This window comes from Larus michahellis, chromosome 17, assembly GCF_964199755.1.
Source record: "Larus michahellis chromosome 17, bLarMic1.1, whole genome shotgun sequence".
In the NCBI taxonomy this organism is placed as follows: Eukaryota; Metazoa; Chordata; class Aves; order Charadriiformes; family Laridae; genus Larus; species Larus michahellis.
The window spans coordinates 2,803,651-2,921,400 of record NC_133912.1 but is presented as its reverse complement, the minus strand read 5'-3'; the positions used below and the strand labels follow the sequence as shown (position 1 = coordinate 2,921,400).

Sequence of the window (117,750 nt, the reverse complement as noted above, 5' to 3'; positions counted from 1 at the left end):
TCCCAGCAGAGGGGCTCCAGCCCTCCCAGCATCTCCGGGGCCTCCTCTGGCCCCGCTCCAACAGCTCCGTGTCCTTCTGCTGTTGGTGTCCCAGCACTGGAGGCAGCACTGCGGGGGGGTCTCACAGAGTGGAGCAGAGGGGCAGAATCCCCCCCTCGCCCTGCTGCCCACGCGGCACCTATATAGGAGCAAACACAGGCACTGTGCTCCCTGTCCCCCCGGATTTGGGCTCGCTACCCAGAATAAGGAGAATTTAGGACCTTTTCCTCAACATCTGCGCTTGCACCTCTCCCCCCCAGCAGCTCCCTGCTGGCGTCCATCAGCGGAGCCCCGTCTGTCCGTCCCACCGTCTTGTTTGGTTTATCGACATTTTCAGCCCCTACGTTTTGTCCCGCAAGGGGAATGTTGTCGGGTTGTTTTTTATCTCCTTCCCACTCCGGTTTTATCAGTTATTTATTTATTTGGGTTTATTGCTTTCCTTGTTCATTTTGTTCGTTTCGTTTACTCAATCCCCCAGGCTGCTGAAATGAGGCACCGAGACAGAAAATATAGGACAAATAATTATTATTTGCATGTTCTCTGGAACAAGCCAAGAAAGAGTCTCCGGGGAGAGGGTGGGATTCGCCTCTGTTTGTTTCTTCGGAGGCAATATTAAAGAGGAAAAATGTGAAAAGGCGGGGGGAAGAGTTAACCCTTGCCGGAGCCGCCTCTCGGCACCGCGGAGGGGACCGAGAGCTCCCAGCAGCGGGGAGGAGGAAGAGGGTGGATCAGAAGCAGGTTCCCCGGTGCTTTTGGCTTCCCACCAGCAGAAACAACACCAAAAAAAAAAATCAAAGGCAAGAGGAATCCCTGGCAGCAGGGAGAGAAAAGCCGCGCAGGCCGGTACCCAGGGCAAAGCCAAGGGCAGGGTTATATTTTTCCCACGTAAACTCTCCCCTCCACCAAAAATAATAATATATATATTTTTCCCCCCCTCGATGGCATTTTTAGGAGTGAACCCCAGTTGTATTTAGTGAATAATTTCCAGGCTTGGCTGCCGAGGCGAGGGGCTCTCGGGCGGCACGTGGGATGCTCGGCATCCCCCCGAGGAGCCCCGGCAGCAAACATTCGGATGCCCATCGCTTTGTACCAACTCATCGGCTTTGCGAGGGAGCTAATTTGGTGCCTTTCTTTCTTCCTGCCTTTCCTAAAAGGGAGCAAAGACACTGACTTACACGCACGCGACGCGCTAATTGCGGCCGACTTTTATTTTTCAGGTCCAAATAGGAAACGTCGGCCACGGCTGGGAAACCACCTGGGCTGCATCAGAAAATAAAATCCCTAAAGTTTGTCTAATTGCGTCTGCACTGGGGATGGGAGGGAGGGAGGAAGGAAGGATGGACGCAAGGAATTATACATAATCATTTATACAGGAGATGGAGGGTTTTTTTTAAATAAAGAGCAGCTTAAGTGCTTTAAAATGACGCGCTTTGCATTTTCTTCAGGACGTCAGATCCTTGCTCTGGAGGAGATGGTGCTAAGGACTGGAAGGAGGATACACCTTGTGTCTTTTATCTTGCCTTTCTCCTCCTCAAAAGCCGAAAAAAAAAAAAAAAAAAGAAGTTTAAAAGGGATTGGGCCAAAGATTTCCTTTGCAAAGAGGCACACATTTCGAGCGGTTTTGTACAACCGAATAAAGCACGCTGTGAACAACATAGAAGTGATTTTCCTTTCCTCCCCATCACCTTTTGGTCCTGCACAGCAGGCACGGAATCCCGGAGGGTCTCGGGCTGCTCTGTGATGCTCCGGGGATGCAGAGAAGCCAAAAAAACCCGGGATTCAGGTGGGATAACAGCTGCTTCACATTAGCGTCTCCCTCTGGAGGTTTCCCTTGTTTTTCTTCTTTCTCCTTGTTTCCTTTCCTCTCCGCTCGCTCCTTTTTCTCCTGCCTTTGGGAGAACATAAAGCCGCCCGGGTTCTCCCTGTCTTTCGGTGCCCGTTTTTCCTCCGTGTTTGTTTTTCCACGTTGATACATCCTCACCTCCCAAGTAAGTGCTGAAGCCAGGGGGTTAATGGGCAGCTTGGGAAAACGCCGATCCAGGCCGTACCTTGCCACGACCGTCCCGCGCGACCCCGAGCAAGACCCTCAAACCAAACTCTCCCCTCCCTCCTTAATCCTGGCGGTATCTAAAGATGGATGAAGACGTGGCCTTTAGTCTCCCTCATTTCGTTTAACATCGAGCGTGGGGATATTGGGGTTTTTTTCCCCCCAAACTCCTTGAGATTTTTTTACGATGCTCAAATAGACCGAGCTTAAACAGACTCATCTCCTCTTTACTCATCATCTCGCCGCACCTTCCCCTCCATCCCTTGCCCAGATGTCCTTCCCCTACCTCTCACGCCTGCCTTTCTACAGCGTTCGGGGCTGCTTCTGGCCAACATATGTCATCGAGAACACAGAGCGCCTTAATTATTTCTGGCATGACGATGTGGTCCCTATAGTGACCATAATTTCGGGAACATGTGTTTCTGCTATCCAGAGCCCGAGCGCTGCACTTTGAAACTATTCCGAACGATATAGAGTTGCAGAAAAAGCCGAAGCGGTATATTAGCAAGGAATAAAAAAAAAAAAACCAACACGACCCTGTTCTGTGACGTGGGGAGGGATATATTTAGGCTGTTTTCTCAGCTCTTGTACACCCCGAAGGCTTTTGATGCCGCGTAAAACTTCCAGCGCGTGCGTGAAGTCGCTCCGCTCGCCGGCTGCACCGAGCCGGGAGGTGCCGAAGGGCCCGCTCAAAATTGAGAACGTGCTTAAAGAGCTGGGAAAAATGAGTGGTATTTAAGCACAAATAACGATTAAAGCACCAAAATGTGGCCGTGAGCACCTCGGTAGCTCCGGGACGGTGTATTTCTTCGCCAGCTCCGGCCGTCCTCGATGCTTCGGCCACCTGAAAGTGTCTCAGATGCTCTGTCAAACCCCCGCCATCTCTCTTTTTTTGATTTTTGAGCAAAAAAAAGCTGCCGTGACTGCAAATAATTACCCTCACGCCCGGATTACGTACAGTGTTGTTCCTGCCACGACTCCGAAACATTTCTCCTTGAGGGCTTGTATTTCCAGAGCTGTCAATCCAACACCTCCCACCGGCGCTAAATTCATTTACAAAGGGGTGAGAAAAAAGAAAAAAAAAAGAAAAGAAACGCTTTAAAAAATAAATAATCAAGCCACACTAAATAACCAGTTGGGAGACCATACACCTCCCAGGTTTGCTTGGCTGAACTTGAGATTAATTAGGCTAAATCCGAATGCAGCACCTTCCCCAGGAGCCGGCTGGAAAGCTCTCACCGCTCACCCCACGGCTGCAATTTTCCAAGGGTTTTTACCTAGTTAAGGATTATAATCTTTAACAGCTGCCTGATTTCCTCAGCAAATTCCTTCGGAGATGCTGACGAGGTCCTCGGCCGACCAACGCCGTCTCCGCTCCTTCTGCCATCGCTTCTTCAAGGATTATGCGTTTATAGGGTGAAAGTATGCGACGGGAGACCTCCAAAAAGATAAAACCCGGCTTTTTCCACCGGTCAATCAGGAGGTGGGAGTTTGTTTGCCATAAATCCACGAGCTCTGCTTGCCAGATTAGAGTCGGCCGGACAAATTTGGCACTGACCGTGTTGTATAATTAGAAAAAGAAAAAAAATGCTAAAAAAAAAATAATCATAAAAAAAAAATTAAAAAGACTCAGCAGAAATGCTTGTGGGAACGTGTCAGTTTGCTGGCTGGGGAGGATGATGGGGGGAAGTTTAGTCTGCTGCAAGTAGCCGGCGAGGGTCGGCATCGCCGGGGGGTTGGCATCCCTCCCCGGCCGGTCCCGCTCCGCTGCATCGCCCGGCCACGGAAAAGCCGGGGTTAGGATCAGTGACACATCCCCAGAGCCACCCGAGCGGGGAAAAAGGCCTTTTCTGCTCGGAGAGCAGGTTTTATTCCTGCCAGAATCAGGAAGGGCCGGCCGTAGCCGGCGCAACGTATCCTCCCGCAGCCGCCGGCGCCGGGAGAGGGGATGGAGAAATGCGGGGAGAGGTGCCGGGGTCTCCCATCCCTGCTCCACATCTCAATTTCATTTCATATCCCCGACCTCGGGCGAGCATCCCCGGTTTCCCCGTGCGGAAAGCAGAGCTCTGCGCTGCCCTTGGCGTTTAGTCCCCCACCCCCGCGAGAGGTTTTCCGCGGGACATGTGCTATCTATTAGGTCCGTTTGTTCAACCTACGCCTGGTTTTGCTTTTGTGTCCTGGCAAAACCCAGTAATAATAATAATAACAATCATAAGAGCAATAATAATAGCAAGGCAGCATCCCAACCGCAGGGAGAGGATCCGCGGCCACATCCAAGCGCCCTGGACCAGAAGGACAGAGGGGGTGCACCCCCCTCCATGGTTTCTCTCCCTGACGTTACACTTCAGGTAAACCCCTTCTTTTTCTTTTTTTTTTTTTTTTTTTAATTTTTTTTCAGTCTTCTCGGGTTTCAGCTCGGGCCGGAGGAGAAGCAGCAGATTCGCAGGCGGTCCCAGATGCGGGATGGGGTTTTAGTTTCACAAAGGCTCTGCCCGAGCCGTCCTCAACCCTCAGGGACGGGTCTGGAGCGAAGCAGGCGGGGGTTTTGGCTGGACCTTCGTTCTCAGCAAACCCCCGTTGCGTATTAAATCATCGAGAGAGTTTAGCACTCGTTATGTGTGTTGCGGCAAGAGCTTAAGAGGCCGGAGATCTCCGTGTCCCATCAGGAGCCCCAGCCATGCCCCGTGCTGCTATGCCATGGGGGTACATTCCGTTTTCGTGCCATTTTTACTGCGTAAAACATAAGAAAAGGTGCGTTGGGTCGGAGCAGAGGTTGGTCTAATGCAGCATCTTTCTCCAAAGGTGGCCAAAAGCAGGTGCCCGGGGAAGTGCGCAAGGAAAGGGTGAAGAAAGCGGATGGGGGGCTGAAATAAGCAGAACTAAATGCACTTGTTCTGGCAGAGGACTTGGGTAGGCCTTTTCTTTTTTGGTAGGTTTTTTTTTTTTAATAGAGGGTTTTTTCGTCATTTTTTTTTTTCTTTTACACTAAACCCCACAGTCCTCTCCGTGTGCCAAACCAGGGCAGAGGGAATTGAAATGCTCCCAGAGGGGCATTTCAGAAATACTCCCCGTGCCTCTCCCGGGGGGTAAAGAACTCCCTTCTCCGGATTGAGATGTTTGTTGGGAGCTTGATGGGGACTCCTGGGCAGAAGGGGATGAGTCTGGTGCCCATCGGTCTCTCGCTTCCAATTCCCTGGCTGGTTTTAACCCCGTTTTAACCCCAACGACGCTGAGGTTTCCGAGTTACGGGTTTCCTTCACGTTTTGAGGAGCTGGGGGATGCAGGAGAAGACGCATCAGTGTCCCCTGAAGGGAAAGGCAGCCGGCTCAGCCTTTACTTTGACACCGGAGAATCCAAAGAATCCCAAAAAGGGAAGCAAACCACAATTTTTTTCCATGTCAGAAAACCAGGAATCCCTAGAGCCGTCGGTGACGGCATCTTCACGACGCTGGGAAAAGCTACCCCTTCCTCTTGGGCACAGCACGTGATGCTCCACACCGTTTCTCTCTCCCTGGGAGCCTATTCCTGGGGCTCCGGGCTTGATGTGGATGCGGGACATCACCTGTGTCACCCTCCCGGTGCCAGGTGCCGGTGTTTGGCTCAGCCCCATTAAGCCACCACCGGCTTTGCTGGGACAAAGCTCCCTGAGCAAAGAGGCCATGGCTTGGCTGAACACCAGCCTTCCCTCTGAAGTCTTTTTTCCTTCCTTACCGGGTAAATACTTGGGGGTTTCGAGGTTTTTTTGTCTCTCTGGGTGATTTTTAAGGGCACCTGGTTAAAAACGTGGCTGTCACCCAGTGCCGGAGGAGCAAGGTGTTAGTTTTAACTTAGATTTCAGCTGCTGAATAGATACTCAAGGGGAAAGCCATGGCACGGGGTATTGCACCGGCTGGAAAAATCACTCTTTTTTCCTAATAAAGCTGTTTGCAGCCGGAGCCTTTGCAGCATGGGATATATTTGGGCTGGAGCTGAACTTTCACGTGGGGAGAGACTTGGGCGATCAATCCTTTATTCCCCCCGTAGGAGCCGGCGAGGGGAAGATGCTCGGTCGGGTCTGTCGTGTTTGTTTCTTTATGGTCACGAAAAGCAAAGTGACCTTGCCCCCCAGTAAAATAAGTTAAATTTGCCCAATCATTACAACATAGCGGGGAAAAAAATATTGGATTTGCTGCGGGGAAACAAAACGCTGGAGGGGGTGACACCGGGCAGACGTGTCCCATTAAAAGGCAGGGCTTTGTCTCACCGTTGGCCCCGAAGGAAGGGGGAAAGAGGGCCGTGACTCAGGGAGGGTGTGCTGGGAATCGGTGAGAAGAATCCCGGCTGTTTTCCGGGCACCCAGCAGCCCCGCAGCTGGGTGGGCTGGGCTCCCAAGATAATCTGGCTTTTCCCAGACCCTCCGGAGGCAATGGGACAAGGGGCTGAGACCCAGGGTTTGTCGGCATACGGAGAGGATGACTCCGGAATAGCACGTCGGGAAGGGAAGGGATGGTCCCGGACAATGGGATGTGCAGACTCGGTTGTTCCAGGATATGAGAGCACCCTTCCAGTTTACATCAATCCCTTTAACCCTATATTTGCTGATTCCAAGGCTAATCCTGATTCCTGGCTAAAGCAAACCAGCCTCCTGTATTTCACGTCCCAGTGCAGGCGACTGCGTGGAATAATCCACCGCCGGGCTCCGTCAGGCTGGTTTTGGGTGGTTTTGTTTGGGTTTTTTTTCCCCCCAATAACAAATCTTGTAGCAGAATCAAATCACAATAAACCGGTTAGGCTTTCCAAGTTGTTTTTTCCTTGAATTATTGAGGCTTGAAAGAGGCCGGGATCGCAATAAGACCAGAAATGCTCTGCAGCCACCAACTCAATGACATGGGCGCAAACGTTTCCCCACCACCACCACCACCCCGTGGGAGACCAGGCGTAACTTTAAATACGGTTTTATTTCAGGTTTGCTATTGACGCACAAACAGCAGAGATCGATGTTTAGTATACATGGTATACACAAAGCAGCCAGTACGATCGGCATCTCCGTCCTTTCCCTTGCACGCTCGGCAAAAGAACGGCAACACAAGAAATCCCTCCGGCCCCATCCTTTTCCCCCCCGGCCTTGCCGCCCGATGCGAAGGAGGGTGACGACTTCTCGGTGGCTTGGAAACCATCTCTTGGATGGCCAGACACGGAAGGGCAGCTCCTCGGAGCTCTGTCCCCAGAGGAAAGCGCGGCGGGCTCGGCTAACGCGGGAAAACCCTCCCGAAATGGATGAGAGGTTCGTGGGGATGGAGAGGCGGGAGGGATTTCCTAGAACGCGAAATCCCATCCCCTGCGGCGCGGAGCAACCGCAGCATCTGCTGCCGGCTCCCTCGAGCAGCGTGGAGACCCAAAACATTGCGGTGTTCACAAAGGCGTCACCCAAACCCGGGGAGGATGGATGGGTCCGCAAACGTTGTCACGAGGAGTTTGCGAAGCTGGTGGAAAGGTCGAGCGAGGAAACCCTTGTGCTACCACTGCCCGCTTTCTCGTCGTCTTTCTTGCTTTGCCCGCAGCTGGAGACCTTTTGGAGCAGGCTGAAGGGCACGAGGAGTTTCCACGCTGTACCCACGTGGGACCAAGCGAGCAAGGTAGGTTCCAAGCCTCTAGTTGCTGAGACAGTGTCTTCTTCTACCCATAATCTGTGTATCATCCCAAAAGTCCCTTCCAGCTCATCCCAGTGATGGCACAGCTCCACTCAGAGACCCCGGGTTGCTCACACGGTCACAGCTAATTGATTAAGAGGCACCTTCATCAGCAGAAAAGCGAAAAAAAGTGGAATGGTCCCTGATGGTTTGATCTGAGCAAGAGGCCTAAGGGATGGGTGGCTGGGAGGAGGGCGGTGTGTGAGGTAAGACAGCTCCGACCACCGTGGGCAGGATGCTACGTAACCCTCGGAGGTACCGAATAAAACCCTGGAGGGGGAAACCGCTTGTAGATGCTCTGCAGCAGCAAGAGGCTCAACCCCCAACTCTTTTTCCACGCGCCTGAACCCCGCCGAGCCCTTTTTACCCCCAAGGGAAAACCCAAAACCTGAATTTATCTTCCGCTCAAAAAGCGATGCTGGGGACGTCGCCCCGGCTCCGCTGGAGTTCAGCTCAGGATTTCTCAGGGGGGCTTAACGCAGAGGGGAAAATAACCCAACCTGGCCCAAAGTCTGGGGGGGCGGAGGGCAGTGGGATGTCTGGGCACGGCGTACTGGTCCCATTAAGCAGTGAGCACCATTTCCAGAGCGGAGTCAAGTACCAGCGACTGGCGGGGCTGCATCCGACCCCCCCTGCGGCACCGCTCCGTGGTACTACAGTACTTGTTGGTTTTTTTGGAATGCCAGCTCAGATCTCAGGTCCATAGTGATCCCCCTTAGCCCTGCAAAACTTCAGGCGGGTGGTTTCCAACCTGCCCTGGAGCGGGGCGTAAAGGAGCGTCCAGCTACTGGGATGCCGGCACAGCCCCGTCCTGAAGCACCATAGGATGGGAAATAACGCCCGCTGGGAATAACGGCATCGCCGCTACGCAAGGTTTATCCCTCGGGGAGAGAAGGAAGGAGGTTAAAAAAAAAAATAAAAAAAATACAGAGTTAAGCACCATAAAATCTACACTGGTCAGGTCATAAACATGAGGAGAAAACGAAGATAAAGCCACCACCTTCCAGCCTGGCCCGGGGATGCTGCTGGGGCTCTCCGGACACCCCAGGCTCCAAAGTCATCGCCAGCGAGCCCTGGAGGCATCAAGACCTCGTCGCACGGGTGGCCGGACACCGTGATTTGCCGTCATTGCATTGGTAAATCCTTCTGGTCCCTTTTAGCACGAGTGTCGGGGGAGCCCGGGGAGGGGGGAGGTAGGCTTGGCCCTGGGAAGACGGGGGAGGCTTCGACTGTGCAATTTTGGGGCATCTCCCTGCCTTTCCTCGGCTCCATCCCGGGCAGCGTTCCCCCTCCTTTCCATCCATCCACCCCCCCGACTCCCAGCCTCTGCCGGTGGGTTTCCGCGTCGTTCGGCGACTTCGAGGTAGATGTTCGTTCCCGCCCTGTCTCCGAGTGACCTGGTCGGTAAAATCCCTCTTTCCCGGGCACATGGGGTGTGCGTGCTCTGTCCCCACACCCAGGTCCCTTTTTTTCCCCCATTTTTTCTTTTTTTTTTTTTTTTTTTTCCCTTTTTTTCCCCTTCCCCCACTGTTTACTATGTGCTATGGACATCTCCCCCTCTTCCCAACCCCTGGCTGCTGCTCAGCCGCTTCCAACCAGAGGAACACCATGCCCTTCCTCGCGGACACTCCTTGACCTGCTCAGCATGGCCTCAAGGTGCAAAAATCCAGCTCCTGCGGCTTTCTCCGAAAATTGCAACTCTCCCGAGGCAGCAGGCGCCCGCTTGGGACCGAGCACTTCAGCGCCCGTCTCTTGAAACCCCGACCGCAGCTCTTGGAGCAGGGAGACCAAGGTCCAGCTTCCCATGCCGGGCAGGGCTCCCCGCAGAGCCGCACGTCGGCCGGTCGCTGTGCGGCGTCGCACTCGGCGGCCGGTTGGCCGTAGGAGTCGCGACAAGCCACCGAACGCTTCTGCAAGCCATCGCCGCAGGTGACGGAGCAAGCCTCCCAGCCGCCCGCCGCCCACTTGTAGGAGGGACGTTTGTAGCTCGGTCTCCCACCGTCCAAGCGGTTGGACAGGCTGAGGACGCTGTTGTTGAGGTCCGGGGGGGTCTTGCCCTCCTTCTTGTAGGAGGACTTGTCCTCCTTGCTCTCCTTGGGGAGGTAGAAGGAGTAGCGTACCCGAGGAGGGGTCATCTTCCCCACGGAGAGCACCTCCAAAGTCAGGGGTTCCTGGATGGGCTTGAAGGCTTGGAGGCTCTCGACGGCGGTGCCGGTGCCGCTGTACCGCAGGACGCTGCCCTTCACCATCAGGTCCCTCTCCACGGCCGAGACGATGAAGTGGCCGTTCAGCAGGTACTTGCCCTGCCCGTTCTTCAGCGCCAGGTAGTTGTCGTCGCTGATGAGCCCTTTGTAGCCCCGCTGCCTGATGTCGATGTTGGAGGCGCCCGCGGGGATGACCACCACGAAGTTGTAGCCATGCCTGGAAGAGAAGAGCAGGCAGGGCAGGCCATCAGGCAGGGGGACATCTTGCTGTGATGTGGCCTCAGCCCAAAGCTCTACAGCCCTGAGATCTTCCCACCCCTACGGTTGTCTCCTCCTTCCCTTGAAGATAATTTTGAATCTCCTCTCTACTCTGGGTTTCGTCTAGGTTGAGGTCACCCAGATATGAGAAGATGCTTCATCTCCTCTGGCTCAACAGTACGGATGTACCAGAGATAACTCCACCAGCAGAAGCCGATAGCACGTTAAATATGTCCTGCTTCTCCTTCAGAACTAGCCCAGGTCTCCATGCAGTGATGTACGCTAGCACTAGGAGAGTTTGCTTGGGATGGACTTAGCCATCTCCCACATCCACCATCTCCACCCCCTTCCTGCATCCACTCCAAAAAGCTGGGAGAAGGGGAAGTGCACGTGGTCACCTAGCACTTACATGGGTTTGGTGAACAAGCCCGAGACCTTCTTGCAGCTCTTGTTGTCCCCTCCACACACGCTGCATTTGTCGAACTTCTTCTTGGAGCCCAGCTTCCCGTCGCAGCCTGCTTTGATGCATTTACCCTGGACGCAGACCGAGGTGGAGTCTGGGGAGCAAGGGGTGCCGTCCACAACCTGCACGAGGGCGAGCAAAACAACCTGTTACATTTCCCTGTGCCACCCCACCAACCCCCCTGGAACGGTCACCCAACCCAGGGCTACCCAAATCCACCCAGCAGGCCCTGAGGAGACACCGTGCCACCCCGTGATCATGCTCTGCTTTGCACTTGGGATTTTTGGGGTCTCTGAGAAGAGACGGATGGGACTGCGTCCCTTTTCTGCTGCATCTACGTGATTTTCTGCCCTTCCTGTTGCATCGGTGCAAAGGGAATGGGCTGCATCAGGAAGACAAGCTAACATCACTCCTCTCAGTCCCCTGTCTGGCCGTCTGCACTGCATGCACATCGCTTCCCCGGCGCCGTAATTATCATCCTCTATTTCAGCACAATGAGCATATTCCAGAGGCACCATAACAAACCTGGAGGAAGAGCCTCCATGGACAAACTCCAGCCCTGAAATAAATAAGCGGACACGTACATGCTGATTCCTACCAGCCTGGCGGAGCCCTCTCCTCTACAGCTAACACCAGCTCCCCACCAGACAAGGAAAACGCATTCGTCTCCAGGCGCTCTGGAGTCATCCTACAGCCCAGACGCTGACCCTGGGGTCCCTCACCAACCTTGGGTGCCAGCACGTAGAAGTAGCCGGTGCCGTTAGCCCGGCAGATGAGCTTGCATTTATCCCGGGGCGAGACGCCGGAGTATTTGGGGACCCAGGAGACGGAGGCGGTGAGACGGTTGGTGCTGTGGCTGTAGCCATTGAAAGCCTCACACTGCTCCTCGCGGAAGCTCTTCCCCGGCACTGGAAGAAACGAGGATGTGCATGGGATTGGGGACCAGCCTGGACCTCCGGCGCTGGTTTTATGGGGTTGTTATAGGCCGTGCATGCAACCACGAGCGAGCTGGGCTCCAGCCCCTTACCTGCAGCGGGGCAGGGGTCCAGGTTGCAGGAGCGGTACTTGACGCGGACACCCTCGCAGTAGGAGCCCCCGTTGGCAGGCAGCGGGTGGGTGCACTCCCGCTTGGCCAGCTGCACCCCGCCGCCGCAGGTCCGCGAGCACTGCCCGTAGGGTGCCCACTTGGCCCAGCCGCCGTCCACCTGCGGGGATGCCGCGGCATGAGATGCTGCATCCCGAGCCGGGGCTCTCCAGACTTGGAGCCATCCTTTTCAAGCAAAACCTCTGCCGGCTGCCCCCAAAACCTGCCCAGGGCTGGACGGAGTGGAGCAGCAGCATCCCTCCTTGAGAAATAAGCAATGCCCAAGGGAACTCCATCTCTTGATGAGCCCCATGCTCAAAACCAAGCTCATGGGGCTTGGAGCAACCTCGTCTAGTGAGAGATGTCCCTGCCCAGGGTGCGGGGTTGGAACGAGATGATCTTTAAGGTCCCTTCCAACCCAAACCATCCTATCTACGTTTCTTTTCACATCGCTGTCCCCCCGCCGGGTCCCCAGCACCAGGAGGCGGGGGATTGCTCAGCAAAAACTGGGGGCGACCCCGCGGGATGTCTTCGGGGGCTGGCGGCGCAGGTACTCACCCTGTACTTACTGATGTTATGCCTCTCAACGCAGGCACCCTTCAAGCAGAAGCGACCCTCGCCGCAGCCGGTGCCGTCCGCCCAGGGGAAGTGCCGGGTCTGGCAGACGATCTGTCCCCGCGCTTTGCCCGTGCACCACAGCTTGGCGCAGTACTGCATGTACGGGCAGGGCTTGGAGCCCACCCCGAAGGCCAGCTCGCACTGCTGGTTCAGGCTGTAGCTCGTCCCCGGCAGGTCTTCGGGCAGCGGGATGGGTTTGGCGGGCTGGTCCAGCAAGCAGTCTCCTGCGGGAGCATGGATGGGGGGTCTACCAGGTCCTCAGGGGTTGTGTGGACCAGCGTGGGGAGGGAGAGCATCACTGTGGGGTGGTGAGGGATGGCTGCAGGGAATTTGGCCAAAGCTATCCCAGCCGGATGCTGCCATCGGGACTGGTGTTACCCCAAGGATGGCCTCAAGATCATCCCAGACCCAAGTGACTCCATCTCTTGGTGATGTTGGGTAGAGCAGTGCCGGCAGCCTCAGGGCAGACACCACTGCTGGGGACAGCCCAGCCCCAGGGAAGCTCATCTGGTGCAGAAACACCCCCAAACTCCCTATTTCCTTCTAATTTGGTTTGCAAAGAGGGGAGAAGAGCTGCTGCTCTCCAGCCCATCAGCCTCTCCTGGTAACCAGCCCCAGGGATGGATCCTGCTCATACAGGGCAGGAGCACAGGGAAGAGGGCGAGGGGGGCAGGAGGGCTCACCATGGCCGCTGTCGAGGAAGTCGGTGATGATGGCAGCACTACAGGCTGACCAGGGGTTGGCGCGGTCGATCTGGATGAGGGTGGGGGACATCATGTGGTTGGTCTTCAGCCGACCGAAGACCTCCTCGCAGGCCTTCACATTGTCGTGCGGCATGTTGAAGACGTGGCCTGGGGCAGGAGGGGGGGGAAAGGAAAGGAGGGGCAGCATGAATAACCCCACGTGGCAGGCAGATTGGGGTGCAGCTTCTTGCAATGGGGGAAACTGAGGCACAGAGCCGGGCAGACCCTTGCAAGGATTGCAATGGCTGTGGACAGCCCAGGAGGCACCCAGGGAGGGATGATGCTCACGTAGGTGCTGGGAGCTTGCAGGACCACACAAGCCACCCCACTGGCAGCATCCCCGGGGCATCGCGCTTCCCGGCGTGCTGTCCCATGCACGTGGAAAATATACGGGAAAGGAAGGAGAAGGGAAATTGCAAAGAGAAGGAGACTTCAGGGCTCGTCCTCCCCCTCCCTCCTGCTGAGGAACGCGAGTATCTCCGGAGGTAGGTGTGCCCTCTGCCTGTTATTTCAGGATTCCCGAATCCTGGAAACCCACTGGGGTAGCAACCACAATAGCAAAGCCCTTTGCTGTCTCAGCAGCTCCTTCCCACCCAGCTCGGGGCGGCGGGGGGGGTGTCATGGAGTTTCCCCATCACCAGATGCCGGGTATTGTCTGATCTTCCGGAGGATGAAACCAGGGTCATTTCGAACCTTGCCGGCTCCTGGCATCCCTCCCGAGAGAACGGGGAGAGCGGGGGAGCCTTACCCAGTTCGTGGGCGGTGGTGAAAGCCGACGGCAGCCCGTCGTCCTCGATGACGGAGCAGCTGCGCTTGGGGTCGCACATGGTGCCCACGTCCGCCATCCCCAGTGTGTCACAGGTGGTGGCACCGCACAGGTCCTGCGAGGCACGGAGGCAAGGGGTTAGTCCCGGGGCCGGCAACGGGCATCATCACGGTTCCCCATCCCCGGTACCCCATGGTGGGCTGATCCCAGGCTGCTGGGGGGAGCCAGCCCAAAGGGATGGGGACCACACCAGAAGGCAGGAAACCTCACCCTGACCCAGACCGGGCTGCAACAATGTGTTTGCATGGCACCGGGGACGCTTTTTGGTCATAGCATCCTCCCGGAGCCTTCAGCAACAGCTTTTCCCACCCCAAAAGGCTCCTCCAGCCAGGGTGGAGACAGTTTCGGCGTGTAGGAGTCAGCCTGGCTCCCGTTCTTCAAGGGCCGGCCCCAGGCGGGTGGATGGGAAGGCACCTGGCCTTGGTCTCACAGCTGACCCACTTCTCATCCTCATTTCTCAACACCTTCCTAGGAATAAGAAGCCCCTGGACCGGGTCCAGATATTCCCAAGGCTGAGGGAAATGGCCCTGTCCCTCCAAAGCACTTCACAGCCATCCCTCGAGGGGCAACCAAGCCCAGCCGATTGAAGGAGGAACCACCCCCAGCTCGAGGACGGCCGTACCCCACAGAGATGCCTTTCCCAGAGGATGGGAAAGGTCCCGCCGTAGGTGGATCTGCCCTTCTTTGGCATCCAGAGGCCCTCGTGCAAATAAAAAGTCCCCGTTTGAAGATGCAAAGCCACTGCAGCCTTATCCTTGGATGCCCCCTTCCCCTCCTGGGATCTCTCGGAGGCTTGTGAAAGGTTGGAGCATCATCCCCATCATCCCAGCTGGGCTGGGAGCTGCCGGAGAGGCCGTGCAGGGGGCAGGGAGCAGCTTTCCACATGAAAAGAAAACGTAAGGGACTCGCCGGGCGCTCCCATGCTATAAATAAGCGTGATTCATGCTCCGCGCTGGCCCGGCCAAAGCGCTTGGGTTGCTCGAAATCTTGCAGGAGCGGCTCTGCCAACATTTCCAGCGAGGTTTCCAAGCTGAAGGCATTCCCGCGCAGGCAGGTTCAGCCACGGGTAAATAACAGTCCCGACGACTCCAGCGAGCCCCGGCCAGAGCTGAGATGGCTTTAACAGGAGACCTGTGGCTACGAAGTCTGGAGGCACAGACGAGACCGTGCTCTCTGGAGAGGCGAGGGGGCGGAACGCCTGGGTCTGGGCCGGCTGGTGGAAAAGCCCATTGTACAAACCGGGTTTGGATCTCCGCTCTGCAACAGTTTTCCTTGTCGGCTGGGACCCTGTCGCATCCCTGATCCCGCCGCGCATGGATGGCATCAGGTGGCAACCCCGCATCCCCGGTGGCAGGGCCACTGAGGGCGAGCGTCGGGTGACTCCATGGGGCTGGCAAGCCCCAGCACAAGGTCTCCCCTGTCCCAAAATGCCACCAGGAGCGAGTGCCACCACCACGCTGAGCTAGCCCAGGGATGCAGCTTGCCCAGGCCCCCCTGCCCGTGCCCTCTCCGGTGGCAGCCCCAGCGCTGGGGGTCTGGGGGTGAAGATGGGGGGCCCACCCGGCGTCACGGGGGAGAGGCGGCCGCCTGCTGCTCTTTGAAGAGCCGCCGTTTCCTCGCTTGGCCCGGCGAGCTCTTGGCTCCCGGCCCAACACCTGCGCTGACACACTGACCCACTTCTCGCTCTGAACCTCGCCTGACGACCGCCGGGGGACACGAGCGAGCGGCTCCCAACGGGGGTTTTCCCTAACCCCCAGCACAGCCCCCCATGGACAGCCCCCTTTCCAAGGCTGGGCAGCATCTCTGGGCTCTAAAGGGGTCCTGATCCCCCCAAAACACCTTCTCCATCCTTGCCGGGGGTCCAGCCTGCTCAGGAGGGGAGGCAATGCAAACAGCGGTGCAAGGATGGAGCTACGGAGGAGAGGAGAGAGAAAGGCAAGAGGTTTAAGGTGGGAAAGCGGCATGCAAAGGGCCAGCTCTGCCTTTGCACGGCGTGCTCACCGTCACCGATATCCCCCACTGCCAGCCCAAATAGACATGCCGGTGGTCCTCACACCATGCCGAGGGGTTCAAGCATCCCGCTTGATGCACCATCAGGGCTCTCCTGCCAGCCTGCCCTTCACCTGCGGGCGCTTCTCCATCCCCTTGTGAACTTCTCCAGATGTTCTGCAGGTCACCTGGGGAGGATCCTCGCAGCTCGTGTGTTAATTCGCCTACTCAGAGGCCAGGTCATGCGTGCTCTAACAACCGTGGGGGCTTCTCATGTGTGCCCAAAGCAACCTCAAAAAGCCGAGTGCGGGTTTCCAAATTCCCCGGCAGCATCTGCTGCACGCTGGGCTGCAGCCAGACGTTCCTTGGTGTGACCTGCCTTCGGTTTTACAGCAGGCCAAAGATATTCAGCAGAACTTTGCTGGTGGGATGTCAAGGTTCAGGTCGGGGCGGGAAGCACGGCCGAGCCCTTTGCCATGGTGTGCGGTGCTATTTCCAAGAGGCAGGAATGTGGCTGAAGGCTGGACGCTCTGCAGGACCCTCCAACAAGCATCGTCTCAGGTGGGAATGTGAAGGTCCCACGGCTGTGGCTGATGGTGGATCCGCACCCACCGCCTGAGCAGGACCGAGCTCCCCAAAGGTAAATCCACAATCCAGCACGACCGACATCGGGAGGGAAAGAAGCTGAGCAGGAGAGGACGGCCCCATTCATCAGCGACTCGTTGACACGACTGGAAACTGCCTATCAACCGGGCTTGAGATGAAATTTAAGTCGGGGGCTTATGCAACAGCTTTTTGGCAGGGAGATAAGCTTCGGGGTGTCAGGGGACCACAGATGGATGCACTCAAGGAAGGCAGATGTCTCCTCGATCGTGTGCCTTTGCACCGAGCTCGCTTTGGGGATTTCAGGAATGGATGGTTTAGCAATGTGTAAAAAATGCAGCCCGGCCGTGATCCGCAGCCTTCGAATGGCTGCGACCGAATCTGTCCCGCGTGCGGCTCCGGTGAACTCACCGGGTTTCCACCAGAGACGGAGCAGGCTCAGTCCCCACAGGGGTGTCAGGACCTGCTCCAGCAGCCTGGGGTTCAACCCTGCCTCTGCTCCGGCAGGATTTACAGACGGACAGAGGACACGGGGGGACAGGGAGAAAGGGTGGGACAAGGTGTCACCCGTCCTGCACAGCTTCGTTCCCGCTCCGAGCCATCCTCAGCCCGCATTGACCCCAGGTGAAGGGCGGCTGAGCCGGGCTGGACGCCGTGTCCTTCCCACCCACCAGTGCTTGACCTGGAAAGACGCTTTGGGAATGGTGTCCCTGCTGTTGAGGGGAGTTCCCCAACCCGTCCCTAACCCAAAGACATCTGGCCAGGGATGGGGGAAGGAGGTAAAACATGACAATCCCCTTCAAGCTGGGCTCGTCCTTCTCCCCTCCCACTAGTGTAGTTCCAAAAATTTGGGGGTGAAAGCACACTAAGACAGGACCGCAGGGAAGAGGAGGAGCATTTGGAGCAGCATCACTGCTTCGGTGTGCCCCAGTTTATCGGGGTGGAGGAATGGAGAGCTCATCCTGGCGCAGCAATGACCCCACGCAGCCAAAGGCGAGCAGAAGGCAGCCCCTCTCCCACCCCAGGGAGGCAGCCAGCTCACGGCAGCGGTGGGGGAGGCTCTGGCCTCCCCCCGCCAAGATCTGCGAGTGCTGGCTGTATCTCTCCTGCTTTTCTTCCAGCCCTGAACCGGCTCCACGCAGAGCAGCGGTCCAGGTTCTCAGGAGGACCATGAGTCAGAGGAAGCGGGGAGAGGTGGTGTTTTTTTCTTGGCAGGTGGCACCGTGAGCTGTTCCCAGCCGGGGAGGGGGAAGCGGGGCCGCACTCCTCCTCTTCTGGGCTCGAATCCCCGCATTTTGGGGTGGCGGCCGCTGTGCACCGGAGCTGCCAGGCACTGGCTGCGGAGGCTCCTGCCAGCGGGCAGGGGATGGAGCGGCAGGTCTCTGCCCATGGGGACAACCCGCCTTTGCACACCTCCTGGCCTCGCTCACCCCCTGGCAAGGCTTTCTCCGGGCTACTGGCCAAAACCTGCCCAGAGGACAGCAAGGGCTGGCTCAAGCGGGCTTGCTCCACACCTCTGCTCCCCCTGCCCCGGCATCTGAGGGTGGAGAGTCCCTTGGGAAAAGGGGATTGGGCACAAGTGCCACCTCCTCCAGGTGGGGCGCAGGTGGCAGGAAGCCTTAGCACAGCGCAGGGCTCCTGGAAATTGGGGACAGCCCCTCCGGGTCATCCTCCCCCTGCACCCACCTGCTTGGTGAAGAGGATGGCGGTGTCCCAGTACTCGGGGTGCTTGTCGCTGACCTTGTTCCACTTCTTCTGCCAGGCGCAGAAGTTGCGGAGGGTGAGGGCGGCGTTGCCGGTGACTTTGGGCCCCTTGTCGTCCTGCCCGATGAGGAGGAACTTGACGACGGAGATCTGGATGGGGTTGCGGATGCTGGGGTGCTTGTAGAGGCGGGCGGCCGTGGCCATCAGGGTGAGCAGGTAGTGCTGGAGGTCATCCCCGTGGAACTTCACCATCGACTCGTCGGCCACCACCAGGGTCTCCACGTAACGGGGGACCGAGGCGAAGCGCTTGGCCCGACTCCCTTTCCCCCCTCCACGCCCCCGATACTTGTCCAGCGCCTGCAGCACCCCGGGGGTGAGCCCGGAGCCCACGGCGCAGCGGGATGCTCCGGCCCCGAGGGGGCGGCCGGGGCTGCGGCGCTGGAGGCGGTGGGCTCCGCCCGCCGCCCCCCCCGCCAGCGGGCTGATGATATACTCGGCTCCACGGTAGCCGAAAGCCCCCCGGAGCCCCCCGCAAAGGCTGAGGGCGGCGAAAGATTCCCGGTCGCCGTTGACATCCCCCGAATAAAAGCAGTGGCGGAGGCCGGGGAGGGGGCGGGCGGCCCCGGGCGCGCCCCCCAGGTGATGGGCGGCGAAGGCGGGCGCGATGAAGTGGGCGTCGGGGGTGAGATGGAGGTAGAAATCCTCCCCGAAAGCCGAGAGCTGGAAAACCACGGCTTGCCCTCCCCGGGGGGGTTCGGCGGGACCCCGCCTGAAGTAAGGCCGCCCGTTGATGTCGGGGTCCAGGCGGAGGGGGGTGACCAGCTCGGTGTCCGCCGGGGGCCCCCCCGAGGGCAGGCTCAGCCCCGGGGCGCCCAGCAGCAGCAGCGGCAGCAGCGGCAGCATCCTCCCGGCGGGCTCACGCCGGCGACATCGGGGGCTTGGGGAGGGGGGGGGCGAGGGGGGGGGGGGACACAAAGCAAGACCCGGCCCCCCCCTTCCTCCCTCCCTCCTTTCTTCCTCCTCCTCCTCCTCTTCCCAGAACTCGGCGGAGGCTGGAGGGGAGCGCAGCGGCCGTGCGAGCCGCCCTGCCCCGCCGCTACCTGCCTTGTGGGGGCCCATCGGGTTTATATACGGCGGGACCGGGTCGGGGAGGTGTCGGGGGGGGTCGGGAGGGGGGGGAACGGGGCGAGGCTTGGCCCCGCCGCAGCCACTCCGGTGCGGGGGGCCGGGAGCGGAGCGGGGCCGGCGGAGGAGCGGGGCCGGGAGAGCCGCGCTCCGCCCGGGGCTGCCGCCGCCGCCTCCCCGGGGCGGTGCTGGAGGGGGCGGGATGGGAGCGTGGGAGGAGGGGGGGGACACCCTCTTTACATGTGTTCTCGCAGCGGAGAGGGGGACCCTGCAGCCCCCCCCGAAGGGCCCTGCACCCCCTCCCCCAGGGATGCTGCGGTCTGCCGGGCTCCCTCCCGGTCCTGCTCTAAGCCATGAAGCTCCGGGGGGGTTAAATCCACAAAAATGGGGGTGCTGGGAGGTGGGGGGGGGGTGGGTGTCTGGTTGGGGCAGGGGTGCGCAGTGAAGATGAAAAGTCCTCTGTTCCACGCTGGTGTTTGGGACACTTCAGCAGAGTGGGGGACCTGCTATTTGGCAGCTATTCGGCTCTCAGGCTTCTTCAGGAAGGTGTTAACCTGTTTTTCACAGCCCAGGTGAGTCTAGCACCGAGATCCCTCCACACACCTTCAGATCTGCCATCCCTAGCAGAAAGCCACCCCCTGTGTCTCCGGACCAGGGGTACCCCGGTCCTCTTCTCCCCAAGGGACCAGCTTTCGGTGCATCCCTCGCTCCCCCACCCCAGCCCCATTCCGTGGCTCCAACCATGGCGCAAAGGGGACATTTCCACTTCTCAGAAAAAGCTCACCCTCCCTGCATCCTCAGGGCCACCAAAGGGAGCACTCGGTAAGTGTTAACACCCATAACGTCCCCTCCTCTGAGACCCCAGTATCTAGGGGTATAGGAATCTCCCCATGGCCACCAAACACCGTGATCGTCAGAACAGCGTTTGGGACCAGGGAGGATGCTGGGGCAGCTGGTGCTGTTGGGAGACAGAAAGATCTCACCGTGGGTGGGATTTTTTTTAGAGTGGGACAGCTAAAAGGAGAGCGGTGAAGAGTCCTCAGTGACCGTCTGTGGCTGAGGAATGGATTTATTGGCAGCAACAAGCACTCCGACACCAGGACAGGCACAAGGGCTGCCCAATGCGTCTTTTGCCCCGGCAGCAGCTCTTTTTCCACGCAAGCCCGTTTTGTGTCCGAGGGAAGGATGGATATTTCAGTCATGCTCCAAATTTACCCACTGGGCACCCAAGTCCTGCACATCCTCACGGCCCACGCTCCTTTCCAGCGCCCTGGGTGGGTTTAGCGGTAAAATTACGGCCTTCTCGTAGACAGTCTGGTTTTGATGCGATTTCAAACCCCAACAGAGTCTGCAAGCACGGCTTAAAAAGTTGTGCATATGTGAAATACAAGCCAAGAATGTTGCTTAAGACACAGAGCCCACAGCCTGGCTCGTTTCGGTGCCAGCGCTTCCCCGTGCCGTGGTTTGCTGGGTCGTGTGCCTTGCAGCTGAACTTGTGACCCAGAACAATCATCTGACTGCGCCGGGCTCAACGAATCAGGGATTTTGTCAGCTGGCCAAAGTGCAATGTGTCCGGGGGTGTCGATGGGACCACAACGAGCAAACGGGCAGCGAGGGGAAAAGGACACAACCTTGAGCATCTCGAGGTGCCAGGAGGGAACTTCTCCTTCCCACGGCACTGTCCCGTTCGACAGGATGAGTTTATCCCGGAGACCGTAGCAGCACCCAGGGTGGCACATGGTCCCAGAGGTGCCACCTCACCACAGCAGCGCCCAGCCCTGGGCTGGGCCCGTGGCTCCTGGGGACATTTTGGGGGTGAAGCTGACTTTTGAAGCCGCGCCGGACGGGGAGGCTGCTGTGCTTCCTCCCGTCCCCACCTCCGCTCTGTTTGTTCTTTGTGGCTTCATGTTTAAAGACAGTAAATTCTCGTTCCCTTCAGACGGGATGGGACAGGCACCATCTCAGGCGGTGTCTGGTGTTCAGCATTGGGGAAAGACGCCGCGGAAAACCCCGCAGGCTGGCACGTACGCTGAGCTGCAAGGAGCTCCGGGGGTCTCTGCCCTGCAGGGGTGAGGAGCAGGTGGGAAAGGGAGCAGAAAGGTCCCTACGTGCACCGTGAGGGCACCTTGGCTCCAGGTACCCCAGCCATCATCAAGAGGTTAGTCATCAAGGGTTAGTCACTGCTGCCCCGGGAGCTCCAGCCCCTCCATCTGGTAGATCTTCTCTGGCGGCAGGGGATGAGTCAAACCGAACTGGCAGGACTTTACCCCCAGCCTGGAGAACATCTGATTGCCTCCTGATGGGGAGAGGCAGGCAGAAAACGTGCGTGTTTTGGCTCTGCCTGAGCTGAGACACACTCCGTCCCGCCAGCCACCGAGTTTTCCCTGGACTCGCTCTGTCCCATGTTGTTCAGGGTGTGCTAGGACCTTTGGGGTGGAAGGGAAGGGATGGATCAGCTGCCTCCTCCATCCTCGCTCTCTCCCTGGACCAGGGGGAATCACCGACCCAAAGATGGAGCTTTGTTTGCCAGCCAAATCATCGGCTGCCTTCATTTTCCTGCCCATGGTGCGTAGAAAAGCTGCCTGAATGTATCTTTAGGGCTCAGCTCCAGGGGCTACCGGCGTGTCTCAGAGCACTCCAGACGAGAAGAGAGGCCTATTTTTAATTTGTTTTTCCTCTAGCTCAAGGCCACGACGTGATTTTCACAGCCCCTGTCACTAGAGAGGACCCAGACAAAGCCCTTGAGCAGTCCCAGGGTCGCGGCGTCTGCTCGGGGCACTTCTATCTCGGCGGCACGTCCCTCTCGAGGGTGGGCAGGGAGGAATATCTCTGTTATGTCTCCTGCCAAGACAGAGGAGCAGATTACGGTGATCGGCCATGACAAGGGAGGGTTAGAGCCAGGAGAGAGCCCTCAGGGCCCTTCTTTGGGGACCTCCCGGCAGCTGCTTGGACCCCACAGCCCTTTACATCCACACGAAGGGGCCAGCCCAAGACAGATAACATCTTGGTCTCGCTCTATGTGTCTTTCCAGGTGTTGGAGGCTGAATCTGGCTGCTCTTCGTGCCTGGGTTTAATGGAGATAGGCTGGATACAGGCGACACGAAGGAGAGCAAGAAGGCAACACTACTGGTAAGTAGGGGATGGAGATGGAAGACGCCTTTGGACCTGGAGGTCCATAATAATATGGAATATTATATATTCTGGAATATATATATTATATATCCAAAATAATAAGGAAAATCAGGGTATATACAGTAAGTTCAATTCCTACTTTGATTTTTGCCTAGAAACCACTTGAAGGTAAAACCTGTCTCACCCAGGCCTAATCCATCGCTCATCCCGATCTTGAACTGTCAGCGTGTGCTGACATGTGGAATATAAATGGACCCTCCTTCTCCCACCTTCCACCCGCTTCATCCCAAGCACCTCTGGGAAGTGACAAGTTATTTTCTTTCGTTTTTCCCCCACCATTATGGCGGTGCCAACGGTGTGAATTTAGAAATAAAAGGACAAAAAAAAAAAAAAAAAAAAGGCAAAACACCGAACCTCCCGTATGTTCCAGTTCACAAAAGAAATAGTTTTAAATAGTCCGTTCGAGAGGCCAAAGATAGAGTGGGAAGGTTGTAGGCAGGGAAAAGCCAGTCGTTCACTTGCCTTGGGCTGGAAGGTTGGCAGATCGGAGGGCTGGGCTCTCACCCAAAAGTTCAGGCTGTGCTCTCCCAGCTCCCCACCACATGGGCAGGAAGGAGGATCCTCTCCAGGGACCGAAGATGAGTCAAAGCGAGTTGTTAGGCGGCTTTCCAGGAAAGAAAAGCTTGGAGAAAAAAAAAAAGAATAATAATAATAATAAAAAAATCTGGCTGCATCTAGATAGGGTCATTGAGGGATGAGATACGCAAGAAACCTGAGCACGTGGAGGTCTTTGTAACCTAAAACCTGCCCCATCCTTGGTCCAGGAAGATGCTGGATTTAATTAGGTTTGTTCTGGCTCGCTTGATAGCGAGTGGCTATGGGCAGGATGCTCTGCCTTGGGTTTCCCGTGCAGCCCTTGCAGTTCTTCCATGCAGCAGGGATGGCAGCAGCGCTTTGCCTGCCCCGTGAGAGAAGAGGATCTGTGTTTTGGACACCTCCAAGCACTGGTACGACACCAGAAAAAAAATCATATCAGCCTGCTTCCACCGTGCGCAGGCGACACAGGAGAGGGATGCCTGTGCCCCACATCTCTGCTGCCTCCTCGCACGGTCCCACCATGTAATATCACCTCTGGCATCCGGCAGGGCTTCGATATGGGAATACCAAGGGATGCTGAAAAAATCGTAAAGTTCATTTTTACCTGATTTCCAGCCAGTTGTTGCAGCTCCTGGGGTTGCTGACAGTTCATATACCCAGAAAGTACCCAAAATTCCCCTCCCTGTTCCTCCCCCACTTGGTATTTAAAGCTCTCCCCTGTTTAAAGGAAGACAGGAGCAGGTTTTTCCATGTTGTTTTTAAAAAGTAAGCGGAAATTTAGAGGAGCTAGACCATGGTCCCACGTAGCCCCCAAAAATGGTATCCCACGTTTCTTACCGTTCATACGCACACCCTCAGCCTGAAGATTTATGACCCAGGACTACACGGCTCTATATTGTCCCCACCTGCCTGAGGCAGGGTCCATCCTTGATTAATTAATTTCAGGCAATGCTAATGTTAGAAATACATAAACCAAAGACACCCAAAGACACCAAGCTTGCAAAAGGGCGAAGCTGTAGGTCCGGGTAAGCCTGAAAGGCTGTCAAAAAGTGATGCACGTCTGGAATAAACCCGGGGTGATGGAGATTCCCAAGCCAGCTGCCGAAGATGCTCGTCACTCAGGAGAACCATTATGAAGTTCATTCATTTTCATCAGCCCATCAACCCAGGGAGAGTGGAATAGGGAGGAGGAGGGGATTCATATGTGGTGGTTTGGGTTTTTTTTTTCTAGAGAAGGGTATTTTCATTATAATTTGCTGTGTTTATTTAGCGCTGTTTATGGGCTGGTTCATAGGAAAAGCAGCTCTAGGGCAAGCTTGGTCTATTTGGTCATGTTTGGTCACATTTGGTCATATTTGGAGGTTTTTATCGCCAGGATGGACACAGCTTTGCAAGGAATTTGGGGAAGGACCAGGCAATCCTGGGAGGCTCTTCTCACTGATGTGCTGGTCTCAGGACACCTTGGAAGCTTCAAGACCCAGCCGGGAAGAGGAGAAGGAGCTCCCCAGGGAGTGCGAAGCCTGGGAGGAGGCTGCAGCGCTGGAAATAGGATTTAGCCCTTGATTTTGGAAAGCCGTATAAACCTGCCTTCCTCAGAGCCACACCTGCGCGCAACCCGAGCTCCAAAACCAGCCCGAAGCAAGGATGCTCTCTGGTGACAATTTCTTGCTCTGCAAATCAAGGTAGGAGATGCGATTGAAGGCAACAGATTGAGTTACAAATCAAAATGCAACTTAAAAAAAAAAAAAAAAAGAGAGAGAGAATAAATATGGACGTGCCTTAAGATGGTTTAGAAATGGGAGGTAGAAACCTTTCAAATCATATCAAATCAAATCAAATCAAGTCACAGCCGTGGCCTTTTTGCTCTCGAGGTACCAAACTCACGGTGCTTCTACGGCACCAAGAGCTTTCGGAGGCGGCTTCGTCAGTTGATAAACCGAGACCCAGCCTGGCTGTCCCTGCCCTTTCCTGAATCCTAAAAAAAACTCATTTCCCTCCCGTTTAAGTGACCCGGTAGGAATTACGGGTTTCCCCACCATCACTCGCACAGCCACCGAACCCCCCCGTACCGTCGGCGCACGGTCGCCAGGGACGTGCTGCTGCACCAAGGGGTCAAATATTGCAATAAAGGAAAAGGCAAAACCAGTTTTTTGGTGGATAAGGAAGGTTTTTGAGGTACCGAACACCAAATAACCACCACTTGTAAGGCAGGGGGGCCCTCTTGTGGCTGTGGTCATGCGGCAGGTGATTAGGTATTTCTAGCGGGATGGCACATTTTGCTACTTTATTCGCTTGCCGGTTGTCACTCGCTCCAAATAAAGCCCAAATCGCCCCTTCTCGTGCAAATCTAAGGCAAGAAACCCTTTCCCTGAATCTCACTTGCCAACCTAAGATGGTTTCACCAAAGATGACTTGGCAGGACACAAGGCCAGGGCCCTGATTTAAAGGTTTTTTGTTTTTTTTTTTTTCTGGGAGAGATTTCACCCCACCTGCTGCCTTTGAAAGGAAAACTGACGGAATTCCTTATTTTTGCCATCAGCTGCTCCCGGAGGAGGAGGAGCGTCTCTGCTGCCTTCTCGCGGGGTCCCAACGCATTATGTCACCCCTGGCATCTGGCAGGCCTTCGATACGGGAATACCAAGGTATGCTGAAAAAAAAAATAATCATAAAGTTTGGTTTTGCCTGATTGCCGGCCAGTTATTGCAGCTCCTGGGGTTACCAATAGTTCATATACCCAGAAAGCATCCAAAATTCCCCTCTCTTTTTCCCCCCGCCCCGAGCTTGGTATTGAAGGCTCTCTCCTGTTTAAAGAGAGCGAGACGCAGGGTTTTCCAGGGTGTTTTAGAACAGTAAATACCTGCTTATTTTAAAAGGAAAACTAATGGAATTGCTTATTTTGACGTCCGATGGGGTTTGGGCCGGCTGCGGGCCCCCTTCCCTCTCCTGCAGGATCTGCAGGGATGGATTTCGGGATTCCCACCACACAGCACAGGGCGGCACTGACATCTAGTGGTAATATTTTAATTTTTTTTTTTTTTTTTTTTGAGCTTGTAGCTGCTTTATTGATGGCTCAAATAATTCTCCCAAATGTTTTTCCCTGGGCTGAGGGCAAAGCGAACAGGGGAATGCCTAAACCACTAGCCCGGCACTGCAAATTTGGATGCGCTGCCGTTTAGAGAGCAAGGAGGGCATGGCGAAGCATCCCGGAGAGCCCTGAAAGGGGATAATCTCGGTGCTGCGGAGCACGAACAGCAAATGCAGCGTGGGCCTCTCATCCTGGCAGCCAAAATTCCGCTGGGAGATGGGCGCCGGGCGGCAGGAGCGCAGGACTCCGGGAGGGATGCGGGAGGGAAGCCTGGCTTTGCAGAGCTGGGGGACGCGCGGAGGGGAGCGGGGCAGACGTTCGCAAGCTGTTTGATCAAAAGGGTCTTTAAATCACAGTGACTGGGGAGTTAATGGCTTTCACATGCTCCGCCAGCCCCAGAGAAACGAGAGCCGCCGGCAAGGTTTGGTGGCAGCGCGTTCCCGCAAGGGGTTAAGAAGAAGGAACCCCGAAAAGTCTTGGGGTGCCCCATCCTCTGCTGGGAGGAGACGCAGAGGGGCAGCCAGGTGAGGTTTTGCTCTCTCCCTTGGAGCTGGTTCCCCACGAGCCCAGCGAGGCTCGTACCGGCTACAAGAAATCCCAGCTACCGTTCGCGGAGCCAGCCGCTAATGAAAACCAGCGGCGCCTTCAAGCCGAGATGCGAGCGTGTCCCCCGAGATCAAAGACGCAGCGCCGAGAGCGGAAAGCCGGGGAATAAATTGCATCCTGTGGGAGAGACGTGCCCCGCGTCGCCTGCAGCTTTACCTGTCCTGGTTGAGGGCAGGGGCACCTCGGCTCCTTGCCCACCCTCCCACGGCAAAGCAAAGCCCAGGGAGATGCGCACCTGCAGGGCCAGGACTCACTTTTGGCTTCTGGTCCTGGCTTTGCTCTGTTCTTCTGATTTTAAAGCCCGAACTGTGTTTCCCCCCCCACCCCAGCGAAGCTGCAGAGGGAGGAAAACCCACCCTGGCCTGAACTACACCATGCCTGGGGTCGCTTTTTTTTTTTTTTTCCCCCCTAAATTATTATTTCCTCCCCTCCTGCGGTCGCAAAAACCCTGCACTTTAAAAAGACAGAAGTAATCAGAGCCTTGGCCCCAGGGCAGCGCGGCTATTTAGAGCCAGGGCTGTGTGTTTACTATATAGGTAGGGATGCGGCTTTTAAGTGGAGATAATAATAGACGGGCAGATGTAAATACATCCTCAAGTAAAGGGAGAGCAGCCTTTAACTCCACGCCCCGTTGCTCAGCTGTGGCCAGACTCTGTTTTCCCAGGAATCCCGATGTGCCAAATGCTGCTTTACCCTTTCGGATCCTTTTAGGATAAGGCTAAGGGGGGGAGAAAAAAAGAAAAGCCTACATTGCAGAGGAGCTGGTCCTTGGGCTTGCATCCACAGCAAGGTTAAAGCAGTACAAGCCCGGTCCGGAGCATGCGCTACTCCCTTTAAAAGGCTTAGAAAATCAGGACAAGGAGCAGAATAGGACCCACCACCCCCAAACTGTGGCAAGAACATCCCGGGATATCCCAGTGCTGCAGAAAGGGTGCTCCAAAGGCCAGGAATCTCGTGAACTAATGGGGAAGGAGGGCTTAAGAGGAAAGAAGGAGTAATATGTAAAGCTTAATTTCCCATTCTCCATTACAGCTGGTTGTTCCCTGGTGCTGAGCGGGTTCCCGGCCAGGGACAGCATGTTTCTGTCCGTCTCCTGGTGTTGAGCACACGACAGTAGCTACCTGCTTTTGCAGCCTGAGATTTTATTATAGTCCTGTAGGATTTTCACTCACTGCAAGGGAATGAGGATGGGGAGAAAAACTTGATCTGAAAGGGACAAATCTGGCTATTAAATAAAGTAGCACAACATCTCCCCCCACACACACAAAAAAAAGAAAAAAGAAAAAAAGAAAAAAAAAAAGAAAGTGACAGGAGGAACTGGCTGCATTGTTTTATTCTCATAGGTATTTTCCACAAGTCCAATTTAGCCCGTTGCCTTATTCCAGCCAGAGGAAACCCCATGTGGACCCAGCTGTTTGTTCAGGGCATGGAAACCTCCTTGGATTTGTCGCTGTTGGAGCTTTCCCCGGGGCCCAAAGCCCTCTCTGTCCCCGGCTAAGCGAAGGACATGGGAACCGAGGGGCAAAAACCCCCCCGGGGCACCTTCTGCCTCGCAGGCTGAAATGAGATGCTCTCCAGCTGGCAAAGGCCCGGTGCTTTCCAGCATCGAAAGGATGCTGGGGAAAAATGGGAGAAGAATCAGCTCCCTGGGGTAATTTCTCCCATGGTGGGGAGGTGTGTGTGTAGGGGGGGGAACCGTGTGCCAAATCCCAACCCCATGGGGCAGGACCACCGCCCCGAGCCCCTCTGATGCCCGCCTGGGCAGGATCGGGCCCCGGCTGGGCTGAAGGGGTTAATGTTGGGAGAGTAACAGGCTGGAGTTGACACTTGGAAGCAGGCGGGGCTCCCGGCGCCTGATTGGCCTCAAATCCCATCCAAAAGTGGGTTGTTGTTTTTTTTTTTTGGTGGTGTTTTTTTTTTTTCTTCTCTCTGCTGCTGCTTCTTCTTTTTTTTTTTTTTTTTTTTTTTTTTTTTTTTTTCTCTCTTTCACTTCTCCTCCTCCCCCAGGCTCTGGCTGGCAGGGGAGGGGAGTGGGGAACAGCGAGAGATCAAAAATAAACCTCTTATGTCAAAGCCGGGGGGAGAAAGTATAAATACAGCGGGCTCCGCAGCCGGCGCGGAGGCTGCGGGGGAGCGGCCGAGAGCCCGGCGATGGGGCGGCCGGGCCGGGCGATGGGGCGGCGGGGGTGGTGGTTGCTGTTGGGGGGCCGGGCTCCGCTCCACTTGCTGCTGCTGTGCCACGCGTGGGCGCTGCCGCCGCCTCCGCGGGAGACGCAGCCCCTGCTGCCCGCCCGCTTGCCCGCACCCCCGGGGCAACTGGCCCTGCGGCTGGCCGCCTTCGGCCGAGCCGTCGTCCTCCGCCTCCGCCCCGACGCCGCTTTTCTGGCCCCCCGCCTCCGCCTCCAGCGCTTGGGGGGCCGGCGACCACCGGGACGGAGCCCGCCGCGCCGGGGCTGCTTCTACGCCGGAGCCGTCGAGGGGAGCCCCGATGCCCCCGCCGCGCTCAGCCGCTGCGGAGGAGGGCTCCGAGCCGCTTTTCTCCTCGACGGGGCGGCTTACGAGCTCCAGCCCCTCGGGCATCCCTGGCCCGGACCCCCCTGGAGACGCCTGCACCGCCTCCAGCGCCGGGCCGCCCCCACGGGGGCTCCCCCCGCCGCCGCCCCCGGCCCCGGGGAGCCGCTCCGCCGGGCCAAGCGCTTCGTCTCCCAGGCGCGGTACGTGGAGACGCTGCTGGTGGCTGATGCCTCCATGGTGCGCTTCTACGGGGAGGACGTGGAGGTAAGGGCTGGTGGGGTCCATCCCTCTGTCCTCACTGCTCCCCCGTCCCTCTGTCCCTGTGTCCCGGCTGCTTCTCCATCCCTCTGTCCCCTCCATCCCTCTGTCCCGCTGCCCCTCCATCCCTCCATCCTCTTCCTCCTCTGTCCCCGTCGCCTTTCCATCCTCCATCCCCCTTGCCCCTGCATCCCTCTCTCCCCTTCATCCTTCCATCCTCCTTTCCCCCTGCATCCCTCCATCCCCTCCATCCTCCGTCCCTCCATCCCCTCCTGTTCCCATCCCTGTTGCCTCTCCTCCTCCTCCCACCCACAGCCCTCTGTCCCTGCTGCCTCTCCAGCCCCCCTGTGCCCCCAGTCCCCTAGCTCTGCCCGCTGCCGGGGCCCCTTGCTGCCTGCCCGGCCCCTGCAGGGACTAGATCTAAGGAAGAAATATTTTACACTGAGGGCGGCGAGCCCCTGGCCCAGGTTGCCCAGAGAAGCTGTGGCTGCCCCATCCCTGGAGGGGTTCAAGGCCAGGTCGGACGGGGCTTGGAGCAACCTGGGCTGGTGGGAGGTGTCCCTGCTCATTGCAGGGGAGGCTGGACTAAATGGTCTTTAAAAGTCCCTTCCAACCCAAACTGTTCTTTGATTCTATTCTATGATCCTATAAGCATCCCCGGGATGCCAGAGACCACCTTGGGAGAGTGAGCTGGGCACGGGGTGGGGGACCTTGGCTCTGTCCCCACCTTTCCATGCTGTCTAGGGGCTGTAAATCCCTGGAGCAAAGGCTGCAGGGTTGATCTATGGGGTTCAGTCGTGTTTGGGGACCCTTTCCTAGACCGAGCATCCTTTCTGGGGGAGCCTGTGTCTGCACAGGCTGGACACTGTCATGTCCCATCTGTCTGGTGTCCCCACAGAAGAGGCACAGAGTGGGTTAATGTCTTTCTTGCTGTGCTGCGAAGCAATGGGCTTAACTCCCTTCCGGATAGGAGCTGGGGCCAGATAGTAAATAAACTGAGTAATGCGTAGTCCCGCTCCTGAGCCACCTGTTAGCAGCCGAGCAGATGCACGAACAACCCTTTCCCCCAGCCACCACCACCAGAAACTCTCCCTCTCCTTCAACATGCTCCGGCTGCAGAGACCCTGCCGGTGGCTGGGCTTTGCGGAGACCCCGGGAGCAGAGACCGCGGTATGTTCCCCGCCTGCATCCCTCTCTGGGGCTGTTGCCCAGCCGTTTTCATCGACACCAGGTTATTTTTCACGTCTCTTGCAAAGCCAGCTCCCCACCGCCCCGCTCCCTGCAGCGATGGGCTGTTTGGTCCTCGGGTCCAAATTCAGGTTTGCCTGGGCTGAAACGGGTCTTTGCAAGGGGATAACGGTGCACCGAAGTTGCTCGTTCTCTGCTGTGGGTTGGTTGGGTACAGGGGCTCTTAGTCCTTGAAGCCGGGGCTCAGCAGGGAGCAGTCGGGCAGCTGAAACCACTCTGGCAACCTGGCATTGCCATTTCTGCCCGCTTTGCCCTTCCCCTGGGGGCTTCAGCCAGCTTCTCCCCTCCTGATAGAGCAGCGTTTTAACTCCAGCCCTGCTCAGACCTTGAGAAATGCTAAACCTTGCAGCTCCAGCTGATTTCAGCTGCTGAGCATCCCTGGGGTTTCGCCCCTTGCTTGTTTTTCCTTGCGTGCCACCACGCCAGGCTGGCAGGAACAGATAGCAGAGGATTAAGGAGCGATGGATGCTGCGCTTCGAGACACACACACACACACACACAGAGCTCACAGCAGTCAAAAACCAAAGTTTGCGTGGAGTAACCAGGATTCTAAGCAACAGGCATGTAAATGGGGGTGGAAATGACTCTCCCAGGGGTGTGAAGCTGGTCTCCGATTCCCCCAAAAGGACAGGAAAAAATAGTGTATTGCATCTTCTGCAAGCAGCTGGGCACCCGATGGTTTTAAACAACACCCAGGGGTCTCCTGCTACAAATAAGGTGATGTATTTTAGGGAGAGGAAATAACAATCCTCTGGGTAAACCTGGGAGAAGGCACGTATAGACAACCAAGGGGCTGACACGCTGGTACCCTGCCCTGGTTTGGCTGGTACGGCCCTGGGAGAGGGTGACGCTGCCCGGCAGGTACGTGACAGCTCCCTCCTTGGTTGCCAGCGTGTTTTCAGTCTCTTTGGCTCCCTTTTTACCATCATCTCCTCTTTGTCCCCAAGAGCAGTATCTCTGCATCATCTCTCAGGGTATGTCGTGATGGGCAGGCAGGCTTTAAAGATCTCGGTTGGGATGAACGGAGCAATAGCGTATTTAAGTAGCTGGGAGAGAACTTTAACCAGAACCAGCCCTCGTGGAGCAGTAAAAAAAACAACAACAACAACAACAACAACAACAAAAAAGCCACCTGCTGTGTTTCTGTGTCTTTTGTTCTCAGCAGCAAAAATGCAGGGAGAAGCGCTAAGTTACTGCTAACTCAGGAGCCCAAATAGTCATCCCACTTCTCCCCAAATACCTATGGTTTTGGGGCCAAAAAAAAAAAAGCGATGGCTTGCTCGTGCTGGTGAGATCTTCGAGAGCTGACTAGGAGATGCCCAGGGAGCAGAAATGTTGAGTCAGAAGAAACCATATTTATTTGGTGACTTTTCTTCCCGTAACCACACTTTAATTACCAAATATTCATTAAAGGTCACAAGCATTGTTTGTATTCCCAGTTATTTTCTTGCATAAGCTGTAAGAGCTCAAGTAGGAGATAGTCACCGTAAGATGTGTTCAAGCGTTGCGAGTGATAATCAATGCCATGCGGTTGCTAGGAAAATGCTATTAATGATCTATTTCTAATCAATCTGAGCCATTATCGCTCAGCTGTTAACCTCATTTAGGTAACGAGAGCTTAATTCCACCTCCATCAATCCTCATGGAAACCAGGAGGAAAGGACGAAGGGAGCGCAGAGCCAGACCTGAAATTTGGGGGTTAATTATCATTCTTCCGTCTTGGTGCTGGCAGGAGATGGGGTATTTTGGAGGGGGGGGGGGGCATTAGCAGGAGGACAGTGCTGAGCAATAACACCTGTGAGCAGGTGGTGGAGGAGGTGCTGGGATGTGACCTGCAGTGATTGGGAAGAGCCCCCTTTATATAGGGGTGGGTGCGAGGCCCCAGGCTGGCCACATGAGTTATGCTCTGTATTTTTCCTGCAAAAGTACCCCCAACGCTCAGGAAACGAAGGGCGGTGAGCATCACGAACAGAATTAAGTGGGGGGTTTTGAGTATGGGAAACTGAGGCAGGAGGCGGCGTGGGGGCTGATCCCTGCGAGGCGCAGAATAAAGAGGTGCTTGGGCTGAGCACCTGCAGCTTGCGGGGAGGCTCCGCGAGGCTCGGGGGATGTTTGCCGAGACACCTCGAGCAACAGGCGGTTACCGAAACCATCCGCAGCATCCCCAGCCAGCTGGCAAGCAGAGTGGGATTCCTGTGGTGGGATCTCTCCCGTCTCTCGGGTGCGGATGAGACGCGTTTCCAAGCTCTCCTCTGCGAGCACGATGGCTACGAGCCCCTTCCCTTTCCCCCTTGCACTTGCAAGCGAGGAGTCTGCCGTCCCCGACTCCGAGAGCTGGTAGTGACCGAGGACCACGGCAAAACCAGATCGATCTGATTAAGCTGGGATTCCTCGCCTGACTTCTGTGGGTGGGTTGTTTGGTTTTGTTGTTTTTTTTTTCCAGGCAGATTTACCAGGTTTTTAGGAGTGCTGTTGCAATCCCTTCCCTCTCAGAGCAGGTGGGTGCTGGAGTGTGGGGCACGGGGTGCTGCTGGCGTCCCCCTATCCCACACCCGGATCCACCATCAAAGTGACCTCGGAGGTAAAGCCAAAGCCACCCCGGAGCCTCAGGTCCCCTCGTGTCCGGCTCCTAGGCTCGCTTTAGGATAATTTGCAGCTTGAGCGGGTGAGTGCGCTTAATCCCTTGACAAAAGGAGCCCGTCCCCTCCTGAGCCCATCCCAAAGGCAACCCGGGTGGGATTAAAGGGGATTTTTGCAAAGCGAAGGGGGGACCTGAGCGGGCGCTGCCATCCGTCGGCATCGCCGGTGCTCTTCCTCTGGGATTTGTGCACCCCGAGCTTCGATGCGAGGGCTCGGAGGACGGGGCAGCCTCCCTAAATATTCCCCTGGCCCCTGCGCTCGCTTCCTCGCGTCGACCCGTTAATGTTAAACAGCTGCCGCGTTCCAGCCCCGCCGCTGGCACGGTGACGGCCGATTATCAAGGGCTTCGGTATGAAAGGCGCAGCGAGGAGGGAGCTGGCTCCCACCGCAGCGATCCTGCCCCGGGATGATGCTCTCGGGATGGGGTTTGGCTTTGTGTCCACCCGTGCCTGCGAAAGAGGTGGTGGCGGTCCTCCTCGTGCCTCAGTTTCCCCCGCCCTGAAAAGGGGGTAATTCCTTCTCTCGCAGCTCAGCCCCAAATACCCAGCAAAAAGGGGAAAGAGAAGGAGGGGGGGAATCAAGTGACAAACAGAAAAGGGATGGGGCAGAGAGCTGGGAGGGCAGGAGGGTGTCCCCCAAGTGTCCCCCTCGCGTCCCCCGCCCCCGGTTTCTCTTGGCTGCTGCCCACGTTTTTGCAAGGGAATTCTTGGCCCAAGCTTCAAACCACAGGAGGAGGCTGGCAGGGCGGCTGCCGCGGGTGTCCGAGCCAGGGGGCCAGCGTGCCGACGCTGCTTTTTGGGGGGAGAGACAGGCTGGGATATGTTTTTACCAGTTGTTTTTTAAAAGCCGGGCAGGCCTTGCATCTGACCCCGTGTTTGCTTCCTTCCATCTGTCCGCGCTCCAGAAATCTCAGCGTTTCATTCCCCCCCGCCTTCACAGAAATGCTGGCTTCTAGGGAGAAAGGAAGGGCGGGGGGAAAGCAAGCCCCAACAACCTTATTAACAACCAAACAAACCCACGGCCCCGCGTTGGGGTAAGCATTAATCTCCGGGAGATGGGAAGCGAGTCGGAGGGAGGCGAGTCGTGCCGGGGTGTTGTACGGGTGCTCCCCGCCATCCATCCGCACTGGGTGGGTCCGGCGGTATTAGATCATTATGCGCATACCACAATAATAGTTTAGCCTGTGTGCGAGAGCAGTTTCTCCCCCCAAAGGTGGTAATAATAATAATAATAATTAAAAGAAAATGAAAAACCAAAGCAGTTCGGGGATCTCTGCAGGCTTCGGCTTCCGAGTGGTTCCCACGGAGGAGAATGTCAGCAGAGATTTTGCAAGCGCCCGTGTCGGAAAGCGAAATCCTTCAATGTTGTCAGGTTAAAAAACAGCCACTTCCGTTCCCCGGGCCCTGATTTATATTTATTTTTTTGCCATTTTTAACCCTCTGCACGTGCTGTTTGCTGCTGGCAGTCTGGCGTTGGGTGATGCTGGTGGTACCTGTGCGTGCTTGGGCTTACAAGTGCCCAGAAGCGGCGATGCTGCGGCAGGAGGGGTAGCAGAGCTGCTGTAATGCAGGTGTGTCAGGGAAAAAAAGGCATCCCCCCCCCCCCCCCATTTTGAGGAGAAAATGGGTGGAATTTTACCTTCTTGAGAGCAGAGGGGTTGCAGCCAGGGAAAAAAAGAGGTAGGAGGTTTTGGGGCGCAGCATTGGGCGGTAGAAACCCCTGCTGGGATGTGCCTGGCCATACAAGCCCTGCGTGGGGCGGAGGAGGGCTGCTCCCGCGATCCTCTCAGGCTCGGGCTGGTGCCCTCTCCCCCCAGAGCAGGTATGGGGCTGGTTTTCCAGCTGTATTTACCAGTTGGACAGAAATCCCGCCGTCATCTCCCAGGATGCTGGTTGGAAATGGCAGGGAAGAGCCTTGCGCTCTTGCGGCGCCTCGCAAGGAGGCAGAAACCAGTCTGTTTGCGCCTCTGGGCTCCCCAAACCTGATCCCCCCCCACCGGGCATCTGATCGCAGTATCCACATCCTCAGCCTGGATGCTGGGAAGGAAACTCCGGAGAAGGCAACGTTCCCTCCCAGGTGGCTCCTCAAGCCAGAGTCCGTTTGCAAAGGCCCGGGGAGGACGGGACGAGCGGAATTCAATTCATCCGCAGCCAGTTTTTGGCCAAAAGTGCTCATTCAGCATCTCCTGAGCCCTGGGGAGCCTGTAACTCGCTTTTGGCCCCAGCTTCAAACCCTTCAGCCAAGCCAAGGTGGCGCAGGTGGGTTGCTGCTCTCCTCGGAGCAGTCGGGATCCATCCGAAGCCCAACCAAGCCCCGCGTGGTCCGGGGATGGGTATAAATGCACACCAGATGGTGGGACAAGTGAATTTGACCTTTTAATCTGCGCTAAATAGCTGTTTGTTCGCTTCGCTTTCCGCCTTCGCTTTCCAGACGAAGGGAAGGCGCGTGGATGTTTTCTGAATCCCTCCGTTCCTGAGGCTGAAAGAGTTTCTTGGCTGGATGTCACCCTGAGGACGCGAGGGTCGGTGTCCCGGGGAGGTTGCAGTAGGGACTGAGAACTCCCAGGTGAAAACTACTGGGATGGAGAGAAACCTGTAATAGGTTAGAGAAGGATGGGGCAGGATTGCAGGATTTTCTCCCTTGGGAATGATGGATGACCCCATGATGCGCCGCTCCAGCGCAGAGCATCCTTCCAGGTCTTCACGTGCGTGATTTTAGGAAGGCTTTGTGCTATTTTTAGAGAGCTTCCCAACGGACTTTCCCCGTGGGGTAAACAATTCCCCCAGTTCCCCTGGAACAACGGCTCATGGGGATCTCGCCTGGGTTTCTCGCCTCGGCGGTGGCTTCTCCGTGACATTTGTTGCACGCTTGGGGCTGGGATGTGAGTCACGTCGCGGAGATCCGGCCAGTCTAAATAAACCAGTCTATTCAGCGCTCCCATCGTCTTTGCCGGGGCCTGCCCTTCGGATAACGAGCCTTGGGATACGTCTTGCTGAAGCGAGACATCTGTTTACATGGAGCTGCCAGCGCCGGGATAAAATGTGGCAGAATCATTTAAAACAGCCGCAACTGCCCTGGGCGAGCGGCTCTTTTGCTCTCGGTGCAGCAAATATGCCCTCGCTGTTAAGAGGAGGGGGGGTATCTCCGTAAAAATCTCCTTCCTTTTCTAAGAAAATGGCATTTTTGTGCATGTCTCCGTCCCGGCAGCATCGCGGTGGATGAGCGCGCAGGGAAACATGGATTTTTGGGCGAAAATGAGCCGTCGGAGAGGGCTTCCACCGAGTCCTTCCAGTTTAATTAGCTAGTGGCGCTGAAGCGAGACCGCGGGGTGTAATTCGTCTGGGGAGGAGAGAAGCCACTTTCTCTTTCCCAATACCACATTGTGTAATAGCTGCATTTTTTCCTCCTGACTGCGGGGCCGTGAACGGGTGCCAAGCAGAGGAGGAATTTCGATGCTCCGATAAGATGTTTACATCAGCCTAAACATCGCTGGCGCGTTTGACATATTAAGTAATCTCTGATGGTCCCAGTCGCGGAGCTGGGCAAAGCCTCGGTCGTCAAAGTGCTTTGGCTTCGGTCTGTCACCGAGGACGTTGGGTTCAAACCCTGATGAACAGCTCGGGCAGGAGTTTCGGAGCAATTTGAGGGTGGTTTTCCATCCGCGGGAGGTGGTGCATGAGGTGGTTCCTGCCCCGGGGCAGCGAGGGCAGGGTTAATGCGGTGGGAATATGCAAGAGCACTCGCAGGGAGACATGTGAGGTTTTCACGGAAGGTTTCTGGGTGCAGAGGGTTTGTGGCAGGTGAGACACGACGGCTGGAGAAGAGGATGGGCAGAGGCGAGCTTGTCCCGCCCATCCTCCCCCCCGGCACAAGGTGTAGAGCATCACTGATGGTGCCTGAGATGGTCTGGCCATGGTAGGCTTCATAAATGAGGTTGATTTCTCCTTTCCTAACGAAAAAGAAGAGCTCCGTGGAGAAGGTTTCACCCGGGCTTTGCCTCTGTCTCCCTGCAGAACCACGTCCTGACCCTGATGTCCATGGCGGCTCGCATCTACAAGCACCCCAGCCTGAAGAACTCCATCAACTTGGTGGTGGTGAAGGTGCTGGTGGTGGACGAGGAGGCGGCGGGGCCGGAGGTGTCTGACAATGGCGGCCTCACCCTGCGCAACTTCTGCAGCTGGCAGCAAAAGTTCAACCCCCCGAGCGACCGGCACCCGGAGCACTACGACACCGCCATCCTGCTGACGAGACAGGTCTGAAGGGTGCCTTGGAGGGGGCGAGAAGAAAGGGGTCGAGGTGTCCCTGGAGGGAGAGGAGGGATCCCCCCACCATGCAAAGGATGGAGCTTGCAATGGTGGGGGGTGGGGGGTGTTGCGTTTGAGGTGCAGAGCACTGGTGGGTTGCCCAGCTCTGCTGGGAGATGTTGGGGCTACCAAACGTGGGACCCCTTTCCCCCTGTCTCACCCCCCCCCGCCTTGGCACCGCTCGCTCACAGGACTTCTGCGGACACCAAAGCTGCGACACGCTGGGGGTGGCGGATATCGGCACCATGTGCGACCGCAACAAAAGCTGCTCGGTGATCGAGGACGAGGGCCTGCAGGCAGCCTACACCCTGGCTCACGAACTGGGTAAAACATCCCTTCCCGGGGAGCGGGTTGCGGGGGGGGAATTTTCCGCTTTTTCATCCCAGCGTGGCCCAGCCCCGCTGCTGGGAGGGGATGTAGCACAGCCCGGCACCAGCGTCCCCCGGCTGGGTACCACTCGCCAAGCTTTGGGCAGCACCGGGGAGCTTCTGGCACTGGCAGAAGCTGGTTTGCACCAGCAAAGGCACTTAGAAGTGGCTGAACTGGTGTAAATCAGTTCATTTGCCCGATGTGATGAGCTAAGGCGTGGGACCAAACGCTTCTCCCCCTTGGTTTGCTACTCCTAGGGATGCGCTGGCTCATTTGGGCTGCTTTGCCCTGCATGCGGCTGTGCCGCTGCGACAGAGCAAGCGCTGTTTTGTTGATCGCTTCTGATTTATCGAAGAAAATTAGCTTTTGCAGCGAGAGGAACTGCTTGGTAGCTCTTAGATGCTCCCAGCAGCCCGGGCACCATCAGCAGCAGAGCAGGGACCGGGAGGCTGCTGCTCACCGATGCTCTCTGCTCCCCAGGCCACGTCCTCAGCATGCCCCACGACGACTCCAAGACCTGCGAGCGGCTCTTCGGGCCCCTTGGCAAGCACCATATGATGGCCCCTCTTTTCATCCACTTGAACAAGACCCAGCCCTGGTCCCCTTGCAGCGCCATGTACCTCACCGAATTCCTGGACGGAGGGCACGGTAAGGAGCATCATCATTCAAGAACGGCCTTTTCCTTGATTGCTCAGGCTCTTGAGGTGGGATGAAGGGGGTTCAAAGCAGAGCACGGAGAGAGGTTGGGGGTGCCCTGACGGGTGCAATGTGTGGCGTTGAGCCTTGATGCATCATCTCGAGCCTTGATGCATCATCTCGAGCCTTGATGCATCATCTCGAGCCTTGATGGATCTCCATCCTAACTCTCATCCTTGCCCAGGTGACTGCTTGCTCGATGCCCCGGCTGAGCCCCTGTCCCTGCCAGCCGAGCTGCCCGGCCGAGGAGCCCTCTACAGCCTGGACCAGCAATGCCAGCAGATCTTCGGCAAGGACTTCCAGCACTGCCCCAACACCACCGAGGAGGACATCTGCGCCCAGCTTTGGTGCAGGACGGGCAGCGGGGAGCCCCTTTGCCACACCAAGAATGGCAGCTTGCCCTGGGCCGACGGCACCCCCTGCAAAGCTGGGGGCCTCTGCTGGGACGGTCACTGTGTGCCCCAGGACACCCTGAAGCCCCAGGTAAGGGAGGGAATTGGGGACCCTTTGGAATTCCCAAACCTCTGACCCCAGTCCTGCTGTCCGCTGGACTAGCTTTGGATTTGCCTGATTTGTTTCCTGGCTATCTCTCCTTCAGCAGCACCTTTCGTTAATCTTTATTACCCAGGGCAGCGGGGTGGGAACTAGATGACCTTTAAGGTCCCTTCCGACCTGAACGATTCTATGATTACTGGCAAGCCCAGCTCATAGCAAAATGCTGCCGTGCCTTTCGCCGAGGCGCAGGCTGGTCTGGAACAGAGCAAGCAGCTGCAGTTCTGCAATTAAATCATCGCTTTTTGTCCCGCCGGGGGAATTAGCGGTGATTTCTGAGTCGGTCAGCAAAGTACTTAAACCCAAGCTTAACTTTGAGCACACGAACAGGCTGGTGGAAGTCAGGGATAACTTCATGTGAAGTATGTGCTTAAGTGCTTTGCTGGACCAGGGCCCCGGCTGGGGACGCGGGGAGAGGAGCTGGACGGGGGTCAGATTTTAGCATTGCTCCAGACCTTTGCTTGCCCTGGGAGCGAGCAGCCGGGGATGGCTGAGCTCGGGGATGGATCTAGCAGCTTCTGGTGTCCTCTTGCAGCCGGCGGTGGACGGCGGCTGGGGGCCATGGAGCCCCTGGGGTTCTTGCTCCCGGACCTGCGGTGGCGGCGTGCAGTTCTCCTACCGCCACTGCGACAGCCCCAAGCCCCAGCACGGCGGCAAGTACTGCGAGGGCCAGCGAGCCAAGTACCAGTCCTGCCACACCGACGAGTGCCCGCCGGATGGTAAGGATGCAATTCCCAAAGGCAGCCTCACCTCCCGCCCCCCGTTCTCCAGGACCCACCATTGCTCCGCTCTCCCTTGACTCTTGATCAGGGGATGGAGTGATAGGACGAGGGGGAAGCATTTTAAACTGGAAGAGGGGAGATTGAGATGAGATATCAGGAAGAAATTCTCTGCTGTGAGGGCAGTGAGCCCCTGGCCCAGGGTGCCCAGAGAAGCTGTGGCTGCCCCATCCCTGGAGGGGTTCAAGGCCAGGTTGGCCGGGGCTTGGAGCAACCTGGGCTGGTGGGAGGTGTCCCTGCCCAGGGCAGGGGGTGGAACGAGATGATCTTTAAGGTCCCTTCCAACCCAAACCAGTCTATGATTCTACGATTTTCTGGGGGCATAATTTTCTGCTGGGGGTTGCGATCCCCTCCGGCTGGGTGGGCGGTGTGCGGCATCCCTCCCCTGCTCGCTCCTCCCACTGTCCTCGGCTCGCTCCAACATCTCCGCGATGGCCGAGGACAGCGGTTCCTGCCAGCTTCCCGCAGCTTTTGGCTCATGTTTCGCCTTTCCTTTCAGGGAAAAGCTTTCGGGAGCAGCAGTGCGAGAAGTACAACAGCTACAACTTTACGGATCTGGAAGGGAATCGCCTGGAGTGGGTTCCCAAGTACGCCGGAGTGTCACCCCGGGACCGATGCAAACTCTTCTGCCGAGCCAGGGGGAGGAGCGAATTTAAAGTCTTTGAGGCCAAAGTAAGATTATAATCACCCTTTTTTTCTTTTTTTCTTTTTTTTTTTTTTTTTTACCCCATTTCAGACCAAATGCCCTAATTTCTCCTGCGCGTTTCCTAGGTGATCGACGGGACGCTGTGCGGGCCAGAGACCCTCTCCATCTGCGTCCACGGGCAGTGCATCAAGGCCGGCTGCGATCACGTAGTGGGGTCCTCCAAGAAGCTGGACAAGTGCGGGGTGTGCGGCGGCAATGGCTCGACCTGCAGGAAAATCTCCGGCTCGCTCAACCGATCCAAGTAAGGGGGAAGATGGGGCCGGCAGAGATGGGCTTGGGGGGAGAGAAAAAACAGCTTTCCCCTCTTATTCTCCTTTCTTCTTTATTTTTTTTTTTTTATTATTGCGGAAGTGCTAGGCTAGGAATATTAGGCCTCTTCCTAGGGTGTGTAAATTTAGTTTGCTTTCTGTACCGAAAGCATCGCACCTCCAAACCCCTGGACTCGAGGAGTGCTTGGCTTCCCCTCCATGCCATTAACCTGGGCTCGCGGCCATGCCACCCCCCCCAGCCCGGTGGCCTTGCGACAGCCTGGTCTTCTCCCCGACCTCGGGAGCTTAAGCTGAGTTTATTTCGGGGCAGTGTTTATGCAAGCCAAGCAGAGTTTATTTCCTAAAATAATAGCTGGTGCTGACACCGGCGCTGGGCTCTGTACACCGCAAATAAATCCGCCGCCTCGAGGAGTTCACAATACGCATCTCGCCCCGATGCGGTGAGCTGGACACATATTTTGAGGGCTGATGAGGGATATAAGTGGTTCAATAGCTTTTCCCGGGGCTGGGGGATGAATTTCAGTCCTGGGACATGGGCACAGAGGCAGCCGCTTCCCTCGCCCAAGATCTCCGTCGCTTTGCCAAGGCGCTGAATTTAAGGCTTTTGTTGAAAAGATCATAACAAAAGCCCAACGCGTCCAATTCCATGCGGCGAGGTGACTCACGCAGTCAAATTAGATTTCCTAAATGGTTTCCTTCCAGGGAGCCAGCTGAAATGGGGCTTCCACTCTCCTATGAATTGTTTGCGGTTGACTAAAGAGAGATTAGCGTGGTAGCTACAGCCAAGAAGAGATCCCATTAAGATCAGGGTTAGGCAGGCCAGGGTGACTGAGAGCAGGGTTTGACCCAAAGGCTTTGTTCCAAAATACTTGAAACCTAATTAATGACCACAGCATCGACCGTGGGGATGCGTGGAAAACGATCCTGCCGGCCCCACGGTGTGAGTCATTTTATTATAGCAGCAAGTAATTACCGTGGCATTGGGTGCTGAGTACCGAAGCCTTCCCGGTGCTGGCCCGGGAGCCGTGGGATGGGCTCTGGCAGGGAAACCCTCCCCCGAGGAGGAAATGTGCTCTGTGCCCCACAACGGCAGCTCTTCTGCATGGTGGTACCTGCAAAACCCTCCCAAAGATGAGCCCAGGGTGCCGAGACACCCGCCCATGGATGAGGATGCTGTCTTCTAGGAAAGGCTTTCAAGTTAATAGCAAGTCATCTACAATAGGAGATGTCTGTTGGGTTAACTGTTTAGCTACTGATCCGTTTTTAGCAGCGACATCTGGCCAATGTACGTAAGCGTACGATGCCAGCAGCACCCCAGCTCACTCCTGTCCAGCTGTTCTCTACCTATCTACAGCTGATGCCACCCTTCAGCATCACCGCTGACAGCATCATGGGCACAGCCAGGCTTTTAGTCCCAAACGCTTCACCCATTTCAAAAGAAAAAGGGGCGAGGGGAATTTCCCACCAAGGCTGGCAACCGTGGGGCTCTTCATTTGAGTGCGGTGCTCGTTTTCGCATGCAAAAATCTTCCAGCCGAGCACACATCTGGCACGACTGCAGTATTTCCAGCTCTTGAGCACTCCGGGTTACACAGGGACGGCTTCAGAGCCACAATGCCACTCGCCAAGTGCTATCCCCTGCATGGGTCTCCTCTTAATTAGTCCGGGAAAATAACTGTCCCTTTGCCCCGTGCAGATACGGCTACAATGACATCGTCACCATCCCCGCCGGGGCAACCAACATCGACATCAAACAGCGCAGCCACCGCGGGGTCCGTCACGATGGGAATTACCTGGCCCTGAGGACCCTCGAGGGCAAGTACCTGCTCAACGGAGACTTTGCCATCTCGGCCATGGAGCAGGACATCCTCATTAAAGGCACCATCCTGAAATACAGCGGCTCCATGACGACCCTGGAGAGGCTGCAGAGCTTCCGACAGCTCCCAGAGCCCCTGACTGTCCAGCTGCTGACCATCGCCAGCGAGGTCTTCCCACCAAAAGTCAAGTACACCTTCTTCATCCCTAAGGACGTCCCTTTCAGCAAGCAGAAAGGCAAAGAGAAGAAGTCAGCCAACGTCATCCGACCGATGTTGACCTCGCAGTGGGTGCTGGGTGACTGGTCCGAGTGCTCCAAGACCTGCGGCTCCGGCTGGCAGAGACGGACGGTGGATTGCCGGGACGTGGAGGGTCAATCCTCCACCGCCTGCGACAGAGCCCTCAAGCCCGAGGACATCAAGCCCTGCGGAGACGTCCCCTGCCCTCTCTGGCGCCTGGGTCCCTGGTCCCCCTGCTCCCAAACTTGCGGCGAGGGCGTGCGGACGCGCAACGCCTCTTGCATCGATTACGCCGGTAAAATCACCGCCCCGGAGAAATGCAGCTCACCGGGGCCACCGCCGGCCACCGCCGCCTGCGTGCTACGGCAGTGCTGAGCCAGGGCGGGCTCGGCGGCCACGCACCGCGCCGGCCGGGATGCCAGACAAATCACCGACTCACCCGACGAATAACCACTCTCCAGCGGTTCATCCCCACCCCATCGACGTCTACCTCAGAGGGGGGAATAACGGCGGCCAAAAAAAAACCCCAAAAAAATGGGGAGGAATCACTTCTTTTCTTTTCTTTCTTCCTTTCTTTCTGGCCGGCTGCTCGCAGGCAAGTTGTAGTTTAAGGGGGAAAACAAGCGTATCGGTAGGGTGTTTCCAAAGAGCTGTTGTTAAACATGGTTGGAGACTCTGTTTGCGAGGTTTGCTGGGGTTTGTCGCTGGAAAAATAATGCAGAGCCTGGCTTTGACGTCGCCCCGTCCCGGCTGCAGGTCGAGGAGGTCCAGGGTGGGCGGCTTTGCCGATAAAATCAGGATCCCTTTGCAAAAAGCTTGGACCAGGTTGCAGTCCCCTGCCTGCCTGAGGGTGCCGTGAGGCTTAATCAATAATTCAGTGCTTTCGCTGCGAAATGCCCATTGCGATACCCCGTCCCCCCTCTGGAAGCGGGCACTTGGGTGTGACAGCCTTTCCTCTCCCGTCCCCGGCTTTCCGTCCCCCCTGTCCTCGTTTTCTCAGCTTTGCTTGAATTTTGGAGAGGATTTGGCTTGCAGCAGGGCTGAGCCCAGGATCTGCAGATGCTGAGCCTCTCCCAGCCCGTCGCGGTGACCGAGCTCTTCACCTCGGGATACGTGAGGATGCTCGGATGTGGCAGTGGGGCTCCAGCCTTGCTCGAGCAACTCTCGGTGTAAAACCGAGCCTGGTAAGGCTGGAGATCTTTATTCCCGTGCATCCAGCGCTGAGAGAGTGGAGATGTGATTTGGGAAAGTTTTGCTGTCGCTACACGAGTGATTTGGTATCTCCAAGCTCCTCTCCCGATGCCCCTCACCGCTTCCCTGCGGATTCCTCTGCCTTGTCTCCCAGCAAAACCTTGCATTTCCAGTGGGAACAGCCTTTTTCTCATAGGAAGGGGAGAAAAGCTGGAGGAGGAGGGCTTGTGTTTGCGATGTCTGAGCTTTCCCGTCTGTAATTGCGGAGCGAATCCTTTTTTTCCTGGCTCTTTTGCCTGAGCTAAGCTCCCATGAGACCCTTTTCTCGCTGGCCGGGCAGGTTCGGGATGGGACTGTGGGATGAGCCGCTCGCCCAGAGCCATGCCAGAAACCATAACACTTAATCGAAAACCCGAGATATTCAGCTTTTATCTCCCATGGGTGATCCCTACCGAAACCGAGGGGGCTGCAGCCAGGAACTGAGGGTACCGAGGGCTCGTCTCCCTCTTTTTTTTTTTCTTTTTTTTTTTATTTTATTTTAGGAAAGAAAATAAAGGCCAGCTGCAGAGTTTGGATGCAGAGCTGTTTGGGCTGTCGTTCAGACCTACCTTCGGGCAAATGTTCTGCGCCTGCTAATTAAATCTCCAGGAATTTAAGCCCTCTCTCTCGCTCTGGCAAATAGCTGGATGCTAAAGTCATGAAGCCTCGCAGGGTTATTTTTCTTTTTTCCCCCCTTTTGAGTCTGCGAGGGTTTTAACTCGAAGGCCAGCCTGCCTTTCCTCTCCAGCGTCGTAACCAGCGTTTAGGATGGGTCAGAAATTTCAGCCTGAGACGGTGCCAAGGAAAACGTCTGTATTTATCACAGAGGAGTCGTGCATGCCAAGGGTCTCTTCCAGTTTGGTTTGTTTTTTTTTTTTTTTTTTAATATTCACTGCGCGGTCGCTTAGCCGGAGCTTCCTAGGTGCAAAAACTCCCTTCCTGGATGCAAAATCCCCCTTTCCTCGATGGAAAAACTCTCCCTGCCGCCGGCAAATCCTGCTGCTTTGCCAGCAAAGGGGAGGATGGGGCGATGCGGTGTTGAGGTGGGGGGTCCGGGTGATGTTAAGTGGGATTCCTGCCCTAGCCATCCCGTAGCAACACGTAGCCTTTACGCTGATTTAAGTCAAAGAGGTTATATATTAGGATATATATATATGTATATATACGTTTCCCTTCAGTGAAGGATTGTAGCAGCGTACTGAGCCTCTTGTGTTAGGTATTTATTATAAATTTCTGGTTTGTTTTGTACAGTAGCTGTCTGGAAAGGAGGGGGGGTGGGAAGGAAAAATAAAAAAAAAAAAAAAAAAAAAGACTGACTGTGTCTTAACATGCTGCTCCGGAACCTGAGCGGGGTCGGAGAGGGGATGTCTCTGCTCGGCGTTTAACCACTTCGGTCAATGGCTGGTGTCTCCCTCCTCCCCGGTGCCCCCAAATCAGGGTGCAAGTGCCAACCGAGCTGTGTAAGCGTAACAAATCCGACCCAAATTAAGCTTTGGACTCTGATTTTAAAGGGGGGAGAAAATATCATTTCCCAGTTTTTAGCCTTTTGTTTGTATTTGTTTTTAACTTTGAAAACAGTGTGTTTGTGACTCTGCCTTTACCCCCTCAATAAAGGATTTCTTGCCCATTATTTGCCTCTATTTGCACTTTTCTCAGGAAATATTTTTTTTTTTTTATCTCCATCCCAAGAGCAATATGTTAAGGCTCCCTTTTCCATAGCTTGTTCAGCCTTAAAATAAATGGCTGATTTGGTTTTGAGATGCTAAACCAAAACTTTACGCAACAGAGCAGACAAAACCCGGGGAGCAAAAATTATTCCCCAGAAATTTTGAATCCTTTCTTTATTGCTTATGAGCAGCCTTTATGTATACATACATATAGATAATTCTGCTATGTGCTAGGACGAAATACAGGATAAACGGGGCTAAAAGGGAAAGGATGCTGCTCCTTCACTGAGCTATATAATAACCATCGGCATTGGGAAGCTGGTGCAGTCTCTCTAGGTGGTGTCCTCCAAAATGCAGCATCACCGAAATTTGGGATATGACAACGCAGATTTTGGGGCTATCTCCTTGGAATAAGCACGGTCTCGTTACCAGGTAATTAGGATATCTTTGCTTGGGTTGAACAGGCTAGATGTCCTAGGTGAAAGCACAGCCTTGTGTTGAATAGCGGATGGGGTTTATTTTCCGTATATCGGCGATTTCCAGCCACGGATGGGCTGGGAAACGATACCGCCGCGGCTGGGTGGAGGCTGCCTATATTTAGCCCTACGGGAGGGCAAGGGAAAGGGTTAACCCATCGCAGTGGGATGTGTCATTATGTTAATGGGCACAGCGACGCATGCCACCCTATTTATAACCAGGTGTGACATTCATTTTAGATGACTTCCCTTGGCACCCGAACAGCCGGGTCCTGGGTTTTGGCTCATTAAGGCAAATCCTGCCCCGGCTTTTCCCCCACCTTTCCTTTTTGTCGTTTCATTGCCGTCGCTGGGTTTGAGTTGAATAATTGGCATTTCAAACAATGCCAAAGGCTTTGGGATATTAATGGGTAGGAAAAAGTCCCTAATTAATCATAGCAGCGCAACCCTCACAATTCAACTTTTTAAAAAAAAACAATGGTGGGGTGAGAAAATAAACCTTGCGGGAGCTTCTCCGTCACCGTCCCCACAATGGTACCCCAGAGACAACGGGGACCAGCGGGCAGAGAGATGCGTTTCTCTAGTCCCATGGCGGGGGAAATGATTAGGGTCAACCCTTGGCCAGACGCTCCCCCTGCCACGTTGTGAATAGAGCTGCTCCCCAGTCAGGGGCAATTATATTTTTTCTGCATGATCCCTCATCTACGGCACTTTTGGAGGATGCAGGATGCCACAGGCCACTCCCCCGTGCATGAGCATCACCAGGTACGTGTTGAAACCGTGCTTTGCTCTTTTGTTCCTGATCCTCCTCCCTCCAAGGGCTGGACTCTCCTTGATCTCCCACCCAAGTTATTCCTGGATATTTGCTCCCCCTCATCCCTCTGCTAATGCTGGTCTTTAGTTTAACAGCTTTCCTCCCTCCATGGTTTATCTCTCCCCTCCTGTACCCTCTTGCAGCCCCATTTTGCTAAACGTGGCAAGCCAAAATCTGTAGAATTAGCTCATAAAATAATATTTTTTAAAAAAAAGCTCATAAAACCTAAAAAAAAAACCCCAAAACCCAAACTCTCCTGTTACTGCTGGATACTCCGCATAAATCTGAATTTATTGTCCCCTGACAGAAGTGACCGCAGTGTCCCAGCAAGGTCACAACAGCACCTGGTGCTCCAGCCATGAATCCTTCCTTATTCCTGATGGAAACATCCTTCCTGACTCCTCCTAGGACCATAATGTCCCTTTTCTGCCATTATCCTCTGCTCGGCTCATCCATCCCGGTCTTACAACCCCTCTGATCTTTTAGATCCCCCTTTTAGATCCCTCTTTCTCCACACAGATTGAATCCATAGCGGTTGAATTCATCCTCGGTGGCCCAAGCAAGGGATCTGATTCCCAGAGCTCCTGGAAAAATGGCATTTCAGAGGAGCTGCTGCAATTCAGAGCATCTTAGAAAACAGGATCCTCTCCTGTTTGGAGGAAACTGCCCACTTCAGCCTCCTCTCCCACCAAGCAGGATGCTTTAACCCCCGGGATTGTGCTTGCCGAGGACCAGGGTCTGGGAAAGTTTTCTGGGTTCCTAGGAGTGGACATAAACCTCAAATCCAGAAAATTAGGGGTTGCCACAGAGAGAAATCAGCAGGATTGAGCTAAAGCGAATTAACCGAACCCCAAGCTGGCGAATGGAGGGGAGATGCCTCTTGTAACACCGGTGGGGAATTAAGGAGTGGGCAGCGAGTCCTCGAGGGTGGGAGCAAAGGGGTTTTCCCTCTGGAGGTGCTGAGGGCAGGGCAGGGAGAGGAAGGCTGTGCAGGGAAGGTGTCGTTTGCTTTCCGTGTTAATGGATGCATCCTGCCAGGAGCAGGAAAGCGGGCTCATAGCAGCACGGGATCTGCTCTGAGAGCCGCTGAAGCGAAGGAAAAACTATCCCACAGGCTGCGAAAAGAGGGTGGAACAGCCTCCAGGCAGGAATTGCACGTTCTGGTTGCTTGGGGCGAGCAAGGGAGAGATTTGAGGATCAAAGCGAGAAGCCAGGCACGAGGGATGGACAGGAGACGTAGCTGAGTGTCTTCTGGTGGAATGGGAAACGATGATTTCTGTTTAGGCAGACGAGGAGGGCTTTCAGGGGACGGCACAGCCTCCTGCCGCATCCATCGTGCTGCAGACGGGACCCCCTTCCTTGCAGCAAGCCCCAGAGGCGATGCAGGACCGCTCTGCCAAGCAACCCCGGCTCCGGCAGCTCGTATCCGATTTACAAGCCGAAGGTGGGTGCTAGGAGTCACCCTTTGAAAGCTTTCTCCTCATTTTCCCACCGGTGTTTTACACCCACCAAATTCCAGCCGGTTCAACCAAGGGACTCCCCCGGTCCCTACAGGTCCCTATAAATAAGCAATAGATGCACAGACCAGATTTACCACTGGGTTACTCAGGGTTTATGTCGGTGTTGCTCCATCTATGTCCACGATTTGAGGCCGCAATGCTGTAAAAATCATGTAGGAGCAAACCCCCTGAACCAGAAGCCGGTATTTCGGCGACTCATTGCAACGCCTCTGGCTGAGAAACTCCTAACTCCGCAGCAGGAGCAGACAGCAATAAAGGATGACCCGGTAGCTTAGGAAACCCGAGCAGGCATAAATCAATACAGCTCCCTCCCGGATTTACTCCAGCAACCGCCGTGGCTCTGGGAATGGCTGGAGAACCTCTTCAGGTGTGGAGGTCTAATAAATTGTTATTAATAAAACAGCTGCTTCTGCTGGAGTGGGAAGAAATTCGTATCGGAGGCAGGCTGGGGAGGCTGGCGCGCTCCCCTGCGGGATGTGCGGAGCGCTCCGTATCCCAAACCTACCCAAACGCCCCACCGTTAATTAGAAACCTAGCAAGCCACGCAGAGGTGGTGGCCAGGAGGCAGGTGTGCTGTCACGGGAAGTTGTAAGGAAAAGGGAGAAAGAGGAAGAGATGAAATAAAAGGCACTTATTTCTTTTAGCAGGGATGGGTTTGAATCACCGAAGACATGATTTTTTGGGGGGAAATCAATGCACGTGTGCGGGCCAGCTCCTGTCGCCATCTGCAAGGCAGCTTGCTTTCCCATCGGGAAAATGCCAGCAATTCAGGGGAAAATCCAACCTCCGGACACTGATTTGCACTGGCCAAGCACCCCGCGGGATGCCAGGACATCCCAGCCAGGAACCTGCAGCCCTACCGCTCACCTGGCACTGGGGCCGTGCTTAATTCTTGGGGTGTTTAGGTGTAATGAATGAATTCCTTAAAAAAAAAGTCAAGGTGGTGCTTCATTGTGCAGTTTTAGGGCTTATTTCCAGGCCGTCCATAGGAAGTTTCAACGCTTTACTTGGAGGATTTTGTTATTTTGCCGAAGCACGGCGAGGACGGAGGCCACACTGAGTTTTACCATCTTCCAGACGTGAATTTGGGTGGTTTGGACCCAATTTCCCTCCCGTGCAAAGCCCATGACCTGCTCAGAGCAAGTCTCAAGCAGGACACGGCTGTTGGTTGACTAAAACCACTCAATTTACAACAGTTTCGCCATCAAACACCCCCAGTTCCACACTTTTCGGAGCAGCATTTTGAAGGTGAGGGATGGCAGCTTAATTTTTTTTATTAATCCGCTGTGATTCAGGAGTTGCCACGGATCGCCAGGAGCAGATTCTTCCTTAATCAAAGTCTTATTAAAGTGGAAACAACCCCTGCACATGCTCAACCTGCCGAAATTGGTGCAATTTTTCCCTTTTTTGCAGAAGAAGAGATTGCGGGGGGGGGGGCTGTCGTGCACCAGGGTTGCGATACAGCTCCCCGCAAATAAAAAGCTAATGTAAGAGGAAGTGAAAGGAGAATTAAGCAGCAGAGATTCCAACCCTGGAGATTTCTCTCCCCAATTTTCCAAGAAAACATCTCAAACTGTCCCAGGTCCCATCTAAAATGTGGTAAAAAAATTACGATGGCGTTTTCCAAGGGGCCGGTTCTAAAATTTTTCTTACTGCTGATGAACATTTTTGGACCGTGGCCTTTCAATCTGTTTCCTGCTTCAATTTAGCGAGTGCTCCGTGTGAAAAAAAAAAAAAAAAAAACCACCCAAAAAAAAACAACAAAAAAGCCCACCCCACTGTAAAACAAGCCACGGAGGAAACGGTTGCGCTAACCGCGTTAAATTAAGATGTGCTTAACCCCAGTTAGCCCGGATTTGGACCCAGTTACTGGGGTAGATTAATTAGAGATTCTTAAGTCTAAACTTGATTGGGATGGATGAAAACTGGAGAGCAGTTTGCACCGTCCTGGGCACCGGGGGTGCATGCACCGGGGCACCGGGGGGGGGTGGAATGCACAGTCCTGAGCACCGGGGCGGCAGGTACCGGGGCATCAGGGGTTGGGATGCACGGTCCTGGCCCCGGGGGTGCACTGGAGCACCGGGGAAGGGGAGCATACACGGTCCTGGGCACCGGGGGTGCACGTCCCGGAGCACCGAGGCGTAGGATGCAGGGTGCTGGCTCCGGGGGTGCAAGTACCGGAGCACCGGGGGGTGGAATGTACAGTGCTGGCTCCCCGGGCCTGGGATGCATGGTGCTGCCCCCGGGGATGCACCGGGGGAGGCGGAATGTGCACGGTGCCGGCTCTGGGGCTGCAAACACCGGGGCACCGGGGGGTGGGATGCACGGTGCTGGCCCCGGGGTTGCACTGGAGCACCGGGGAAGGAGGACATACGCGGTCCTGAGCACCGGGGGTGTAGTCGTCGGAGCACCGGAATACACGGTGTTGTCGCCGGGGCTGCACGTCCTGCAGCGCCGGGGGGGTGGGATGCACGGTGCTGTCCCCGGGGGTGATTGCACCGGAGCGCTGGGCGGGTGGGATGCACGGTTCTGGTCTGGGGTGTGCACCGGAGCACCGGGGAGTGGGATCCACAGTGCTGGCCCCGGGGGTGCACACACCGGGGCACCGCGGGGGGGTGGGATGCACGGTGCTGTCCTGGGAGTGTTACCGGGGGAGGGAGGGGGCGCACGGTGTGCACGGTGCTGGCTCCGGGTGTACACACACCGGGGCACCGGAGGGGGTGGAATGCACGGTGCTGTCCCGGGGGTGCACGCACCGGGGCAGCGGGGCGTGGGATGCACGGTGCTGTCCCCGGGAGCCACGTTCCGGGGCATCGCGGGGGTGGGATGCTCCGGATGCCCCCCCGGCTCGGTAGGATGCCCGTCCCGCCGCATCCCTGTCCCGGGGGGAAGGGGCCGGGGTGGGGGGTAGGGGGGGTGGGGGTGGGTAGGACCACGCACTGCCGGTCCCGCCGCCGTCCCGCCGCCCCGCACTGCGCATGCGCCCCCCTCCGCCCGGCCCCGCCCCTCCCCTCCCCTCCCCTCCCCGCCGGCCCCGCCCCCTGCCGCCGCGGTGCATTCTGGGACACAAACAAAGTGCCCGGCGCGGCGCGGCGGGGCGCGCGCGGTAGCTCGGACCGCCGGGAATCCCCCCCCCCCTCCCTCTTCCCTCACCCCCCCGCCCCCCCCCCCCTTCCCCGCCTCCTCCGCCCCGCCCCTCCCTGCGAGCCGCTCAGCGCGCGCGCCCCCACCTCTCGCGGGGGGGCTCGCGCGCGGCCCCCCCCAGCCCCCCCCCCGCCCGCCCGCCTTCCCCTCACCTCAGGGGGGAGGCGGCGGCGGCCTCTTCCTCCTCCTCCTCCTCATCGTCCGCCTCCGCCGCCGCCTCCCCGCCCGCCGTCATGGCCCAGGCAAGGCCCCGGCGCGGCCCCAGATAGGGGGGGGGGGCTCGGCCTCCCGCCCACGCCGGGCCCAGCCGACCGCAGGTAAGCGCGGGCCTGATGAGGAGGAGGAGGCGGTGGCGGCGGGTCGGGGGCGGGGGGGGGTCCGGCCGTTAGGGCCGTTGGTTCCCCTCAGGGGCGGGAGGGCTTTGAGTGCTGCACCCCCCGGTCCGTCGCCCTCTTTCTCCCCGCCCCGGGGTCGTGTCGCCCCCGGGTATCCCGGGCCACTGCGTGGTGGTGGAAGGGTGTATGTGTGTGTTTATCCCGCCCCAGGCCCGTTGTGCGCGGTGTTTGCGCGGATCCCGAGGGAGCTGCGCTGGCCGTGGAAGGCCCTGGGTGCGCTGGGCTGCCCGGGCACACGCAAACATGTAGTTTTCTGGAGGGAGGGGGGGGCGGAGGGGGAAGGGGGAGTTGTGTTGCCTTCTGCATCCCAGCGGGATACCTGCCGCCTCTCTTTATCCACTGCAGGCTTATGGGAGGAAAAGAGGGATTCCCGCAAAGCTCGCTGTCCCTTTGTTGTAGTTGGTTTTTTTCCCTACAACACCCCTTTCTGCATATTCTTTACTGCCCATCTGCCAGGGTCTGCTGTGCTCCCTCTGCTTGCACCCATGGCCACGCACGAGGAGGATATCGTAGTGCTCATCTGCCAAGATCTGTTGCATGTTTCTCTGCTCTCCTTCCATGTATTTGGGTTTATTTTTCTATATACAAACATAAACATTGGCAGATGCTGGGGGGGTATAGTCTGCCTCTTGCTTGCCAAGAGCCTATTGCCTCCTTTCGTACACACAGGGCAAGAGTACCGCGGCCTTCCAAAATCTGCTGTACTTCTTTCCACACACAGGTGTGCTGGGGAATTCCTCCGTGCTTGACCACCACAGCCTCTTAAATACGTGCACCCCAGAAGGCTTCTTCCTGCCTACAAAAAGCTGCTGAGGTTTTTTTCCACCCAAATAGGCATGCAGTCATTTTCTACTAACTCCTAAGGGACAACTCCTCCAGCCCATCTCCTGTTTGTGCTGTGGAGGTTGTTCTGCCCACTGATGAGAGAGAGTCTGTCTCCTACACATATCACACACACCAGGGTTATCCCACTGACTCCCTGCCAAAAGCCGGTGGGTGCATCCTGCCTTGTGTGTGTTTGCACACCTCGGGAAAGGTGCAGGCAGCATTTCACTGCTAGCCTTGGGCAGGCAAGCAGGCATTTCTCCTAAGGGCTTCCAGGGAGAAGGTTTCCACTGTTTGTCCTTTCATGTCTTACGTGTTCCCACAGACACCCAGCGGCAGCTGTTTCGGTGCCTGCCCCCAGACCATAGTACTTCCTTGCTACACGTGCCAGAGAGGTCACCCGTTCTTACCCATTTCTTATCTCTTCTTGGCTGCGCTTCATGGCTGCCTGTTACATCTTTCATGACTGAGACTTGCAACCCTTTTTCTTCATGTGCCCTGCTGATACTGCAGTGCGATACGGTCAGGTTAAGCCTGCCTTGTTTTTTGCTTTGACTTTTGGTTTTTCTTTGCTGAGAAGTCTGCCAGAGTAAAAAGAAGTAGTCTGCGTACTTCCTAAGTATCTGCAGATCCCAGGTTGGAAACCACAGGACTAGAATTTGTTCAGATTCTCTTTTCCAGTCATAGACATAATTTGTCCAGCCCAGGATCTATTCTGAAGTTTCTAGAAGTCTTCTGCTTTCATAATTATCCTCATGTGAGGTCCTTGGTTTGCTGTACCCACGTGGGGAATTTCTCAGGTTTCCCACTTATGTGTATGTCCCTGCTTTCTCTCTGTACTTCTGCCTGACACAAGGCTTTTCCTTTTCCCCTTTTTTAATTTTTATTTTATTTATCCTTGGGGTGTCTAGTATACTTAGCTTTTACTTAGGTGGAGGTCACCCAGTTCACCTGCCGAGTTGATTCCCGGCTTCTAGCTGCGTGTTTTTGTAGTCTAGGTGACGTGTTGTTTGTCATGTGTGGGGCACGCCTGCGGCACTGCTCCGTGGACCCTGCAAGGTGACACTGAGTAGGAACAGCTTTTGTGCAGGCAGGTCGCAGGCTGGGGTCTAGGAGTCTTTTAGGGGATTTCAAGTGCGATGTGCTTTTCCTCTGCTGCTGAGGTCTCTCACCGCTGCTTGACGTCTCTGTGTAACGCAGATCCAAGGTGTGATGCACCTGGAGACGTTGCCTGGGTTTAAGTGCATCTATTTAGGGAGATAGAGCTGAACAAGTGTTAACCTGCTAGCTTAGACACAGCTCTACCAGTATAAATGCCTCCATTGATGTAAAACTGTTTATACCAGACACCAGTTACAATGCTGTAAGTGTCTCTCCCTAGGGACTACTTCTATTTAAACAGCTGTTTTTAATCCAAAACTTTAATTGGTGCGAACACTCCAAGCAGCCCCTTTCCAGGGGAAGGGAATTTCCAGCCCTACTTTAGTCTCCCCAGGTGGATGTTGCACGGACGCTGACTTGTCAGGAGGGAGGATCGCGCTCGCTTTCCCACACAGGTTTCGCGCTGGTTTTGTTTACAGGCTGAGAGAATTCCTCCTCTTGTGACTGTGAGGTTTGGAGAGGGGGGAGTGTCCTTATGTATTTCTTCTGTAATACGTAAGAGAAGTAGTCAGCAAGTGAAACTGAACCCTTGCCATGTTTGTTGCAACAGGAGGTTAATCATAAACTCTGGCAACTTTTAAAAGGGGTGGTTTCGTTCTGTGGTGTCTGTAGCAAATGTGTGCTCTTAGGAGGGTCTGGTCAGCTGTTCGCAAAGAGGATCAAAAGCAAATACAGCTTCCCCCCCTGTGTGAAGTTGAACAAGCTTCCCGACGTTATTTTTGGTCGTATCCCATGACTTGCTGGAAGGAGGCTTTTATTTTTATGTCCTTCTTGTGAATGGAAGTGTGATGCCTGTGCTATGAGATGAACGGTGTTTGTGTGACTTGTCACTGACAAGGAGAATGTCTTGGATACTTGGCGCTTGTATTTGTTGCTTCATTTTCCCTGGCATTGTCTGTTACATCTGGTAAACTTCTTTTTCAATGGGCTTTGAGAACATTTGAGTGTTTTTCTGTGAGACAATCTGGCGATATGTGTAACTTCACTCCTTTTAGGCATTGTAATCCACTAGCTTAAACAAGAAGAAAGTCAAACTGTGAACAAGCAGTGATGCTGTTGCTGGCACGTGATGAGGAAGGAGATGTTCCTTGACGTAGAGGGGATTGTCTGTTGACATTCTTCTATCTCACCCGGTTATAAGTAGGTTATCCCTGCTCAAATTATGCAACTGTGCAGACAGCCAGACTTCAGGAATTCCAAATACTTCGACGTGTCAAGTGCTGACTTCTAAATTAAATGCTATGGTTGCAGAGCGCGTTCACAGTCTGTCGCTTGAAATATGACATCAATCTTGGAATTGCGTGTGGCTGAAAAGGGGCAGCAACTTAATTGCTTGTTTCTTTGAAAAAATGTTGTGTGCGTTTGCAGGAACAAAACCGGGTGGGAGATGTGCCTCTACCTGCGGTAGTGTTTCGATATGGAAGTTGGTGGTTAGCGTTTCACTGGTTATAAGCAGGAAAAAAATACTGAAAACATTGATTTATGTAAGAAGTTGAAACGCCTCGCTCTCTTCGTTTGCTGCTGCTGTTGCCTCAAAAGATGCGGTTTACAGCATATAGATCTAATTAAATCATTGTGTACTTATTGCTAAGTAAATATAGGAGTCCATTACTCTTAACTTGCCTTGGAGATCAAATTGATTCTTCTAATGGTTTCACTGGATGAAAACAAATGTCTGGTGCTGTTTTGTAAAAGGTGCCTAAATGAAATGGTGGTGGTAGGAAACAAACTGCAAACCTGATTAAAATGGCATTCGCGCATACGGATGGGAAGAGAGGAATTGTAAACGCTCGGCATTTCATTTAATTCTTACATTCCATTTAATCAAGTTAAGGAAGTGACTTAAACTGTGCGTTATTTGTAGATAGCGTGTTTTTAATGTATTCCAGTTTACAGCTGGGGAAATAATTATTTGACGTGATCATGTTTATCAGAGTATGTGAATGATGGGATAATAAGGACTGCAAAAAGTGTGTTGAGCTCAGTGTGTGGTTTGTGACAGTGGCTAGAGTAAATCATTAGGGGGAAAGTGGAAGAGCATACATAAACAGCGCAGGAATCATTCCTCAGAACATCTACCTGTGGTGAAGGGTTTGGAGGTGGCCCGAGCTCGAGGGGATGTGCTGACAATCATGCTTAAAAGTGCCTGTTGGACTTGTTTTCTATGGATTTGCCTTGGCCTTTTGGACAGCTTATACCTGTAGCTTTTATAGTATACCTTGCAATGCATCCCACAGCTTATGCAAAAATTAATTCCTCGGTTTTGTTTTTTTTTTTTTTTGTTTTAAACCCAAAGAATGGTAATGTCATTGAGTGCCTCCTGGATTTTGTAGTATGAGAAAGAATGAAGAATCTTTTTCCAGTCACCACCTCATTTGCAATTTTATAGATCTCTGTGTTCTGAGTTTTCTCTCTTTGGGTTTCTTTTCTTTTTCAAGCTGTGTTGTCCCAGTCTGCTTAGTACATCTGCCTGCGGAGGCTGTTCTACATCACTTTTTTTTTTTCTTTGAACTCCGCTATATTGTTTTGAGGTGATTTGACCACAACATTTGTTTGCTTGCTTTACCCAAGAAGACTGAATGAAAGCAGTTTTTTTTCAGAGCATTAGGAGATGCTTTCTAATAAAGGGATGCTTGGTAGCTCATCTGTGATAACATTATAAACATTTATGGTGTGTAATGTTTTATATTCAAAAGTACAGATGAACATAGTAATTGTAGTGAGAGCTATTGTTAGTGGAAATACAGTTATGGATACTGAAGAAGATCTTAGTTAGACATCTAGCTACAGATGGTAGTTGATACGGCATTTTGTATTTGGATGTTACCAAGAACGCTGTATGGAAAAACTGCAGTTGGGGTGCGTACTTGGCGGTGTTAAGTCTATTGGAAGCATGAAGATGTCATGTCCCGTGGAGACCCAAGAGCCCTAGAAATCACGAGTGGGTTTGGGAATAACTGGTGGTTTAAGGGGCAAGTTGATGCCATGTTAGGGATAGGCATTTACATGGAGTTGGAGCTCTGCAGTTCTGACAGTTTCTGCAGTTTTCTCTCAGCACCTTAGGGTGTTTTTAAGTGCATAAATACCCCTGTTAAGAAAGACCTACTCAGAGAAGTTTCTGTGAAACGTTAGTAAAGATGCTAGAGGCTTAAAAAAACCTCACAGAACTCTCCTTATCCCCAGCCTGAGCTGTGGATGTGGTTCTGCCAGTCAGGGTTTGGCCATACAAGGGAAGAAAGTTAGAAAGCCTGTAAAGTTGCTGCTCACCTGATAACATGATTTGTGGATAAATACAAGGATTTTTTAGTTTTCGGGGCCAAGAAGAACTCCTGTTAGGCATTTAAGTTTATCTGCATAAATGAGTCATTAGGAAAATAAAGGGTACACATAGTGCTAAAAGGGTGATGACACAACCACATTCCTGCTTTGCTTAAACTTGTTCAGGATTCTTTATAGCCGCTTCCGTTTGAAAGGTGGCTGCTTGTTTATATGTCTGTGACACCTTGACTAGCTGGCTGCGGTCCGTGCTGTCTGGATTAGCAATGCCTTTTCTCCTCTTCAGATTGTACACGATGTGTGACTTTGCCTTGATCTCTCCCCTTTGCTCTTTACGCAGGTTTTTCCGTGGTGTTGCTTGTCAGCGCAGGCTTCCAGTACTTCGGGCGTTAATGGGGCTAGCGTGCTTCAGGGAGATTTATGCAGAAAAATTAATTTGTTGTAGCTAATGTGGATTTCATTGAGGTGTACCGCTTCCTTGCTAATCTGGAATAAAAGTGAGAGAAGGACAGCTGTCATTGTATTGTAATAAACCTGAATACTTCAAACAACAAATCGGTTGACAGGTAAGCTTTGTGCCGAACTAGTTAAAACTAGCACTTAGCCAAATTTGGCTGTCACAAACCTAATGATTGTGATACGCAGTTACAGTCATTTGTTTCTGAAAATGAGGAGACGGGTTTGTCATTTCCAAGTGACAAAAATTAAAGGCTTGTGCACAATAAGGTGGGAGGCACAGCTTGGGGGTGATAGCAGAGGGGAGGGATTCTTCAGCTACTGAAGTTTGGTTGCTGTTGGGAGTTCTTGGGGCATAATATACCTGGTTAGGCCCTGGTTTTGTCTTGGAGGAAATGAAGAAATAATTTCTTTTCCGAGCATGGTTTTCACTGTGCTATCAGTTAAAATGATCTCTGAAATTCACCCTTTTCTCTCTGAAAACATGGCGTGTGCCCTTTTCTTTCTTCAAAGACATGTAGTAGGACTTGGCACTATTCCGTAAATAGGCGTCCACGTGTGTGAGGAAGCACAGATAGTTTTTTGTTTCTGTTTTTTTCTTTTCAGCTCTTTTATGGATCTAATGCAGTAGTGCTACCAAGAAAACCTTGAACTGTACTAGAATATTTTGGTATGCAGATACAGAAAACCGTGCCACTTTTCTTGATATTTCTTTCACACGTACCACCAAAAAGGCCTTGGAGATTTATTTTTTTTTTGTTACTAATTTGGGAGGTTGGCTTGAGTAGTCTTTTTGATGTATATTTTTCATAAGTTTGTGTTGGTATGCTTGCAGAGCTTCTGAAAGTGAAGGCTGAAATGCTATGGGTAGCCATGGTAAAAGAATAAAAAATAGCTTTCTGGAATTAGTTTAAACTAGAAGGTTGCTGCCACATGACAAATGAAAGTACTTTATGGATATTTTTTGGCAATTTGCAGTACTTAGAAGAATTTAATGTTCAACTTGTATTATTTTTTTTTTGGTGGTGTTCATTTGTACTGCTGTTAGAGACCAAAGACTATAAAATAAAAAGTGAGGGCTTTTTGTTATGCAGGGTGGGAAATGGTCACGTAATGGCTTGCCTACACTGAGAAATTTGGGAAAAATTTAGCCTGAGTTTGCACAGAGCAAAAACGTAAAGAAGGTATTAACATCACATAAAAATTATGCATGAACACTGTCATGGAAAGAGTGGTTGAATTTGAATGTGTGCCTCAGGGATGCACGCATCTGTCTATTCAGTATAATCTGATTATGTTCTGTGGGGCTTGCCTACATGAGAGTATGAGGACTATGAATTCACTTGTTGCTTTTATTCTAGTAAAAAAAAAAAAAAAAACCAAAAAAAACCCCAACAGATTTGCCCATGTATTAATGGCACAAGCATCTCTAGCATGTGCTTTCAGAGCAAACCACTGTTGAACTAGCGGACTAATAGTTTGGCCATGTGCTTTTACAGAGCACGGGTGAAACCCAGAAATTGCAGGGCAGTGAATCTGTTGTGTAATATCTCAATACGTCCTATCTAGTGAAGTTTGCACATTAATTTTTATTATGAGAATAAACGTAATTCAGTGTATAACAAGATCTTTTAGCAGTTACTGCTCGTATTGTTAAATGAGCCTCAGTTTTAAGTACTATCTGAAAATTTGCTTTTATGTGTTATATATAACACTAATGCGAGATTCCTACAATGAAAAGTTCAAAGTGCTGGAGGCTGGGGAAAGTGGCATTTATCTAGTTTGCTTATTCAACCATGTGAAAGCTATATTAGGCACATAAAGTTTATCCTTTGCACTGCAGCTTCAAAAAGGCAACAAGTTAAATCTGGGGCCTTTGAAGTAGTGAATGGTAACATTCTGTTCTCTGAAAGAGCAGACTTCAAATGATCACACCAAAAGTTGAAAAACTGTGGTGGCTAGGGAAAACAAGATTGCTGGGGGGAGGGGGGAAGGGGAGAATACAGGTCCCGAAAATGCGTGGAGTTTCTTGCATGTCGTTAGGAATAAACAGTAGCCAGAATATTGTACCTGATTGCATTCCTGAAGCTCTTTGCCCATTCTGTACCAGAATGGTGCAAAGTTACCGTTTTAAATTCTCCCCAGATAAATCTTATCTAAGAGTTCAGCTGTTGCGTGAAACATGGAACTTGTTGGAGCCAGCGAACCTCGGTTATGTAGAAAGGTAGAGAGTCTTTTAAGAAAATGACTTCTCTCATCTTTCTGTCTCTGTAAATGGTTTCAAGAAACATCTCGTCTTCTAGCTCTTGCGTAAAAACACTTAATGGCGTCAGATCAACAGTTTACATATGGCATGCACTACTGTACTGCCCTGATTATTGTAATCTCTTCTTTTAATTAGATCCTGAGATTAGGAGCTGTCTTGCTGATCAGTGCACTTACTGTATGCCCTATCAGTTCTAGCTAGTACATGTTTCTAGCTGAAACACCGTCTGGATAAGTGAGATGCTCTGAAAAGATCTAACCATAGTTTACTTCACAGACATGCTAAGGGGGAGCTGCACAGAGAAGAAAAAACACACCAAAAAACACTTCTTGAGAACCGGGAGGTTAAAATAGATACTGACAAACATCTGATGAAAAATCAGGTATTACAATAGTCTGGTTGTTCTGTAGGCCTTTCAGTTTGCTGTTCAATTTATTCTAATAGTATGGAGAGATTTCTCCAAAGTCAGTTTTAACTAGTTAGCTTCCAGATTATAGCTCAGGTCCATTACTAGCTCCCTCATATATAATGTCGAGGTTTTAATTTCATACTGTTGGATTTTCTGTGACTTTAGTTCTGTTCCTAGGATTCCAGTTCTCAGTCATCTGTTTTTATGTGTTGTGCTGACGATACATCTTAACCTTTTCATCAGCATTTTTTTGAGCCTGTGTCTCTACAGAAACACTCAGAGATCATTGCTAAAACAAGTCCTTGTGGCACTTCACAGGTAAATTCTTTAACCTGTTATTTCAAGTACATGAATTACTTCTTTTCAGCCGGCCTCTTAGCTGCCATTCGTCTATTCATCTCCTTGTTTTCACTAATGACTCTATATGTCATGTTATTCAAACATTTTAATGAAGTTCTCATCATACATGGCATTTCCTTCTTTTCCAAAAAATACATTATCGAGTCAGTTTGACATCAGTTTGACATAGTTTAGCTTCAGTAAACACAGGTGGTGTCCCATTTTCTGTTTATTTTCTTATTTTTCATTCTTCTTTTTTTCAGATAGTTTTCATTTTAGCCAGATTTCTGCAGTTGTGTACAAACACCTATGATCCTGTATCTTTGAGAGATGAGAACATCTCTATGTTTTTAAATAATCAGAGCTTCTGCACTAAATATTTGAGAGATGAAATTAACACAGTGTTAATGTTGCCAAGCTTTCTGGCAGGTGTGTACCATAAAATGAGACAATCTTTCAACAGTCCTGCTTCTTTTTCTGGTACACTAGTACCTTTTCCTTGAGAATTAAAATATCATTTTGCATGTTTGTAATCACAGCCCTGTCTAATGGAAACATTTCTAGATTGACTTCTAATGAAAGGAGTGGTAACATGTTTTACACACCTACAACGTGATCTTTAATCTTCAGGTTTTATCTGGACTAGGAGTTGTAGCTATGCTTTAATCTTCTTGGTCTATTAATCCAGCACACTCAGTGCCTGCATACAGAGCTCTCAATCGTCTGTCAGTGGTTCCCAAGCTTTTTTGGCTACAAGCTGTTGTCAGCTCTCAGTTTCTCCCATCAGTCAGAAGGGTCTGCTGTTGACGGTGGCCATTTACAATGCTGTGCAGACTAGCTTTTGTTGCCCAGAAGCCAACGGGACCATTTAGCAGGCCAAATTTTGCTATGTGTGCCTTGAATTCCAGCTCTGTGACATTTCCACAGTTGTTAATTTCCCGATTTGTCTGTGTATTGGTTATCTGCTATAGAGCTGCCTCATGACAGTCGTGAGTTTGTCAGTGGCAGAGACTGAAACTCTCATTTGTCTCCCGTTTGCCCAAGACATAAGTGGTGTGCAGTTCCTGTAATAGAAATTAAAAAGAAAGGTTTACAGTAGGATTAGATTCCATTGCCAATTTGAGATCGGTCAGAAGAAAGTCTTGCAGGCTGCTTCCTGTAGGCCATATATACAGGATGATAAGGGACAAGAATAAATCTAGAAGTGTCACTTTCACAAGGAAGTGACAAGGCAGAGCTGCACGAGAGTCTGCTGCAAGTGTGTGGCTGCTGGTAAACTTAATGAATGTGGCCTTGGCATCTGTAATCTATTACAGTCAGGCAGATGACTTCTTAATTCTGCCAGATGCAGGGGTTGGAACAGCTCCTTTCTGAGTTACAGGACATGCTTGGGGCTTTCAAACAGATACAGTCTGCAAAGGACACTCTGGAAGATGTTGGCCCAAATTGGTAAGTTCAGTGTCTTGTTCTGTTCCATCACTGGTAAGTTTTCGAAAGTTTGTGGAGGCACTATTATTGACAGATCCGACTTCGTCTGGGTGCACGCGTTTCCATCCTCTGCTCTGTGTGGGGCTCTAACGTAGGCTTCTCTTTAGGCTGTAATACTTCTTTCTGTCAGGCTGCACCCAGGCTCTCTTTATCTGATATCTCCTGCCACGCTGTCAGAACATGACTGCTGAATTTTTACATCCGACTTCTTCATTTCCATGCAAATGACTAATCAGGAAAACAAAACAAACATCCCTAAGACATGTTGCGCTTCACGTTATGTGTAGAAACAGCAACTCCTGAAAAATAGTGATGGTTTAATTAATGATTTACAGCTTTTTCTTTGTTATGGACCTCATGGTACAAGAACAACAGCTTTGTGACATGTTTTATGTTGGTTTTAATATTCTAAAATAAAAGTAGTAGATGTTCCCCTCTTTTTCACTGGAGTAGATGTTGCATTTTTTGTATCCATCAAACATCCTGCTTTTATATGCTGAGGGGTCTTGTAGCATGAGGAGGATTTTGGTCATCTCTCTGTGGGTTGTACACACTTTTTTAGTTTAGAACCGGTACAACCGAGACGTTTGGAACTAAGCAAATATTTCTGATTTAGTCTTGGTCTTTGTTGCTTTAACAGCAGGTATTGTGCTGTTTGTGTTTAATATCCATGGTGTAAAAGAAAAAATAAAATTCTGCAAATCCGAGGAGGAAGTAGAAGAGCATGCTAAGGTACTGCCCGTCTTTTGGCGAACAGTCGAAATTGGCTACCAGGAATGTGCAGAAGTGGATTGCAAGAACAGTACCTTTCCCCGTCCTGTCTTGTGGTGGAGATTTGTTAATACGCTGTTACCAGGGTCTCTAACACGATAATTTGGCTTCTCTCACAGGCCCCTTCAGTTCTGTTAAGGTCAGCTCTGAGTCAAGACAGCCGCGCTAAGTGGACGTGTTTCTCGCCCCGTGTGCCAGGAGGGCAGTGGCAGTTGAGGGACGGGCTACGGGAGTTTTGAAAGGGTGCTGGCCAGGAGCACGCTCTGTTCAGCCAAAACTTGGGAGGTGTTGAACTTCAAGGTGGTGAATGAGGATGAGAAAACAATTTTGGTGAGCAAGCCCTGGGCTCGTCATGACTGAGAGATGAGAGAGCTGAGAATTTTTGTAACTATTTTCAGGAGTTTGCACAGAAATGGGAGCTCTTTCATTAGCCTCATACCTGGTGCATATCAGCTTCCTCACCGCTGAGTAAGCCACATGTTCCAGCGTGTGAAGAGCTGGAGTTTGGTGCATTTAGCAACAGCGTTGGTTTCTGAACAAAGTTTACACCTTTATGCTAATAATAGTTACTAGCGAAAGCCAGAATGGGTGAATTTTTTACTGTCTCTTCTATGGGAATATAGCTCAAGAAGTTAATTAGATTAACTTTTAGAAAAAAAACAGCAGGAATTAAGGCACAGTTGCCAAAAACAGTATCTGGGTTTTGAATGATAAATTGCAGGGGTGATAAGTGTCTGGGAGCTACGGCATCTCGAAGAGGAAGGGTATCAGCTCCTTCGAAATTCAACGCTCACCTGAAGCTCCAGTCATGCAAACCGGAGTAAGATAGCCTGTGCTCTGCTGTGGGGGGAAAGCAGTCCAATGTTAGTGCAAAAATTACACTGTGAACTTTCCCTTAAAATGTATATGTAAATGTTTTCTAATTTTATCCTTTCAGAAGTGCTCTGTTGCAGCTGACCTACCATCTCAATTTACAATAAAACCATTTTGTAGAATAAATTGCTGTTTTTGGCACCCCACTACTTGTCTCAATGCTTTCACCAGCTCTGAGAATTAAAATGCACCTACCAGATTTGTGTCATGCAAATCCACTTTTCCATCATCTGAGATCTGAGTCGTTCTTTTCCTATCCACATAAAAGATTAATGTTGTCAATAGCAATGGTGTGTGAATCAGTGCCGTAACTGCGATCTAGGGCTTTGCCGTGCCCTCACACATCTTCCTTCTTCTCATGGTGTGTTAAAGCTTTTGCTTTCTGTTATTATAGGGTTTAATTTTGCGGAAACTTAAACGATGTGTTAGAAACAGGTATTGCGTGGACACTCTGGGCCTTCCTTGTTCCTGAGGAATTATTTTGGAAGAGGAGCTGCTGGATGTTTTTTTTTTCCTTGTCCTTTGCAGATAAATACTCTTCATGGTCTGTCAGAGAACTTAGAGTAAAGGAATAATATGTGCTTTTGCACCTGTGTGCACTGACACTTTTGAAACCATGGCTGCTTCCTGAGAGTATTTTAGTCTGCATTTATGAAGTTCAACTCTAGTTCTGAAATGCTCGGACCCTTCTGCAGCAACACCTGGTGGTCTGTACCTAAAATTTAGGAAGATCTTCTTTTGGGAAGTCTCTTTGCCAGGGGTTTTTTCAAAGGAATAGATGGCTGCTTGTGGAGCAATTTGCCACTGTAGCATCCTTGGAAAGTGCTCTTGAAAAAAAAAATAAATTAGGTGGCGAACATGGCTTGTGAGTACAAAGAAGCTAATGAATGCTTTTTGTGAGCAACACTAATAATAGACGGAGTCAATGGTCTCAAAAACTCTGGCATGTAAACTTGTCAAAAGCGGTGTGCCAAAACCCCAGTTTTTACAAAATAAATGGCCTTATCTTATCACATGCAGTACTTCTGGAGTAAGTAGGAAAAGCACAACAGAATCTTTTATATGTCTTGAACTGTGAAAGAGCATATTACTGCTAACAATAAATAGACGGATTGTAGCATTTTAGGTCTTCAGCTTGCTGTGTGAAATTGCTCTGCCATTAAAGCTCCCAAGTGGAGTTCTCTGGAGTTCCTTATCTCACCATCAGTGATTCTTCCCGGGGGGCTGTCCAACATGGAGCTCGAGCCCTAGCCAAGAAAAAAAGCCCCCCACAAACTCCTTAAAACAGCAAATACCCGAAAATTGTCCTCTCCTGTCGAGCTGGGAGAAAAGGGACACAGGAACAATTTCAGTGTCTTGGGTAGTTCAGTTCAAGCGGTTTGGAGAATAAAAATCTGATTCCCAGACCGAGCGAGCGAGGACCAGGTCGGCCCCAGTACTCAATGCTCTCCTGTTTTTTGCAGGGTATGGTATCACCTCAGCCTCCGTTTATAGACTGCCCATAGCATCTATTTCAGGTTTTAACATAACGGTGTGCACCAAGTAGCTTACTTAACACTAGCTCCTTTGTGCACTTGCAGTTTGAAGTGTGCTGTCCTAGAGGAAATTGAAGTTCTGAAACACTGCATGTTTCTCTGCACGGTTCATTTCCCTGGTCCAGTCACCCACTGCAGCTAAAGGTTACAGGTTTGCATTCCACACATTCCAGTACACCAAAGCGAGTACTGCACATTGACGTAATTTTGAGCACAGAAACCTTGTGTTTGCCTTCTCTTTTTTATAAATACCATCAGGCTTGGCAGTGGTGGGCTGAGTTCAAACTAGGTTTACTGACCTCACTTAAAATACGGTTTTATACAAGGTTTAGAAATTGGTGTTGATTCGTTTGAAAGGGGGAACAGCTTGGCAGCTCCAGCCAGCAGTTTTGTCAAGTGAAGCAAGGCAAGATTTGTAGTGGGAGACAGTACCTTTTATTAGGCCAGCTGGTGTTGGGGGAAACAGATGCGTGTTTAGATACACAAGCGTTTCAATTCTGAAATAGAAATAGCAAACTTGAAGTTAAGTACACACTAAGAGCAGTTGTTCTAATTCAATTATAAACTTAATTATACTAACCAGTTAGACAGTTTGAGGGAGCAGGAGGTGCTGGTACCTGTGTAGCACAGGGAGATCTTGACAGATATAAGGTGGATTTTTTTCCTCCTGACTCAGAGCAGCCAGTTATTATCTGTTGAAGGAATAGAGATGAGGTGTGTTGTCAAAGTTATGTTATCAGACTAATATTTCTGCTAAGGGTGTAGCTGTACGTTGTTCCTGGTTGAGCTGTTTGAGGACTTTTCAGGTCACGGTTTTATCCCCGCAGAAGATTTTTCTGTGCCGGGGTTGCTACGACTGTTTATGGGATGATGCTGTAACCAGTGGCTAAGAAGTAGTCTGGGTTAAAAATAAAATTTCAAGAAAAGATAATAAGTGATCTGATTTACACCATGACCTCCCAGTTGTATGAATGTACCCGGAGGGCTGGCGAGCAGGAGGGTGGGAAATTCCAAAGCTTTGTTGGGCACTAAAGCCAACATTGCATTTACGAGTCTGAATTTTGTTGGGTTTAGAACTTTTCAGAAAAGTTCGTGTTTTCACAATATTTTATAAGTGGCTACGAGCCAGGACACAGAGGGTAGAGGTGGGTTGGTAATTTTGTGGTGCTAAAAATTATCCACTCCTGTTGTAAACTGATGTAGCTGAGTGAGAAACTGAAGCTTTATGAGTTTACTTCACTGATTTTTCCAAAGAAAAAAACCAGGATTTTTATAGATACTATGTTTCAAAACCAATTATTTGAGCCGTAAGGTTAGGCAGGAGGGGAAAAAGAAGCTAACTTTTGGATACACTGAAGGAGGCAGGTCACATAAACAATGTTTTTCAATTCTGTTACTTTTTCTTTTCCATTTACACAACATAGTGTACACTTTCACCTTTACTGTTTCTAAGCACAGAAACTTGACGTGTGTTTAATCATTGTCTCAAAAAAAGTGTATGTGAATTGGTAACTGTTGCTAAAACTTGTTTTTCTGTAGCCATGAAACAGTAAGAATGAGCTAAATTACTTTGAACTACTTAAAGGTCAGGTCTACATTACTGGTTGTAGGATTAAAAAAGAAAAAAAACCAAACTAATTTTCAAATGAATTGTACAAAGTCTTTGGTACGGTAGCACGTACCTTCAAACTGCTTTCAGCTAATAGTGGAGACAATTCTCCTCGCCCTGGAAGTCCTGAAGTGCTCACTTCTGAATTCTCACCTTGTCTGGGGATCCACGCTGCGGTGGTGAATCCCCACACATTTCCAGTGCAGGAATGCGTGCTGGAAAAAGCATTATCTCGAACTGCAAGTGTCTGCAGCAAAGTTAAATACAGCCCATTAAATATGGGCTGAAATGTCCCGCTGAGAATGTTTTGAAAACTTTGGAAAGTATCTTTAAATGTCACCGTGTTTCTCTTCAACTGTGAAATACTTTAATGCATCGTGGGCCAGGGCATAAACATGTGCGTGGGGGTTGGGAGGAGAAGCGAGCCACCCTTTCTTTGATACCAACCCCAGACCCTGCTTAGAGAATCACTGATGATTTGTGGCTCAAAGATGAACAAGAGCTTTTCCAACGCCAACCCACTTCCCACTTAGTTTATGTGTGCACCTTGAATTCCCCACCTCAAACTCTCCCAAGGTACTGTCTATGCTTAGTTCTAGTTTATGGTTCTTTAATCACTCCTGAATGTAGCACCCCGTACCTTACAGTCTAACAACTGCTGTCGTGGGCTGTCTAACGATCGGTAATAATCAGTAATAAGACGTGACAAAACGTCATTTCAAAATGATGACGATCCAAAGATGTTGGACTTGAGGTGAAGCTGTAGCGTTGCAGCCCTTTACTCTCTTTTCGTCACTGTGACTTAGTGCAGCTATAAAAGTGCCCTATGTCACTGAAAGATTAATAAAGAGAATTGAGCCATTTTATTACGTGGCAGAGCTTTAGCATGCTCATCTTTTCATGTGGAAAATATTTTCATATTGTTTAAATTACCTTCTAAAAATATTTGATGTTTTTACTACCTCATTAACTCTAAGGAACTGATATTGTTCCCGCGCCTCAGCACACCCCTTTTGATTTTTCTGAAAATAGTGTGCATACGCATATGTCCTTTGTCCCCAGTGAAGCCTGTGTCGGAGCCACTTGTTTGAATGGTGGTGTCAGCGCAATGAGGGGGAAGGTCGTTTTACAGAAGTGACTTAACGGAGCAATACCCCACATTCATGGCAGGCACGCTGCTCCTGCAATAAATTTAAATCAGTTTATTGCACATCACTGACTTCCGCTATTTTATTTTAAATTCTGTAACCAGATCAAGGTCGAGGAAGCAAAAGATGAAAGGAGAAGGGGAGAGGAAACCAGAAGAGGGGAGAGGCGGGCAGGAAGGGGGAAGCAGGACAAGGAATGGTTCAGAGCAGGGTTGGAAGGAGTTGAGCAGAATAGAGCTCTCCCACTTAGAGGCTGGAGAGATGAACATTACTTATTCGGATGAACAGAGGAAAATGGGTTAGTCTTCTGGGTGTATAAGAATGGGGCGTATTGCTTGCTTAGATTTTTCTCCGTGTTTATGATTATGTATTGGTACTATTTCTAAATACCAGATATACCATTGATAGTCCTTGCAAATGTATTATTCTTTTTGTAGCCAGTTGCTGAACAGAAGTACTTCCGGACTTCTGACGTGCCAAGGAATTGCTGCAGTGACTGGGAATTCAGAAGGAAGGGTATCCCAAGGCCGTTTTAGAATATGCTGTTACAAGATTTTACTGTAGTGTTTTGGTCTGAGATCAATTAACTATGCTTTTCATTTGATTCATGCTGGAGAACAGTCAGTCTGGGTCTTCAGATGCCTCTTGAGGTCAATATGTTTTCTTTCGCTGAAGGGAGTGTTTTGCTTGTGCTTAACTTCTTCCTCTGCAGGAGTGTGAAATTTCATTTTAAATCCAAATGGCCCTTATAGTTTCACTCAGACTTTATATTGTTAAGTGTTAGTTAATCTGTTCTCTCGAATAGATATTTTTCCTCTGTCTGAAAGGGTTTGCAGTATCAGAAGTGAAATCGTAGGAACAAGAAGCCGCCAAGTGCAAATGTCTGTAGAGCAAGGTAGGCTCTGACAGCTGCCGTTTAAATATGTGCTAAAGCTGGTGAGATTTGTGATCAGTTGTTCCAAACTTGCAGTGCTCTTTGTATCTGCGAAGCTCCACATGGGCAATTTGCAAGCGTGGTATGTTTTTGCGTACGTGTAAGGGAAAGGATGATGTGAAGAAGCTGGCTGACTCCAGGAAATAGTCAGATCCAATTATGTTGTTGATGTTTAACCACCAGCTTTACCGAGATGATATTTCTATATCATGTTAATTGTCTGAGTCATGTGGAACACAGAAGACTTTTCATGGAGGCTTGTGGGGGGGCTTAAGTTAAGCAGGTGAAACCTGGTGGCTTATGTTTCCTTGACAATGAAATAATTCAGAAATAATTGGAGCAGAGCCAGGAGCTGATTTTCCTTGTTTGGAGATGCTCCGCTCTCTGCAAGTAGAGGCAGCCTTGGTGGCCGCAGAAGTTCCCCTGCAGGAGCAGAGGATGTCTGGGCACACTGCGCCTAGCTTGGCACAGGGTCTTTCCCCTGTGTATCGCAGAGAGAGTGAATCAGCTTCATCCTCCTCAAATCAGAGGCATTTAGTTTTCAGATGCTGCCACAAACTTAAAACTCGCGGACAGTGTGCGGCGTAGAGTCCCTGAACTGGTCCCCAGGAAGGCAGTTTTCTATTTTTCAGAAGAAAGAAGTTGCCTTCCTTGTATTATTTATCACATATATAAAATCAATTTGTGTGTATTTGATTTAAACCTAAACTTTCCTTTGAGGTTTATAATCCATTGTGTTTTGGAAGGAATTTTCAATAACTTCTCATCCTAGTCCAAACCCATTTATTAAAAGCAGCTTTAGGCAATCAGTACCTGCACTACAGCAGGAAAGCAGAGCTATTGGCAACTGTTATTTTATGTTTACTAGCTTGAACTCTGAAAATTCGTGCTCTCGTTTCTCTAAAGCTTTTCTCATATTAAATACCTTCTCTGGGAGATTTGCTTGCTCCTGCACGCTCGTAAGTGAACCCAAGCTAATGTCTTTTCCACTTAAAAGAAACATTCGACAAAGTCTGTGAGGTTTAAGAACCGTGAGCAATAGTTTCCTGAGCCCAGAAAATAAAAATACAGGTTTCTTGCACGGATGATAGTTTCAAAAATGCTTTCTTTTTAGTATTACAGACATTTGTTTTTCTCTAAACAGTGTTAGGAATTTGTTTTGAGTGGGCAGTAGCAGAAATGTTGAAGATGGTATTAGTGATAGATTGCAAATAATTTCATCTGCGGCTTTGAAAATTATAAGCAGGTAATTGCATTTCTGTAGAGCTCATTGCACAGTCTGGATCCTAGAAAAACCTGACCCTAGAGGATTCGGCTGAATTTTCTTCGTACGGAGTCTTATAATCATGAAGCCACTTCGCTTTTGCTTTCAGGGACATGCTTTCAGAAAATGACAGTTTTCCTCTTTGTTGCAGGATACCTGTGATCTCTCGTATGTGGAAAGAACGCTAGCAGAAAAGTGAAAAAATGGGTGTTAAAACATTCACTCATAATTCCCCTGCTCACAGTCAGGAGATGCTGGGAAAGCTGAACATGCTCCGCAACGATGGACATTTTTGTGATATCACCATCCGCGTCCAGGACAAAATCTTCAGGGCGCACAAGGTGGTTTTGGCGGCCTGCAGCGACTTCTTCCGTTCCAAACTCGTCGGGCAAGCAGAAGATGAGAGCAAGAGCGTGTTAGACCTGCACCATGTGACAGTGACTGGTTTTATACCTCTCCTGGAATATGCTTACACAGCAACGCTATCTATTAATACAGAAAACATTATTGATGTGTTGGCTGCAGCCAGCTACATGCAGATGTTCAGCGTTGCTAGCACGTGCTCAGAATTCATGAAGTCCAGCATTTTATGGAATACGCCCAACAGCCAGCAAGAGAAGGTGCTGGATGCAGGACAGGAGAACAGTGCAAACTGCAATTTTACTTCTCGAGACGGCAGCCTTTCTCCAGTTTCTTCTGAGTGCAGTGTAGTGGAAAGAACCATTCCTGTTTGCCGAGAGTCGCGAAGAAAGCGCAAAAGCTACATCGTTATGTCTCCTGAGAGCCCCCTTAAGTGTAACACACAAACAAGTTCCCCCCAAGTGCTGAATCCTTCAACTTCTTACCCGGAGTCCAGAAATCAGCCCGTGGACTCGTCCTTAGCTTTTCCCTGGACTTTTCCTTTTGGGATTGATCGAAGACTTCAGTCTGAGAAGGTGAAGCAGGCAGAGAACTCTAGGACTTTGGAAATGCCTGGGCCCTCCGAGTCCAACAGAAGAATTGCAGATTACGTGACTTGTGAGAGCACAAAAGCCAGTTCTCCCCTTGTGATCGAAGAAGACGTGCGTGTCAAAGTGGAAAGGCTAAGCGATGAGGAGGTTCACGAGGAAGTATCGCAGCCTGTTAGCGCATCCCAGAGCTCTCTGAGCGATCAACAGACAGTGCCAGGAAGCGAGCAAGTGCAGGAAGATCTCCTGATCAGCCCACAGTCTTCCTCTATAGGTATGACCATTTCTGGGGTTAGATATATGTACAAATTGGCATGTGCGCACTTGTGATTTTACCGGAGGAAATAAGCTTCATGTTTTTTCATCCTTTGCTTTTGTGAAACTGCCTTTTTTTTTCCTCCTGTTTTATGAGATGTTACATATAAACCCCGATGGGGGGGCAGGACTTGGAGCTCTTTAAATAACTTTGCAGAAGGCAGCTAAGAAAGGTAAGCCTGTTGGTAGACCTTATTCAGGAGAGGTTGATAACCCCTTTTTGCCCCTAGTTGCTTGACTGGGGAAGATAATTATGTTTTCAGTAGTGTCAAAAGACACGATCTCCGCTGAGCTGCAACACCAAATCTGAAAGACTTGTGGCTGTAGCCACAGAGGGATAGAACGGTACTTTGCATCAGCCATAAAATCTTGTATAATCATGACAGAGAGCCTTTGTAAGAGGATTTGCAGTGGTGGAACACTGTCATCTTAATGCCCCAGACGAAAACAAAACCACACAGTCATAATATTGAGAATCTTTCCATTTCTCGGGGATTTGGTTCTCAAGTTGCCTCTTCAAATACTGCCAATTGCAGAGAGAAACCTTTTTTCCATGAAAGACAATTCGAAGCCAGTTTTGGGTTCTTCTAGCAAGCTGTTGTTTATTAATAGCTAATACTTAAAGGTTACTGTAGCAATCCTTTTTTTCCTCTTTGCACAGAATGCATCGAATGGCTTTTAGTATGCCAGAAGATAGGGGGTTTGCAGTATTTCTAGTTTAATTACCAAATTTGTGCCTAAGTCAGCTATTTTGCTTTCAGTTAAGTGGCTTGACCTCGGTGGAGTTTGTTTACTGAAAGATTTTTAATAAAGCCTGTTTTGTTTGAAGACCGTAAGAATGGCAAAGGTAGTGGTCTGCTTCATTCAAATAATGTATACATGAAAGGCTGTTTCAGTTAATTAAATAAATAAATGACAACAAAGTAAATAAATGTAGTCTAGTAGCCTGCATTATTTGTTTTGTTTGGTCAGCGTAACACTGTGCCTTCTCTGAAGAAAGTGAGTGTTAGATCAGTCTGACCATTTCAGTATTGCAATATATAATCAATGTCGTTAAACTATTCAGGTAATACTCACTAAAAAGAAATGAAAATATTTTCCATTTATCCCATCCTTCCAGACTTTATGTTGTTGGTTTTGTTCGTTGGTTTGTATAGCTCATGTGTTGATATTTTAGATTGGTACTGCTTTTTCCAAATGAAAATGTTTTATTTACTGGAGACAAGGCTGTTTACCTTTTCTGAGAAACAGACTTAATATCTTAATATAACTTAATATAACTGTTTGCCAAAACAGTGCATAGATTAAAAACTAAAAGAAACAATTTCTTTGCTGGGTAGTCTCCAGGAAAAATGGTTCTCGTTCAAGAACGGGTTTAGTTTGACTCAGTTTTTGACGCATAGGAGGAACTTTGGAAAGGCCTTGCCGGGGCCATGTGATAAGAGATGCAAATTATTTCATCAATGTAATTGTACCATCACAGACAAAATAGAACGAGTAGAAATAATGGTTAGGGAAAATTATAAATAGCATATCAAGTGAAAGGAGGGGGTTTTACCAACTGTAAATATCATGTTGAAGCAGCTTAAAAGAACAAACCGGGTGTAAACTCTAGATTCCCGGTGAGTAGCATATGATCTATGGAAATTTTCAGAGGACATCTCTTGAGTTAGAAATATCAGAAAAATTGCATACTCAAAAGTGGCTTGAATGAATTGGGACGTGAGAATAGGACTGAATTGTAGAGGAAGAGGTGCCACTGAGTGCTATAAAGTCTCCTTTTCTAAGAGAATCTTAGTGTTAAACAAAAAATACTTCAAAACATATTCCAATGACCAGGCACCTTACTGCATTCTGTTCTTGCTTGAGCCAGTTTCCTCATCTGTGAAGCGATTTCTGTTGACAAGCGACTTTGCACAGCTATCTTCAAAAGTTATCTGTTTAGAAGCCATGTCATGTTTTTGGGAAAGTTTTACATTTTCTTTGTCCTATTCTAGGTTTTGTACCACTGAGGTCCCGTACCTGACCATTTATATGGCATGGGCAGAGGGTCTTAGGCTTTAGTGATTATGTTTAAACTCAAATGTCTATCGTTGAGGATGTTAGTACAGCAAGCTCTTCTTAAAATGGCTACAGAGAGAAGAAAAATGTGCTAGGCCAAAGTCTTCAAAGCACAAATCTGTTCTTTGGCATTGAATATGTTTGAATTAATATTTAGTGGTATTTGCATAACATTGTTAACTATCCTCAGAATAGTTTTTATTCGCATTTTCCCATAAAGAGAAACAGTGCTCTTGCTTTTTAGCACAGTTCACATGTACCTAATATATGATAAGGCACGCTTTGTAGCTAGAAAGCACGTTTTACATCCCAAAGATGTATGTCCTTATGCAATAATATAAGAAGAGTAAATGGAGGCAGCACGATATGTTAAAGTGCAGCTTTCTGCTCCCTGAACATATTTTCCTCCTATAATTGCATATATTTATCTCAGTGTTTTATAGCGCGTTTATAAAAGCATTCCTACCTCTCTTCCTGATATTGCAAAAACCTCTTATTCACTCTTTGGGCAATTTCAAGAATTGTTCATTTGCAATTTATTATATTTGGAAGCACTTTATAATACGGAAGGAGACGTGAAGCAGGGCCTTGGTAAATAAGTCATTATGGTTACAACAATAGCTATGTCTGAGAAGATATTTTCATAACTTATTAACACTGTTTCCATTTGAGAGGTGAGGGTATAAAATTAAATCGAAGAGCAATTTGGCTTATTTTTCAGTGGACTTTCGGTTAAGTATTTCAGGAGAAAGAAGGATACATCAAAATGGGATTAACTTTTGTAACTTTATAGATTGCGTAGTCGCTGAAGTTCCCAAACATAGTTTGTCAGCTCATAACAAAATTATAAATTTTGATTCTGGTAGTGTTATTTGGAAACTGCTAGAGATGCAAGTTTCTTCCCATCACTGGCCCCATAACATGGGGTCACGTTAAGACAGTAATCTTTCACTTCAGTAAGGATTTTAAGAACACACTGTCCTTTATAGGGACAGCCTTTTTTGGAGACAGTACTCTCATTCCTTTTGACAATAGAAGCACATGTTCTACTTCTCTTCCCATGTCTTTGTTCCTTCTATTTGTTTTTCTGTTTTGTCTGACGTTTGTTGTTGTAGACCTAATGATACTGGATTTTCCTAGTGTGCTTTAGAGAAGAGTTCCCAAATTCAGATTGCTCATGTAGCATCCTCTAAGAAAAGAGAATTATTTTTGCCATAGCAGCAAGAGCAGCTCCTACCACTGTCCTAAGCTGTGCTCTTTCTCAGGCTGTAGGTGTAGAGAGAGAAATGTCCTTCCCCCGTCAGTTGTCATCTCACATGGATTCAGTGGTAGAGACCCAAAGGCTGCTTGGCTGTTCAGAAAAGTTCAAGCCGTGCTTAATATTCCATCTGAACAGAGGGAAAAGGGGGCAAGATGGAATTACCACTTCCAAGTGACTATCGTGCTACTAATCATACATAGGTCATGATTTGGGAGCCCCTGTTTTGGAGAGGAATGACGGCAATTCTGACCCTTCTGAAATTTGGCGGAGTTCAGTCCTTCATTTTTATCATCTCCGGTTGCACCCATAGACTCCACCAGAGGAAAAGGAGGAATGTGAGGAGATCCAGTCTGCTCTCTGCAGTCAGCTTAAAGAGGGAACAAAACATGGTTTATCTAAATGGTAACATTTTACCAAACCGGAGGATTTTTTTTTATCACGGGGTATGATTGGCAGGGGGTGTGCACCAGTTCTTAGAATTGTTTTAGTACTGTACTGTCAGCTTCCCTCCCTGTGTTGGTGATATCAGGCCAAAATAACCTTGATTAATATGCCTAAACAAGGATTGAACGCCAAACGCCAAGTGGTGACGAGGGAGACCCATCTGAGCAACAGCCACATCAGGAGAATAAAGTGATAGTTTTGCTTTAATGCTGCATTTACCTTAGATTCTGTTCCTAAAACCCACTTGAGCTACATTTGCTTGACTGTTGGGACACTAACCAAAGCTCTGGAATGGTTTTGTGTATACATTTCTCTTACAAACAGATGTTTGGTCTCTTTTGTGCTGCATTTCTGATTTCTCAGAGGACTCTTCCTGTCTCAGCGTCTTATCAATAAATGAAGGCATTATCAATGAATATATATGTGGAAGATTTGGAACACAAAAGCAGCGTAGCGTAGCAGGATTGAACTCTTTATTGCTCAACAAGTCTTGAAAATTGTTGAAATAGTCCCTTTAGGTGAAGGTAACATTTATGCTTTACAATGTTAGTACTGGATGTGTTTTGACAACTCTGGCTGTATTTAACATAGATTCTTTCCATTTTCTAGGTGTGCCAAATATTTGCCCTTTATCGAGTTGTCCATTTACTGGATACTCTGTGCTGAGAAGAAGGTGATTTGGAACACGTTGCTTCTGGGTTTTCTAAATGATTTTCCCAAGGCAATTTTTGTATCTTATCACCCAGGAAGCAGTGTCTCTCAGAGATTTGGGAAAGCAAGCTCTATATGTATTTACCTGCCTCGCCAACCCTTTTTGAACACTTATTTGCATTAAATTGCCCTTTTTTTCTTTGCCTAGGCTCAATAGATGAGGGGGTTACGGAGGGACTACCCACACTCCAAAGTACCTCTGGCACTAACGCTCATGCAGATGATGATGATCGGTATGTACCAATGTAGTGTGCAAAGTGTTCTGCAGCAAGTGCTGTGCTGTAATTGACCTACCCAGCCTTCATCCCAGAACGTTTAGTTGTTCGTACATCTACTTCTGTGCGTTGATCAAAGTACAATCAGTGCCTGAAGGATCAGATGCTTTAGAAGAATGTAGGTGGTGAAAGTCAGAATTTGCTTACTTGGTGCTTTTCATTTCCTGCCTATTTCCAGGCAACACTGGTGAAGAAAGATAGTCATGGTTTTGCTGTTTCTTCATCACTGCTCTTTATTAATAAATAATAATGAAAAAATCTTTACTGTGAAACAGGTGTGGTAGTTGCATGCATGCTAAAGCTGACATAAAGCCACAAAAGCAACAAAACGAAGAGAGTCTTGGCTTCACGTGACATCACTGTTGCCATAAACCACAGAGCAGGCAGAGCAGCCTTAAATCTTTTCTCCCAAACTTTCTGCCTGTAGCTTCTTACCAAGATGCTGCCTGTCACTTAGTGTAAATATTTAGCGGTCTCTTGCTGCGCTGGGATGCGTGATTTATCAAGGGAATCCCTTATAAGGGAAAGCTGGCAGAGAAGGCAGCACTCAAATGGGTCTGTTTGGCTGAATATGTATCATAGTTCTGTTAGAGCAAACTGATGTACCTGCAAGTGGCGTACAAGAGTATGCACAACTGGTTTGACTTTTATTCCTTTGCTTTTGTGGTATGTGTCAAGTATGGCGTATAGCTAGCTCTTCCCTTTCTAAGCAAAATTTTTAAAGTATTGACAAGCTGGCTTTTGCATAGTCTTTTGTTAGACAAGTGGATCTGAGGAAGAAGTGTGAACCTTTGGGAGTTGTTCCAGAAACTGTGTCAAGTGAAACTCCCCATAGAGATAACTATCAAGAGCTGCATTTTCATAGCTCATAAAATCTTTCCTGCCATTTCCATCTAAAACCTGTCCCATTGTGGGATTAAATCTGAAGGGAAAATAACCGCCTAGATAAGATTTTTTGTATGACACAGAAGATTTTATCTGTCTGCTAACAAACCCCACCATAAAAATAATACCCAGTACTTCGAGTTCGAATTGATAGTCGGAGCACATGTTGCATTAGAACTAGTCCAGGTTTTTAAAGCTATAGTTCTAAAGTCAAGTGGCATACATATTTTCAGCAGTGGATTAAATCAGAAATTTCCTATAAAATTGCAGAGCTTCAGTACAAACTGCATAGAAAATTCCAAATGTATAAAATCCTTTTAACATGCTGAAAATTCGCACTAAAAGATCTGTTCCGTGAAGAGAAGGAAAGAATATTTGCCTTAGTTTATGCCCAAGTTTGAAAATAATTAGTCTCAGAGTAACAGAAGCATCAGCAAAATGAAGTAGAATTTGCACATTGTTTATATAAACAGTAAGGGAACTAATAGTTATGGGAATTTATGAAAACTTCAGACTCCAGAACTAAAATTTTCTACCAAGTGATTTATTTTATAAATTCAAGTGAAAGTGCCAAGGTTGTACTTATTCCATGAATCAGTTAAATATGGAAAATGGTGCTTTCAAGTCCTAAGAGGTTTTCTATCACATGCGTGTCTGAATATGCCTGTCAGGTCGGGACAGCGCATTCTGTGACAGCCCTTCAAGCACTGGACTTTTGAATTCCCATTTCAAGCTCAAGACGGGGACATCAGCAAATAAATAAAAATTCCCTGTGTAGCAATTTGGGCACACAGTTTTGAGTGCATAAAATGAGATAATAGAGGATTCTAAATCAAATCAGACATTCAACTCTAGCTGAATCAAATGAAAACTTGGTTAATAAATCGTACGGATGGAGAAAGTTTTTCCCTTGCATCTTGTTTGGTATTTTCTTTAATTCATCTTTAGTTTAAGTCCAGGTTGTACGTTGCTTTATTAGTAGAGATTTTCAAAACGTCAAGATCAGTTGTGAGTGGACAATGCAAATTTATATGGAAAAGTATGTACTTGAGTATGTATTTATCATATTTCTATTCGTAAAACAGAGCAAAAGGCTGTTCCATCTGAAGGTCTTGCAGTATGTCATCCTTATCACTGTCGAAAGAATCATAAATATCTCAAAATTTAGGATATCTTATCTCTTGAGTTTCTGTGTTAAACAATTAACATAATTTATTGATCCTCCTCCATAATCAGTGTTTCATAAACAGCAGGTCACGTGTAATTGTTGTCAGCTTAATAGGTACACTGGAGTATTAAAGCTACTGTTTCACAGTGAAGTTTGATATGTTCTTTCTCTGATATTTCGCTTTTCTAGCATAGATCCGTAATTCAGGCATGGCTGGTTTAGCAGTTAGTCTCTGTCTCAGTTTGTGGCTGCATTTAAAAAGGAGTCGCAAAGGCTCAATTACAAAAGATCTCTGATCCAATATAACGAGAACCTCCACTTCTCTCAAATAATTGTTATTTACAAATAGAGAACATTTCTAGGCTCACTGAGCATTCTGGCATTCACATTTGTCAGAGTTTAGTTCTACGTAGTTAAATATGTTTATAATCTCGTGGTGAAAAGAAGAAAAAATTGCAAGCAGAATACTTCAGCGTTACAGTGAAAACATTTTAAACCTATCTCTGTTACAGAAATTCTCTGAGATGTTAGGCAAATCTCAACTGTTAAATGCCACATTTATCACAAATTGCAAGTCATGAACAATTGAGTAGATACGGGGGAAAAGAAGCAGGGGAGGGAAAATGTAATTGTGTTTCACATGTAATTTCTTCATTGTGCTAAGGTCCGCAGTTGTGTCACCAATAGGTATTTCAGCCTGCTTGCAGTGTAAGGATGGAAAAAGACGTGCCAGTCACTGGTCGCTGGAGAGCCTCCTGATTCACATTTTATCTGCTTTAACCAGCCTTTCTCATCAGGAAGCTTTTATGTAGGAAAACCCCCAAACTTTATTTTAGATTTCTTCTAGGGAGATTGTCCCCATAGCGCTTCTCCTTTCTGTTTCCATTGCGGAGAAGCTGGCACCAGTACAGGCTTTAGGGATGAGCTAGCCTGAGAAATCTGGAAACAAAAGGAGAGCTGTGGCTTCTAATTTCTGCCCTAGTTTGAGCATCTCCCTAGAAAGCTGTGGGAGCACGATGCACTTTTGCCTCTTCCCTATCCCCTAACGCAGAAATGAGGGAGGAAGGACCCAAGAAACATGTTACAGAAGATGAGGTTCTCTATAAAGCCAGTTCAATGTTGTATAAAAACAAGTGTCATTATTATTTGAGCACACTAGATGGGTTTATCTATGTGTGCACCTAAGAGCAGGAGTTCTTGCTGTCCAGCCAGTTGTCCCCTTGTCACCCCTGCCTTGCAGCTGTCACTTCTGTTGCACGTAGCTGTGAAAATTTTCATTGTGAATTCTCCGGTCAGCTGAGCGCAAGGAAACCTTTTCTGAAGGGATTTGCCCCTTAGCCAGACTGCGTGTGTGACATTTGTCAAATACCACGTGAGGGGCAAGTTGTCCATCCTGGGCCCAAATCAGTTTGACTATTTGATTATTATGCTATTATGGCAGCTGGACTGTTATGCCTTATGCTTTTTTTTTTTCCAGTGTTGTTCTTTTTTTTTTAAATTACTTTTTTTTTTTTTTTTGATAACAGACGTGTCTGTTGGTCTGTGTTGATGGAGTTTTCATTAGAAAAGTGGAAAGTGTATGGTCATACCAACTCCAGAGACAAAACTAATGTTTCCACATCTGAGTAGAGTGAAACCTGTTCTTCATCTAGTGATCAACTCGCAAAGGAACAGGACTGCCAGAGATTGTCAGAAATGTGGTTCGACATATCAGAACCTATGTTTAAAAATACCCTCCTTTATTTGAAGTGCGTTTGATGAGCCGTCAGTTGGCCGGTTTAGACCCATAAGTGGCAGCGAACTACATTCCACCAGGCCCAGGATATGAGCTGGGAACTTCCCTCTTGCCAATATTCCCTTTAGCAAAGATCAACAAGTCTGTCAGCATCTGTCTTTTCCACCGCTCTCTAGGACCCTACTGTGTATAAAAAGAAGTGAAGGACAATAAAATTTCTTCCTTAGAGCAAATATTATTCCAGTTCCATGTGAGACTAGAAATCCTTATTGGTTTTACAGACTGATTGATACTAACCTCCTGCAGGAAGCTCTTATCTTGTGTATATCGAGAGATGCCCGGTGCTCTCTCTCTCTCCAGATAAATTTTACAACTGGAACTTTTACCACTGAGACCTATCATTGTACTCAGAATTCAGATACCCAATTCTCACAGTTGTACTGGCATCCATTTCCAGAGCAGGTAAAGGCAATTAAGGTGTTGATTGTAAAGAGATGATCCTAGTTCTTGTCCTCCTGTGCTGATCTGGTCTGTGGGTTTTTGTAAGATGTGCAGGAAAATGTATTTGTGCAAAGTGCACATTTCATTCCCCTGAGCGCTGGAAGTCCACAAATTCAGGCTGACCTTGAAACCAGCAATCTGGGCTCAAGACGGAAGCAGACCAGCAAAAGGATCTGTTCAGTAGGGAGACTTTCTGACTGTGTGCAACAGGCAACATCATTGTACTTTCTTCTCAATACATTTCAGACGTTACACTTTAGTAAAACTAAAATTGCCTTGTCCTGGCCATGGAATGTTCAGGGTCAGAGCAGTTCCCTGGTGCCAGTGACATCTGATCTGCCATCAGGCTGTGAGCAAGCTGAAATGTCTATTTCAACAAAAAATATAGACCTTAATTCTCAGGAAAGGGAAACCCCAGGTAAGTACAAACTCCTATTGTTGCTATGTTTGTACCAGCAGGTTTGTTTTTATTTCACCATGCCCTTCAGCAAAGCAAGTTCCTCGCCAGAGGACTTGGATTGTAACTCTGTAGTTCCCCTAAACAGTTTGCAGTTAGAGGCTATGTAGGAGCAATTAGTCAGTTTTAAATAAATTACTTTGAAAGTTAAATTGTTCCTTTATTGTACTCTGTGTGCTGTTTTTTAAATACAGCGCTTGAGCTATTCTCATAGAGATGATTGAATCAGACAAGGAGCAAGTATTGATCAATTCGATTAATTTTTGAAACTTAGAAATATGTAATTGTAAATACTAATGTTTGTTCATTGAACTTGGATTGAAATGAAAATGAATCGGCTTTAATTTAATTCATAAATATTGAAGCTGCAAAATACTCCTTTGCTTTCCAGTTTGCTCAGTTCTTTAAATTCTTCCTCGGGGACTGTTTGCTGATGGTAAATCATCGATATGCTTGACAAAATGCCCATGCCTGGAAAATAAAGTTCAGTTTGCAGCTGCTGCTCAGACCCGTTGCCCAAAGAAACAGAGGTTGTTCTCTGGTTTCGTTCAGAAGTGCAAAGTCAATGAATATAAGACTTCAGATGCAGGTCAGACGCATTGCTATAGAGGCAGAGATTTCCAGCATAAATACAGAGCTAAAGAGAAATGCGAAAGGCCGGTCTTTTTCATCCTTTCACACAAATGTGTTCAAGGGTCGGATTTCCACGGGCCAGACTTCTTATTTTTTACCTCTAGCTTGCTTGTAAATGAGTGAATTTTTTCTTTGTAGTTTGGAGAACGTTCAGTATCCCTACCAACTCTACATTGCTCCTTCTACCAGCAGCACAGAGAGACCCAGCCCAAATGGTCCAGACAGACCTTTTCAGTGTCCAACCTGCGGGGTCCGGTTCACTCGCATTCAGAACTTAAAACAACACATGCTTATCCACTCAGGTAAGAAACATTACCGTTTCCAAGAATTTCTAGACTCTCAGAGGTTTGCTTACTGTGCAGCAAATACAATAACGCAATTCTTTTTTAATCACCTGCCAAGCACTTGAGAATTGATTTCAGAAAGATTGGGTAGAGGTATGTCTCATTGAATGCTTGTTTTGATACTTCAAATCCGACTGATAGCTCTACTCACGGATGATTAGCGTTTGTATGGACTGAAAAAAATCTGATTGCCTGAAACGCATCAGAATAAGTCATTGTCGTGATAAAGATTTGAGATGAAATAAAGTATACTTTGCGCTTTTTGTTGAACTGATGCAGATTGAAATTCTTCCTCTTACATGTTGTAACTGTCTGCTGTGTTTTAGAGGAGACTTGCAGCCATGAGAAAATACTATCTGTCTTATGTCTTTGCGTTGAGGAACATTGTATGCCTTTGGATCTCAGAATTTTTGGAGGGATTGCAGGACAACTGAATTGGTTTGATAATCAATTTAGCTACTGCAGATAGTATAGGTAGCAAAAGGTTTGTGTGAATGCCTCCTCTGAGCCTCGATCTCCGAATTGTTCCATTCATTCTGATTTCTAACCTAAGTATGAACTCCGAATGTCTTTGCTATCAGTGTTTTTCAAGACTTGTCAGCATTACCTGGCAGTAGTGTTGACGTTTTGGTGAAAGAAGGGAATATTGAAGAGTTTATTGCACTTGAGCGCTAAGCCTCATGCTTTAGCATCTTCTGGTTCGGGCTTGACTCTCACCTGCACACAGATGCTGTACCATTTTTCGGCAGAGCAACCGCAGTTCTAAAGGTGTCATTTTTTCACTGTCAGCAATTATTTGTCAATTCCTTTCAAGCAAAATGACCATACTACATTTAGGACAACAGTAATAATAAGTGTCTAATACTTAAAACAGCAAACTTTGGGGGCATATTAGGTGCGAAATTATCCCAAGCCGGTTGCTAATGTCTTCATTGACAGCAGGCAGACAGGCTTCAGTAAAGCACCTCTGGCTAACCTGTCAACTGGCAAGCCCTAGGCAAAGTTGGGAGATATCTGAATAGCTGTTTTAAGAGTAATTAGCATGCAAAAGAAACTCTCAAAACTTGTAAACGTTGAAAGTGTTTTCACATAAGCAAAATGGCTGAAGAGATTTTCCTCAAACTATCAGAGGAAATAGATGCCCTTGGACAGTAGGAAAGCACGAAAGGTTTTAGCTTCGCAAGACAATATTCTAGTATATTAACTTGTTTTCACATGCTTAACGAGAAGTTTCGGTGTAACCTTAACTACAGCTTTCTCTGTATAAAAGCCCTAATTAAAAGTTCAGCTCCCGCTTTGAACGTAAGGAAAGCAGAGTGAAAGACCGGTGGAATTAACAGCCTGGGCTGATGCACATTCAGCCTTTTGAAAAAAACCTTTTTTATTCCTTGACAGCCCTATTATGAATAGAGCTCCATATTCCGGATTCTTGGCCTCCTGTTTGGATTTCCACACTTTCTGGAGTTCAGACTTTTTATTAAATCTTAGCCTTTTGGTGATTCAGTCTTTTATGTTGTAATAGTTCTGTCTGGGTGTGATTACATACCCTCAGCCACTGCAACGTGTTGCAGGGCTTGTACGTTTTAGGGTTTTATTATCGCCTGTAATAAATGAAAAATGAACTAGTAACGGAACTCCTAGATTAATATGAGAAAAAATGAGCGGCACAAACCTAAACGGTCTGAGAGAGCTGTCTGTCATGCAAAGTTGCTGAAGATTCTTGTACAGAAAGGTTCCCACGCAATATAAAGGCTGCTACTTCACCCTTTTATCACCATTCCTGCTGCATTACAGGGCCATCCTTGTGCACACAGTCCCCCTGCCAGAACACTTCTCTGAGGCCAAAGGCAGCCCGAAAAAGACATTGCAATTAAGGGCAGTCTGATAATTGCATTGTTGGGAACCAGTCTGGCACAAGAATCTCCTGAGATCAAAAGAGTTCAAAGACGGTTTGAGATGGCTGCTGCATCGGATACTTTTTGGCTGTGGCTCAGGGTTTTAGCCATAGTATAATCCGTGGAGGTTTATGTTCATTTTAAACTGTGGGGAAGAAGACGCGTAAGCGTTGTGGACAGGTCGCATCGTGATGAAATTTGTTGGCAGTTGGTTGTGAGAAAGCATAGCTCTGTGATAATTGTTCCTGCCATTTTAAAGTTAACCAGAGAGTTTCTTCCTAAACCAGCGCTTTGCTGTGACTGGCCGCAGCTGCTGTCCTTTTGCTGTTAGAAATCTGGAAGGATTTTGCCAGTGACCTCATTGCAAAAGGTGAACGTTTTTTTTTGCTCTCTCTTCCGCAGGCATTAAACCATTTCAGTGTGACCGCTGTGGGAAAAAGTTCACCCGAGCTTACTCGCTAAAGATGCATCGCCTGAAGCACGAAGGTAAACGCTGTTTCCGGTGCCAGATATGTAGTGCCACTTTCACTTCCTTCGGGGAATATAAACACCACATGCGGGTTTCCCGGCATATTATCCGCAAGCCTCGGATTTACGAGTGCAAAACATGTGGCGCCATGTTCACCAACTCTGGAAATTTAATCGTTCACCTGAGGAGCTTGAACCATGAAGCGTCAGAGCTAGCAAACTACTTCCAGAGCAGGTGAGGTGCACAGCAAAAACCTAACAGGGAAACTTGCTTTTTTTTCTTTTTTTTTTTTTTTTTTCCTAAATCATCTTTTCCTGCTTTCAGGGCAGCCTGCTGTGCCTCTCCTCAGGTTGCCAGCTAATTCCAGTCACAGTCATTCTTGCGCCACTATCTGTTATATCTGATCTGTCTTACAGCATCTAAGCTATATAGGAGGGCACTGAAGAATCGAGTGATATGCAGAAGCTGCTTCTGGGCTACTTAATTTCTCTTTTCAGTAGTATCTATGGACAGGCTAATGGTGTTAAGCCATAGCATGCTATACTATAGTATCTGTGGAGTTCTGTAAATGATTTGCTATTCAAATTCTCGTACATAGCCTGTTCGCTGACATAGGGAATAGACACGTGACTTCATTTTAAGTGCTTACCTGATGGTGGATATTGTGGAAAGATTGCACGATGCCATGCCTTCTCTTTTTTCATGTTCTAGGTAACGTATTACTAAATGATCAGACTAATAGGGTTCAAAATAGTAAGGGCCAGTTGAACATTTCTTGTTTATCAGGGCACAAAAGACTTGTCATCTCACAAATGTGTTTCGCTAAAGACTATTAAAAGGGTTCCGCGGCGTGAGACCAGCGCTGTATTCTGGTATTGAAATAAACATTTGTAACCGTTGGAATTTGAGATAGAAAAATAGGAAAGCGGCCGAGGGAAACTGGAGGAAGACAGATCTCACAGCTCTCAAATCTATGGAGAGGGTGCAGCTTGGTGTGTTTAAATCGTTTGTCTTCAGAAACGCAAAAGAAATGTATTGTAAATGGTGCGGCATCTTTGTAGATATGTAGATACCGTCCCTCATGATTTCTAGACGTGATGCTTTTTCCCCTACAAAACATTTCAGCATTTTGTTCTATTTGATTATCTCAGAAGTGATGTAGGTTGAAAAAATTGCAAAACAAACCAGGAAAGCCAGTCACTGTTTTTCTGACGAATATTGTTTAAAAGTACAAGTGCTTCATATCTGTGGGTTTACGCAGTTCTTGTTCTTAGCACTTGTGCCAAAACTGGAGCAAAAACTCTTAAGGGATGATGCCATGATTGTGGTAAGCACTTTATTGTTGTTGTCAAAATAAAGTCAGATTAAAGTACGTGATTTTTAGTTGTCTAGAGGCCTTCCTTTAGTTTGAATTTACAAACGCTAGGTTTAGCATTGCAAATTTGGATTTGAAGCACTGAATGCTGCTGTCATTGAAGAAGATGACTGCTTTTAAGTGGATTATTACTAGGAGGAACCAAAGCATACGAACGTCCATTTATGTAATATATATATATACTTGCCTCAAGTACAAACTTACATGTCTGGTGCTGAAAATTTGCAAAGAAATTTTATTTTTGTTATGTCCTCACGCTCTGAAAATACTACTGGAGAGTTCGGTAGATTTTCTTTGGCTACACTCAGCCATCAGTTGGTAAGAGTAAGTTCCAGAAGTGTTGTCCAGAAAGGGCCGAAACGGGGAAGGAATGCAATTCCGTTCTTTTCACTGTAGCGTGATACGTGTCAGCATCGCAAAACGCCGCTGTAGTTGGCAGCCTCCTTATGCTCTCAGCAGAACCCTTCCTTCCTCGCCTCACGCTTCTCTTTCCAGCCTGTCCGCTCTGCGAGGAACGCTGCTGCTGTTTCTTGGGTGGATCTTATCTCAGGGGTGGAAAAGGCCCACATCTTTGCCAGCGCTGAACTCATTTTTGTTTCTATTTTTAAAGGTTGAGTGCTCCCTTTTTTCAATGAGGTTTTCAGTGCCATATGATGTTCCAGACATTAACTTTCATTCTCATCAAGGTGATACAGTCTAAATAATAAGAAGTTGCTGTGTAGGAAATATGGATGCACAACAATGCAAAATAGATGCTTTTGAATAAATTCTCTGTGTGTTTAAATGAGAACCAGGTTATAGTGCTTAGTGGAGTATGTCGCTGTGATGATCTTAGAGCAATGTGAAACGAATACCTTTGTTCTCTGTGCAATGCAGAATGTAGCTTGTGTGTTGTAACTGATACAAAGAACCTGATATCGCTAATGTTTGTGTGAGAAATGACGTTTCTCTTCTGTCCTTTGCCCCTCTTCTAGTGACTTCCTAGTACCGGACTACTTAAACCAGGAACAAGAGGAGACCCTCGGGCAGTATGAGCTAGGGGAGCATGGCTTTGAAACCAACTCTTCTGTCCAAATGCCTGTCATTTCACAGGTGTCGTCAACTCAGAATTGTGAAAGCACTTTCCCCTTGGGGTCTCTGGGTGGGTTGGCAGAGAAGGAAGAAGATGTGCCAGAGCAGCCAAAGACTAATGCCACTGCTGAGGCAGCCGCAGGTGACCCTCCAAAACCAGAGCTGTCATCTATTACTATTGAATAATTCATGGTTTGGTTTCATTTTTGTTCTTTGGAAAGTGCCTGTGTTTGGTCCTGTACATTTTAATTTAATTTTTTTAAACAAAAGTGGGGAGATTTTCCCTTTTTACTTTGTAAGCTACGCTTTAAACAGGAAACTGCAACAGATGTTACATTATTTTTCATGACTGAATGATCACTTCTGTGAAAATATTTAAGACTGAATGCACAAAAAGATCTTGTCAGAACATCATGGAAGCTGTGATACACTTCTAAAGAAGAACAACTGATTCAGATCACTTTAGCTATTTCTTCTTCCGCGGTTAGAGCAGCTCATTAAGTTTCTCTTGCTTCTGCAGACCCTCTGGTTAAGGGAAAGAAATCAGAGGAAACCTTTTTAAAATGACAAACAAAAGGATGCATTGGAAATCATTATTGAACAGTTTTGACTAGTTGTGAGTGGATGCTTTAATCTTCTGCGTAAAAAAAAATGACACTTCCTATCTCCGTGCCTGCTGTTTTTCAAAGTGCTTACTGTAACCCTTTTCTTGGAAATGGTAAGCATTTTTGAAACTAACAGTCACACGCTTTTTAAAAACACATTGTCCCTTTTCATCTCAGATGAATCAGTTTTGACAAACCAAGTGATGTCATGCCAGGTATTCCTACTTCTTATATTCCAGTCCTTTTAGAAACTCCTTGATCAAATAGCCTGTCCAGATTTGCCCATCTAAGGTTAGGCGTGGAAATAGTACGGTCAGGAAAAGTCTAACGGTGCATAATGAATTGAGGATGATAGAAAAGTAGATATCCGTGCAAGCCTGACAAATATCTCATGACTGTATCTTTCTGGAGAAGGGGAACCACGTATGAAAATGAAGGTTTTCCCAAACTGAAATTCTTAAATCCTGGCCAGATTGTTTGCAGTTCTGGTCACTTCCCCCAATCATATATACTGTAGTTTTACTAATCTCCAAAAGTGAGCTAGAGGGAGTTTATAGATGGGAAAAAATGAGCTCTTTTGTGCATTATTGCACATTTTTTTGTTTATACATACGCATGTATAGTTTCTGAGATTTTTATTAGTCTGTTTTGGACAAAACAAGCAATTTATTCTCTTTAGAGGCCAACTTTCTAACCCAACAGGGGGTTGTTTACAAAAAGCCTATATAGCAATGATGAATTGTTCCTGTTTCAAAACATTTTAAATCCTTGCCAACTTGGTTTATTAAAGGCCATTACTCCAGCTACATACACAGCTCAAGCAAGCAATAAATTGAAAGATTTGCAATTTCATTTTTCCATATTTAGAAAAAGCTGCAAATTTAGGGTGTGGGATTTTCAGAGCAGCGAGTCTTGTTTTGTTGAGGCTGTTTGGGCTATAGTACTGCTTTGAAACCTAAATTAGGAAGTACATTAGGAGATTTGTGATTTTTCTTATTGCTTCTGAAGTTAACTCAGTGTTTGATGCCAAATGCTTACCGCCTACAGATGACATGCTGAGCGAGTAGGTATTACTTGATCTTAGTATTCCAAAGGCATGGTATACTCCCTTAGTTTTGAATCTTGTTTTTTTTTTTAATTGTTGTTTTCTGTCCGGATTTGTTTTACGCAAACATGAGGAGGAAATGAAACCAATAGAGAAAGGTTGCTGCTGAAGAAACAGAAGGCACAAAAGTCGTATTATATCTCAAGATCAATTTGTATTCAGTTAGCTTAGGCAGCTCTGATATTCCGTAGGTCTGAGTTGTTTCTGTTAATAGCCACCTTTTGTAAGGAAAAAAAAATTATTGCCCTTTGGAAAGAGCTTAAAGGGTTTCAGTGACTTTAACAATTTTTCTCTGCTGTCTTTAGGTAAAAAACACACATTTTAGCTAAATAGAGCGAAACCAGTTGGGATTTAAGCCCCTTCCAAGTTACTGGAATGAAGTTTCTCCACCAGATCCAAAGGGTGTTTTAGAAACATGCTGCAAAGAAGTTCTCTGCTACAGTTCAGTCTTGTATGTCTACCTTTGTAAGTCTTCTTAAAAGGGCTTGAAGGAGAAATTCTTTTTTTGGCATGCCGTACTGTGAATTAGTCCAGTGCCTGTTGATGGGCTGAATTTAAAGACCAGTTCTCTTGCGCTTCTGGTTTCTATAACTGAGAAGCCAGTGAGACAAGACAATGCCTTTTGCTGAGTTTTATCCTGAATTATAGAGCTGGGACAGTGAACTCAAATACATTATTTTCTTTTTTTTGTAGTAGGTGTTACTCATCTTTCCAGGTATATGAGAATCCTTTGTGATTCATGTAGTAAGAAGTACTTCACGCAGAAACTCGTTTCCAGACTGTACAGATGTAATAAAAAAGTTGGTCAGGTGTAGGTGGACATAACCTGCTGTTAGACTCTGATAATTTTCACCCATTAGATATTTTGCTGAACAGTTTATCAGTGAGGAGATGTGCAAATGCACAATAGACGTATCTGGATATTGGATTTTTAAGACTTAAAATTTAGTGTCAGAAAGCAAACTGCTTTCTGAATACCAAAGAGAAAGGGGGGGGGGTGAAGTTTAAAAGAACTTTGTAACTCTAATCTGGTCTTCCTTGAAAAGAAATGAGTGTCATTATCTGTTAGCACCTTGGCACAAGGCAAGTCACGGGGTTCATTGTTCCTTGCACTGTGATACACATTATCTTTTCAACCCTGTGTAACATCTTAATTTAGTTCTCACTTTTCAATCTGATTCAACTGCAGGAACAATAGAGTTCTTAGAGGACTTTGTCTGTTTGTTTGGTTTAGGGTTGGGTTTAGTTGTTAATTTCCCTGTTTGTAATTGTTTCTTGTTAATATCTCTTTTCTCCGTAGAAGTGAGCACAGATTAAATACAAATGCGTTTTGTTTCTCCTCCCTAACTTTTTGGAAGTGTTCGGTACTTTGAAATGCTGTTGTTCTTCACAGGAGAGATGTGAAAACGTAGAATATCTTAAAACAATCTCTGTTGCTAGTATGCTCTAGATTCCAAATTGTGTGAGATAGGTATCTAACTAAGCTAGAAAAAACTTGCCTTAAACTACACTCGGGATTAAACCTAAAGCATAAATTTCTTTCAATACTTTATCAGAGGGTTTTGAACTCTGGAGTGCGTTTTCTTTTTTTTTTCTTTTTTTTTTTGTTTTTACAAAAAAGCCCCCATTATTTGGTATGCATTTGTATTTCTGCTTGACAAGGATCACACAATCACAGAACAGTGGAGATTGGAAAGGATCTCTGGAGCTGACCCAGTGCAACCCCCGTGCTCAGAGCGGAGTCGGCGAGAACAGGTTGCTCAGTCCAGGCAGATTTTGAATATCTGCAGAGATGGAGCCTCCCCAACTTCTCTGGGAAACCTGTTCCAGTGTTTGACCACCCTCACCGTAAAAAAGGTTTTAGTATGTTTAGATGGGATTTCTGGTGTTCCCGTTTGTGCCCACTGAGAAAGGTCTGGCTCTATCTTCTTTGCCCCCTTCTATCCAGTAGTTTTACGCATTGATAAAATCCCCTGAGCCTTCTCCAGACAAAACAGTCTGATCAGCCTTAGCCTGTAGGGCCGGTGCTCTCGTCCCTTCATCATCTTTGTGGCCCTTATAACTTGTTTAGCATTTCTTCCAAATAGCTACACGTATGACCCATTGCAGCAGTTTCTTTGTCTCCGAATTCATTCGCAAAGTGGTGTATGTCTCGCTTTTGCGTATTCTTCTCCCAGGTGGCACCAATCTTTGCACTCAGTGGAAAATCCTTTCCTCGCCCATTTATTTTGCAAGCAGAGTGCCTTTCACTACCACAGAACTAGCAAGGTTCTGCCGTATGCCAGGGACACGGATTCTCGGAGTCTGTGCAGGGTCTTTACTCCTCGCATATTGTGTAGAGCAGTACGTCTGATGGGAACAATGGGAAAGGAAGGGATGGGGTTTTTTTATGACTTAAAACGGTGTTTTGGGAGAATGGGAAAAAATTCAGAAGCTTTCTATTTCCCTGCAAAGAGTGGGAGGAAAAGAAGTGCCATTTTAGCCATGGGGGAGATTTAGCCAAGTCGGAAGGGTTTGTTTTGTTTTTTGGCTGCAGACACAGAGCACAACTCCCCTGGAAATGTGTGGGGATGCCTACACATTCAGCAAATTAAGCTCCCCGTCAGATCTGCTTGTCACTGTTCTTACACCGCATTCGAAAAGATGTGTGTTCCTGATGGTTTGTCTGTCTTACTACAGCGTGAGTTCAGTTGTCAGGCTCGCAGATACTACGGTCAAGTCTCTCATACTGAGAGATTAGTAGACGAGGTTATTGAAAATGGTTCTGGGTTCACATGTATCTTGAGTCTAAAAGGTGTGAATTTAAACTTTTTTAAAAAGTAATAGCTGCCAATGCAGTAAAATATATTTTATAAGACTATGATCCCTATATGTCCCTTACGGGATAAAATTTTATTGTTTTTAAGCTATGGTTTAAAGTTTTTATATGAGGGCTTCAGTCGCTTCTTGGTTGCTGGCTTTCCCCTCCAGCCCCAGGATGGAAGAGCACTGAGACTATTGCCAGTGTCTCGCTGAGACGAACCATGAAGCATTTTATATGCAAATAGGACGGGAGCTTTGTGCACCCTGCAGGGATGGAGAAAATGCAGATGTAGGAGCACCCGTCCCTCCTAGATCCATTGCAACTTCCACACCATCAGAATATGGAAAATAGCTAATTTTCATTCAGATCGATTACGTTCCAAGTTTTGCTTACAAGGTGAAACCCAGTTTTTGGAGGGTTCTCATCTCCAATTATGGACATAATAAATTCCATGGCATTTTGATGACAGATAAGAGGGTTCAAGGCCGGACGGTGCCTCAGCCACATCAGAGGTCCCTAGTAAATAGAATCGGTTCAAAGCGTTTGAGGAAATGTACCATAAAAACAACCAAACAAACAAATGTGAATTTTTTTAATGCAACAGTACTTACTGCTCTGGGTTTTTGTTAACTCAAGGTGTGCTATCACAGTAATTCGGTGTCCCGCAGGTCTCAACTACAAATCTGGTTGCACTAAAAAAGAAAAAAAAAAAAAAGCCGAATCAGTTTGTGGTGCTGCCAGCCTGTGTGGCATCTGTACCTACAGTCTTCCTGAGGGTTGCTGAAGTCCCCAGAGGAGTGATTTTGTTTAACCATTCGTTTAGCTGATGCATGCTTTTGATATTCTGACTTACAGCCCTGGCTACACAAAGTTCTTGGACAGCTTCTTTGCCCTGTTCCTGCAGTGCCTTCACTCTAGGTGCTGCCCTATGGTGAAACCCCGAAGAGGGAAAAGAGTAAGCTGGAGGAAAAAAATGTGAATTAAATTATTGTTGGGCTTCTTTGTGCATTTTAGTAACAGTGAAACCCCCTTAACTGTGCCAGTCTCCGGTCACCAGCCGTATATCCAGTCGTCATCTCATCCACAGTACAGCTTCTCTTGTTGATGCTGGCCACAGCTAGATTACTTGGCATGTTTATTGACTTAACAGAATTGTTTTTGGGTTTTGGTTTTGTTTTTTAATGTATACGATGTTTAAATACACTTCACATTTTATATAATACTATCTGGCTATTAGTATTTTTCAGGAACCATAGTTCTTGGTGGCTATATATATTTTTGTGACTTTTTTTGTAAACTAAGTGCCGTTTCAACGTTACAATCATTTTTAGAGTTATTGTAATCAATGTGAATATCATGTTTTTTCAAATCTGTTCTGAGCCTGTAGTGTTTGCTTTGTGATCATATGTGTAATGTATATATTCTGTATAGTTACATTGTATTGAAATACTAGCTTGTTTGATATAAGAAAAGTATGTATTGGGTACCTTTTTGCTAGCCTGGTTGTTTAATCTTTAAAAAAAAATGTTCTAAAATACAAAAAAAAAAAAATATCTCCAAACTGGTCCCATTATAGGTCAAAATTAAGGGGGGAGAAAAACTAGTTTTGAGTGTCTTTGGATAGAAACATGAAGCTAAGATTTTTCATTAAAATATTAATGTTTTATGGAGTATATCTTTGCTTTGTGTCGTTATTTAACTATGCCAGGGTTTGTCTTACAGTACAAAAGACTAGCTCCGACCTTGGGTAAGAAGGTGTGACGCTATTGCTAGAGCTACGTTCTCTTACGACTTTTGCTTATAATTAGTCTCAAAATAGCTGAGTACGAAGAGAACTCGCTGTTGCTGAAGCTGTCACGGGGAGGAAGGTAGTTTAAAACAAAATAAGCATTAACAAATGGTTGGAGAAGTTACATGAGTAAAGAGTAGTAAGAATAAAGTGCGCATTTCTGTTTAGTTTTCTATTGTATATTACATTTCCTTTTGTTAATGTTCTCTTTTAGGCTGTATTCTGCAAAAGCGGTGGGGCCATCTTTTGAACGGGGTTTTATTGATGGAAAGCCAGCCAAGAATGAGCCTAATCAAATTAGTCAAAGCAGAAGATGTTTAAAAAGGACAGTAGACAGAGCCATCGCGATCGCAGCTGCGAGCTTCCAAATAGTCACAGAACAGCCTAGAGTCATGGGACTTAAAATACACCTCTGCTGTTTCTGGCAACCCTTGCAATTAAATTAATTTGCCTCCTACAGACCCACCTGTCTGACGGAGCTGGAATGCTGGCTGGATCAACACATAGCTAGGGCACAGGTAGGAAAATGGGAGTTTTGTAACTGCTCGGCTGAAATTATTTTAGCTCCGCCCGGTAGCCTGGATGAATAGCAAGCAGGCCGGCGCAATTAGTACACTAGCAGTCAAATTGTGCTCAGCATCGGAGACGGGAGAGAAAAAGAAAATGGAAAAGCGTTCCATGGTGCAGAGTAAGCAGCCACATGGATGGATGGTGGGGTTTGAGAGTTTTGAAGTTCCGAGTTCTCATTTTCCTGAGGACCTTGCGTAGGGACAGAAGTATTTTATCAAAAGCGTAATTGGAAGAGGGAGCGTATCTGGTGAAGGCTTTGGAGAGAGCTAAGTTTGAGATGTAAAGGCTTAGGCTCCGTTGGTCTCCCGCAAAAGTAAGAATTTTGCTTCTTTGAAGACAGACAGCCCCAGTTAGGAGTACGCAGTGACGCTTAGCAGACCATTACAGATCTGCAGCCTGGATGTCTGTATGTGAACATACACTATCACAAAGCCAAGGCGAGACTGCTGAAATGCATACCTTTGATGGATATCGAGGGTCAGGCTTGTGACTTGAGCGGCTTTTTCCAAAGCACAACCATATGTTTAAGTTTAGCCTGAAACCTCTTTTAGATGTCCTTAACAAAGCAAGTGTACACTATTGAAGTTTTTCTGTGGCTTCCTTATAGCGTTTAAGCATTTTATGCCTGACAGTAATGAAGTACTATTTCTTTTGCACAGAGGAGAGCGGCTGAGATGAGATTGAACTCGTAGCAAGTAAGAACGTAGTAGAGCAGGGACCAGAGTTCTCCCAGGGCTTGCTGCACCATCCCTACGTATGTGATATCCTGGGGAAAACGAAGCTGCTAAGAGAAACCTGGCTTGGATTATGTATAAAGCGCTTTTCACAAGCTGCTTGTGCATGCTGCACCTCCAGAATACTGAGCGTAACTCTGTCATCACCGTTCTTAGAGCAGAGATTGCTGTGAGACCGTGAGCAAGCAGAGCAGGGGTAAGTGTGTACGTGTTACAGCCTGGGTACAGCTCAGAGACATGTGCGTTTCAGTCATTTTGGGGATCTGTTAACACTTTTTTTCAGAGGAGACGCGCACTCTTGAATAGCAGATTGACACTTGCTGATAGTAGCCCGGATTTTCTTAGTTGCTTTTCACAAATCCTTTAGAAATAGGCCACAGACACCCAGAGTGAAAACCGTGCGTTTGAAAACCGCTCTGAAGGCTTGAGTTAACTGCCTTTGGTCATGACTTGCCTTCGTCTCAGTCGCAAGGTCTCCCAGTGGAGGTTAGAGAGCAACTCACGGGGCATCTATTTGCGTATCCCACTTGAACCTTTACCTCTGATTGCTGTAATGTGAACTTCTATCGGAATTTTGAAGTTAATGACCTGGGTGCTTTGCTCGACTGGGTGTTAATTTGTGTGGCTGTGCCACTATCACTGACTCTTAGATACACCCCCCGTTTTGAATGCGACTGATGTGTGTGGGAGCATCTCCGAGAATGCATCTGCTGCATCTGGCTAAACTGCATTCCCAGTCTTCCATATGCCTGCATAAAACTAGATGCTCGGGCCCTGTGTTTTGTAATACTCTCATCATTTAGAAGATAACAGTTTTTTTCTCACAAAGTACTGCTTGTTCCCCTGTACACGCACGCGCGCACACACACAATCTGTATGTGCTCATTCAGAAGGAATTTTGAGCAACGACCGTGCAAAAACATCGATTGACCAACTCTTTCCTTGCTGCTTCCCTACAGAAACCGCTGGTATTACTGTCTTTTTCTTGGTTAATTCTCGTGGGATGAAACAGGTTACTGGCTTGAACCTCCAGCAAGGACCTTGCATCCCACTTTTCTTAGCCCTTGGAAATTTTTCTTGAGTTCGGAGTGAAAGGGAGGAGCGTGGTTTCCTGCGCTGCTGTGCTCATCTCTAAACAAGCTTCTCCTCCACAGGGGGGACAACATACTAGTTGTAAGGAAGCAGATATATTTTGTGGGCCCGAGAGGGTTTTTTTTTAGAGGGGGGGAGTGTTGATGGTACGTCAGTGTATTTTTCTACAGTCCTTAGTTATTTGTTGTCTTAAAGCATTTATGTCTGCAGTGCAGAATAGCTTTCAAACTACCTTGGGCCCAAGATAGCTGTGAGTACGCCCCAGGCATTCGTGCCTCTAAAGAGACAGAAAAGTGATGGTAAAATGGATCGTCTGAATTCTTTGCAGGCAGGAGAGAGACATCTACCAGGTGAGTACACCTCTGAGTCCAAGGGGAATAGCCAGAAGCGTTGGGAGAGGACCAAGGAAACCACGATGTGTTTGGGGGCTGGCGGAGGAGGTGACTCTCAATTCCGGGATCATTGCTGTGTGCGTAAGCGACGACGACATTTTGACACACGCACATGAGGAGAAACGATCCCTCGGGGTTTGATGCTGTATCACTGACGGGTGGGAGCCCACTGGCTTCAGAAGAGCAAGGTAAATTACAGTCCCAGGCCACTTAAGCATTTAAATAGTCTACCTTTCCAGAAATGTGTTTAAATCGGTCCTTAAGAGCTTACCCGTTTTGTGAACTTTACTTTTGCCAGTTGCTTCTCTGACTCAGCACAGAGTATTTTATAGCCTGTGTACTAATGGGGTGCACAGAACTGTTTTTGGAGAGTTTATGTGCATAAACAGACCCTTGCGCTGGGTAAAACAAAACTGGAGAGAAAAGACACCAAAGCACAGGACTAATAGGCAACAGAGCTCAGAAAACCAAAACATCTCTCCAGGGTAGGACTTCATCTTCCCACAATTTAAACGAGAAAAATAACAAAAATCCTAACAAAACCTTTTATATAACTTCAGGGTTGCAGTGATCAGTTTCAGGGTTGACGTGACAGCAATTATAAACAACAGTTATGCAACTGCCTCGTTGATTGAATTGAAATTAATACAGAGAAAGAGCGAGCCAAAGAAAAAGACATGGCTTTGGGTTGGCTTGTTATGTTTTAAATAAATAAAAAAATGCTCAGGTCAGCCTCTTTTTCGAAAGTGAGCGCAAGCCCAGGGTGACAAATCTCCTTGAAGAACGGACAAAGTGAATCGCTCTTAAAAATTTTATTTGTATTAGAGGCAGAATTTTGTTTATCTTCTAAGGCTTACAGCTGCTTTTTTTTTTAAGTCTGACAGTGAGGAAATTCAATATGTTAATTTGCTCAAGTTCTTTCTACTTTAAAACTCTTTTTTTTAAAAAAAAAAACCCTGTTTACCACATTGTGTCATTGGGTTTTGTGGTTCCAGTGTCACTGATTCACGCCATCTGAGGAGAAGGCCCACGTCTGCCTGTGTGCATACACTCTATTTCCTCCCCTCGCCATCTGGCAGGCGCTCAGATGTTTTCGAGTGGAAGCGTAGGCAACGTGGCTGCTCGCATTGCACGGGCAGTGTCTGGTATCTCAGAGAGGGATGCTTCCTCAGAGTGAATAGCATTTGGATGCTCTCGAATTCACGTAAATTCAGGGAAATTCTTACTTTGGCTGGCTAAACTGGCAATCCGGAGTCCTGCCTGTGTTGTACAGGAGTTGTGCCCGGCTCATTTTCTGTGGTCTGTCTTGACAGAGGCAGGGTGCAATTACTGTTCAGTACCATTAATGGTTTTGTGTGGACTTGAGCTAACCTCCTGGAATTAATGCGCCGTTGTGAGGTAGGTGTATTGTTTGCATTGCCAGGGTGGATCTCTTATCGAAGAAATACTGTGGCTTTTCTGTTTCTCCAGGATTTCTCCTGTTGATACAGGGAATAACGCATCCAGGAAGGGATGAGGGATAGGAATGAAACCTGTCGTTTCTTTGCTTCTCCTCACCTTTTCCACCCTGAGTGGTAGGAGGCAGAGGAGCCTCGAGCTTGTTGCTTCCAGTGGGAGAGAAGCAAGCAGATTTTGGAGGCTCCTGCGCGAGATGGGTTTGCTACACATCCCACTGACATGTGTGCTCGCGTGAGTCATCCAGGGAATTCACTACCCCACATGCAACAGGTTCGGTGAGCGAAGTGCCAAAGAAAACCCGCGGAATATAGCAATTCATACACGCACACTCAGCTGTGATGAGTCCTTGTGCTGGATTCCCTGCCAGGTTTGCCACAAGTAGGCATTGGACGAGTGGCTTCATCCCCGGTAGCCTTGTGGAGGAAAAAAGCTTATTTAAAGCTACCTGCCTTAGCTGTTGAGTTTCCAAAGGCCACTCGTCTTTCCTGGGCCAGTAACTCGCGTTGCTATTGCCCTTGGCGTGCTGTTAGGTGCCGTGAAGAGTGTGGTCTGTGCAGCCATCTCCTTGTCCTTGCTTGCCTTTCCTGCTTGCTTCCTTCCGTCTGTTGCCGTGGATTCTGAGGGAGCAAGGAAAAACTGAAAGCTTGCACGGCCTCTGACATCTCTCCGAGCCAGGAATAAAGCACAGGGAGGTTAAATTTTACGTTTTGCTTAGCCTCCCCTCTGGAGGCATGAATAGAATTATAGGAGCTTGATCTATAGTGCGGCTAGGCAGCTGCGATGGGTGCTTTATTAAAGTCCGTAGCAATCAAGCTAACACAAACCAGAACCTTTCCCTGTAGCTTTATGTAACCCTTTAAAAAGTGATGGATGTTTTGCAGCAGGAGTGGGGGGAAATCAGTAGGTTAGGTCGAACTGCACAACATGATAACCAGAACAATTAATAGCACTTAATGTGAAATAGCAAGCTCTTGGCTCCTCAAATATTAGATTGTTTATAATCCAGGACAGGTCGCCTTTAAAGCATGGCTCTCATCAACAGGGTGGCTATAGAGGCCTCGGTACAATAAAGCTGTTCCGTGGAGATGATCCTTTTCGCTGTCTGTGATGTCTTAAGTAGTGTTTTTGCTACTGGTCTTGCCCCTCTTTTGTCTCAGCGCTATAGGAGCAATTCAGCTTTGGGGGAGGGAGCTGGATTCCTGTCTTTCCAGAACTGGCAGCTGAACTGTCAGCTGAACTCTGGTGGCAAAAGTGCCTTTTCCCCATCAGTTGCCATTTGTGCAAATTCACTGAATCAGCTGCAGCGCTGTAACTGGGCACGATCTGTTTTTGTCTTTATTGCTAGTGATGATGCCAGAAAGCCTGCAGCTTGAATTCCCATCTCAAAGTGGGTTTGCAGGACCCGTGTTCTGAAAAAGCCTTTCTTTTGTTTGCTGTCCAACACATAGAAACTCTGAGCTGGATGTTGGGAGAGACAAAGGATCTAACAACACAGAATGTAACTCGCTTGACATGCCAGGGCACATTTCCCCCCCAGCTTCAACACCTTGGCTATTTTGATCCCTTAATTAACCAGAGACATTCTGTTTTCTAGGTATCAGCTAATAGACCAGGCAGCCACTTATCTGTCTTCTTTCCTAAAGCCAGAGAAGGAGGAATCAAACCTCAGCAGGAAGAGGGAAGAATCAAACCACAGCAGGAGGAATCAAAGAGAAAGAGGTAATTCCTGCTGAACGAACGTCACTCTTACCAGGATATAAAAAAACCAGCCTCCTGGATCTCCTTACCATCTCGATCTCTGCAGGGCTCATGCAGAAACTTCGTGTTTTCTGCATTGCTGTCCGCTATTCTGGATTTCTCTTACACAGGGTGGAGCTGCATCATTTCAGGGTTTCTTGTGTTGTGAGATCGGCACAGAAGTGTTCTAGTGCGCTCAGAGGCTGAGGTCCTCATGCCTGCAATATTTTTTATACAACTGCATAAAATTCATGACTGTGTGTGGTTCTTGTTCAATCAGGGATGTCAAGTCCATCCTCTTTTCTCATTAAAGCTAACTTTATTCTTAAACTCCTGAAGGGAGACAAGAGGAATGAAGAAGTAGAGTTTTGGTTTTCTAACAGTGTCTTCAAAAGATAATTACTGGATTATTGTAATTATCCCCAAAGCAAGAATATAAAACCTGCAAAATTGGAAACCAATTTTCACTACAACTTTTTAATTTAGGAAGTAACTTTCTTTCTGAGTTGGCGGTTCATTTTGAGAAGATAGACTTTTTTTTTTTTGTTTTGACAAAATACCTCTATGGTTTTGAAATTGCCTCCTGAAAATATCTGATTTTTTCCCCATGATTTACCTTGCTATTAAAGGTTTTCTTCCTGACTCGGAAGACGAGGTAATTTCAGATCACGAACGTGTTTCACAAAGAGGATGCCGTTCCCTGCAGGACTCTGGCTTGGCCTTTTGGCAGACTTGGGAAGCCAGCGCTCCCTTACTTGCATTCAGGTCACGTTTGGTAGTTTGGCTTTGGGGCAGAGGGGGTTTTGTCACGGTTTGAAGACTAGAAAAGAAACCCTTCATTCCCCTTGTGAAAACCGAAAGGAACTGGGCTGGAAGACGGCAGCCCACCATAAACGTGCATCGAGAAGGGCAGGTATTCGCAGCCCTCTTTCGACTAAGCCATGTGTAGTTCCACTGCCACAACCATGGAGCAAAATGCTTGCCCTCCCTATTCTACTTACAGAAAACAAATATAATATCATTAGAGTAGAAGAGAGGCTGGACTTAGTAAATTGCATTAGCATATTGGCAGAGTTTAGATTCCTGTCCTGGAAGAGTATCCGTAACAAAACAATCTGCTTAATCACCCCTCGGTCCAGCAGCCTTGAGTGAGAAAAACCAGATTTTGCAAAGTAAAAGCAGTTCTGCTGTTACCTTTCCAGCCCGCTGTCCTTAAACAAAGCAGTTACATCTCTGCCTAACCTTGTGGTGAATGAACTTCAAGTCTCTAAGTCAAGTCTGAATTTAGCTTATGGTTTTTTATCTCCAGAGGTGTTTCATTAGCTCAATTACAAGTGACACGTTCCACTGTGCGCTGCTGACTGAAAAAACTCAGCCAACCTAAATCCCTCTCCAAATAGAATCCAATTAACCTCTTACTCCCCTTTCCTTTAATCCCCCATGCCTCATGACTTGTTCACAGCCACACCTTTTAAAGAAGACCAAAGTAAACTACCTGAGATAACGATGTACTTAACGACTGAGGTGTTTGTACTTGATTTCTTGGTTCGGTTGGGTTTGGGTGGATGCTGTTACTGTTTGCAAGGTGAGAGCCTATGTTTTTTGTGATAGTGTCCAGTTCTCTGTTGCACAACCCATCACTGGGACAAGTGCCTCACCGTCCCCATCTGTAAAAGACAGGCAGCGATCCTCAGTAACACGTAGAAAAGTTGTTGAACGCGTTGGACGCAGACCTCTGTGTAACTGCCGAGACCACCCAGGGACATAACTGTTGTTGCGAACGTGCTCGCTAACGATTCGGTTTGCTTATATGAACTTCGGATCCTGGTTAAGCATTGTTTTGAAGGTGCTTAAGGTGCCTGGGTGTTACACTGGCTTCCTGCTCGGGGCTGAGTTTTGCCCTAGATCCATTAATGTTTTGGCAGCAGTACTTCCTCGCTGGTGTTGTCAAGACAGTTAGATGCTGAAGTCATCAGGAAGGCATATAACCCTAAATGGATGGGTTGGATCGGTGACCTACTTTAACATACGAGTCTTGCACAAGTCTGACCTTCTCCCCACGATCCACCCTGAGACCTCAGCAGCACAAGCCATTTCAAAGCATCCCGTGTGCTGTCCTGGTCATATGTTGAAGTCTTACTCGCAGGGCAGCGAGTCCATCGGCTGGAGCCAGGAGCTGTGATTTGGAAACCCCGAGTGCTTGGTTTGGCTACAGCCTTGCTTTGCAAATCCACACAAACATCTCATTTTCTCCATTTTTTTTCCATTCTATCCACAGTCCGTGTCCTTCCTGAAGACCTTGTGCTGCCTGTGAATTAGTGGTAGGATTATTACCCGAATTTTGTCTGCTTGCATGCTTAAGTAGGCTCTCAAACTGGGTTGAGGTTTAGGCTGTAGCACTTGTTGGGTTTTGCTTTGTTAACAGGCGGTTATTTTTTAAAATAGTTCTGTTGTCGTCTTATAAGCATTTTCCTCCAAACGTGCCTACTGATCAGAACAGATTACAGCAGTGGTATGGGGTTACGCCCCATAAACTGAGGAATACAGTAAAAGACATACAGAAAAACGCAAATCTCATCCAATAAGGATGCTCTGTGTCTTTCGTGGTCTTGGATTGGCGTGATCCAACTCTACGTTCCAGTCAAAGCTACTTTTGGAAGTGTTGCTACAAACGGCACCATAAAATTTCATATCGTCGTTGGGTTTCACTTTTTATTCTTGTAGGTCTGAATAGCCTGACAAGCTTGGTCAACAACACGTGGTGTTTTGGTGGGGCAACACGGGCAGATCGTCCAGCCCGGTGCTGTATTTATATACGTGCGTGCGTTTGTGCAGCTCGCTGAGTGATAAAACAGGATGAATGCCCTGTAACGTGGGAAGGCAGCGACGAGGCTGTACTTAACTGCAAAGTCAATACTGAGAGAACTAGTCTGGTCAGGTTTTCCACTGGCAATTATCTATTTATTCTCTTCGCATAACATCTCTCTAAATCCTTTTTTGGCTTTTCTGCTTTTGTTTCCCCTTTCCAACCCTAAGCTGAGCATCCATCCTTCCTATCTTTTGCTGTCTAAAGCCCGTCTCTCGCCAGTGGTCCCAGCGGCCTTCAGACAGAGCGCACGTCTCCCCGCTTCCCTCGTCATGGAAAACGGCAGCCTTCTCCTCCCTTCGCCGCACCCCCGGGCAGCTCGGGACTGTTGGCTGCTAACTTAGGCAGTTTCTCTGCTCTGGGCCCAGCTGATGTGTCTGGGTTTTACGTAGCAATGGGCCCGATCCCAACCCTGATCTAAGCCTGCCTAGAGGAGCTTTCCCCGTCTCCTGAACGAAGCTGGGACGTTCACAGGTCTCTGTCCGGTTCAAAGCATGGGTGAACCACGTCCCTCGGTGCTTTGGGCTGTTTGAAATCCGCACAGCATTTCGCTGGCTTTAGCCGATGTCTTCATTTAACGTTCTCTGTTCTTGGCGATGTTTTGTTTCTGCCCATCCCCTTAAGAGGTCAAGTGCTTCCACAGGGAGGTTAGCCTGTAGTTTTCCATGCAAGCAGACTGCTCCGCGCACGAGTGAATTTGCTCTGTGATAATACAGCCAAGCAGGCAAAACCACAAGTAAATCAGACTGGGTTTTTTTCCCACTTTTAATAACAGTTTACTATTCTGTAAGTGCATGTAAAGCACATGCCCTATTCCCCCAGCCAAGGAGCTTGACAGCTTGTCAGCAAGAACTACCATAGGTCTAGAGTGACTGATTTATACAAGTAAAAGCACACGTGCCAAGACCTGGCAGCAGCTTGCTCCTTCTTTTTCTTTTTTTTTTGTCACAACTTGGCAACCCTCTCTCTTCTCCTTCATCCAAACTTTTGCCTTTTATAGTCTTTGAATAACGCCTTCTTTTTATTATTTTTTTTTTAATGTATGTAGCTGTTTCCCCCTCCCTTCTCTTTCAGCCGTTTGCTCTCCTTATCTGAGTTGGCCATGGGACAGGAGATCTTGGCTTCACAACAAGGAGTTTTTGACTTGAGTGCACACAGTCACAAACCTGAGTGCACAAGGACTCGTATTTTTGTGCATGGGAGCATCAGGGCTCCATAACTCTTTCTGACCTGTGCTCGGATATTCCCATGCTCGTGTGATGTACATGCTTGTGCTAAAACTCATCTTCCTTCGTAGAAACGTGTGCCCATCCCTGAGCTCACGCTGGAGCAATCAACCGTTTATTAGCATTGATTCTCGCGTTCTCAGTATGGAACACTCATTTAACGAATGCATATCCAAGTGGGAATTCTTGCACACGTGCACATACACAGAAGCGTAAGCTACCCTGTGGCCTCCAACATAGATTCAAACTTGATTATGTACGAAGGTTTATTGATTTGCTCTTTCTCACTCAAGCCTATATGCAGGTACAGGCTCATGCACAGCTGTGCAGCCACGCGCTTTTTCAGACACACGCATTCTTAGGCACAGACAGTCTCTCACACATAAGCTTATAGATTTATGATTTGTTGTGAGAGTGGAAAACAGCTGCTGCAGGCTAATCAAATACAGCAGAAGATTTAATGCAAAATATTGAAAAACACTGTCTGGTAGGAGGGTGAAATTCTTAAAAACACGCTGGTCTCATGGCGCTCGGCCAGCGCAAGAAGATTTGCACCTGGCCATGATAAACGTCAGCAGCGGGTCTGGAGGAGGCTGCTTCACCCTTAGAGGGCTGCCAGATCCACGGGCTAAAATTCACATCGGGTTTGGCCCTGCGGATAAGAATTCCGAGGCTGTGGTTTTCCAGGGGCATGCAAGCAGAGCTGCTTAGCGTGGACTGGTGGGAAAGAAGAGTAGTCCGACTCGAGCGCAAGGTTTGCAGCACATTGGCGGAGCAGGTCGGAGTTCTCGCTACCGGCTCACTTCTGCCCGCCTCTGTGGACGCATGGGAAGCCTGTTTCTCCAGGGCTGTCGGTTCAGCACCTTTCACCAGTTCGGCTGAGGCTGCGAAGGCTTGGAAATAATTAACTGCAAAGGAAAGAATTTCATCTCAGGTTTCTGCTGACTGACGACACAGGCAATTTATGATGCCACAAGAAGCTCAGGCTGGGATTATTTCTGTGTAACTCCCAACGCTGCCGCTTGGCAGCTTAGTGACTGTATTGGAAGTGACTGAACTAGATTAGTACCTTGTGGATTTGAACTACAGACTTCCACGAGTTTGGAGTTCTGGGGCTCAGCTTAGCTGAGTACAGACTAGAGCTGCGGCACTTGCAACGTCCTCATCTCCCTTTCCTGGTGATTTCTCAGCACAGCTCTCCCCTTTCTCACCCGGCAGGTATGATCTCACTCGTCCATTTCCAAAGGTGAGACTGCAACGGGCTGGGCTGTGAAAATAGCGAAGAATCAGCGTCCTTCCCGTGAAACGTTGGCTTGGCAGCCTCAGTGGGTCTGTGATGCTGCTCGCTCTGTGGAAAACGAAGCGAGCGGCTCCTGCTTCCTTGGGTGCTAGGCAGAGAAAACGTGATACCCGAGCAGGGCGCTCAGATGTTGCGGCTAAAGGACGGGTGTATTTTGTTCCTGTCTGCTCCTGGTCTGCAACAGGAGATGAGAGGCTCCTGCTCCGGTAGTGGTTTCCGCTGCACACCCAGAGATGGCTCTTTTGCAGTCGATGGTTGTGGGTTTAATCCCTGTTATTTACCTGCAAACGTGTAGCAGTCTTTCTGTTTGGAGATGCCACAGGCTGAACCAGCAGGTCAGTTCTCTGGGCACCCCGCTGTGAGCTGAGAGAGAAGGTTTTCCAAAGAGCAGGGCCATGGGGCAGTGGGGCCAAGCCCGCTGATTTTGCACGTGTCTTCAGACAGCAACTTACCCCCAGTTCTTCCTGGATCTGTCCTACCCACATGTGCTGCGAATACCTCCCTATCTTCGCTGTGTCTTTTGAAATCAGCAGGTGAGCTGTGCTGTTCAGTCTGTTCTTTGCAGTGAGACACCAACTGCGCATCTACATGTTGGTGAACCAACAGCTCTCTGACTCACGGCTGATGGGCTCCGCGCTGCCAAGGAGCCCAGATTCCCTTTCTCCATGGGTAGACAGCCCTGGGTGGCATGAAGTACACATTGAAAGGCGCCGTCCGTGGATACGAGAAGCATCTGTTCCTTCCAGATGTTCAGTCACCTCATTGTTTGTTAGATTTGAGGACAGGAACCCCCTTCAGTTATGTGAGACACTCACTGTTCTCAGACGTCCGGGAGAGCGTGTGGGGTGGGGGGAGAATTGGCTTCGTGTGACACCAGCAAGGAATAGAGGCAGAGGTTTCGTGCTTTTTGGAAAACACTTGAAAGGCCTTTGAGCTCTGGCTAATCTCCATTGTTCGTGTGTTTTCCGGCAGCAGAATGCGAGAGGAAGAACGGAAAGAGGCAAGAGAGCAGAGCTGAAAATTAGAACTGGAAGCCTTTCTTGTGCTCAGGCGAGCTTGGCAGAATCCGTCGTGGCAAATGGAGCTGGATGCAACAGAATCCAGGCTTAAGCTTGGCTCAGATCTTAGACCCAGCAGAGCCTCCTTCCATCTGCAGGAGCTTTGTGAGTAGATGAATGCATTTCAGCCAGCCTCACAGAACCAGACGCGAGTGCAGCTGCTGAATTCAGCTGTGGAACAGGGCAAAGGCTGGCGTTGCCCCAGTTTGTGGACTTTTTGCCCACAGCCATTTTATGCCTTTGATTTTTCTACAGGCTTATTGTCTTCTTCCGTCGGAGATCAAACAAGAGTGTTAGAGCTACAACAGACGTCGCAAGCTTTGACCCATTAATATGCAAAATGCATATTTTTGCAGCAATATGCTGCAAAATGCCATGCACAAAGTTGCCTGTAAATGTTCAGCGGAGCTGTGTATTGTGCCTGAAATGCACTGAATTCCACGTTAAACCTTTAATCCCCTCCACTCCCAGCACGCTGCGTTTTAGCACTCTACGGGCTATTTGCAGGGCGCCATTTTGGTCTGTCCGCATCCTTATATCCTAGCTGTCGGGTGGGTGGTTTGAGATACATGGTTCCCATCTGGGTTTCTTTTCTGACGGAGAGACATTTCTAAGTCCAGCAAAACCTAAACCAGACATGACTTGAGGAATAGAGGTAGCGGGGGTCTTTATTTTTCTGTAAGGGTTCAACCAGGTACAGACTAGAGCAAGGCCAGAGTAGAAACCTGACGTTGTCTAGAGAAGCACCAGAAAGAGCTGTCTCTTCAGTGTATCGCTTCTGTCCACTGAGGGAAAACCCTGTGCAGCCCCCGAACTTTCCCACTCAATACTTGTTCCCTTTCCTCTGCAACAGCAGAAAAGCTTTGTTAAAAAAAAAGAGTCGTTTTCAATTCAAGATTTTAAATGTTTTGTTCCTGACGGTGAGTCAATGATTTTTCCAGTCCCTCCCCCACAATAAACAAGTGCAGGCTGAGTGTGGTCCAGAGGAAAATGTGAGTTACACATGTCCTGGCCACATGCTTCTCCGGTACCGATGATAACCATATGGTGGCTTTTAGACCCCAGCTCTCCAACGAGGAGAAGCGTTAGCAAGAATCAGTGCAAACTCCTGCAGAGTAGATACATAACCCAGCCTTGCCTGTAGCTGCTCGCGTGTGCCCAGCAAACACCTTCATGACTTAGTATGGTTGTAGTACCTCATTTTCTAGTTCAGCTTCACCTAAGCTGAGGAGGATTGGGCTAATGAGCTTGGTTAAGAAACTCCTGGAGTACAGGAACCCTCCTGTAACAAACTCTCGACGCTGAGCCCACAGCTCCTATATTGCACTTCTCTGCTCCAGCACTTTGCTCGGGAGAGAGAAGCGTACGGCCCATCTCCGCTCCTTTCCGAGTGAGCACGGAAAGTGTATTTTCCGTTCTGGGAAAGGAAAATAGAGGGGTTGGGGAAGGGCAGAGGCAGGCCTTGGGCTAATTTCAAGGTTTAGGGGCAAACCAAATACAATAGGTACATTATAATTTTGGCACCTCGCTCACTCAGGAGGCAAATACAGGCTCCCGTCCCTAGCTAGAACAGCCCATCAATTGCTTGTCAAATTTGAGGACTGTCATAGAAGCAGCCCTGTCCCAAAACCAGTACGGGGATCACAGCGTGCAACAGGCCCCCAGAGGGTGTCATACCGTTACGCCCTTGCCTGATACTGCTTGCGTAGCATGTGTGCAGGGCTCTTGGCTCCCCACAAGTTAGCATCGTCACCACCATTTTCTGCAGAGCAATAAGAAAGCTGAAGTCCGGGTATCCCAGAAGACGTTATTCCCATCACGACCTGAATAACCTGGAAGATTGTGTCATGGAAGAAGGTCCTCTCACTTTGAGGCTGCTGTTTTAGTTTCCCTTCCTCCCAGCTTGCCCTGGCCATTGCTCACAGATTGAGATTTCCCCATGCGTGGTGTCCCATTCCTCTTCAAAAACAGCTAGTCCCTGCAAGAACTCCGAATCTCACCTACCTGTGTTTCTACTTCCTTATTTTGAGCTACCAGGGGAGCAAACAGGAGGAGGTTCATCGATTATTTTTAGCGTAAAATCTCAGCTAGGTAACCTTTATTAAAGCTAAGCTAAATACACAGCAAACATAAGCTTTACTCAGGCAGCAGTTCACAGGAACTTGGCAGAGGCCTGCCTGCGTTTCAGAATCCTTGTCCTTTTTCTAGATGAAAGCCCTGCAGAAGGATTTGTTTTTCAGACAGAAGGCAAGCCAAGTTGGTGATTTCATCCCAAGGCAGGCTGTGTCAAGCTGGTCCTATTCAAACACGCAGGAAATCAACCTTGGAGCTCGTTCAGAAATGAGGATGGAGAGTGGGGGTAGAGAGGGGGGCCCTGAGGAGGACAAGATCTTGGATTCGGAAACAGAGCTCGGAACAAGCAGGGAAGATACCTGCTGTCAGCGTAGCGCCGTAGGGATCCGTCCCTCGCCCTTTGAAGGATTAACTGGCAAGGCTTCAAGTTGCATTTCTTGATTTCCAGCTCTTCCAAGAAGCTGTCCCATCTCTGTCCTCACGGAGCCCTGCGAGGGACATGCGCAGCACCGCTCTGATAAGAGGTCAGGTGGCTACCACAGGCGAAGGCAGATTTTCTCAGAGTCCCCTCATTCCTGTACATTTTTTTCAGGTTAAAGCAATCATTGTCTCATTAAAGCAGTTGCTTTCTGAGCGTAAATGTGGATTACTGAGAAGAGGAGGAGAGAGGGCTTGCTCTGAACAAGGGAAGTGGGGAGAGGGGAGAAGGAAATGGAAATAAGACTCTTGTGAAGTCGTTCTTTACAAGCTGGTGTAACGATCTCCACTTAAACATTTGTTCAGCAGCTATACAGTACCGGTGGTAAGAGGGGAGGCAACGGATGGCAGGATTCAGACCATTTGTTCTTGGGTCTGCGGCAAAATCTCTGAGATCTTTGGACAGTCCCTTCCCGGGCAGCGAGGGAAGCCCGGAGGAGAAAAACTTGGCGTCGTTTTATCTGCCGCATTTCTGCAGCTGCACGCTTGCCTGTTGATCGGCGAAGATATCGCTCCAAGAACCTCCAGTGCCGTGCAGCATTTTGAGTACAGCTAATCACATGGGAAATTAGTGAGAGAAACCTGCCTGGGATATATGTGCGAATGTGTATAATTCTTCATCCCTAAATAACATCTCAGCGAGGCAGGCAGAGTTTGCTGTCACTGCTAGAAAAACCTCAGACCTGCCCCGTTGCACTTAGTCTGCCTAAAGAAGAACTTCAAGGACTCCAGTCCTTCCTTTCTAGCAATTGCTTTCATGGATCCAGATTTTAGCGGTTTGGGTTTTTTTTTTTTAAATCAAGCACTTTCTGATGTGAATAATACCAACAAAATGTTTGCAACTTGGCCTGGAGGATGGGAAAAATGCAGACACCAAAAGACCAGGCGGTTTCTTAACGTCGATGCTCATTAGGTACTTTTTAACATTAGTGGCTGGTGCTGGAATCTGCCCACGCAGGCTGGAGGCTGAGGAAATATTATTTGAACACATCTGCTCCAAGAGATACTGTCAGACTTGGGGAGCATCTTGTGGTAATTAGGGGAATTCGTTTCCTTGTACAGTCCAGCAGAGTTTTTTCCTGATTGGTTGTTTTTTTTTTCAGTTTGTGAGATCAAAACACAAATAAAAATTTGATTTTCTGCATTTTTTTTCCCCAACAACTGAAGGGCTCCTGGGCAATACTAAGCCCCTGTGTTCACGTAGCGCCTTCTTCCCTGCCGCGAAGCACCTGGCAAAGCTGGGTAAGAAGTATTTTGGAAGTAAAGGAGGAGAAATTCACAGCCACGGGCTCAAAATACAACGTAGAGTTGTAGACTGTAATTGCCTTTCCCCTTTCTCGTCCCTGCCGTATCTTCTGCCTCCTCATTTACCAGCCTACACGTGTGCATCTGCTCTCCAGATAGAAAGCCCCCAGTGCAGGGGGCAGAGCAGACCGGTTGTCTGCTTTCGGCTCTCCTTTCCAAAATGCTGCCCTGAGCTCTCCCCTGATGGCTGTTGTTCGAGCGGTCCGCAATTAGTCTTGAAAGAAAGGGGTTGAATCGGATCAACCAGAAGATGTCCCAGGCCAGAAATGCCTTCTTTCTCCTGCTCTTGCCAAAGGCAGGGTGGTACCCATCTTCCCCAACTCAAAACTCCATCCATCTCTCCAAAACTCTACTCGTCTCTCCGTGAGAAGTACTTCACAAAATCTTTTAAAGAAGAGGACAGCTTTAAGCCCCTCTCTTCTTTTTTTTTCTGAAAAAGGGGCCTTTAATATGGTTTAATTAAAAGCTCATTTGATGTCGCTTTTGAAATTCTGTGCATTTTGTTTCCATTCTTACTCTTTTGTGTGTTTAAATCAGTACATTTCCAAATAAGGTTTTGGTGTGCTCACCGCAGATCTCTGTACTCACTCCTTGAACCTTAATGCTTTTTGTAGCGTGGAGCAGTGACAGGGTTATGTTAACCTCTCTGCTTCACTGGGCACATTTGTTCCCTCAAAATCAACACAGCAGCTGTAGGCACTGACATCTGAAACAGTCCTGGCTCTCTTTATGGCACGGAGTTTCTCTTTGGGGTATGTGGATTGCACGGAGTGCCTTGCAATGAACACAAGCCAGAAAAGCAGGTGCTCAAGGGCGATGAACCCCTTAGGAAAATGTAGGCTTTTGGGCGGTTCTCTTGTTGGCTGGTCTTCACATCTGAATAGGCGAGTGCTGCCTTCTGCGACAGAGCCGTGGCTGAGAAGCTGCCCTGCGTCAGCTTCTGAGGTAGCATCTCCTGCCCCACAGCCACCCCAAGGTGCCCACAGGGCAGACGCCTAATCCTGGCATCAGAGCTTCAGCACAGGGAAGTGGCGTGGCTTGCACAGAGCCAGGAGCCAAACACAGGTTGGGTGACTCCTGGTTGGGCTGGCTACCTGGTCATCTGGGAGCTAGCCCGTGGGGCAGTGGCGTGGAGGAAGCTGCTTGGGCAGCTGACTCGCTCCAGAAGGACACGGAGCTGTTGGAGCGGGGCCAGAGGAGGCCCCGGAGATGCTGGGAGGGCTGGAGCCCCTCTGCTGGGAGGACAGGCTGAGAGAGCTGGGGGGGTTCAGCCTGGAGAAGAGAAGGCTCCGCGGAGACCTTCCAGCCCCTTCCAGTCCCTCAAGGGGCTCCAGGAAAGCTGGGGAGGGACTCTGGAGCAGGGAGGAGGGCCATGGGACGAGGGGGAAGGGTTTTACACTGAAAGAGGGGAGATTGAGATGAGATGTGGGGAAGAAATCGTTTGGTGTGAGGGCGGTGAGCCCCTGGAACAGAGAAGCTGTGGCTGCCCCATCCCTGGAGGGGTTCAAGGCCAGGTTGGCCGGGGCTTGGAGCAACCTGGGCTGGTGGGAGGTGTCCCTGCCCATGGGCATCATGCCCATCAACGACGTGATCTTTAGTGTCCCTTCCAGCTGTAACCATGCTGTGGTTCTATAATTCTGTGATTGGGTGTACGCTGGGCTCTGTATGTCTGTAGTGGGGACAAGTGGGTTCCCTTCAGGCCAGGCTCGGTTTGGAGCCAGGTGCAGTTTGAGCCCAATCTGCCAATTAGGCTAAAGAGGAGCACCTGGCTGGGCTTAAATACCGCTTCTCGGGGGAGGAGAGCTGCCCAGTCTTGCCCGCTGCATGGTGGGCTTCTGCAGCCCTTCCTGGGGAACTGGAACCTGGAAGGAGGAGGACGGCGGCGGGAGCTCCAAACAGGACTATGGTTTTGCAGGAGATGAAAGTTGGAGGCTCCGGCTGAAATCCAAGAGACTAAGCTGTGCTGCTTTTGGGATCCTGTGGTTGGTAACACGCAGGAAAATCAAGGTGGGAGGTGAGTGGAACAGTGTAACGCTGAAGTACAAATGCTATTTGAATTGGGGAGGGATGAGGCTGTGCAGTGACTCTCTTTCTATCTGATCGCGCTCTGGGGAGTGGAGAGCTAGGGAATGCCCTCTCTAGGGAATGCTGCTGGGAGAGGAGGCAAGGGTATGTGTGTTTTAGCTTTTGAAAAAGCCCTCGCTTTGAGGCAGCAAAGGCTGCCTAGAAAAAGCCTGAGTTGGGGCCAAGATCTAGGGAACTTGCAAAAGTAATGCAGGGTTTCCCCCGACTCCTTACTTTCCATTTCTAGCTTGACCAGCAGCTAGAGCCCTTCCTTGTGTGGCCAGGGATCTAGAAGCCCTTTTTTCCTCCCCAAAACAGGAGCAGATAACACCAACAACAAATGGCCGTTTTGAAAAACTGAGGCTTTCGACGGAGCAGCTCTCTGTCTTGTGTCCGGATGAACACGCTGGGAGGACGACGCCATCAAAAGGTGCCCGAAGCGCTGAGACGGCGCAGCCGATACAAAGGCGGTGAAAGGTAAGGGGAAGAATTAACTTGTGGGAGCCGTTTCAGATGCTGGGGAGGTGGGCTCGGAGGGTGAGGGTGCTGCTTAGTGCAGTGCCTTTTGCCTGCACCGTGATCGTGTCAGTGCTGAGATCTGAATAGTTTTAATTTTATTTCTAAATTCATGCGTTGGGCACAGATCATAAAAATCAGTGATGCGGTTGCCCAGTGGAGATGAAAGCTGCTTACCTGATGTGTACGGTGAATAACAATGAGAATTAAGTTGCACGTTTCTGCTATTCGAGATGGATGAAGCTCTGCCACGAAATGGTGGTTTTCCTGAAGTTTTGTCTGTTCCTTAGCGCCCGTGTTGTTAATCTTCATATGGCTTTTCTGTTTGTTTCTTCCCAGCCTTTGGAAGCCAAATGCTCAGAGGTGGCGCCCGGCATCTCTCCGTATTAGTTTTGAAACGGGGAAGATTGCGACCCAGAAGTAAGGAATTCGGCAGCTTCCTATGGGTGTGCTGAGAGGAGGTATGGTTATGGGGGGGTCTCTCAATTAAGGGGGAGCCTGTGTGACATTCCTGGGTGTAGTTCTGTGTGTGGCATGACTAATGGAGAGCCCTCCCAGGACAGGGGAAATGGAAGCAGCGGTCATGGGGCTTGTGTCTTCAGGAGTCATTTTTTGTTGGCTGATACTAAGAAATGAGTGGTTGTCATGGTTACCGGCCTCCCTTTCCTGGTCTTGCCAAATGCCTTCTCTGGAGCTTCGGGCTTGGAGCGGGATTCAGTGTTTCTCTCCTGTTGAGATCACGCTCTGATCCAAGCGCCTTGAATTTCAAACGTGCCTACTTTGTCACGCCGGTGTGACGTTTACGTGTGCTTGGGTATCTCGGGAGCCTTTGGTGCCCCTCTCCTCTTACTGATCCTTTCCCTGAAGAACAGGGAAGAAGTGAATGGAATAAAAATCAGCTGCAGGGATACTTAGGGATGCAGCCCCACGTTTGCAAGTTGGGCAGAGGCGTAGGGTGTCTGGGTGGGCCTGTGGGGTCTTGGTTCTCTGTACGTGGGCTCAGGGGCTCGGTACAGGTGGTGCCTCCCGTGGAAAAGCTTTAAGGGATCAGCAGATCTTCTCTCTCATTCTTGTTTTCTATGTTCAAACCACAACATGTCTAGTTATGAAGTGACCTGAACCACGGAGGTCAGTCTTAGCAAAGCTTTTGGCTTGAATCTGGCTTCCCCCTCCCCTTTTTTTTTTTTTCTTTCTTTTTTCCCTTCAATGCCAGTAGAGCAAGCTTGAGTGAGAGGTGAACAGGTCAACAAGGGGTCTGTTTGGGTTGGGGGTTTTTTTGAGCTGGGTTTGGTTGGCATGGCTTTAGACGGGGAGCTTAGCTCCGAAAAAGGGCTCGTGCGAGTTGTGCTGGAGTCCCCTGCAGCAGGGGGATGGCAGGGATCGCAGCAGGCCGTGCTGCGGAAATTCTTGGAGTAGGGAGAAGGTGAAGAGTCTCAAAGGAAACATGAGGTCATTTCCCTTTTAACTTAGTACATTTCAGAGATATTTTAACAATTAATCAATATCTAAATCTGCACTCCATTATAGGGCTTGGCAACGTGTTATTTTATGGTCTAACAAATGGGAGCCTGCGTGTGCTAATAGGTTGAGTCCCTGAGCTACGCTAAAGGTTACTATCACATGGCAAGGGATAACTTGCTCCTCCCTGCCTCTTCTGAGATGAGGTCAATTACGTTTACCATTTATGGAAGATATTGTCCCAATTAAAATGACGAGGATGCAAGGAATCCACTTTTGCTTTCTGTATTTTAAACTTTTAAAGTAATAATCACTACCAAAAATCTGGGAATGAGGGGCAGGGGAATCACTTTGCGTAGCAAGCCAAGTGTTACGACATAGCTTTGGCTTCAGGCACCGAGGCTGCTGCTGAGCCCCTTCAGAGCCCGTGCTGGAACATCTGGTCCATCTCCTGACGGAAGGTCAGCCTCAACAGCCGGGCAACGGAGTCCGGTCCCGACTACTGCACGAGTGCCCAGACTGTGGGGGCTGAACAGCTGTGTCTGCTGTACTCGGCGCGGAGCTGGGAGTCTGCATCGCTCGGGGTGCTCCTGGGGAAAGAGCTCAGCTGGCGAGGTCGCGCTGGGAGGTGCGGGCTGCAGATTGGCATCCTCCATTCTCCTCCTACCTCCTGGATGGGCTTCAGCGCCTCGGAGCAGAGTGCCGGGCTCGCAGGCTGCCTGGGCTTCCCCAGCCCTCCAGACAGGGTCCTGGTGAGGTGTTCTTGGCACGTAAGGAGGCCTTGTGGTTAGGGCCGTGATCCCTTTCTGTATTGCTGGCTCTACTGGCCAACATCACCAGCTATAATTATTGCTCTGCCCTGCTTACCAGGTTAAAAACAAGCTTGGCTCTCCCATCCTTTGGATGAACTGACCTGCTGCCCATAATTTTTCAGGATGATGTTCATTATTTATGTTTTATTTTTTCACACCTTCCCCTTCATTCTCCAAAAAGCTGGATCGTGCTTCTCTAACTTCTGTCCGGAGGCTTATTTGGAGTAGTGGACAGTGAGCAGCTCCCGGCAGTCCTGTTAGCTATCCCAGGCCCCTCTGGAGGTGGAGAGGGAATTGCCCGCTGCGTCTGCATGAGGGGTTATCGGTGAACAGCGTCACGGGAGTGTAAAGGCATAAGTCATTTAATTAGCATTAATAGGGCAATTATTATCTTAATAAAATGACTGATTATGACACTGAAGTTGTAGTTGAGGCTTAACAGCTGCAGCAGCCCGACTGAATCGTATGTTTGTTAATCCTCAGTGAGGGTGTTCTATTTCACTGAGTGATGTTTATTTAACATGCAATAAGTGTCTTAGTGAATGTCTATTAAAGGCATATGTGGAAACCTTAATTTGAAGCATTACAGAAGAGAGTGAGACTGTTCAATTCATAAAATCCTATTTAAACACTGTGAGCTCCAAAAGCCGGCCAGTGCCAAAGCAAACTGTATCCTGTAAGCTCTGTGCCAGATGTCTCATGTGGGGTATACTCAAGGTCCAAAGAAAATAAGGTCTGAAGGGAACAGTTTGGCCATTGAATCTCCAATCCAGCCTATATAAAGGGGTTTCGTTTCCATTCAGGAAATACAAACCTCTTCTATATGGCTCCTGTTCAAAGTGTGTTTGCTGAACGATCCTTCCCAGCAGCAGTGATTCTCAGTAACACCCACGCCTGTGAGCAGAAACTAGAGCTGGTGGGAAGGTTTGGGAAATATCCTAAACCTCTCTCTAAGTTTCTGAGAAAGAAGAGACAGTCAACCAGTCAGAGGTGTCTCTGGTGTTTCACGTGGCACCAACTAGTGCCTGGCCCGGTGTTAGGCACACCAGCTGTTCTGGTGGTGGTCTGGGTCAGATGCGAAACGAAGCCTTAGCCAGCCTGAGTTTATCTTTCTTGTCTGTCCTGTCACTTGAGGTGACTTGCTACCGTGGCTCGTCGTGCTTTGGGCAGGGCGCTCCGGGATATCGGAGAATTCACCTTTGGGAGAGCGAGATGGTGACCCTGGAGAGCCTGACTTCACTCTGAACCTGGCCTGTTTCTTTCTGGGTGCCTCTGTATGGTATTTTGCAGGTAGATGCATGTTCGTTTTGCCTGCACTCAGAGACGTTTGGACGTGAACCAGGCCTGAACTGGCACCCTGTAGCAGCGGTGAACTCAGTTGAGAGGTGGGATCCTTTAGTGCTGATTTGGCGCTGAGTTAACGCAGCCACAGGACTTCCAGTTGGCTCGGGCACAGGCATAGCACATGTATAGACGTGACACGGGTTGTATCTTGAGCTTCTCTGAGTTTTGTGGCAATTCAGCTCCAAATCCAAATGTATGAACTCTGATGCCAACCCTCTGGGCCAGGACCGGGACGTGTGCTCAGCTTTCCTTCCACCCATCCGTGAACCCTTTCCTCTGGGTGTGGGAGGGATGGGCAGCCCTGGCAGCCGTCACAGGGTGAGCTGTGTTCGCTTTGGGTGAAATGCAGTCATCGGAGGGACCGAAGCTTAAGGCTCCTGGGAGCTATTGCCAGCCCTGCGCTGTTTCCTCGGGTGAGGAAACGTCATCTCTGTGAAACATATTTGCTGGGGTGAAGCATGTCTGTATGAGGTCATCTGCTGTAATAGTAATGTCTTTTCTCGTTACAAAGGTGGTTCTGAAGTATTGTCCTGTCTTGGAGAAGGAAACAGAGGGGCTGAGAGGATTGTCTGAGGCTATTTGAGATTTTGGCAGACTGGCATGGAAGCTGTCTCTTGTCCAAGAGAGGCCATTCAGATCCTGTACGGACAAGACTGTCTTCTCCCTCATCCCTGGCTCCTGTTGCCTATAACTCATGCGTTCTGTCAGTTGTGGTGTAAGGTATGGTTGAAACAGCTTTCCAGCTTGCTCAGCTCTGCTTGCTGCTCTGACCACATCCCTGGCCTAGGTGCCAGCAAGCCTGGCGGCAAATGCCAGGACATACTGCGCCCGGTCCGTACCAGCTTTGCTTGGGGGTGGGAGTCTTGCTGAACCCATCCCAGCCGCTGTGTGGGGCCGGAGACCCTGCCAGTCTTGGCTAACAATTTACCTTTCCTTGCTTTGAAATCTCTTCAGGGCCATAGGCACAGTCGAAACATGGGATAAATATTCCGAGTGGCTTGATCTATAGGAACAAACGCACGGGGGAGGGAATGAGTTCATCTCCTCCGTGCTCTTGGCCATGGCAGGGCTGTTCCTATATTCCCCCGCGTGCCACAGTGGGGTGACAGGCTGGTTGCAGGGAGAACGTTCTGTCCCTTCCCTGGAAGAAGAGATTCATCTGAACCTTCCTCCTGGGAGCAGTCCTTGGTAGGCAGCTGAAACTTTCCTTTTCCTCTCGTCCCATGACTGCTAGGGAATATCCACTCCCTTGCATTGTCCAGAATAATTCCACTGTCCAGAGGATTAGCGTGTTTCAGTATGTGTAGGCTGGCTGTTTCCTTTCTTGCACTTTTTAGCTGCTCTCTCCCAAGCTGGTGCCTACAGCCCTTAATAATTTCTCTTGTTCTCTGAATAGCAGGTCGTTGCAGCTTACCTGCAGGCCTGCTTTAAAAATGAAGCAAAGCACGTCTCTGCTCCTTCCCTGCCTCTGCCCCAGCCCCAGTGACTGCGGCTGTGATTGCGCTGTGCAACGTGCAGCCCTTCTAAAACACTTCTGGTAAGAGAACAGAAGCGAAGTGGATCCTCATGACCTTGGCCTCAAAGGCGTCTTAGCTTGGTGTCTAAACCAGCCTGCAGGCTTTCCAGTCCTATCAAGCCC

At 49.3% G+C, this 117,750-nt stretch overlaps 3 protein-coding genes and 1 long non-coding RNA gene across 12 annotated transcripts; 3 read left to right on the top strand and 1 right to left on the bottom strand.

Moving 5' to 3' along the window:
* Positions 1–7,011: 7,011 nt before the first annotated feature.
* ADAMTS15 (ADAM metallopeptidase with thrombospondin type 1 motif 15) lies at positions 7,012–19,343 on the bottom strand. Its single transcript, XM_074561250.1, has 8 exons — positions 18,230–19,343; positions 13,874–14,006; positions 13,066–13,233; positions 12,323–12,606; positions 11,708–11,885; positions 11,407–11,588; positions 10,627–10,802; positions 7,012–10,176 (listed from the first exon to the last, which is right to left on the bottom strand). The coding sequence occupies exons 1-8, from the start codon at positions 19,148–19,150 to the stop codon at positions 9,396–9,398; spliced, it is 2,823 nt and encodes a 940-aa protein (XP_074417351.1). The 5' UTR covers positions 19,151–19,343; the 3' UTR covers positions 7,012–9,395.
* An 8,396-nt stretch (positions 19,344–27,739) lies between these two features.
* Positions 27,740–46,154, top strand: ADAMTS8 (ADAM metallopeptidase with thrombospondin type 1 motif 8). Its single transcript, XM_074561247.1, has 9 exons — positions 27,740–29,570; positions 37,466–37,705; positions 37,948–38,080; positions 38,606–38,773; positions 39,006–39,304; positions 39,909–40,092; positions 40,652–40,824; positions 40,924–41,099; positions 42,823–46,154. Exons 1-9 carry the CDS (start codon positions 28,944–28,946, stop codon positions 43,553–43,555), a joined length of 2,733 nt encoding a protein of 910 aa, XP_074417348.1. The 5' UTR covers positions 27,740–28,943; the 3' UTR covers positions 43,556–46,154.
* Positions 46,155–52,089: 5,935 nt separating this feature from the next.
* Positions 52,090–99,594, top strand: ZBTB44 (zinc finger and BTB domain containing 44). 9 transcript variants are annotated; one of them, XR_012583984.1, is made up of 9 exons: positions 52,171–52,348; positions 70,932–72,001; positions 76,668–76,752; positions 82,312–82,475; positions 84,815–85,115; positions 93,844–94,147; positions 94,859–95,129; positions 96,354–96,605; positions 99,470–99,594. XR_012583984.1 is itself a non-coding variant. In XM_074560843.1 (6 exons), exons 2-6 carry the CDS (start codon positions 70,984–70,986, stop codon positions 87,511–87,513), a joined length of 1,851 nt encoding a protein of 616 aa, XP_074416944.1. In that variant the 5' UTR covers positions 52,090–52,348; positions 70,932–70,983; the 3' UTR covers positions 87,514–93,513. The 9 variants fall into 9 exon arrangements, 6 of the variants coding, with proteins under 6 accessions (XP_074416944.1, XP_074416942.1, XP_074416941.1 ...); XR_012583983.1 differs by lacking the exon at positions 99,470–99,594 and adding an exon at positions 97,888–99,420; XR_012583985.1 differs by lacking the exon at positions 99,470–99,594 and adding an exon at positions 97,413–97,807.
* Positions 99,595–111,620: 12,026 nt separating this feature from the next.
* Positions 111,621–115,377, top strand: LOC141732419 (uncharacterized). The gene is made up of 4 exons (XR_012584093.1): positions 111,621–111,931; positions 112,300–112,458; positions 112,837–112,958; positions 114,349–115,377. It is a non-coding gene; the product is annotated as an uncharacterized LOC141732419 (long non-coding RNA).
* The last annotated feature ends 2,373 nt before the right edge of the window (positions 115,378–117,750 follow it).

What these genes read in the sequence shown, in the direction of transcription:
- ADAMTS15 (XM_074561250.1), bottom strand. Translation starts at nt 19,150, where the DNA reads ATGCTGCCGCTGCTGCCGCTGCTGCTGCTGGGCGCCCCGGGGCTGAGC. An exon ending in CACCACCGCCCACGAACTGG is followed by an intron (nt 13,234 to 13,873) that starts GTAAGGCTCCCC and finishes CTCCTGCCCCAG; the next exon opens with GCCACGTCTTCAACATGCCG. An exon ending in GGACCCCTGCCCCGCTGCAG is followed by an intron (nt 11,589 to 11,707) that starts GTAAGGGGCTGG and finishes CGTTTCTTCCAG; the next exon opens with TGCCGGGGAAGAGCTTCCGC.
- ADAMTS8 (XM_074561247.1), top strand. Translation starts at nt 28,944, where the DNA reads ATGGGGCGGCCGGGCCGGGCGATGGGGCGGCGGGGGTGGTGGTTGCTG. An exon ending in CCATCCTGCTGACGAGACAG is followed by an intron (nt 37,706 to 37,947) that starts GTCTGAAGGGTG and finishes GCTCGCTCACAG; the next exon opens with GACTTCTGCGGACACCAAAG. An exon ending in AGGACACCCTGAAGCCCCAG is followed by an intron (nt 39,305 to 39,908) that starts GTAAGGGAGGGA and finishes GTCCTCTTGCAG; the next exon opens with CCGGCGGTGGACGGCGGCTG.
- ZBTB44 (XM_074560843.1), top strand. Translation starts at nt 70,984, where the DNA reads ATGGGTGTTAAAACATTCACTCATAATTCCCCTGCTCACAGTCAGGAG. An exon ending in CATGCAGATGATGATGATCG is followed by an intron (nt 76,753 to 82,311) that starts GTATGTACCAAT and finishes TTTTCTTTGTAG; the next exon opens with TTTGGAGAACGTTCAGTATC. An exon ending in GCAAACTACTTCCAGAGCAG is followed by an intron (nt 85,116 to 87,230) that starts GTGAGGTGCACA and finishes CCCCTCTTCTAG; the next exon opens with TGACTTCCTAGTACCGGACT.